Here is a 144,179-nt window from a genome sequence, read left to right as displayed (position 1 = left end):
AATGAACTACGACTGTTACTGCCATCCCACAAAAATCTCAAAACACATATTAAGAAATTAAGAAAGTAAGGACTCAGTCAGTTAGGTGTATGACTCTAGATTTTGGCTTGGGTCATGATTTCAGAGTTGTGAGATCGAACCCTGTATAGGGCTTGGCACAGGGTGTGGAGCCTGCTTAAGATTCTCTTTCTTCCTCTCCCTCTGACCCAGCCCCCACTTCTCTTAGAAAAAAAAAAAAAAGAAAGAAAGAAAAGAAATTAAGGAAGTAAACCACTTAAAAGAGGACTGCTTTAGAATCACAGAATCTCAGTAAACCACATCAACTTTTTTGTTACATATTGAATAGTTGACACATACCAAGCTTAGAGTCACCTAATATCCTGAGATCTTTTTAAATGAAAAGTGCTATTAATTCATGATTCCCTGAAAGTCTTTGTTTAACCATTTCAAAGTTTCAACTCATAGTTTGAAGAGATTCACTAGTTGATTAATTAGCATTTGTAACCCCCAAAATACCCAGAGCATAAACAAAATCTCCTTTGTTTAGATTAGTTATATAAAATAAGAATACACCTACAAGCAACATGGACAAAATAAAAACCGTGATTCTGAGTGAAAGAAATCTGACACAAGAGAGTGCAGTCTGTGTAGATCCCAATCTTTGACATCCAACAATGGGCAAAAGTAATTTATGATGATAGTCATCAGAACAGATTTGGGGTAGAGGAGACTGACGGCCAAGGGACAAAGTTATTTTCTGGGGAGATGGAAATATTCGGTGTTTTATTTTCTGGTGGTGTAGACAATCATCAGTAGTCATTGAACTGAACACTTGAGATTTCTGCATCTTAACTGATGTTAATTATACTTCAAGGAAGAACATTAAAAATAAATTTGCACACAAAGGAACTACCTAAATGGTCATCAAGAGGTGACCCAAAGAATTGACACAAATTATGGCATGTCCAAACACTGAAATACTATGCAGTGGAAAAGAAGAATGAAGCAGATCTAGCTCTACTGAAATAAGATGGTCTCAAAGATAAGCCTTTCAGTTAAAAAGTAAGATCCAGACAAGTACGTAAACCTGTTGTCATTTGTGTATGTTTGTATATATAGAGAGCTAGTATGGATGGACACGCAAGGTGCTAGTAAGTGTGGTTATCTCTGGGGGGAGAGGTGATAGGGTGGAAAGGGATATATGAGATGAAAGAGGGTATAGGAAGACCAAATTTTCACAAATTTACTATTTGGGGGTGCATTCCATTTCTAACTATAAGGGTTTAAATGAATGATACAGACGATTATTGTATGTCATAAAACCCTTGGACAGTGGCAGCCAGGTATAAAGCATATACGTTGGAATTGTCTCTTGGGTGGGGTTCATGTCAGCCCTACCATAGAAAGTTTGAGTAGTACTATTTCTAGAGCTGAAGGAAGTTTCCCTTCACCATTTGCCAGGTGGTATAAATATAATTTCACATAAAAGTTATCAGTCTCCTGTTGATCCCTCCTGGTTCATTCTCTGGGGTAAACAGTTGCCCTTGATTGCTGTTGTTGAATCATGGTATGTCTTGGATCAAGGACTCATTTCACTGTATATTTTTGAACTATTAAAATATGTTACCATGTGTATATTATTTACTTAAATAAATATATTAAATTAAAAAGAGTAAAGATACAGAGCTAGAGTTAAGAAGAGATGAAAGTTATTTGCAGTGACTAAGGTAATTCAGATACTAACATGGAGTGAATCTTATTCACCTTGCCTGGCCCTCAGTCTTCCCTAAGACAGGCGTACCACCTGTCCGTCCATACCTCTCAGTTGGCACTTACTGTATCCTCCTTGAGATCTTGAATAACTTTCTCTATGCATATGACTTATCATCATGGTTAGATTGTAAGTGACCTAGTCTCATATTTTGGGGAGGACCTACCCATTTCCCACAAATAGGAGGATGTTAGATAAATATGCAATCATTAAAGTAAGTAATAGCATGAACATTCCATTTACCTTAATACCTAAGTTTATCATTAATTATTACTTGAAATGATGGTAACCCCACAGACGTTCCAAACACTTGAGACTACTTTTTCAGCTTTTGCTTTTATTATATAATATCCAAAATTTATCAGTAAAATATGTGTAAATCAAATCTTATTTTAACTGTTCCAGGGACTCGTTATTTAAAATGGTGTACCTTGCTGCTTTTTTTAATAGCTATAATTCTCCCATCAGTACAACTGTAGTATTTTTCTGATATGAATAATGATAGTATAATTAACCTATTTCCTAAATTCAAAAGTCCAGGTCATATAGTTCCTAAAGCAAGTCTTAGCTGTGCTTGGATTAACACCAAAATGACTTTTTTCTGGGTCATACACTTAAACCCTAACTTACTTTCCCTTTTTATTTTTATTATTGGACGAGTGTGAATGTAATTATTAAAGGAGAAAGGAGACGGGATTATAAAAGACAAAGGCGTAATCCTAGAATATTGGAAAAATGGAGGCCCAGGAGCTTTGTACAACAATGAGAGAAAGAGCAAGGCTGTCCCTGGGAGAAAAGAAGTCACTTATTCAGGAAGCTGGGGAGGCAAGGGCGCTGGGTGAGCTGGGGAGGGGAAGCAAGGAAAGAACAAAACTAAACAAGCTCTTGAATCCAAAGCAGGTTGAAATCAGAGAAAATAGTGAGGAGATGTTTAAGAGTTGGGCAAGGTCAGAGGTGCCTGTGTGGCTCAGGCAGTTAAGCATCTGACCCTTGGTTTTGGCTCAGGTTGTGATTTCACGGGTCTTGGAATCGAGCCCCATGTTGGGGGGGGGGTCCATGTTCAGTGGGGAGTCTGCTGGCGATTCTCTATCTCCCTCCTCCCCTCTCCCCACTCTTGTCCTCTCTCTTTCTCTCTCTCAAATAAATAAATATGTCTTTAAAAAAAAAAGTTGGTCTAGGACAGGGATGAGCTGATTATTCATCTCTGAATATTGAAAGTCAATGACTTTGGGTCGATTTTTTCTGAAGACAGGATGTTTGCCTATTTCCTGTTTGTTTACTGCACGTGCACACTGGACAGTTGGTCTGAAGCAACTGGACAAGCCATTACTCCTGTGACGACTTCCAAGGAAGCAGCTTCCTCAGGATGCTTCCCAACTCCACCTTACAAAGCTGGCTCTCTGGTACCAACACTGGATGAGGAGAAGGAGGAAGGGAGAGTACCCACTATACCTTGTTCATTGTCTCTCTCACTGCAATGTGAACTCCATGTAGACAGGATTGTCATCTGTTTTGTGTCCCACTGCATGTAGCCCCAGCACCTAGCACAGTGCCTAGTACATAGCAGGCACTCAAAAATATTTGTTGAATAAACGAACAAACTGGTTGTGAGCGTATTGTCTTGCTTTCTAATCAGAATGGCAAGATTTGGAGGACAGAGAGAAGGTGAGTGTCAAGCACTGTCCAGTGCTCTTTACATAAGATGGCTAATTGGTGGGAACTGACCTCAGCCAATTTGCTCATCCAACAGTCACAGGTTATACTGATAAGCATTAGTTACTCTTGACCATTGAGGTGGGTAAAAGTCATCAATTCCCTCTTTTCCAATCTCCCCCAACATACCACATAGTGAGATGGTGCATTAAATTAAAGCATATCCCAGACCAGACTAGATTCTTATAAAAGTATTAGCATGATAAGCAAACGGGCACAAAACGGTTACATAGCCAGTTTTTGTCCTCAGGCCTTCTGTCTTGACTTTGCCTGAGAAGCTCACTTGGAGGACTTTTGTGGCATTCTGAATGCCGGATCAGCCAGCCTTCTGAAAGCACTGTGGGCCTGAGCTCCCTGTGAGCAGAGAGGCAGGCATGAGACCGAACAGAGCTCAGGATGGGCATGTCCCTCTGAGGGTGCCAGGACCCTCCCTCTTCCTTCAAGCAAGGGCAGTGGGGCCTGCTAAAACTTTTCAGCCAAGCTCATAGCTTAAACAACAGTAATGGCATCAATGGGGGTTGGGGGGACCATGTTACATCCCAAAGAAGGTTCGTGAACCTTCTGGTGTATATTTTGTTAATGATACTTGACATACTTAAACAGCCACCCCCTAGGTTAGGACTCCTGATCAGGTTCTTTTTTTTTTTTTTTTAAGATTTTATTTATTAATTTGATAGAGAGAGAGAGAGAGAGAGATCACAAGTAGGCAGAGAGGCCGGCAGAGAGAGAAGAAGGGAAACAGGCTCCCCGCTGAGCAGAGAGCCTGATGCGGGGCTCGATCCCAGGACCCTGGAATCATGATCTGAGCCGAAGGCAGAGGCTTTAAATCACTGAGCCACCCAGGTGCCCCAGGTCAGGGTCTTTAAATACTGAGTATCCACTGCCCCTTCCCTTCCTGTGATCCCTCCCTCCACCAGTTACAGGAAAAAGTTAATTGACACAGAGGCGTAGGTCTCTTCTGCGGTACTGCAGCTAACCCATAAACCATCCAGTTCTCACCGCCTTTCTGGAGTAAAAGGAAGACGAGCAAAGCCTCATAAGGCACTGGAGACACGCTTAGCCTTGTTCAAGGAGCCGTACCTTCATTTCACCTTCCCAATGGCTCTACTGTTATTATCCTGATTTTACAGATGAGGAAGCTAAGGCCCAGAGAAGTGAAATCACATCCAAGGTCATGGTGCTCTGCTAAGAGGTCAGGGCCAAGATTCAAACCCATTGATGAGTTGCAGAGCCCACACTCTGGACCAATCTATTCTGCTACATATCCTCCTGAAAATAAGACCTCTTGGAACATTACAAGTACTCGGAGTCCCCAAGTACTTCATCCCTGTTTTGCTTTGAAGGCAAACGTATTAGCCGACACCTGCCACAGAAATTTCAGGCCCTGAGGGAGAGTGTGAACACATATGTGCCTGGCCACCAGCTCAGGAACCCTAAACAAGCCCTAGAGATCACATTAGCTTTCTCAGCCCAAAGGGGAATTTGATTTTTGAGGCTCTGAAGGAGAAATAATATTCTTATCATTCCTTTACCACATTGGAAAGTAGAAAATTATTGACTAAAACTTGAGGTCTGCTAAATTTAGTGGCTACACTCTTAGTCTGGGGCATATTTGGAAAGGAACAACTCTGAGACAGGGTTCTACTCTTTCACACTGAAATTAGCTACCAGGAAACATCCCTAAGTCTCTTCAAGTGACTCATTACTGCTAAGGAGATAAGAATGTGTGTTTTGGATTCAGTAAGCCAGGGTTGGAAGCCCAGCTCTAGTGTTAGTGTCCATCTGTGCTAGCTTCTCAGCCTCCCTTCTTCAGTTAGGAAATGGGAATATGTGTGCTTAGCCTAGAACAGACCCTAATATACAGTAGTAATTATGACAATATTAATTATCCCAAGGCTGTTCGCATTCATTTGAGACTGCTGAGGACAAAATACCTCCAAAACACAAAAGCAAACAAAGGAACTCCCTGACTTTGCAAATTGCCCTCCCCAGAGAGCCACTCACCATCTTGCTTATAGTGTACATATTTTGGGAACTCTGGTTATTGGTGTGTAATCACTCAACTCACCGGGGTTGGAAGCTGGTTTTTGCCCCAGGCAAGTTCTAGGTAACCTGCTTTATGTAATCAGACAGGGCAAGCCCAACTCTGGTTGTTCTCTTTGACTGACCATTCCATCTCATGGGAAGACGCCATTTTCAATAGCTAAAAGGCTGCTTTGAGAAGGTGAGAGGTAGACTTCCTGTTCAGGAACCAGAAGTAGAACCAGCAGGTGGAAATTTTCCAGGAATAGATAGAGAATCCATAGAATAGAGACTAGTGATCTCCATGTCACTGGAAGCATTCAAGGAAGCTTGATGATTATAGGCCAAAACTGGTAGAGGGATATTCTTGCTTTAGATGGAACATGGGACTGGAAAATAATGATAATAAGAAGAGCAATGGAAATTGTACTTTCCGTTTACTGAAGACATGCTAGTTGTAATTCGAGGTGCTTCTCATATCTTGGTTTCCTTAATCTCCACAGGAAGCTTTCCATCCTAAACCAAGGTTTGGTGAAGTTATTTACTGAATCTCATACAACTGGAATAATTAACACTGAGATTTGAATCCAGAAATGTGCTATTATTTTATAATTTTAGATGTGTAATACCTACTTGTTATAAAGTCACCCATGAAAACAGTGAGGCTGTTTATTGAAGATAAAAAAATCAATATCTAAACTTATGAATGACAGAATCATCTGCTACCAGCTTCAGCATCGATATCATATTTTTATGTTGTTTTTGGTGCACAGCTCTGTCAGTGGTGCAGTGTCTTCACTGTCCTCTTTGATATCTCTGGATACTCTTCAGTTGGACTAATTGAAGAGTCAGAGAGAAGATCAGGACGTTTTGTTTGAAGTGTGAATCATTAACAGTATCTAACAACCACATGCCTGCCTTATCACAACGCAGAAGTCAGACTAGACGTTCCCAAAGCTTAAAAGAAACTGCTAAAACAATCTATGGTATGATATGATCATCACATGGCAGTTACTCAACAAATTCTTCGGAGAGGCGGTGGGACACAGTCGTTAGGAGCATAAACTTTGACGTGAAGTAGCTCAGATCCACCAGTAACTGAGACATTGACCTTGAGTAAGGTGCTCACGTTCTTTGAAGCCTCAGCTTTACCAGCAAAGATGGCCATGAATGGACCAAGTCAATCTGCTTGTTTACAGCTATGAAGTTCTTCTGAGAAGATAGAGGCAACCTGCACTAGGCAGAAGTAGGTCTGGCCTGTGGTATTCTAGACAACAGAATCATGTTGCAGGGACCACGTTCCGCCATAGGGGCAAACGCTTACTAAGTAGTCGTTCCATCTCATTTTAGGCAAGTTCACGAAATGCCAACTCTCTGCCCTTTTGGATATTGGAAAGCACCCTCCATTCAGTCTTCATTTCAGGCAGTTACAGCCATATTCTGGCAACAGGACTCAGGTAACCTAGTCAGCGAAGTGACCCAATCCTCCATTAAATGGGTATATCCAGAAGAAAGTAGAAGTCTAAGTATAGGTTACCATTCAAAGGGTCAAAGGGTATGAGCTATTGGGCTAGCTAGGTTTTTTTTTCATTTTTGTTGTTGTTGTTATTGTTTTAAACATTTATTATTTATTTTAGAAAGACACAGAGTGAGAGAGGGCGTGTGCACGCGTGAGTGGGAGGAAGGGCGGAGGGAGAGAATCTTCAAGAAGACTCCCTGCTGAGCGCAGAGTCCTAGGCAGGACTCAGTTCCAGGACCCATGAGATCATGACCCGAGCCAAAACCAAGAGTCAGCGCTTAACCACCTGAGCCACCCAGGCGCCCCTGGGCTAGCTACGTTCTCATTTCCCATTCATTCAAGGGCAGCAGTGCCTCGTCAGTTTCCTGCTGGATCACTCATTCTTGAACACTGTTCAATTCTCCAATGAAATGTCATTTCTAACATCCATTATGCTAATTAAAAGCCTTCTGGTGTTGATCAGAAATAATAACAGTGGAGTTTGGGTTTTGAATTAGAATCTTTAACATACTAACTAACCTCGCTGGATTATATATTTTCATTTAGGAACTGAAAACATCAATTAACACCCCCAGATAGATATTAAGGTTAACACATGCTACAGCGAATTATATGTAGTGTAATAGGGGTAAAAGGAGCCCTTACAGGAATGTTTATAAGAATTAATAATAGGGTGCCTGGGTGGCTCAGTGGGTTAGGCCGCTGCCTTTGGCTCAGGTCATGATCTCAGGGTCCTGGGATCGAGTCCCGCATCGGGCTCTCTGCTCAGCAGAGGGCCTGCTTCCCTCTCTCTCTCTCTCTGCCTGCCTCTCTGCCTACTTGTGATCTCTCTCTGTGAAATAAATAAATAAAATCTTTAAAAAAAATTAAAAAAAAAGAATTAATAATAGCTAATATATAGTGAATGCTTACCATGTGCCAAGTACTATACTTAAGCGTTGATGTATATCTTCTCATGTATTCATCATAAAAACACTAGGAGGAAGCTACTATTAAATGACTTATGATTAAATAATCAAATAAGTAGTCAAATATTTATTTGACTGTCAGTCAAGTGTCTATTAGTCAATTAGGGTGTTCCTAGTGAATAATAAGCACATAGTAACTGGTAACTATTTTTATTCTGCAGCTCTGATTATTGTGTTAGTCTATAGCACGCATTATTGCATGGTTTCCAATGTGTTAACTTTGGCATATTGTCCCTCTGGATGTATGTGTAAATTTTTTTAAGTCCCGGGTGTACAAATATTTTTAAATGAAGCTTGAACCAAACCTCTGTGAGGTCTCTGAAGCTTTTCCCTCCATGAGTTCCCCGCTCAGTGACCATTGGCCTAAATGACAGAGCTGCCATCCAGGGGCCCTCCCAGCATTAAGATTCTGTGATTCTATTATGACAAAGAGCAAAAATCTAAGCTCTGCAGAAGCGCATCCTTCCAGCCAATAAGCAAAGCCCAGCTACTCTTTATTTTAAATTTCAATTAATGTAGAGAACATGATGAATACGATGAATCATTATGGCTGTCACTCACATTTTCCTTCTCCTTGAATAAACATGATTATTTGTCGTTTGCTAGTCTCCTCTCTCTCTCTCTCTCTCTCTCTCTCCCCTTTGTGGGTTCCTGTCTATCCACATGAGAGTAATTTCATAAAGTTTCCGATCCACACTTTTCAAGGAGTCATATGTTCCTTACTCACAAGACTAGCCCAAGTATCACGATGGGAAGGACATGCCTTGCCACGGGGTTTCCAACTGCAGCTCAGAAGTTCTAGGTTTGAGGTCAATCCTTCCAGGAGCCTCCTGATGGGCTGTCTTGTCTTCTCTCCTGGAGGTCTTCATTCTTCCCTTCTTGAATCCGAGTGGGCTACTAACATAACAGGATTGAGGGAAGCCGAAAGAATTTCCTTTGTGGGAGTGTAGACACCAGTGTAAGAAGAAAAAAAAGGGAGGGGTAAAAAAAAAAAAAAAGCCACAGAGTGCGCACTCTTCTGAAAGCAGAAGCATGTGACAAAATTTTTTAAAAGGTCTGGCTTTATAGCTGGGTCTCTGGAGGGAATTAAAAGCTAAAAAGCATGGACATCGTGACAAACTGGCTGGATGCAGAAGACACAGAGCCAGCAAAATGCTGAGGGCAAGAAGCACATCCAAAAAGAAAAGTTAATTCAAAACCGCAGATATAATTACCTAGATGAAAAGAACAAGTGCCCTTCTTGAATTTTCAGAGGAAGGTTATAAAAATCACTTAATTTAAAATAAAGTGCACCTTTTGATGTGAAAATACACAAACCCTGGGGCAAAAAAAGGTAATATAATTAATTTTTAGATCAGATTTTGAATGAAGGGGGAATATGTTGCATCCATTCGTCAAACTTGCAAACATTTACAAGCGATTAATGACCCCTAAACCCAATAAAGTCATTACCAGGCTAATAAAGACAATCATAGCCAAGATCCACAGTTAGTTAAACGCAGTCAGATGATGGATTGAAAAACAAAAAATAAAACCCCACCATTCTCATTAATGGAGAAATTAAAACTCTTACCAACTTCTGGCATTTTCTGTCACCTCAGGCCATCTCCGATCCCCCCGTCTTATGTGTTAATTGACTTACTTCGACTACAAGGCACTGAGGCAGGACACATCTCATGTCTCCATTCCACGTTGAGCATTTCCTTGGCATTAAGTGGAATATTGTCTGTGGTTCATTAGTTCATTCATCCAGCAAATGATTACTAAATGCACATCGACAGCAAAGCATTGATTTGGGGTTGCTAGTTATACAAAGATTAAAAGACAGGACCCCTGCCCGTAGACGAGTTAACAGTCCAGTTAGGGACACGTACATAAAAGCAATTGCAATACAATATGTACAGATCCATAAAAATAATCACACCTGCCTGCTTAGCACAGTAGGCAGCGCGACAGTCTCATAAAAATAATCGCAGTACGGAGGACCTTTGGAAAAGGTGCAAAGGGAGCCGAAAGGAAGGAGGCTGAAGACATCTGGGGATGAGGGTCGACTTCTGCTGAGGGTTAATGGCTGAGGAGAGGTATGCGTGAGGACCACAGGGTGCTGTGAACTGACCAAAACCTGTTGGGTCATATACAACTCCGAAATGCAGTTTGCTAAGTAGTGGCTGCTGTAAAAGCTTGAGGCACGTAAGAGTGTGCTACTCCCTCAGTCTTGCTGGGACCACGAAGGCAAGCCTCAAAACAAAATCTACCAGGGGGCGCCTGGGTGGCTCAGTGGGTTAAGCCTCTGCCTTCAGCTCAGGTCATGATCCCGGAGTCCTGGGATAGAGCCTCACATCGGGCTCTCTGCTCAGCAGGGAGCCTGCTTCCTCCTCTCTCTCTCTCTCTGCCTGCCTCTCTGCCTACTTGTGATATCTCTTTCTCTCTGTCAAATAAATAAATAAATTCTTAAAAAAAAAAAAAACAAAAAGCAAAATCTGCCAAACACACAACATTTCCTCAAGGAATAGTCTTTCACTTGCATGGAGAACCTAAAAAAAACAAAACAAAACCCCCCAAACTTATACAGAGAACAGATTGGTGGTTGCCAGAGGCAGGAAAGTCGGGGGTGGATAAAATGGGTGAAGGTAAAAAGGTACCGAAGTCCAATTATAAAATAAAGAAGTTACGAGATGTAATATACAGCACAGTGACTTTAACTGCTAAGATTGGATTGCATATTTGAAAGCTGCTAAGGGGGTAGATCTCAAAAGTCTTCACAGAAGAGAAAAGAAAAAGATTTCATAGCTCTGTAGAGTGACAGATGTTAAGTAGGTATATTGTGGTGGTCGTTTTGCAATATATACAAAAATCGAATTGTGATGTTGTATGCTTGAAACTAGCAATGTTACATGTTAATTATACCTCAGTTGAAAAATAAAGAAATATTCATTAACAAGGAAGCATGAGGCATTTCCTGTCTGTCGGTTAAATGAAGTGGCAGCTTTCCATCCTTTTAGATGCTTTGTGTGCTAGAACTGCCACTTGCCTGAGAGTTACCGTCCAGGGAGATAGAAGCAGCTACCTTTGAGTTGACATCAGGCAGCCTTAAGTCCTGCTAAACCAATTCCTGGACACGGGGACATTTAGGAATTCAGCTTCAAGTGTCATACCTATACCTACAAGCCCCAGGCCCCTTAATGCCTATATTCTGTACGTGCTAGAGTGAAAAATATCTCTGAAATGTTTTAGCCAATCCACATTTCTTTCATACTTGAAATTTCATCCATTGTCAATACTCAACCTGCTTTTTAAGAAGCCATCAGTTTCACCAACGAGAAAACTGTTGGACATTCACGGTGCTGATTTGCACAGCCTCAAGGACTGGGTAAGATCTAGCTACCAGGAGCACTTGTGGTAAACTCTCCAGAGCTATACTGACCAATATGGTGGCTGTTAGCCACATGGCCCTAGGCCAAATGGAGATGTTTCCTAAGTGTAAAATACACACTAGAATCAGAAGACTTAGTACAAGACACACTAGAAGAATCTTATTAATAACTTTACGTTGGTTACATGTTGAAATCATATTTTGTATGTCATGAGTGAAGTACAAGATATTACCAAAATTAGTTTCACCTGCTTAACTTTTTAAAAGCGGTGCTTAACAAAATTAATATTAAATATGGGGCTTACATTATGTTTCTATTGGGCAGAGTTGTTCCAGGGGTATAGAATATGGGATTCCAAATCAGAATGCTTGCTGGTCTTCCCCAGACTGTACGTGTCTGGTGTGAGTGGCAGGAGCCTGAATAGAGCCGCACGCAGCTTACGTGGAGTGTCCATAACATCAAACTGTACATGCCAAAGGGTTGTATTTTATTTATTTATTTATTTGCAAAGATTTTATTTATTTACTTGACAGAGAGAGACACAGTGAGAGAGGGAACAGAAAGGGGGAGTGGGAGAGGTAGAAGCAGGCTTCCCGCTGAGCAGGGAGCCCAATGCAGGGCTCGATCCCAGGACCTTGGGATCATGACTGGAGATGAAGGCAGACGCTTAATGACTGAGCCACCCACGCACCCCGGCTGAAGTGTTTAAAAGCAGATTGATTGCTTGATTGATTGATTATCTGACAAGACATAAAAAAATCTATACTGACATGGAGATTTATATTTCCTCTGGGGTAGACAGTAAAGAAATAAATTAAAAACATGAGAAAATCCTAAGTGCTGTGCAGAATGTTAACACAGTGTGAGGTATTATAGCCGGACTGGCAAGTTAGTCTAAGCTGAAGGGTCAGAGAAGGCCTCTCTGAGGAGATGACAATTAAAATCATACCTGAATGACATGAAGGAACAGGCATGTCAAGATGGGGATGGGCAGAAAGGCAGAATGTTCCAGGCTTAGGACACTGCTAACACAGAAGCTCAAGTGTGGGAATGGGCTTGGCTTGAGGAGAAAAAGAATAATGCATAAACATTCCCTAGGAGATCTTTTTTTTTTTAAGATTTTATTTATTTATTCATCTGAGAGAGAGAACACAAGCAGAGGGAGCAGCAGGCAGAGGGAGAAGCAGGCTCCTCACCAAGCAAGGAGCCTGATGCAGGACTCGATCCCAGGACCCCAGGATCATGACCAGAGCCGAAGGCAGATGCTCAACCCACTGAGCCATCCAGTCATCCCAATTCTCTAGGAGATCTTAGGGAACACCATGTTCTTAATAAACGGAAAAGGAAAAGGAGCCCAGCATCAAGCCCCAGAGAGCTCCTGCATTTAGAGATTGAGTGGAGAAGGAGACATCCACAAAAGGAAGAAGAACCAGGGAATTCGAAGGAAAAATTGGGAAGAGTGCAGTGTCACTGAGGCCATGAGCTGAGACTTTCAAGAGGAGCCAGGAGTGTGGTGAAGGCGTGTCACTGAAGGGTTAGGCAGGTTGAGGGCTGTGCCTGGTGGATTCTACTGTATGGAGGCCATTGAGCATTTCAGAAAAGCATTCTCTCTTGGGCATTGGGAATGGAATCCATTGAGAATAGGGTGGGGAGAGAATGTGAGGCAGTAAGTGGTAACAAAAGCTCTTGCCAGACCTTTCAGAGTTTTTCTGTGAGAGGAGAGGTCCATGTTGGGTCTGAGGGACAGTGGAGTTGGCCGAATGTAGGTAATGCTAAGTGTATGACTGCTGGCAGGGAAAGGCAGTGAAAGTAGATCCACAGGGTCTCATGGCAAAAGACAAAGGGCATCTTGTGCTATTAAAAAAAAAAGGGAGGGAAACTACTGAAGGTTCTTGGGTAGAGGAGCATATTGTTGGGACAGGAGCAGAAAGGAGGATAGGAGAAAGAACAGTAGGAGTCTGGAATGTAAGAGGCAGAGGTCTTCCAGGGACATTCTCCTCATCATTGCGGAAGTCTGGAGGCCTTATAGAAAGTTTTCAAGGAATGTTGTTAAAGAGAACCAGTTGTGCAGACGTCCTTAGAAGACGCAGGCGAATTCACCAAGAACAAATTATTCAAAACCAATTCACCAAAATACCATTTGCCAAATGACCAATTCACTGAATTCACCAATTTTTTTCAATTCACCAAAAAGTTTTTATGGAATCCACTGAAAGCTAATCTGCTGAGAGTCAAATTGCTACCATAAAACTGAAAGACCAGCCCAGCAAATGATCAATTTAACCATCAGTTCTCTATGAAGAAGTTTCTAGTGTAAATGATAAAAATGGGCAAAAGATATGGAGAGGCAATTCCGAGAAGGGAAAGTCTCAATGGCTAAAAAGCATATAAAGAGATGTTCAAATTCACTAATAATCAAAGCAATGCACATTTTAAAAACCACTGAGGGGCACCTGGGTGGCTCAGTGGGCTAAGCCGCTGCCTTCGGCTCAGGTCATGATCTCAGGGTCCTGGGATCGAGTCCCGCATCGGGCTCTCTGCTCAGCAGGGAGCCTGCTTCCCTCTCTCTCTCTCTCTCTCTCTGCCTGCCTCTCCATCTACTTGTGATCTCTTTCTGTCAAATAAATAAATAAAATCTTTAAAAAAAAAAAAACCACTGAGATGCTACTTTACATAGAGCAAGATGGCAGATACCATCTAGGAAGATAATACTGAATATTGGCAAGTGATACAAGTCAGACTCTGCAGACAACAGACTCACTTACAGTTAACATGCAAGATATTTATTAGAAAGGGCTGGTGGTACCAGTGGGTGGGGAGCTCCATTGTTGTCCCAAAGAAAGCCTCAGCCAGCCCTGCAGGGAACACTGAACCTGGCGTGACCCCTCAGAGCCATACAGGTTCATTCTTGTACGGCCCACGACACAGCTAAGAGAACCAACCATTTATATCCCCCAAATTGGATGACCCATCACTGGGAGTCTTTCCAGCTGAGGACAGTCCTAAAGGGGGCTGACAGCTGAGCTGTATTCCAGCCCCTTTTCCAAAAGCTGCAGGACCAAGTTCCTCATTTGCTGGGGGTGGGGGTGGGGGTGGGGTTTGACAGTCATGCAAATGTCGGGTCAGATGTTATATTTATTTTTCAAATTTTGATATTTTGTTCACCCGATTTTTCGCATTAGTTTTGATTCTTAAAAATATTGCATTAAAATACTATCTTAATTATTAAGTTTGTTGGCACTCCCTTAAATTTTGCCTCACTTGCCTCATCCAGCCCTGCTTCTGGGGTTACCTAAATGAGTCAGCCACGCAGGAAGGTGAGCTGGCAGTACTTAGTGACATGGCAGGTGCATTTGCCCTGTGATGCAGCAAACTACCTCCTGGGTATACACTCGGAAAAAATGATCTCATCCCTCTGTAAGGGCACACATATGAGGGTGTGCAGCAGAAAATTGTTTAGGATCGAGGAGTGCTGGGGACAACTTAGAGGTCCATCACCAGTCTATGGTTACTAAAATGAGCCAGATGTATCCTATGGAAATACTATGCGGCAGTTGGAGGCAATGAACCAAATGTACAAACGTCAACATGGACACGACTTTAAAACATAGAGCAAGAAACAGAAGGCAATCAACAGCACCATTGTATGTATGTAAATTAAAAACATCCAAAACCCTACTGAGGGCATGTACATACATTTTAAGGACACAGAGCAAACACATCACAGTGAGTCCCCATGGAGACAGGGAATGGGAGTGGATGTTGGAGAGGAAGGGGGAATCTGTACAATAAAATAAAACATAAGAGTGACCTTGTATGGGTGAATGATGACAATGTTTTATGAGAATGACTTACCCAGTTTGCTATAAGAATCAAAATAAGAGAAAATATAATTAACACTTTCAATCTCATAGCAAATTATGTTCTACGAAGTGGTTTCAAATGCCTTCAGGGATTGTCCGCTTGCCAGTGAAGTTGTAGCTTGGGTTCCCCACAGCTGGTTCACCCCACCTGTTTGCAACAGATTTGTCAGTTCAACGCAGCTGAATTTCAATTTTGTGTGTGACTCACATTTCAGACGCTAATCCCTTCTCGAGCATTTGAAATATAGAAAGAAAATATGTATTTGAACTGGCTGATTTACAAATCTGTGAATTAAAAACAAGTATATAGAAGGCAATGAGCTAGAATAAAATGTCTCAGAATAGAGAAACCTGCTCTGCCATTCATAAAGTCCTTCTCCTCCAAAAAAACATGCCTTCTAATTTGAAATACCAATGACATTCTCATTCCCTAAATTCACTGACCCAAAACATAGAAAAATCTAGAATATGTTTGGTCACAGAGATACAACTAGACTAAACTAAAACTAGTTAAAGCGAAACCAAAGTAAAACTTCAAACTCACCAACTAATATTTCATAAAAATCTTTGACGTCTGTTAAAAAAATATTTCTAGCAAAAAAATAAATGTAGACATTAGGAACAACCAAGAAACAGGTACATTGATAAAGAGGGCAAATTCGTATGGAAATCTGGCTCATCGTCTGCAGACTTGATCTTCAGCGAATTGACCTGGCGTAAAAGGGACTCATCATTTCCTCTTTCCTCTCCACATCTGCCTCTGACATTCATCAGAACTGTGGGCACCTGGATCAAAATGCTAGGGGGCGGGATAGGGGAGGAGCAGTGAGATCGGGCACAGATCTGTTCATATTCAAGGACAGCGGCAACTACCAAGTGGCAGAATTTCAATACATCCCCGTCTCCCTGAACCTGATTGCAGGAAACCAAGTGGAAAAAATTAACCTTGGGCTGGATCCAGTCCGCTTGCAGCTGCAGCCCGAGTGGCCTTTTTAAAAGCACCCATTTGATCATGCCACTCCCCAGCTTACACCATTTCAAGGACTCGGGATCAAGTTCCAACGGCATCTCAGGGTTTCAAGGCCCCTCAAGATGGGCCTGCCTCTCTGACCTCAGCTGATGCCGCTCCTTCTCCCCACTCTTCTGTTCCCTAAGCTCCCGTTGTACTTAGTTCCCCATGTTTCCTAGCTGCTACGTGGTCACAGGGCTCTCCTTTATCCATGCTGTTCCCTCTGCTGGGCACACTTCCCTCCTATACCTCCCACCCTGCAGGCCTGCCTAGCCAGCCTTCCATCGCCAAACACCTGCTAGCTCAACTTCATGGCTCCCATTGAACCCAGTTTCCTTCGAAAGACCTGAATTAAGGAACTGCAACCAGGGCCGCCTGGGTGGTTAAGCCCCTGCCTTCAGCTCAGGTCATGATCCCTGGGTTGTGGATTGAGTCCCACAGCAGGCTCCTTGCTCAGTGGGGAGCCTGCTTTTCCCTCTGCCTGCCGCTCCTCCACTTGTGCTCTCACTCACTCATGCAGGCTCTCTCTCGCTCTCTGACAAATAAGTAAGATTTAAAAACAACAGCAACAAACAAAACTCTGCAACCAGTCCTGCAGTCCTGGGAAACAATTACTCCGGGCTCTCTCCCATTTAGGTACATCTTACAAACAGCGGCGCTTAGTGCCCTTTGTTCCGCATTAGCTGTTTAAGAATGATCAGCCTAGGAGGATAGAGATAGTGTCTCCCTCCAAAGCAAAGGGCAGTTAGACTCGCCATCCATTATACGATACTTGCTTTCCCTAAGTTCAAGTCTCCTCTCCTATAAGGCCGCCTACTACACACACTTGCAGTGATCTGGGTCATCCATATTGTCCCCATAGGACCTGGAGACAGGTAGAGCTGCCCAAATACGTTGCTCGTACAACATAATAGGATTATGTCCTTGTTTGCAGAAAACACACACTGAAGTCTTTAGGAGTGATGTGGCATCATGTGAGTGAGTTACTATTAGAAAACAAAAAAGGTTCTCTACTGAACTTGGGACTTTTCTGTATGTTTGAGATTACTTCAATCTTTTTTTTTTTTTTTTTAAGATTCATCAGTGGGTTCAGGTGCTACTAGCACCTAAAAAAGTTCCCAAGCAACTTTAGATAGTCTTCATTTTTTAATTTTTATTTTTTTAAAGATTTTATTTATTTATTTGACAGAGAGAGAGAGAGGGAACACAAGCAGGGAGAGTGGGAGAGGAACAGCAGGGAGCCTGATACGGGACTCGATCCCAGGACTCTGGGATGACGACCTGAGCCAAAGGCAGATGCTTAACGACTGAGCCACCCAGGCGCCCCTAGATACTCTTCATTTTTTAAAACTGTCCCAGTTTCACAACAAAAACTGAGCAGAAGGTATAAACTTCCCATATAGCCCCTACCCCCACATTCCCACAGACTCAATATCAACATCTTGACCCAGAGGGGTACATTTGTTATAATGGGGTAACATACACTGACACATCATAATTGCCCAATGCCCACAGTTTACTTTAGGGTTCACTCTTGATGTTATATATTTTGTGGGTTTGGATAATGTATAATGTATAATGACATATACCCACCATTACAGTGTCATATAAAATAGTCTCATGGCCCCAAACATCCTTTGCACTCAACCTATTCATTCCTCTCCACACTCCACCCCCAACCTCTGGCAACGACAGATCCTTTTTCTGTCTCCATGGTTTTGCCTTTTGCTGGATGTCATACATTTGGAAAACACACAGTAAGTAGACTTCTTAGATCGGCTTCTTTCACTTAATAATAGCATGTGAGATCTCTTCATGTTTTTCCATAGCTTGATAGCTCATTTTTTTTAGTGCTAAATAACGTGGCATTGTCTGGATGGCCCACGGTGTATTTTTCCATTCACCTACTGAAGGACATCTTGGTTGCTTCCACATTTTGGCAATTATGAATAAAGCTGCTGTAAACCATCATGTGCCAGTTCTTGTGTGGACATGAGTTTTCAGCTAAATTGGGTAAATGTCAAAGAGCACAATTGCTAGATCATAGGGTAAGAATACGTTCAGTTTTGGAAGAAATTGCCAAGCTGTCTTCTCAAGCTGTCTTTTGAAAGAAATTGCCAAGCAGAGTGGCTGTGCCATTTTGCACTCTTACCAGCAGTGGATGAGAGTTCCTGCTGCTCCAGATACGAACCAACAGTTGATGTCGTCAGTGTTCTGGATTTTAGTCATCCTAATGGGCCTGGAATGGTGTCTCATGTTGTTTTCATTTACATTTCCCTCATGACATGTAATGTAGAGCATCTTTTCACATGCTTCTTTGCTACCTGTATACATCCTTTGGTGAAGTGTCTGTTCAGGTTTTTTGCCCACTTTTAAATTGGGATGCTCTTTCTTATTGTTGAGTTTGAAGAATTCTTTGATTATTTTAAATAACATCAGTTATCAGATATGAGGTGGGTTTTTAATTGTTGTTTATTTTTTTCCAAGTATTTTCTCTCAGTTTGCAGCATACAGCCTCATTCTCTGGACCATTAACTTTTTAGTTAATAGTTTTGGCACCTACTGACGATTACTGCCTAGATTCATTATTTCATCAGAGATGCCAAGAAAAATGATTTTCTAATTTAGTTATTCCTTCTGAATTTATTACCTTTAATTCTTCTATAAAAAAGAATGCTTTCTCCTCAACTATTTGGTTTTCCTGAGATAAAGTTTATACAGGAAAAGTGATGGGAAAAAAAATGTTTGATTCTCTCTCTTTATTTCCCAAGTAACTGATTTGTTGCTTTGGGAGTGACCAAGGAAATTTATTTTGATTGTTTGCTTCAGATGAGCACATAATTTTTATAATTTAGTATTTTCAACCCATTGCAGTCATTATTCCCTATAATGCTCAAATTGCCCATCTCAGACCATTGCAAGCACCTTTATGATTAACCAAATGTCCCTTTGTCATGATTTTATTTTTCTTTGATTGCTTCCTTGCTTTGGGCACAAGGCGATATTACAGGTTCATCTTGGACAATTCTTGCCCATATCTGAAATCACCCCTTTCTCCAAGGAGTCTGACTCCTTTTAGCAGAGAGCTAGTATTTAGAGGCTGAGATCTAAGAGCTACAGGTGTTTGTTGCTACCATTTTGTCATTAATTCCAGCCTTTTCAGTGGGCAGAGCTAGAACTTATATATGAAATCAGGAATTCACGCTGGTACTTACAAGGTTTACATAACTTCATTGATTTTATCCTTTTCCCCATATGCTGAAAACCTTGATTGCTAGCAATCTGAACATATTTATTTATCTTATACTGTATTGTACTATACTTATAATATACTACAGACATTCTATAATGGTTTCAGAATAGCAATACTCCAATAAAACACTAAGTCTGAGCCACACTAAGTCTAACGAATACAGTTAAATATTTCTCTGTGCGGGGCGCCTGGGTGGCTCAGTGGATTAAAGCCTCTGCCTTCGGCTCAGGTCATGATCCCAGGGTCCTGGGATCGAGCCCCACATCGGGCTCTCTGCTCGGCAGGAAGCCTGCTTCCTCCTCTCTCTCTGCCTGCCTCTCTGCCTACTTGTGATCTCTCTCTGTCAAATAAATAAATAAAATCTTTAAAAAAAAAAAATATTTCTCTGTGGCTTTTATTTGTCTTTAAAATGTATCTCACTGGGGATGTACAGTCAAAAGAGTGGTTTTTATAATTACGGTTAGTGTGCCCAGCTACCTTGGTTTGCCCCAAGTCAGGGGGCAAAATCCATACCAAAACCTGGACAGTCCTGGTCACACTAGGAGGGTTGGACATCCTAGTTTAGGGAAGAAATTCTCTAGTCTGTGTGGTTAACTATCAACGTGACACAGAGTTAAATTCATTTGTTTCGGGTTGCTTTCAAGTTTTGAGGAATTCTTTTTAAATTTATTTTCTTATGGGAAACATTTACATAGTTCCCAAGCCAAAAGCCATGCACGGGACGAGCACAGAGAAGCCTAGCTTCTTTTAGCTCTGTCCCCTCCACATTATCCCCCCTCTCTCTTCTCCTTTCTCCTTAGAGGTGCCATTAACATTAGTTTTCTTGTTTATTCTTGCACTGTTTCTTTTTTGAAAATAAAAGCAATTACATACATGTAGTGATATTTCCCTTTCTTAGACGAAAAATGCCATTCTATGAACACTATCTTCATACACTGTTTTTTAAGTGTTTTTTAAGGTTTCCCAGATTGGCACTTAATCTGGAACCACAAAACCGTAGACCTACACAATCACACCCATCACCCCCCAAATGACCCTAAACCTCAAATTCCAGAACTGGGGGGGGGGGGGGGGGAAATCCAACAAGCCAGGGACAGATGGTATGAAGAAGCCAGATTAATTAGGATAGAACGTTCCAAATTTTCTCTCCACACCACATCCCTCGCATTACCTATTGAACCCCAAATAGCTTTTTAAAATTGTTGCTGAGCTCAAGCCCAGGACATGTGGAGATTAAGTGTAATGACGAATCTCGTATCTCGATTGGTGAGAGGAATTGCTTTCAGCTCCCAGCTGCTGAGGATGAGAAACGGGTGATGAGGGCAGCAGGAGGGGCCCTCTCCTTTGGTTCGGCGGCAGTGGCATAGCGCTGGTGTGCAAAGTGAAATGCGCACAGACTGCTCAACCTTCTGGTGCGACAGGGCACAGGGAAGGAGTCAGGAGCATGTGTGAGCTGCTCTCTTGGCTGTGTGCCATGACATACAGGAGCTCTTCATACCGTTTGCACGTGGTAGCATCGCAGGGGAAAGATGTGGGGGGCTGGGAAAGGAGTCGAGTGTGAGATCCAGTGATTTCCTTGAGTGTAAGAAAGGAAACGTCTCCCGTTTTTTTATTTGTGATGAGCCAAGCTCACCTTTTGACAAACTGGCCCTGTAGCCTGCACACTGCGCACAGGGCATCTGTGGTTTCGAGAGTATTCTAAGTGCACTGCCATGATTTGGTGGCCCAATTGGTGGCTATCTACCTGGTGTGACTGAAGGACACCTACAAGCTCCCCTGGCCTCTCTCACACTTTCTTCCCCACTCCCCCACCCCTGAGGTCTGCTACCCTGTCCCCCCTTCTATCTGGGGAGTACACACTAGGCCGAGCTCTTTTTGACATCATCTCTTGAAGATCATCCTTCAAATGCACTTTTGTCAGCAGGAGAAGGAGATAGGAAAGCTCTAGCCAAATTCAATAGACCACTTAGATTCAGGTGCAGAGGAGGAAGAGCAAAGTGGTTAGAGCAAGGCCCCAGGAGACCGACCACAGCTCTGAATCCTGGCTCTGCTCTCCTCTATAGAGACCTTCGCATCTTCCCTTCAGTTTCTCACTTGCAAAACAGAAAAAAAAAACAAAAAAACAAGTCTTCTTTCTAACTCATGAAGTTGTTACACATCTGCAGTGGGTTAAAATGTGACCCCCAAAAGCCACGTTCACCCAGAACCTCAGAATGTAACCTCATTTGGAATAAGAGTCTTTGCAGACATAATGAAATTAAGGATCTGGAGGAGAGATCATCCCGGAGTTAGGGCGGGCCTTGAATACAATGACTATCGTCCCTACAAGAGGAAGATGAGGGAGATGTGAGAAAGGAGGAGCAGCACATGAGGACGGACCGAAGACTGGAGTGTTGCATCTCCAGGCCAAGGCATGCCAAAACGGCCAGCGGCCTCCAGAAGCACAGAGACGTGGAGGAGATTCTCCTCCCAGAAGAAAGCAACCTGCGGACGCCTTGGCTTTGGTGTACTGGCCTCCAGCTCTGTGAGAAAGTAAATTTCTATTGCTTTAAACCAAGTTGAGGGTAATTTGTTACAACAGCCCTGGGAAATCAAAGAGAGCCTTAACAGCAATAAAACCTGTGCATCAGTGCACGTAGTAGCAACTCATTAAATACTAGCAGGGACTACTGAACTCAGAGCAGGAGGATGGGCTGAGAAGAGGGTGCGTCAGCTGGACAATGATGATAGGTGGAAAGCAAGGACCAGGTAGGAAAGACACACTTGCTCAACTCTTTCTGTTTTCCTAAGATTACCCGTTCATTCCCTGCTATCACTCCGGGATGCAAAGGAGAACATGGTTCCATTCCTGACTTCAGGGAGTATATTATTGAATGGGCAAAAGGCACGTAGACAGAAGATCCCACTAGGTGAGGCTGCTATCTCTGACTGTAGTGTAGATGTGCCGATTAAGTCCAGAATGATCAATCATTTGCAGCTGGGTTGGAGCTCCCCATCACTGCCTTCCCAGCTGACAAAGTTGGGTAAATTACTCAACATTATGTATCTCAGTCTCCTTATGTGTAAAATAAGCCACAGCATATCGCTTCTTGGGTTTTTAAATGAGAAAACATATCTGACACGCCTAGTGGGGTCCTCGGCATATGAAGATATTTGAAAAATACCTCTTTGATTCCCCATATCTACATTCTTATGGAAGACCCAAGAAAAGCTTCACGCCTAATGTGTCCCAGAGTGACCTCCTTGAGGCCCTTCCCCCAGCAAAACATATCCTTTCTCTTAATTTCCTGATCCACTTAATGGCATTACCACCCCACTCAGCCTCCCAGAAGTTATCTTAGGGGCCTCCCTCTCCATGGCCCTTGCATCCAGGTGGTCACAAGATCCTGCCGATTTTACCTTCCAGAGAGTTCTCAGCTCTACCCCTTTCTGGCCAGCCCTGCTGCCAGTGCCTTCGTTTGGGCAGGTACCATTCCTCAGTATCCTTCCCATGGTCTCCCGGCTCTCCACTAACAACTACGTCTTGGCCCCCCACCCTTATCCCAGTCCTTCTGGTGCACCACCACTGAAGCCATGTTCTTCAAGTCTGATCTTGTTGTTCTGCTGGTTTCAAACTTCCAGTGGCTCCTGAGAACCTAGCCGGAGCAGAGGTCAGGACTGGCCCTCATGCTGAGAACACGGGAACTTGGGGTGGGGGTGGTGATGGTCTTAAAAGCTGATGTGCTAAATCCCAGACACCCAGGTGCTCAGAGAGATAGGTGATGAGGGACCAAAGATAAAACAGGGCAGCCAGACTCAGACTCCCTGTCTTCAGCCTGCCGGGCCAAGTCTTGAAGTCACTGCAGGAAGGGTGCTAGAGGAAGGTTCAAGCAAGATTATCCTCTACTCTCTGAATCTGAGACTGAGACCCACGGAGTCAGGTTTAAATGAAATGAGCAGGGGAGATTTCCAAAGTTAGAAGGCCGCCAATTTTCCGAAGACTTGGGTTTCAGTAGGACAAGCATTTATGAGTGGTCAGTTGCAACAGCTCTACAGGTAGTGAGAGGTGAGAAAATACTTACTTTCTTGCCATTCTCCCTCCTTACCCGAGTGGGACACTCCAGCCACAGTTGAAGTTTTATAAACACATCATACTGTTTTATGCCTCAGGGCCTTTGCATGTGCTATTCCATATTTATTTTTTAAATTTGGGATTGTCTTTCCCCATGAATGAATAAATTCCAATGAAAGCGGAACTTGCATAGTACCTAATGCATAGTAGGGACTTCAGAGATGCACACCAAAAGCACGATGCTTTTCCTTATGCTTTTCCCCTTGGTCTGCCTGGGAAACTCCTGTTCATTCTTCAAAACTCAGCTTCTATATTGCCTGTGACAAATTTCCCTGTTCCTGCCTCACCCCCACCTCTCTGAACTCACTGTCTTATGGACCCTCTGAGTTTCTTCATCATTTCTCTAGGATTGCTGCTATCCTACCATTTATAATGGTGTCTTCACAAGCCTGTCTCCGCTAGGAGACGGTGAGACAGCAGGCAACTTTTGCTGACTGAGGGCCCCAGTACCTAACACGGGGTCAGCCATCGAGCCCTGTTCACAGTGAATATTTGGGACAAGAGAAAGTGGAGCTCCCTGCTTGGAGGGCATAGAGAATTGGGGTCAGAAGAGGATGGCCAGAAGAGAGAAGTTTGGCAGGAGAGAGGTTAGAGATGAGCCTTCCAGGGAAACAAAAGGACGTTCGAAGAAAGAAAAAGACATTTCAAGTTCTACTCGAGAGTCTTTGAGAAAAGTGCTGCTCGTCACTGCTGGGCTAGCCAACCCAAGTCCCAGGAAAGGGGGTTGATAACACGATGGTACCGCAGAAGGAGCCCCTGAGCTCTCCACCTGCAGCCAGCAGCTGTCCCCAGCAGGCCCCTCTTCAAAGCCTGGGTCAGGAGGGTGAAACGAGAACATGCAAATTGCTATTCCAGCGGCAGTTTTGCCTGCAAGCAATTTCTGAGACCACACAATAGAAGTTTTCAAATAGATGGTTTCGAGTATCCACAGTGTAATGAGATCAAGGCTCCAAGACTGCCAGCATGTAGCACAACGGGAAAATATCATTTATGGCAGGCTCATGCATCCTATTTGCATAAAACTTATAAACCCAAGAGCACACACTCCCCGTGCAGCGAAAAATCAAAAGACCTCTCCTAGGTTTTGTTTTCTCTGGGTGGTGTCAGCCAATCAGGGGAGTAAGCCTTCAGGAGAAGGGATTGCTCGATCGCCGCTAGGCTGCTTGTAATGGATTCTGAAATACACGAATGCGTTCATTCAGACATTTCTTCAATCGCTCTGTTATAGGAAATAAAACCTTTCCACTTAAACTGTTCTACAAGACTTAAATCCCTGCATACCCGCTGTCCTACCCTCCACGCCCTGCCTGGGTACCCGCCCATCCCCCACCCCCGCACCCCAAGCCCACAGTGTACACTGTACCTATGCTCCGGGTAACTCCGGCGTTCGCACACCGCGATGCAATCCCGCTCGGGGCCGCTGGTTTTCTACTGCGCGCGTTCTCCTGGCTGCTCTTGAAGCTCACAGAGGCACACGTGTGGCTTTTGTTTAGAGGAAAAACAGCCTTAACAAGATCAGGTGGCATTTTTCGTAGATTAATAGAGAGTCGAATTATATGAAGTTTGGAGTCCTTTCTAACATTGGAGAGTTCTCAAGTTTCCTCCTACCCCCTCCTTTCACACTTCCCCAGCTCACCACACAGCATAGGTGTCCTGTTTATATGAAAAGGCCTGCCTGTGCCTTGGGGGTTGGAGAGGGGTTGCGGGGCACCAGCTTTTCTGCTAGAGCCTTTCAAGCCTCGGTTTCCATCAGGGCCCGCTGCTACTGCATTCGTAGAGCTGATTAACTATAAAATTAGTGGAGACCCTATTCTGGACACTTTGGCTAATGCCTTTCAGGAGTGCTTTTAGGGGCAATGTCTCTTCAAAATCCCCTGGTTGGACAGACTAACGGTAAGGACTAGAGGGATCCAGCAGTACATAGGGGCAACTCATTCTGGCCCTTCGGGAGTGGTTAGGGCCACAGGAAATTGCATGGCTCTGGCTAGGGGCTGGGGACCATGACCTTGGACCAGGCACAGCAGGAGGCCAGAGGGCCTGCAGAGGGCCAGGGATGGGGTGTGGAAGCTGGCCTTGGGGGAGCATGAGCACAGGATCCAAGCAGAGGGTCCTCCTATGCCACGGTTGCAAATGCCCCCTGCCTCCACCCCAGCAGCACGGTTTGACAGTCCCTCGGCTTGGAAGCATCCGAAGCGGGGCTGGAGGTTCAAAGGCCTGCTGGGGACAGTGGCAGAATTGTGTGAGACCTTGCTCCTCCATGCGAGAGAGAAGGGGGCTGCATGGACAGCAGGGACCTGGCTGCGGCCAGTTGTTGATGTGAATGCACAGGGACTCAGCGTCACAGGATCTGTCATCGTCTGTGGAACGAGCACATTTCAAGGATTAGCACCGAAATCCAATGGAGACTCGTACATTCCAAACCAAACACCTTGTTGGGCCAGATTTGTGCCTCCCGCTGGATGTGAGCACAAGGTCAGGGTGATCAAAGACACTTCACCAATGGTGGGACGTGAGGGCCTCAGATAATCCGTGAAAGGAAGACAGGTCGTAAAACTCAAGAAACCTCAACATGAAGGAGACTCTGAATGCTTGGAATAATGGGAAAGCTTGGCTTCTTCACAAAACCTGTATCGTCAGGGTCCAAGGACACACGTGGCCCCAGGATATACATACCTGTGGTTGAGTCTGGTACGCCAGGAGCTGCTCAAGAGAAACAAAACAAAACAAAAAATGAAAAACCTCTCCTCTTTAGGAATACATCCAGTTTGTACCAGAAGAGGGAAACGAGGTCAGAAAAAAGGTGAGAATAAATAAAAATACTAAGTTATAGAAAGAGCTGGCCCATAGGTTTCAGGCTTGCAAGACACTGAGCAAAGCTTTCTGGAGGCTGGAAATGCACAAACCTGTTTGGCCACGACTTGCTTCCAGACAATTCGTGGTCCCCTTTCCCCTCTGGCTGTAGTTATAACTTCTGTCTTTTTAACGCCGGGCCAATGATGTGGTCCTCTTATGAATGGGGAAGGGACATCACCCACAAGGGAAGGTTGGGGAAATCAGTATGTTTCAAGAACCTCGTCTGTGCCCAGGTCTGCAGGTCCCTCATGGGTGACACCTGCTTTTGTTACTACTCATAGCATCTCTATAAGCTAATGCTAATCATCTCTGTTGTACAAACAAGGAAACTGAGGCACAGACTGGGAACATGACTTATCCACTGTCAGAGAGTTAATAATAAATGGAAGTACTAAAATTTAAGCCAATTCAGTATACTAGTAATAGCATCTGACACTTCCATCCTAAGCCGGGGAAGCTTTGCATGACCTCTGCGCTGTGACCTTCCATTATTAATTCCAGTCTGTCTTCAGAGGGGTGTAGAGATTAAATGAGATGATTCTTGTAAGCACTTAACACCCGACCTGCCCAATAAATGTGATTAATAGTTTTGTTGAGGCTCCTGGGTGGCTCAGTCAGTTAAACATCTGAGCCAGGGAGCCTGCTTCTCCCTCTCCCTCTGCCTGCTTCTCCCCCTGCTTGTGCACTGCCCACCCCGTGTCAAATAAATAAATAAAATCTTTTAAAACATAATTATTGTTGTTAATAGAAGGAACTGGATCTGCATGCATAGGTTTTTCAGTGACTATAAGGGGACAGACAAGAGGAAGGACAAGGACAGATGGCAGGAGCTTGGGAAATGACAGGGAGTGAGTGAAGGGAGGTATAGACTACTCTACGGGAAAGTTTGATGTAAAGTTTGTTTTTAAGATAGCTAATTAATCGTGGGGCACCTGGGGGGGGCTCAGTGGGTTAAACTTCTGCCTTCAGCTTGGGTCATGATCTCAGGGTCCTGGGATCGAGCCCCGCATTGGGCTCTCTGTTCAGCGGTGAGCCTGCTTCCCCCTCTCTCTGCCTGCCTCTCTGCCTACTTGTGATCTGTCAAGTGAATAAAAATAAAATCTTAAAAAAAAAAAAGATAGCTAATTAATCGTGACTTCAATGGACTGTATTGCGTCCCCCCAAAATCATATGCAGAAGCCCTAACCCTCAATGTGATAGTATTTGGAGGTGGGGGCTTGGCGGTAGAATCAGGTCATGGGGGGTACAGCCGTCACCATGGGAGTAGTTTCCTTCTAAAAGGAGGCATGAGAGAGATCCCTCTCTCTTTTCATCATTGGAGGACACAGCAAGAGCACAGCAGTCTACAAGCCAGAAGGAGGGATCTCAGCACACACTGAATGTGCCAGCCCCTTGATCTTGGACTTCCCAGCTTTCAGAACCACGAGAAACAAATGTCTGTTGTTTCCACCACCCAGTCTGTGATGTTTTGTTATAGGAGCCCGAGCCGACTAAGACAAGAACCGTAAGTAGAAGAGGTGAAGCTGACAGTCCAAAGGGAAAGGGGGAGCTGGTCAATGCGGAAGAGCCTCTGGTCCTGGAGGAAGGCTATCAGGAACCCAGGTGAGAAGTTCAACCCTGGAAAGGGGGAAAGATGCTTTTCCCTCTGAAATGGGGGAAAGAAGGGAATGGGTAGTGGATAACAGCATATTTTCCCGTGGAAGGAAGAAAATTAGGGGACTGAATTTTGACCTCATCCTAGTGCAAGTGGAGAAAAAGCTGCTGCTGATGGGCAGGAGAGAAGAAAAGGGGGCTGGGGAGGGAGGAGATTGGGAAAGTGTGGGCACGGCTTCCATGGGACCTCTAACCAGGACAACCACACACCCCAGACTCCCTGGCATAGCCCTAAGTTCTGGATCCTCTCCCATAATCCCCTTCATAAGCACACTCATGTGGACACGAATACTGGTCAGATTTTATGCCCAATTTGGAATTTAAAAATGTAGTCCGACCAACCAGGGCTGAATAAAAGGGGTGATGAGCAGCCTAAAGCCAAGCTAAGATTATATTGAGCAAATTCTATCAGCAGACCTGGACGACTCTCTCTACCTCCACAGGACGGTCCAGAGAACCCTTAGAAAGGGGGACACACTGGAAAACTAAAGGGTTATAGGATTCTGTGGCAAAAATGGGAAGGCAGAGGTATGGATCTCATCCTGATCCAAAGCAAAGAAAGCTTGACTTATACCCCATATTTCTCAAAATGTATTTCCAATGGTCAAACTAAGAAGCACTGCACATTATGTTCTCCACAGAAGATTTATATTACAAATCAGCATATTAAAGGCTCTGAGAAGTCCTACAACAAAGAAATAGCATCCAGTAATTTCTTAAAATGCATTTTAATTTAACCGCTCCCTGGGAAAACCCTACAGATTGTTGAAAGGAGTATTTTAATAATCTATCAAGGATCAAGGTGGCATTGAGTCTGTAAGGGACTGCTTAAGAAACAACAGATGGTCTCTGAATGACTTCCATGAAAAGGGGAGCCAGTTGACTATAGGACTTTTGTTTTACTGAAGGCAATACTCAGGTTTGGGGCCAACATTTTCAAGACAGTGAAGAAGCTGGATGTGGAGGAGGGAAGGACAAAGAGGACTTCCACATATGCCAAGAAAAAGCGATCTTGGAAAAGAGGTATATCTCATGAGCATATTCAGGATAGCTTGCTATGGGTAGAAGGATAAAACTTCTCCATTTTTCCCAAGAAAGCCTCATCAAAGACTGGAAAGAATAAAATCACAAGTTGGCAGCATGTAATTGAAATGTCTTTTGGAAAATGGTGAAGGGGCTTAATGCCACTAAGCATGGAATTGACATGGTATCAGCTTAAAAAGATGGGGGTGGGGGTAAACTATCTGTCCAATTGGGATATATCCGTTCAACCCACTATTCTCCAAATTTATTTGTCCAAACCCTATTTTCTTTTCTTATAACACCTATTAACATCTCAGAACTCGTATTCCTCAGATCCAAATTTGGGAACACACTGGTCTTACTCATTCCCCTTTCACATAATCTGACTAAAGCAGGGAGCTTGAGAAAGTTCTAAATTTGGCTTCTGTTAGAAAGAAACAAGGATGATATTCATAATACCTAAGAAGTCCAGCATGCTTTCCAGTAAATGAGAGCAGATAACTGTTAACCCATTCAAGCTGAATGATAGTCCTACAAAATCCTGCTTGCTTCTCAGACTAGATTTAATCCAGGCCTTGGAGTTGGGACTTATCTCTTAACAGAAGTAGAAGGGCCCTTTGATATCTTATTCTTCAATTTCTTCTTGCACAGAAGTGGAAATTAAGAACTAGTTGGTGACACAGTCGGGGTGAAACCCCAACCCACCAATGGTGGGGCACACCAGCAGTTACTCTGTGAAATGCTGGATACCCAAGACCCAAGTCATCAAATACCGATCTCTTCCTTCTTGCCCATTTCTCACCTACCATCTGTTTTTGGTCTACAGTTATGTATAAATACTGCACTTAGGAATAAGACCACAACACTTGGGCATTGCCTGAGCGTGGAAGAAGGAACTCTTTGGACCTATGTTCATTAGGACAGGTTCTTGTAATGAAAAGGCCCAAACAGATTATGGGTCAACATAACAGAAGCTTATGCCTTTCTCACATGACAGTCCAGAGAGGTCTAGTTCTGAGAAGTAGGGTGTGGCTCCAAGGACTCTTCAATTATTCTGGAACCTAGACAGAGGGCAGTTCTGCCACCTTTAGCATCTACCCTCTAAGACTGCTCAGGGGGTTGGAGCAGGACACGCAGAAACTTACGAACTAGACAGGAAAGAGCACGCATCACTTTTGCTATGCTCCCATTTGCTAGAACTCAGTTACATGGTCGCCAGAGAGGATGGGAAGTGAAGTCCAGCTGTGAAATGAAAGAGAAGAAAGTCATTTTAGTGAACAGAATCTCTGACCCTCATCTTCCCATGAACTTATGAAGCATGGGGATTTAAGGTATCAGCATTCCCATCTTTTAAGTGTGTGAATAACAGAGAAAGAAGACAACTGGTTTCATTAGTGTCTTTTGGTTTTGTTTTGTTTTGTTTTTCACTTCCAAATGTTTCTGGATGGCTGGTTTATATTTAGGATCAAAACTGGTAGAAGCTGACAGTAAACGTAGAGTTCTTTTTCAAATTCTTATGCATTCCAATAGTCCCTCTTCCTTTCCCTCCATTTTATGAATGAAAGTTAAGTTCTGGTACTAGAAAGCCTACTGGTGTAACACACAGAAGGTTTGGGCTCAAACTCTTCCATATCCTAGCTATGTGACCTCAGGCAGATCAGTTAGCTTCCTGGAGCCCCAGTTTCCCTTAATTGTAAATTAAAAATACACACAACAGCTCTACCAAGACATCTGGTCCCAGAAACTAGAAATATCTCCTCCATTATTTCCCATACACATTCATACTAGGATCCCTCTTGGAGGATTCGTTTTAGGAGGAATTGGCATTATTCACATAGATTGACAAATGCTGTGTTCTAGGACTGGTGTTGGGGGGATGGGAAGAAAGGGAAGAAGGTTAACTCAGTCACACCATCGAAGTATGACACTTGAATAGGGCAATTTCAGCAAGTCATCCGTCTGTCCTTGGAAGTTCATTAGAAGGACCAATTTTTCTATAAATTTAATACATACTTTTTTGGGGGGGGCCATTTCCAAGAAATACTGATAGTCTGTCTTTCTACTTCTTTTGTGTTTGAGGCATTTCTTAAATTAAGGTACAATATAGGGTATGGATTTGGGGAACAGTATTATGCACAGAAAAGTTAGTACAACTGGTGAAATACCATGAATTAGAGCTGTATTTTGGTTTTTGTTTGTTTGTTTGTTTTTTAGATTTTATTTATTTCTTTGACAAAGAGAGAGAGGGAGACAGCAAGAGAGGGAACACAAGCAAGGAGAGTGTGAGAGGGGAAAGCAGGCTTTCTGCTGAGCGGGGAGTCCGTTGTGGGGCATGGGGTGAGGGGCTCCATCCTAGGACCCAGGGACCATGACCTAAGCTGAAAGCAGATGCTAAACCAACTAAGCCACCCAGGCACCCCTAGACTATATTCTTATTTCCCAAGATATACTGAAGTTCAGGATAGTTGGGGTTTTTTTATACTTGTAGGGTCAGTGATTTTTTTTTTTCCACTAAGGCTATAGCACTAATTTAATAGAAATACAAATAAATACCTTAAATATTATTTTCACATCCTCTGACATCCTAGTGGGTATTGAGAGGAAAGGATTTGGTAAGGCTGCCATACAACTATAGTTCTTTCCTCCCAGTGGATTCTAAGAATTGTGCTAATCATGCAATTCCTCCTGGACAAAGTGAGCTGATCACCCAAACTGTCTCAATTTAATAAAGGAACAAACTGAAGCCGAAAGACGGATATTCAGAGCTTCCGGACAGATATTCTTTCTGGACAGAAAATCCAGAAGGGTCTGCTACCCATGCACTTGATTGGCATTCCGAATTTGTGTTGCTGGCCTCTGACTGGACATGCATTGTACAGAAGCTGCCGGCAAGACCAACGGTCCTGCGCGTTTTCCATCATCTAGAAGGCATGGTTGCGGTTCCACCGGCAAAGGCCAGATACTGGGCCTGTAACCTGTGCCCTCGCCTAGACCCCTTGCTCAGAAGGGCTCCAGGTTTGGTTTCATGCTCTTCAGTTCCCAGTCTTGAGACCCTGAATAATGTTAGCTTTGACCTTGTATTTTGTAAGTGACATTTGGCGGGACCACGGGGGGGGGGGGGGATGGCTGAGCTTAGGAGTGTCTGCTGCTGTCCCTTGCCGCCCCGCTCTCGTGTAGCTTTCAGGGCGACCCACAAGCACAGAATCTGGCAGGCCTCCAGTGTGTTAGAGCTCAACAAAACGCAAAACAAGTATGCAGTGAGTGTACGACCTACACAACTGAATCCATAGTACAGCCCTAAGAGGCCACACTTTCCACTTGAGACTGAATTTCCTTAGAACACAGGAAGGACGTCAAGACATTTTAAAAAAACACGAAACCCCAAGGTATGTGTATCGCATCTTATTTTATTTGCATATTTTTCACTTCCCTGGAATTAGCCAACCACTGGTGCTAACAATGAAGACGTAAAAGGAAAGGGAAAGACAGGGCGGCCGAAGTTCCTTTCATTTTCTGTCCTTCCTTGCTCAAAGGCAAGCTGAAGGCGCAGAATCTTGGTGGGATATGTGCATACCAAAGAGTGAATTAACACCAGTCGAGTTAGTTGTGTGCGGTGTTTCCATTATTCTGATAAGAACAACATACATATGCATATACAAGCTACAAAATACAAATCGGGGGATTTCAGTGATTCTACATGCAAATTAAGTGCTGTTCTGTTTGTATTTGAAACTGGCATTGCACAATGTAAAGATAAATGGTAAAACTCATGCTAATAATTTACATTTTTAATTTTTCCTCTCTGAGGAAGGCATTAATAGCAAATAAAAAACACTGTAAGCTGAAAGCGACGCCAGAAGAAAGGGAAAAGGTCTGTATTTTAGTAATGCCAACAACATGTTTTTCCGTCTTTTTGAACAAAGGCCCTGCATTTTCATTTTGCTCTGGGTCCCACGTAGTACGTAGAGGCCTTTTCCACCAGTTTAAGTCCTTGATGTGAAATGGGAAAGGCGACAGTGGTGCGGATGTCACCTTCCACGGACTTCACTGCCACTGTTTGAGCTCAGTCACAGCTCCTGGTTTAGGCTGCTTTCCTCACCAGGTGAGAATAATGGGAATCCTAAAGTTGAAATCAGGTGGGGTTCCCTACCTATTTCCAAGGCAGTTCAAGGCTGGGGGGGAGGGGTAGTAGTATTTTTTAATGAATTTTAATTCTTACTGAAGGAATTCATTGTATAAAATAATATTTCAAATCATATGATTTTTAAAATTATATACCTAACTTGTGTTCCATAACATTAACTTTCTCTTTTCTTTCTTTCTTTTACTTTTCCTAGAGGGAGGACAGAGGGGCAGAGGGGGAGAGAGACAGTCTTAAGCAGGCTCCACACCCAGCATGGAGGCCACCTGGGCCTCTCTCTCACAACCCTGAGATCATGACCTGAACCAAAATCAAGAGTCAGACACTTAACCAATGGAGCCATCCAGGAGCCCCAATATTCACCTTTCAAAGCGTACAATTCAACAGTTTTTGGGTTTCACAAGGTTGTATGACCATTAGCCATCTAATTCTAGAATATTTTCATCACCCCAAAGAGAAACCCATACCTACTGGCAGTCACTCCACATTTCTCCCCACCCCCACCCCCACCAGCCCCAAGCGCCTGGCAACCACTAATCTTTCTGTCTCTGTGGATTTGCCCATTCTGGATATTTCATATAAGTGGAATCACAGAATATACAGACTTCTGTGTCTGGCCTCTTATGTTTAGCATGATGTGTCAAGGTGTGTATTGGATACAGCAGGATGCACTTTATTCCTTTTTATAGCTGAATCATATTTCATGGTATGGGTAGGCCACATTTTGTTTATCTCTTCAGCTCTTGAAGTACAGTCGGTCCTTGAATGACACGGGTTTCAACTGTACGGGTCCACTTATGTGCAGATTTATTTCAATAAATACGGTAGAGGACTGTATATAGGATTTTCCTGCTAACTCTTTTCTCAGGCTTGCTTTATTGTAAGAACGCAGTGCAGGAGACACCTAATACACAAAGTTGTGTTCATCAGCTGTTTATGTTATCAGTAAGGCTTCTGGTCAATAGCGGGGTCTAAGCAGTTAGCTTTGAGGGAGTCACAAGTTGTACGCAGATTTGTACCGTGCAGGGAGTCGGGTGGCCTAATTCAAAGGTCAACTGTATTAAGTTTAAGTGAAGAGTAATCTCTTGCTCCATTCTTTCTTTCCCCATTCTCCTACCGCCCACCACCCCAAAGAAGCCATTTTCTACTCTTCAGTTATTTCTCGTGGTACGTTCCTTCCTGTTTCCATATATCATCTTTATAGAGCTATTTATTTATAATTTTGAGATATTCGTTATATTCCTACTTTGGAAGATGAGCACATGCCCCTTCGTTCACTCTACCTGTACCTATTCTTCCTTCTTCCTTTCTCTTACAACAATGGCATGGACAATTTTTGGTCAAATCAATCCCTGCTGAGTCACGGAATATATAAGCATCACTTTTACTTTTCTGAACCAGGAAAATTAGCTCTGATCTTCCCATACGAGAGTGCCCTGGGGCCCAGGCCTTGGACCACTTCTTTTCTCTGTTTATACTCACTCCTAAGCCCATCCCTATGGCTTTAAAAATTATCGAAACGTTTATGACTCCCAAACTTAGATCGCCAGCTTTGTCTTCACTTGAATTCCAGGCTCCTATCGTCTACTGCTGACTTGACATTTCTATGTCGATGTCCAGCAGGCACCATATACTTAACTTGTCCAAAACAGAACCCTTTCTTCCCCTCTGGAGCCACAACCTTCCCCCATTTCAGGAAATGGCACTTCTGTCCTTCCAGTTGGTTAAGCCCAAAACCTTAGAATTATCCTTTGTCTCCTTTTTTTGCCCTTTCATGCCCTATATCCAATCCACAGAAAATTTGGTCAACCCTACCATCAAAATATATCCCAAATCCAACCACTTCTCACCAGCTCTACTCCTACCATCCCAGGTACAGGATGCCATCATATCTCAACTAGACTATTACAGAAACCACCTGACTGGTCTTCCTGCTGCCATCGTTCTCCCACCCATTCATTGTCCAAACAGCAGCTGAAATTGGACAATATCACCTTATTTCTCTGCTCAAATCCCTGCGGTTTCCTGTCTCACTCAGATAAAAGGTACTAAAAGATATGGCCCTGCTATGTCTTTGGCCTCATCTTCTTTCAATCTTTCCCTACTTATTCTGTTCCATCACCATTGGATTCCTTGCCATACTTGGAACCCTGTAAGTTCATTCTAACCCCAGGGCCTTTGCACCTGCTCTTTCCTCACCAGGAATGCTCTGCTCTCATATAGCAGCATGGCTTACTCTTTTACTTCTCTAATTTAGTCTTTCCTGCTCAAATGTCTTATTGAGACTTATTGGGAGGTCTCTTCCTGATTAGCCTATATAAATTGACACCTGTTCCACCCCTTATCCCTCTATATTCTTTATCGTGCTTTTTTTTTTTTCCACAGTATTATTGTCACCTGACATGTTATATATTTGTATATTGTCTGCTGTCTTCTCCCTGGAAGGCGTTTTTTTGTTTTTTTTTTTAAGATTTTATTTATTTATTTGACAGAGAGAGAGAGAGAGAAATCACATGCAGGCAGGCAGAGAGAGGGGGAAGCAGGCTCCCTGTCAAGCAGAGAGCCCCATGCAGGACTCGATCCTAGGAGCCTGAGATCATGATCTGAGCCGAAGGCAGAGGCTTAACCCACTGAGCCACCCAGGCGCTCCGGCCAAGATTTTCTGTTACATGTACTACTCTATCTCCCTTGTGCAGAATGTGCCTGGAATATAGTCGACACCTAATAAATATTTGATGGCTGAAAGAATTCATTTAAAATTGTCAACAAATGCTTATATTCAGTCTACAAGCTGAACCGGAAGCAGAATTTCCTATTCTGAATTAAAAATTCTATGGAGCTTCCCCTCATAAGGGGTTCCTTGTTGGTATGACTCTGTTTAGGTCTTGTTCTCTTTCACTGGGCCGAAGCTCCTCAGGAGAATTCTCAGGGCCTGGCCCAGGGGAGACTCTGAATAAAATGTCTCTAGGACTGTAACGTCTTACGGATTTAAAGAACTAATGGGGATAGCTGCTCACATGTTGCCCATGCCTCAGATATATTTAGGAGTGAGCCCAGTACATTGAAGGCAGAGGATCCTACAACCTCATCCAACTGTTCATTCATCCAAGCAACTGAACTCATGTATACTGAGCACTTTCCTTGTGAAAGCTTCTAATTCCTAAATACTTTCTATTCTTGTCTCTAAATGACCTGCCCTCCCCTCATACTGATCTAAAATGTTATTTTTTGCTCTGACCTCAGTGGAGCTGGGGAACAGCTGGGCACCAGCGTCTGTTGGATCACCCTTCATCCCTAGGCGGCCATTAAGATATGCCAGGATGCTCTTTGCTGATGCCTCCCACATTTAAAATGGGGACACTGGGTATTCCAAATAGAGGGCCTTGACATTTAGAATACCTGCCCCTCCTTTCTCAGCCTGAAAGAAATGCCTGGTTGTTGACTTTCAGGGCCTGCACAGGCCAGCCATCCTCCGCAGGGCTGGTGTTTTGGTTTGGTGGACCGATTTCATGGACAAAGGGCACATTTTTGTGAGCCATCACACCCGGAGGACCCCACATTGTGTGGGCATGTGCTAAAAGAGGGGTAGGTGGTATTTTATGGATGGAGCTTGAATTCTAACTCAGCCAGCCTGGAGCAATCTAAAACACGTCAGGAAAGAAATGAGGCCAAGTTGGAAACCCAGCCCCCACACTACACAGGAAGGCTGTTCTGGAGAGGGGTCTTTGGAACGTCTCTAGAACTCACTGGACTCAAAGTTACTGGGTTTGCAGTCTGTCCTTCTATCCTCCTTGCTTTAGTTGGAATGAAAGAGTGGCCTTGGAGTGTTTCCTGAAACTCTGTTGTGTTATGTAAATAAACCTGTTTTATAACAAAGGCTCCTGGGGGCCTTTTACTGCAGGCCTTGTTTTTTAGGTCAGAGGTCAAGAAAGACGGGCTATTACCCATCTATACTGTTTTGCCACAATTATTCATTGTCTTTCCTGAGCATCATTTTTATCTCCCAGAAGTAGAGTGCTTTCAGTGGAAAGGTATGTTTTAATTCAAGAAACAAGAGGCAAATATTCATTCTTTAAACAAACAAACAAAACACGGAACCTCTTTCATCCCAAAGGGAGGAGTCCTTGAAGCTGCAAGCTCTCCTATTATATTTAAAACCATATAGTTCTCACAAACGGGTATGCACACACTCTCACACATACAATTGGATTTACAAGGGGATTTTTGCTTTTATTTTATATATATATATATATATATATATATATTTGTTTGTTTGATTGATTTTTGCCACCTGGTTCCTTGCTATTGTGTAAAAGGAAACTCTAGCCACCCATTTGCACATGGGACATTAGTAGGGGAAATGGGCTTATCTGTCCGGAATAGTGAGCAGGGATTTCAGGATATAAAACTGATTTGACCTGATTCCTATCGGGTGCATTTGTCTGTGAAGTGATCCGTTCAGCTGTAATGAGGTGTGGCTATTGCCCGGGGACAGGTTGTTGGGGGCCCACCCAGAGTCTTCCGAATGGCCAAGTGGGGGACGGGGGTGGGAGCGGGGAAGGTTTCTGGTTGGGCTCCTGAGTTAGACTGGGGCTGCTTTTGTTTTCCTGAGGGAGGTTGGCTCCAGGCTCCTGAAACTTACTCCTGGCTCCTGCCAGGTGACTCTGTCCTTGGGACGGTGTGGACCGTGAACATGGGGACAGCTCCGTGAGGACACACCTTTGGTGATACTGCATTTCTTCAGATATGGTGCAGGCTTTTGCCAAAATCATTCTTTCCCCTTCACCTCAACCACAGAAGTCACTTCACTCTTTCCAGCTGTCTTTCAGGTATTTTCAGAATCCCGAGTTCATTAGCGTCACTTCCCAGCTTTTACCCTGGTCCCCTTCTTACCCATCAGCCCCAGATCAGAGTGTGCTGCCCACCTGGTGCCCTCAGTTGCCATTTGGGCCGCACTTGCCAGGGTGTGAACAGGAATCTCGTGGACTGAGTCCCTTAAAGCCCGTGTGCAGTCAGGTCACCCACGGACGCCCAGCTACACGAGCACTGTGTCGGCTTCTGATGGGGATAAATGATCAAGGAGAGACAGAGAAGCACATTTCAGGGAGATGGCTGCAAGTTCCTTTTGTAAATCTACCGACAACTCCTTCCGTGACCTCAAGTTTCTAAGACTTATCACAAATACAGACAAACTCAGATAATTTCCCAGGGCTATTTTGAGTAATGCACATTAACTGGTTAAGTAAATTATGCAATGATTAGCAATCATTTTGTAAATGCAAAGCTTTATATAGACTGAGTAATTCTTTTGCCGGACTTTCCAAGTGACTGGACTAAAATCAATGGAGAGAAGTCCCTTTTGTTCTGTAATAATATATAAAATATACAATATATATAATGAATACCTTATTATTGGATAAGAGCCGACACATATTAAGTCTTTATGTACAGGGTACTGAGCTTAGATTGTCTCATTTAGTTGCCCCACCAGCCCTTTTTGCTCAATACTTTTCATTTCCCCCATTTTAGAGATGAGGGCACTGAGGCACAAAGAGTTAAATAATTTCCTAAGTCTCATAAGCACAAAAAGCCAGAACCAAGATATGGACCCTGACAACTCATTCTCATGGTTCCTCTTGCCTACTCTCCTGTAACACCCACCAACATTTGGAATTCTCTCCAACCACTGCAGGAAAGTTCAGTAATTCTGTTTCATTAAAATCTTCAGTGCATTGGATGAAATAATAATGAATAATGAACACTTGTTGAACAATTACTTTGGACAATTACATATACTCAACCATTTAATTCTCAACCAACCTTAGAAGCTGGTACTTATATTATTCCCAGTTTCTGGATGAAACACAGAGATGTTGAGCAGCTTGTCCATGGTCACACAGTGAGCAAGTAGCAGACACTGGCTTTGGACCCCCGGGCAGTCTGAATCTAGAGTTCGAACTCTTTATCAGTGAGTAGCCCCATCAGTGACTGAAAGTACAGTGCTTGTAGAATCCTGTTACTGACCCAAGGAGGAGACTTGACCTGTAAACTCACTGTGTGATCTTGGGCCTCAGTTTCTTCATCTGTAAAATGGATGAAGACCCTGCCAGCTCCGTAATTCTTTTAAGTTCTTCAGTCTATAAGACTTCGACATGTCTGCATTTCTCAGTAGGAGTCGGGAGTACAACCATCATGGCTTTAGGAACAAGAGGATAGCGGACTTTGAGGTTCTAGGAATTGGAAAAGAGACAGGTCTCTACCAGTTCAGGTTTTGCTCAGGAGCCCTGGGACACTTGAAGCCAGATATAAGCACTTGGCAAAGGAGTGGTGTTGGGGCTCTGGGGAGGGTGGGAGCTGGTGTGGGCTGTAGATATGTGGAGCGCCCCAGAGGAGTCATCTGTAGAGGGAGGTGGGAATATGGTTTTTAAAATAGTTAGAAATTGGCATTGTGTTTTTTTTGTGAATTAGATGATGATATTGGAGAAGGAAGAAAAGTTACAATTTGATCATTTGTAAAAGACAAGTCTGATAGAAAGGGCAGCATGGAAAGAAAGGGCCCCGGTGCCCGTGCTTGTAATGAAACAGAATGAAACGGGTTTGCATCCAGCTCTGCCACTTTTTAGCAGATCCTGAGTAAGTGCCTTAATTATCTCCTTGATAAAACAGGGATCATACCAATCCTGAGCAGGGACTCAATAAATGCTCCTTTCCCTTCTAGCAGACCACGAATGCTTCTTTTCTCTGCTTCACCCCAAACCTCAGAAAGTCAATACTCAATTAACTGTTAGCCTTGATGAAAAGCCCTGATCTTAAAGAAGGATGAAGACGTCGTATCTGCCCTGTTTTTTCCTTTCAGGTTGCTTTAGGCTCCTCAAAGAGCTCAATCCTGATCACAGATGAAGGGATGGGAATGCCTGAGAGGCAGCAAATCAAGCACCCCCAGGTCGGAGGAAACCAACTGGCTCCCAAGGGTAGATATAGCAGGGGTCCACTAGAAACGTCATGATCGGAGTATCCACTCCTTAGTCCTACATTCTCCCCTTCACCCTGGGTAGGGGCTGGTGTATGAACGCTGGAGAGAGGGCTAGACTATGGTGTCCATGACAGCTCCCTGCACAGTGTGAGGGCATGCCTGGTGCTCATTCCCTCCCCCTTCTCTGCTCATGATGACAGGCATTCATGTGGTCCGGAGAGGGGGACTGGGAGAGGGCATGGGGATGCTTGACAGTTATCACGAGCTGAATTCCTGGGAAAACAGAGTTTGAGATTTGTGTGCTGGGAGTGCATTGGACATGGTCTTGGGATCAACAACTGTTGGGTTGTGATGGGTGAAGGAAGGGAAGCTGAATAAGGAAGAAGGAGACTGCCATTGAAGATGCAACAAAGACCTCAATCTACCCAGTGGGGAACTCAGGGTTGACTCAAGTGTAGGAGGAGGGGCCAGAGCTTCCCTATCTCTACATGTAGTCATTGTATTCGGGTTGCCTGGGGAGGGGAACCGCATTGACCACAGGTGACTCTCTCCCACCAAGGGAAAACTTAGAGAGGTATTAGTAGTAGCCATTGGGTCCCGTAGCTGGGAGGGTGGACCCGTGTCCTGCAGCAAGGATCTGGGGAGTGCATTAGGTACCCAGTGGAACCCTCTCGTCTTATAGCAAAGACCAGAGAGAACACGGATGATGAGTCCTTGCAGGGCATGCAGGGCACAGGCTAAGAGGCTGAGAGCTTGCCCTCCCAAGCGGGTCAGCCTGACTCCTCATCTCAGCTCTGCTCCTTCCTGTGTGTGATTTGGACCTTTACTCAAGCTCTCTGTGTCTTGGCTTCCTCATCTCTCATGATTACTGGGAGTAATAGCATTGCCCTCTGAGATTTGTTGCAAGGGTGACGGATCATCATTGTAGAATTCTTAGCGAGTCTGGCAGATCCCCTAGATGTTAGATGTTGTGGTTAATGCTATTCCCACAGTCCTTTCCCTACTTTATCCCTTTGACTCAAACCCAAATGTGTAAGGTGTAAGCTGGAAAGGAGAGGGAAAAAATCCTACAAGAATACTTATCACCAGTTAATATACCTACCAGGAAAGCCTGCAGGGGGCGGGGATTGGGGATTAGAGGGGAGGTGGGGCGTTAAAGGCAGACACCTGCAGCCCTGCTGCCTAAGGGAGTCTGTGCACTGACCAGCTGGTTGGCTCCGCAGAGCCATTGTGAGAACTAAAGAAGGTGGTGGGAGTAACACTCTCAGGACGCTGCCTGACACCGTAGGGACCCTTGTTTGCTGTTCTCATCCTTAAACAATGGCCTGTCCACAGAGGCAGCACTGAGAGAAGAAGCCCTGAGTTCAGACCTTGTGGGTTTCCCACGGTGTTTAAAACCCGGGAGTGGGGGGGTGGGGGGACAGACAGACTGAATTCCTGTCCAACTCTATTTCCTCTGTTATTAGGTTAGCCCCCATAGCAGCCCCGGATGCACTGGTTTAAGTGTTGGATCCTTTACAGTTGTAACGGGATGGTCCGAGAGGCTGGTGACCTTGACTTTAGTCTGAGATCGGATTGGCTGGAGAGGAGAGGTTAGGACAAACAGCTCCAGAGATCAGCTAAAGGAGGTGGTGTTCTTTGAGAATCCTGGGTCCCTAGCAAGGTAACCGAAGGTACGGTGAGGTAGGCTGTGCTCTTTATGCATTTATAACCTTTTCTTAATTCTTGGTTCACCTGGGAAGTTGATCCTTCCAGGAACTTCCAACACCCCAATCCTAATAAATTGACCGTGTCCTCTTGTATTAGATATTCCCCATTTTCTTTCTCCCCAGTTGAAAGCTATGCTGGGAATGGTTGCAGAAAATTGGAATGATCAGGATGAAGTTGGGTGGGGGGCTTGGAGGCAGAGAGAGGGGATTTCAGAGAACATTGCCCTTGCAGAGAGGCTGAGAGCTCCTGCCATCCTCCCCAAGCTCCTCTCTGCCATTTCCCTGCTTTGAGCTGAAAAAAAAAAAAAAAAAAAAAAAAAAAATCAGATATTTATTTTGATTTACCTTTTCAAAAGGGCTTGATTTCCAAGCCCACCTTGTCCTTAACACTGCCTCCCTTGGGCACATGCTGGCCTCACTGAGTTCTTAATCACATGGAGTAAGAAAATAAGGCATGGGAATCCCAAGTCACAACACGGATCAGTTTGATGGACTCATTTAAACTTTCTCCAAGACTAACTCCCCATTCGTTTTATTTGGTTAAGAGTAACAGTGAATCTTCTTTGGCAATTATGGTGTCAGATTTTTTTTTTTTTAACAAGTAAGCAATAAAATAACACATAAAATATTTTGATAAGCAGAGCAATCATGCTGTTCATATCTTTCAGAATCCAAAGAACTCCTAATGACCCAAGTTTTTGGCATTAAGGGAGATATTTAGACAGTTTCATGCCCTTGATTTTTATCTTTGTGGACTTAAAGTCCATGAATGTCAGTTCACAGAGATGTCGTTACGAGGGCAGAATGGACTGGCCGTTTCCTGCACTGACTTTTCATATCAGAAAGCGTAGTTGACTTTAACCTTGTGTCTTTATTTCTCAAAAAAAATATATAAGACTAGGCAAACAGAGAGAGTCATGGGACTTAAGGGGAAAGCCCCAAAACAAAATGTATCTGAAATCTATGTCTTTTCTGTCTCCAAAGCCACAATCTTAGGGTCTCGACCATTATCTCTAACTATGATGACTATTTACAATGGCCTCCTAATCGATCTCCCTGTGTCAATACTTGCCTGGCCCCTGGGAGGTTTTTGCACACACAATGGCCATGGTGATTTTTAAAAAGTGTAAATCAGAGCATGTTACTGCCCCAACTGAAACTGTTTCATAATTTAGAGTAAACCCCAGACTCTTACTGAGGATACAAGGCTCTGCTTGTCCCTCCAGGCTCAGCCCACTGTCCTCTAAGCTCACCAGACTTCAGTTCTCTAAGTGACCTTTTTCAAGCCTCAGGACCTTTGCATGTGCTCTTTCCTCTATTAAGTAACATTCTTCAATCCTCTTCTTCCAAGTGACCTTCTCATTCTTCAGATCTCACCTTCAATGCCACTTCCTCAGGCAGAGCTTCCCTAACTATCTTCTCTAAACTAGGTTTCTGATTCTGACCATCTAACTCTATTGTATCATAGCATTTATCATGATTTGTCATTGTTTTTACTTATTATTATTTATTTTTCTTTTTTTCTGATTGATTTTCTGCTTGTGGCCCTTGAACGTAAATGGCTAAAGGCACATTATTCTTGTTCACCACTGCACACCTTTGCTGAGCACTTGGCACGAAGTAGGGACTACACAGATAACTGTTGAACAAAGAAACACTTTATTCTGAATAGGGGGCTTTAAACATGGCTGCGTTTTCCATGAAGTAGTTTGCCTTTAGAGTTTTAATTTTATTAAATTCTGGATGGCATGCAGGAGTGTCTGAGAAAGTCACCTAGTTCTAAATTGCGTTGTGACTGCCTCCATTCTCTGATTTCTCCTGTTTCATTGTCTCGTCCTTTATGAATTCCACGAAAATGGATGTATGCTAGAATGTAAGCTTCATTTTTGTCTGTTCTATTCCTGCTGTACGTCTAACAGTGGTTGACGCCTAATAGCATTATATACGTATTGTGGTAACATAAGAACCATCCAGGGTGAGATTTCTAAACCGATTTAGCACTGAGACTATAAATCCACAGAGCAATGGTTCTTAGAGGATTTGCAGACTGGCTAGAGGCGTCTTAACAGAAGTGTACTGTTTGGCTTGGAGAGTGTTTGAAATTGTTTTAAATCAGTCACATAGATTTTAAAATTGGGATTTCACATATGTCAACTTTTCTCGAAATGCCAGGAGATCGAGTCACACAGGCTCCTCTTTGCCCACACAGCACCATGGGCTGAGGCTGGGTAGAAGTTGCCCCTTTTGGAAGCTCACATGCTCTCCATTTCCTTTTCCTAACAGTTTGTGTTGATGTGAGAATCCTGCCCCATTCCCATTATCTGAAAATCGTAGTGGGGGATTTTTAAAGTAGGTAAATAGAGAGTTTCAGCAGAAAACCCACCAGAAATGAAGAACCAACTTGGGGAATATTTGTGCAAGATTGAGATGGAGTTAGGCCTGATTAGTCCTTCAGAGATTTATTTAAAGCTCTCTGCAAGTGGCTGGAATCGAAATTATTTACCCTCGAGATCCTCTGTGTTGTGAAATTCTGGGCATGGAGGAAGAAGCTAAACTGATTTCTTTATCTTAGGACCAAGCTAAGTCAGCTCATAAAAATTATTCAAGGACACCATGCCCCCCAATATCCAGAGAAAGGAAGAAACAAATATAGGCATTATTTAAATGTGTTACTGGGCCACATGTATTGAAAATTGGCCAAAAAAACTAGTGGCTGGACAAGACAAGTCAAAGTGCATATTTTATCAATTGATGATGAGTTAGCAGCCCCAGAGCTTTGGCATTATATCCCTGCTGATGAAATCTGAGCTTTCATCAGGGCATTTGAAAACACGTTAAGCCCCGTTACATATAAGCAACTGTTTGAACTTGACATAAAGGGGTTCGAGTTACATCTCATCAGGAAAACACTTTGGCCGTGTCTGCCATCAGGGTCGAAACAACAGATGATTTATGAGACCTAGAAAGGAGTTATTGGCCTAAATGAATCTGGGCTGATTTCAAAATGATAATTATGTTTATTATAAGCATTATAAGCATTTTCCCTCAGATTTTATTTTTTTGCCTCTATTCCCTTATTGCTTTGGTCACTATGAAAAAAAAAATAGGCCTAATGAGGGCAAAAACATCCAAGTACTGTGAAGTTTGATTTAGTCAAGCAATTAGATAGATTTTTTTCCAAGTGTCACTAATTGTCCCTTAAAATAAACTGGAGTGCTATGAAAATGGAAGTTGCAGTCTAAAATTACTATCTATTTTGAAATCTAATTCACAGCTTCCACTTACATGTTTACAGATTATAGTTTTAAAAAAATAGAACTATTAACATTGTAAAATGTTTAAGTATAATTTATGAGGAAATCTATCATTCATGATTTCATTTCGTAGTTCACCACAGCTGTTCAGGTTCACGCTGGAATAAAAATATCTTGCATCAAGCAGTACTATTGAAAACCAGAAGTTCTACCACAACAACTATTCTTTTTTTCCCCCCCTACAAGTGTGAGGCACAAGAACCTAGGAAATTGGAGAAAAGCACGCTAAAATATGGAAGAAATGAACGTGTGGTTACTCATGGGATGAGTCACACTGCCCTATGTTCAAGGACCACAGGCTTAGGTTGGGATTCATCTGGAATTCTGGGTCTGGTTCACACTGACTCCCCACCTAGAGTGGCCAAGCTTTAGACTCATTGAGAATCACTGATAGAAGTTATTAAAAAATATACATGTTTCTGGAGCTTCAGATTGTTCCATTCCAGGAACCTGGAAATCTATGGTTCTGACAATTCCTTAGGTCCCTCTAATAGTTGGCCACATGAGGGAAAGGGCTGGTCTGGTTCCAGAGGATACCTGACATGATCTGTCACCCTGTTGTCCTTCAAACTCAGGTGAGTTCTGAACCACAGTTTGAACCAGGCAAGAACCCTCCATGCTGATTTGACCCTTCTGCCCCAATTGTCTCAGATTCAAATGACTGATCAGAGGGGAATGATTCTAAGGGGACTGGCCATCAGAAGACCTGAGGTTCTAGTCATCTTTTTGTTCCCACCCAACTGTGTGAAATTTCTCTCTCTCCTGCACCACGACTGTCTGTAAGATGAAGGAGGTGTGGGCTAAAAGGTCCCTAAAACGAGGACTGTAATCTGGGGGAGGGGGAAGCTGGGGGGGCACTCAGGCCCCCTCCAACCTGCAGACTGATTTTACTTGGACCTACGTGATGTTCAAAAATAAATTTCAGTTAGTTTCCCAGCAGGGAGATTTCCCTCCAAATCTAGATTTTCAGCTTCTTTTGGAAAATTGGAAATTCTGGACTTTAATGGGACCCTCATTCTTACTTGGCAAATGTCTCCTGGAAAAAAGTAGGGTTTGTTCCTCTTAAAAGAGCCACAAGCTCTTGTTTTTCAATAGCAGCCTTGCTTTCTACCCACCATTCTGCTCATATGTGGGTTTTCTGCTTGGTTCCTGGAGATGGTCCAACTTTTGGCTCTTACTTACCCCAGGGTCATTTTCAACACTAGCATCCTTTGATTCTCTAGACTACGTTCTAGGGGGTAGACCCTTTAACCAGGCCTGTGCCCGCTCATTCTTACTTAATTTTTGAGTCAGGAAAGTAGTTTCTGCTAGTCCATTTTCAGGGCATAGGGAGTCTTTAAGAAAGAAACAAGGGAGTAGGAGCCTGAGGGAATGTGGTGACTGCTTCTCCAGAAAGGATCCAAAGAACTAAAATTTCTATGTTTACAAATTCCTAAGTACAATATACCCAAGTGGGCCTTAATTTAGGCCAAATGTTTGTATCCCTGGTTATGTGCAGTTCCAGCAAGAGTAAAGACATTCTTAAATTGCCAGGTTTTTGCAAATTATAATGAAAATTGTATGGCATGGCGTCCAAAATCCTTGTATCAATATAATAATTACTGTATGACTGGAATTACTGAAAAGAGCTAGCTTTTCTGGGAAAACACAAGTGGGAAAAATTCTTTCAAGTTTTGCAGACGCATCTTCAGCCTCAAGGTGGGCAGTTGGTTGGGGGGGTGGTCTCAGGAGAGGCCTTTGAACTGGTGTAAACCTGATTAAGAATTCCTCACATCTCACGGTTATTGGAGGGATTGACCAATTCGGGATATGGTTTTCCCACCACTTCCACCTGAATTCTTTCAAAATACACCAAAGGTAAAGGATGGCCCGAGTAGATATTTATTCTCAGCCTGCCAAGGTCAATTACGGCTAAAAGCATACTCCCTATGGTCACTTAATTCAAAGCAAACATTTCTAGCCCCCTAAATTATGTACATGATTCCAGATTACAGAAGAGGAATCACACTTGACCCCAGAAGCCATTGTATGTTACAGATATCTATGCAAGTGAGAAAAATACCTATTGGCTGCTCTAAGGAATTCCATTGTTGAGAGATAAACAACAGGCAATGGGAAAGGAAGGAGGGCATCATTTGGGTTGGGCCTGGAAGGATGGGCTGAGCTAGGTGGTGAGATGACAAGGAGCCTTTGGGTACAAAGAGTCTGCCAATAGGAACCATTGTTTGAGAAACCCTGAGTGGTAAGCTTTGACTGGAGGGGAAGCTTCCTGAGTGATAAGAGAAATAAAAGGGATAAGTAAGAGTTGGTCAGAAATAAGGCTAGAAATCTATAGGACAGCCAAATCGCTAAGGCCTTGGAACATTATTTCTAGCTAATGGTGAAAGCCACTAAGCTTTGTGGGAGGGATCACATTTTCATTTTGGAAAAACAATTCTGTGCATGGTGTAGCATGGGCTGCAGAGAAGGGGTGTGGGGCTAGAAGAGTCAAAGTTATTTTTGAGGGTTCTAAGTTGGGGTTGTCTCTGTCTTTTGCCTTAAGTCTAAAAGATAAAATGCCCATTAATTTTTACTTGGTTCTGTGGTGTCGCTTAATGCTAATGTAATGTTATATTTGAGGAATAGTGCCCCTAGCAAATTGCATTATTTTGTTGAAGGATATACATAATGTTTTACCAATATGATCTTTCATTAAAAAGCTGTATAAGTGAGGAGCGCCTGGGTGGCTCATTCAGTTACATATCTGCCTTTGGCTCGGGTCATGATCCTGGGGTCCTAGGATCGAACCCCGCATGAGGCTCTCTGCTTACTGCTGAGTCTGATTCTCCCTCTCCCCTCTTCCCTGTTCTTGCTCTCTTTATCCTTCTCTCTCTCTCTGTGTAAAATAAATAAATAAAATATTTTTTAAAAAGGTAGTATAAGTGAAAAAATAAATATACTTATTTAAAGATATCCCCCTCTTCTTCTTGACTTTTCTAGGATCTTTACCTCCTTCCTCCGCTTTCCCCTTCACTGAGTTCTAAGCTGTTCTGTGCTGTCTCTGGGGCTGCAATGCTAAGTCTGGGCGTTGAAGCAGGAATGGTCAGCATTGAAGCAAGGATGGCTTAGGATACAGTTTTGGGTCTGAAGGACCTCAACATGCCTGTTCTCTTTTGCTACAGAAAGCTGAAGTGTTATAAGGTATATGGGACGGAAACTATCAAATCAAATGTGGTAAGAAGCCAATAAACAAGAAATCTGATCATGACCAGAAGTAGGAATAAAAAAGCAGCATAGCCCACTGACAAGGGGAAAAAAACACAACACACATACTAATAGTTCTAATATGTTTTATATTGGTCCATTATATATGGAGCTCGTGTTGGCCTCATGGAAAATGGATGATTTTCAGTGGCATGTACCAATGACAGGCCTTTGGGGTTTTTGAAGAGAAAAGGGAGCCCTCACATATAAAATACAATTATAGCCATGTGAAATATCTTATTGCTGGGTCTGGTATTATGGTCGTGCACTGGTAGAGACATACTTTAATGTTCGAATCTTATAAAATATGGGAAATGATAGCTGGTAAGGAATATAAGGCTGTTTCATGAATTTCACATAACTTAGGACATATTCTGCCCACTGATATGTATGGCTATAGAGAAATTCCTTGGAACAAGGAGAGGCTGGATTTCATATTTCACTGTTTTGCTAACACTTCTACTATTTCAGAGAACTGTTCACAAAGTGCTTCATCAATATTTTTATTAAATAGCATTGTTACTAATTATAACTCTTTATCTTACTAAAAATAACACTCTCAGACATTTTAATTTATATATATATGTGTATATATATATATATATACACATATATATATATGTGTATAAAAGATTATATTTATTTATTTGACAGAGACACAGCAAGAGAGGGAACACAGGCAGAGGGATTGGGAGAGGGAGAAGCAGACTTCCTGCTGAGCAGGGCGCTCCATGCGGGGCTTGATCTCAGGATCCTGGGATCATGACCTGAGCCAAAGGCAGATGCTTAATGACTCTCAGATCATTTTAGTTGAAAAATGGCAAAGAGCAGTAAGTACACTCACAGAGTTCACATTTTGGGCTGAGAGAGGAGGTAGAGTCTCTACGTTCCTAAAGAGTGTCAGTGATGGACCCTGGGGCCCTATGGCAGTGATTCCCTGTGATGAAATCATAAAATCCACAGCTAATCTAAGATCACCTGCTTTTTTCCCACCAACACACAGTATCAAGGTGAAGTCTGCCAGAGTCAGACAGGCTTGAGCGAGCAGTTGCTCTGCGGATTGCTTACAAGCTGGGTGGCTAGAGAGAGCTACCTAACCTGCCTGTGCCTCAGTTTCCCTATCTGTGCAACACTGACAAGACTCTCCTAGAGCTGTTTTGAGTGTTGAATGAGATGATTCCTCTACAGCAGTTTATTAACAGTTTGTTAACCTTGGATCTCTTGGTATTTCGAGCTGGATAATTCTTTGTCGTGGGTGGATGGTCCTGTGAACTATAAGAGGTTCAGCAGCATCCCAGACCTCCATCCACCCAATGCCAGTATTGCCTCTCTGAGCTCTGAGCTCCCTCAGGTGTGACAAAGACAGTCTCCCGGCATTGCCTAATGTCCCCTGTTGGGCCGAACCACTTCCCTCTCCTCAAGCAATGATCTTGGCAAATTACTCGACACATAGCAAGTGCTCAAAGGCATTCTCTATTATGATTATTATCATTTTGTCTTGGTTTTAAGCAGCAGCCTCTTCGGCTTACAACATCTCTTTGTTCCTTTCGTTGGCCTCCATGAGAATGTGCAGAAAAGAAATGGTCAGATGGAAGGAGTAGGAAAGGATGGCCACAAACTATATAATCAGCTCCTGACAGCTTTGTTAAATGTAGTGATTTTCTTTTTTTTTCTTTTTTTTTTTTTTCCTGCCACTAAGGAGAAGAAGGTGACCGAACCCTTGGATCCTCCCTGATATTTTCTAGATTTTACCAGATGCCTGAATAAAGAGAATGTTGTCCCTTTCCCAAGTCCTGCTGTTTGAGAAAAGGGAAAAAGATAATACGGGTAAGTCACTTGCATGCTATTACGTGAGCCGCGCTTTGCTGCTGTCCCTGAATGTAATTTCCATGTATTTCTTCACCTCTAGCCTTCCAGCATCGCTATTACTTAACCCACTGACCTAGAGAGCTGCTTATTAACATTTAATACATGTCGAAGTGTTAGTGGGCTTCGAACAAAACATGAAGAAGTTTCTGACTTGCTTTTAGCTCTTTGCCCTTGTACCATTACATGAGTAATTCTTTAAAGCTCTGCTCTGCTTTTGCTGTAACCATGGCATGTATTTTCTCAGAGATGAAAATGAAGTTCATGAAAAGAGTGTGTCCCCCGATGTATGCAAGCTTTCATCCATTGAACAATTTTTTTTAAGATTTTATTTATTTACTTATTTGATAGAGAGAGAGAGAGCACATACAAGCAGGAGGGAGATGCAGAGGGAGAGGGAGAAACAGACTCCCTGCGCAGCAGATAAGGGGGTTCAATCCCAGGCTCCTGGGATCACGACCTGAGCTGAAGGTAGATGCTTAACCAACTCAGCTACCCAGCCCGGGTTGTGCCAGACGCTGTATGCTAGGAAGGCTCAGGAGCGGATGTGGTGTTTGGATTCTTGTTGCTGGCGGTGGGGAACGGAGAGGTTCATACCGGGAAACACAGCAGGTCAAGGGGGGAGCACAACAGAGAAAGAACTAGATGTGCAGAGACACAGATGTGTCACCAATTAAAGCACAGGGTGGGGTCCCAAATGTTGTCTCCATTTCAAAACAAAAGAAAAGAAAACCATCCCCACTACCCCGCCTCCTCAGTAAAGTCACACAGATGAGAAAAAGCCAAAATTCAGTCAAGGCAGGGACGCTGGAAGTTTGTGCCATTGGACATGTGTGTGGCCCTGGTATATGCGAAAGGCAAAAATATTTGAGAGTAGGAATGTTTAATTTGTCATAAATATTTATTAATTCCTAAGTTCACTGCAGAAAATATTTGACGTAGCTAAATTTGGCCAAAGAAAGCCCAACTTACTGTTTTCTTTTTAAATTATAGAAGTAATACATGAACATCCTTGAAGAAAATTTCCAAGGGCACAGAAGGAAAAGGGAAAGGAGAGAACTGCCCTACTTAACCCTCCCTCTTTCCCAAATCTGCCCCGCTTGCCAAGGACAGCCACTCGATGGTTTGGAATACATCCATGCAGAGATATGGTTAGATATTAGGTGGAACCATGGAAAATGGCTGGTTTTGTGGGTCAAAATTGGCCAGCTCTACTTCCACCTAATATTTAACATGCTTTGAGTCAACCTTCCCATGTTATCCTGCGACTTCCTCTCTTTCTCTAACCATAAATCCTTAAACTTGATGTGAACAAATAGAGATCAGTTTTTGTTGTTATTGTTGTTTTTGTGCATAACACTTCTAAAAGGGCTATTAAGAAAATCATCTTGAGAAGATCAATTAGCGCTACAGAGAGGCCAAGAGGCTTAGGAGGATAGAACTGCTGGAAAAAGGACTCCTAACATGCAACCATTTGGCAAATAAACTGGTCACCTCGGGTCAGCCTGCCCAAAAGGCCCAGTTCTTTCCATGGGGCCCCTGGTGGACATGGTGAAGAGGCTTTTCAGGACAAAAACAAAAACCCGCCCCCAGTGTCTTCGATGTACAACTCCTGCTGCCTCGCGTAATTGACCTCCCAGCCACCCAGCCTCCCCTGCCCTGGGCTGGGCTCCAAGCTGTCTGGGAGAGAGGCTGGCTGGCTCCAAGACACAGAGGCTGTAGTCTGCAACTCAGACGAAGTTTTTGTGTTAACAATAAATGTTAACTTAGTTTCTGATGACTGCGGGAGTCGGAGGATAGTACCTGATCCTCCCAGATTGTTGTTGTTATAATTTTTCATCATCATGCTCTCTGAGGGCAGTTTGAGGGGAAACAGCATTGGTTTCATGGTCAGAAAACTTGCCTCTATTTATTTCTTTAAAGATTTTATTTATTTATTTGACAGAGAAATCATGAGTAGGCAGAGAGGCAGCCAAAGGGGGAGGCAGAAGCAGGCTCCCCGCTGAGCAGAGAGCCCGATGCAGGGCTGATCCCAGGACCCTGAGATCCCAGGACCTGAGCTGAAGGCAGAGGCTTAACCCACTGAGCCACCCAGGCACCCCAGAAAACTTGCCTTTAAATGTCGGTTCTATTATTTTTTAAAACTGATGGACTTTAATTGAATCCCTTCTCCTCAGTGAACCACAATTCATTTTAAGGGTTATACAATTAAAACAGTAAAAGATATCTTGTCATTTACTGGGTGCTTACTTTTTGCCAGGCACTGCTTTTTAGCACTTTATATATGTTAACTCGTGTCATTGTCATGGCAGCCCTGTGAGGTGACCCTATTCTTACCCCCATTTTACAGGTGCAGAGGTTAAATGACTTGCCCAAGGTCACACAGCTAGGAAGTAAGACAAGTAAGTAAGTAAGTAAGTAAGAGGAACAGAAGCAAGAGGTTCAATTTTCGAAGGTTAAAGAAGAATGAGTGCTTTGGGCATCTCTGCTTGGCACTAGGGCAAGAATTTGGTGATTTTTTTTTCCCTTTGGGCTATTGCCCCCAAATCAGAAAATCATGAAGATTTGGGAGCTGCATAGGATCTCAGAAATTGTCAAGGGCATACCTTTCCTTTCCAAAGAGGAAGACATAGGCCCAGAGAATTTAAGGGAATTGGGCAAGGTTCGTGCTAATGAGTGTGTGTGTGTGGGGGGGGCATAGATTTTGCCTACTGCCTTCAGTCATCCACATTTAAAGCAATTTTTTTTTAAATTTTATTTTTATTTGACAGACAGAGATCACAAGTAGGCAGAGAGGCAGGCAGAGAGAGAGAGAGAGGAGGAAGCAGACTCCCCGTGGAGTAGAGAGCCTGATGCGGGGCTTGATCCCAGGACCCCGGGATCATGACCTGAGCCAAAGGCAGAGGCTTTAACCCACTGAGCCACCCAGGTGCCGCCATTTAAAGCAATTTTTTAAAAACTGTCTATTGGGGAGAACGTTAAACTTCAACAATAGCATAGGGGAACCCCATGTCCCACACCCATCTTCAACAGCCATCACCCACTTGGCCACTCTAGCTTTATCTATATTCCTGCCCACTCCCCGCCTTCCAAACCCCATTGGGGAATTGTGAAGGGAATCTCAGGCATCATACAATTCAGTATAAATTTAAACAATCAGGACTCTATTTTTAATATCAGCCCAATACTGTTACCAGACCTCAAAAATAACAACATTCCTTCATATCATCAAATAGCTTTGTAGCGTTCATTTGCCCCCTTTAGCACACGCTTTTTTTAATAATTGGTTTGCAGCAAGCAAGTTTTGAACTTTTAGGAAATGTAAGACACTGCGGAGGACACAGGGATAGTTAAAAAAATCGTTACCCTTTGGTTCTGAACGGACAAGAATGAACCTGAAACCTGACTATTAAAGTGGATCAAATGTGTACCGTGGTGTGTGTTGGGGGGGAAGCAGTATGGGGCGAAGCCTTGCTTACCAGCTCTCTGGGCCTCAGCCAACCTCCACCACCAACTCTCCAGGTGACCTTAAGTAAGGCGCCTGGCCTCTCAGTGCCCCCCACTCCTTCCATGTAAGATGGGGCTGATAACAGACCAGCCTCAAAGCATGGTTTGGAGAAGAAATGCAATAACGCAGGTAAACACTTACATCAGCACATGAAATGTGATAATTATGGACTAAACAGTAGATATTATTATAATATCCCTACATAGTTATGACCCAATAATAAGTCTTAAAGTCACTTTGTAGTGGATAGTGAAAGGTGTATAGTTCTGGTTATTATGCCATGAATAATAATACATAATAATAATTATTGTGGATGATGAAGATGGTGAAGATGATTCTGGCCAGGATTTATTTTTTTAATGTGCGAGTCAATTAAAATTAATTGACTTTAATTGTCAATTACAAGTAATGTAGGAGTGTTTTTGCACTCATTCTCTCTCTCTCTCTCTCTTCCTATTTCTCTCCCTGCTCACACCCTTCTCCAAGCTGAGGTCATAAGGACTTGATCCCTGAAGCCACATCTCCAAGGTGTTTCTTCCTTAAAAGGCCTAAGGGATACAAGGGATCTGATTCCTAATTGAAACGGGGTGGCAGAAAAGAGATTGCTACAATCCCTCTGCTCAGACTGACCATCCATTCTGGATGGCTCGATTTGTGCATGTTGTCGCCTTTCACTCCCCGAATCATCCCATGTTGGATGATAAATATATGGTCACCTGACCTATAACTAAATCAGAACATCAGGCATGTTTTAAAAACCGTATGGCTTGGAGTCAACCTTCCCCTCTTTGTCTTGTTGCTCCCCCCTACCCCCAGTGCACCTGCCACTCCCACCCCACCCACTGTGTGCCCTGGCCTCCACTGTCACCTTACAACCAACTGGGACCTAGGGGCAACCTATGACCAGAGCTACTTCCTTCAGTCACTAGCAATGGTTTCTGCCACAGTTTTGTGTGATGTAACTAGGGCCTGGCTCCTATTGCTACCCCTTCAATTACTAATCAAGAATGAGGGGTGGGTCCCTAATCTGAGCTCATTTAGTTGCAAATTTTAGGAATTGCAAATAGATTAAAAAATTCTGTTTCCTCCCTCCCTTACCAATCAAGAGACCTGATTTATATGTACTGTGTGTCAAATGCATTTCTTACTCCTCGCATTTACTAAACCACTTAATACTTTTCATCTTAAAGCAAGTTGTTCTTACTCCTGCAATATGACTTCTTTATCATAGCCATAGGGAAATGTAAAAAGGTGAAAAGGTCATGGTGCTTAGTATGAGATTAAGACATTTGGATTATACAAATGTATGACAACAATAATAAGTTGTTTTTTTTTTTTTAAGTTGGATTTCTTGGAGCCAAAACAAATCCTGATAATATAAAAATCCTAGAAAAAGCACTCAGATGCATAATTTGTCAGTAATTCTATTTTGCAGACAGTCGGTGCCTACTGTGTGTTTCATGGCTTTGTATTGGGCAAGCCCTTCTGTAAGATCCACCGTGGAATTATAGCACAGTTTCCTCAAAGAATGTATCATTTAGTGGAGAGGCCATGACAAGATTATGAATAACCCTATTATAAAGCAATGAAAGATACATGACTACAGGGATATCTGAACCTTGTGCTGCGGGGATTTCTAGAACACAAATGTGACTCTGACGTTTAGAAATACTGCTAATTCTGGGAAGTAGCATAGATTTAGATAAGAAGCCCTATCATGTTGCTTCTTTATTTATTTATGTTTGTGTAGTGGCCCAGGCATATGAAGTTCTCAGGAATGGTTGCTGATAATTACAATAAAGCAATCTTGTAGTGGTCTATTTTAAGTACTACATATATCTGTATCTATATCTATCTATCTATCTATCTATCTATATCATCTACATTCTATACATAATGTGATACATGTACATATAATATATATTACCCAATTATGCATACACATACATATATACTTATACATATGTAATATGTGTATTATACACATATAATATACATATTTTATCTTATATAGAGTATATATACTTAATATCTTATATATCTTATTATCATATCTTATATCTTATATATATCTTATATAACTTATGTATATCTTATATATATCTCATATATCTTAATATCTTATATATCTTATATATCTTACACAGAGAGAGAGAAAGTTTGTGTCATATATGACTGACTCTAGGGTTTTCAAATTGACTCCCACATTTCTCCCATTTCTCACTGGTCTTGTCTCTTCTGTTTCCTTGTGTTCATTCCTCCATCCCACAGCTGTATGACTTGACACATTTGCTGTGTCTTCCTCTTCTCCTGATACTTCAGAATCGAAGTGCAACTTCTTTGGGGAGCCTCACTATACAACATGACGTAGCTGCCCCTCTGTGTTCAAACATCACTCTGTGCAAGCCTCTGTTAGAGGATGTAGGACAGTTTAGTCTTTGATCCCCTTAGGCATCATCCTTTCTTTCTCTCAAGTCCCTTGAGGGCAGCACCTATGTCTTACCTTACTTTGCATTCCTATACCTAGGATAATCCATCTGGCCCATGGAGGTTGCTCAATAAATACTGAATGGAAGCTTGAACCAAGAACATACATTATTTTCTTTCATCTTCATAAACTGTGAGGTGGTCATTGTTAGAATAGAACCTACCAATAAGGATCATACATTCATTTCTTCCACTGTATGGACAAAGACTTTCAAACAGTTACTGGGGAAGCAAGGACTGTGAAGGAGCAACCTGGAAAGGGAATATACCCTTTTGGTGCTAATCCCACCTCTAGGAATGCCTCCTAAATAATCAGAGGCAGAAAAGCTTTATTCACCAAGATGCTGCTCATCACTGAGTAATTTGTGATAGGAAAAAAAAAAATCTGGAAAAGATAGAAAAATAATTAAACCGTCAAAATTATGGTATGTAATACAACTAAACATTATACTGCCATTATCCACTGCTTCCAGAGAATTTTTAATCATCTGGGATAATGCTTATGTTATGCATAATGAAAAAGATGGTTGGAAAACTAACAAATATTGTAAAATCTTAAATGATACAAAGGAAAAAAAGAAACCCTTACAATAAGCAGAGAAATAGGATTTAACAGAAACATACCCCAAATTAACTCTTCAGTAATTGTATCTTGGGTGATTTTTGGTTTTTTTAATAATCTTTGGTATTGCCTAAATTTTTGACAAAGACCCCTTGACTTTTACCATCAGAAACATAAAAATTTGCAGGTTAGAAATTTTGGCTGTGTGGCTTTAATGAACATCTTCTGTTCCATTTGTGTGGCACCCTTCCTCCTTCCTCCTGTGACAGTGTCTCAGCTTTTCCTTGGGGACACATCCTCCCTCATTCCTAGATCTCATGGTGTGGATGAAATGAACCCTCAGCCCCCAGCTCCCAGAGTGGATGTGAGATCCAGTCCCAGTCAATCATCAGATCCTCCCCATCTGGCTTCAGTGACTGGTCCCAGATGAGCATGTGACTTAACCCAGGTCCGTACTTTTATAGGAGATGTTCACGGGGACAGAAAAGCTCTGCTCACATTGGTGCTAATAGGCTACAAGCCTAGAGCTGCCCAATTGTGTATGAAGACAGGGAGGTCATACAGGAGCGTACTGCTGAAGGATGGACCTGGAGAAAGACACATGTGCACACCTCCCCCGCTCCGACACTCACACCACACACACCACCTTCAAGTCCTGATGACTTTGAACTCTTGAGTGTAGGAAAGTCTCAAATGTTAGCCTAACTGGACTTTTCAGTTCTAAGAACCCTTATATTTTAGGTTTCTTTGTTTGTTTGTTTGTTTGTTTTATTTGTATGTTTGAGTCCGTTTGAGCTGGGCTTCTACAAGTTGCAATCAAGAGTCCTCACTAACACGGTTATGATTTATAAAAGGCTCCAGGGCTGTCATAAGAAAGAGTACAGAATTGGCCCTGCACATCCTACCTGACAATGGAAAACATTTCTGTTGTTGGAAGTGTTTCTGTTGGGTGTGTTCTAAAATGTAGTTCACTCCCATAGCAGGACACTTAGAGTACTTTCTAGATGCCTTCTTTTGCTGGCATGAGGTGTTATTAAAAATAGCTAGTCACCCTAAAAGCACAGTGTTGCAGGCTTTCTGCTAGGCCTGGCAGTAAACCTTTAATGGCTGGATCTGAGGAGATTTGGGGTATCTCAAGAAAGGGATTGGAGTGAAGGGGCACTTTGGTATGTAGGGCAGTGACCTTTTTCCAGTCAATACAGAAAAACTTCAATATTCTACCAACATATGTGGCCAACTTGGTGTGTATTGGCTGAACACAACCCCTGTCAGCAGGCACGAGAATTTCTTTTTGGGTACATGCTTACCTTCCCAGACTGTGAACCCCCCTTGGCAAGGACTTTGTCTTACTGATTTTTAGAGGTCTTGTGCCTACCCAGGTGCTCAGTTAGTAGATATTTGTTGGATGGTAAACATGACTGACAGTCCAGCATTATATAATTCCCTATTCTGGTTTTTGTTTTTTTTTTTTTTTTTCCTGCTAGAAGTTTCCTGCCTAGAATTAAATTGCAGTATGGTCTCTTTTCACCTGCTCTTCTGAAGACTTGTTATCCTCTCCAATATCAGTTGATTGAAGAAGAAAATTGTAAATTTTCTCTCTCAGGCATAATGTTGATATTTTAACTCTCAGTGATTTTTTTTTCTTACTACAAAATGGATTTTAGAAATGAATCAAGATCCCAGAAACTTATGATTGCTTTGAGTGGTATCTTTTATCTCTGTCATCCTAAGAAAAAGATGTGGTCTGATGGCCCATAGCACAAGCAGAGACCTTTGAATTTCAGTTTTCCCACAGCTGTATGACTTGACACATTTGCTAAGACATTGGGGTGGGGGTCCTAGTCTTGACGGTAAGGATTGTGGCAGGGCCCACCTCTGTCAGTTAACAATGGTACTCCAAGTACTAGGTCTTCCTTGTTCAGAGTAGACACTTACATGCTTGTTGAATAAATACATGAGTTTAAGGAGAGGCAATCACACATATTGATTGACCTAGAAATGATAATTTTTAAAAAAGAGTATTTATTTATTTATTTGCGGGGGGGGGGGGGGGGGGGGGGGCATGAGTGCAGGGAGGGGTAGAGGGAGAGAGGACTGAGCCTGGAGCCCAGTGAGGGGCTTCACCCCTGGACCCTAGTATCATGACCTGAGCCAAAGTCAGTCACCTAGCCAACTAAGCCACCCATGTGCCCAGAAGTGATCATTTTTAAGTGATTAGCTTTAAAAATCCTTTCTTAAAAAAACTAACTTAGGTGCTATGAATATCAAACAGGAGAGCTTTTAATATTAAAAAAAAGTGGGGTGAGGAGCTGGTTAATTATACATCTTGGATGCTATTCTAGGGAAGAGTCTAGGTATATCTATAGGATTCCCCCACTTTTTCTGATGGGCACCTCCTATTTATTTTCCACTCTGAAGCTCTCTGGTAAAGCGTTTTCTTGGTTTATTCCAACGCAGTGGGGAAGGTCATCGTATCTGGAATCAGTCTTAAAATGACCAGGCTCTCCCCTCTATTTGCTGTGCGGTCTTGGGCCACTTTTAAAACTCAGGTAATAAACATTCTGCTCTACTCACCTCACACAGCTGCTGTGGTGAGCATGGAATAATATTAGAGTAAGAAGGAACTATAAAATCCCGTACAGATACTGTTGTTACCTTGGATAAAGCAATTCCCAGGCAGTGGAACCCGGTTTAAGATGATCGTTTTATTATTATTTTGCTCCTGGTATAGGCTAAGGCAGCTAAGAGGACCGTCGGGACCCCTGTGCCAGTAACTGTCCTCTGGTACCAAGGCAGAGAAATTACAGGGCAGCGGGTGGGGGTGGGGTTGGAGGGGGAGGCTTGCAAAGAGCTTAGCACAGAGACCCTGGCGGAAATGGGTTTAAAAACTCCGGATCCCAGATCAAACTTCGCAAGCCAATCTAGGTTCCCAGAAAAGTCTCGGCAGGGCCTTCTTTGGCGGAGGCCATGGCCGACCAATAGAAACCAATTGTGTTCTTACGGTTAAGAGCAGGTGGAGAAACGGAGCGTAAAGAATTACCTACGCCCCGGCTCAGCATTTCACCACGGTGTCAGGCGCCTAGCTTGGCCCTCCTTGCTTAACATAAATGGAAAAGAACGTGGGGGCCCAACTCCCAATCCCCTGCGCCCCAACTCCTGTCGGTTCCCGCACCACCTCCGCCACCAGCGGTGTCTCTTCTCTTCCCTCGGGAGCGTGCTCGAGGGCCGGGCGGCGGACCTTTATTGTCTGGGGAGCACCTGCCAGGTGGCGGGCCCGTGCCCTAATGTGCGCTGAGTGCCGGGCTTCACAAAGCGCGCGGGCAGCACCCCCCTCGTCTGGGAACCGCCTCGGGCCCCCGACCACATCACAAGGGAGGCGGAGAGGTAGAGAGATGAAGGGGCTCGGGGGTCAGGAGCAGGCGGCGAGGGCCAGTACGCCCTCCTCCTCCCCGCCGGCTCAGCCCCCGGGAATTAGCACGTCGAAGGAGCAGAGGCCAGACGCCGCCGGGAGGGAGCGAGACCCAGGAGCGAGGGAGGGAGGGGAGGCGAGGAGGGGCGCGGAGAAGGGGCGTGGTCAGAGCGCAAGGGGAGGGCGTTGGGAGGAGGGGCCGCTGCTCGGCGCTCACGGCTCTGGGGGCTTGGCTTTGCCGCGCTCGGTGCACTTGGGCGAGAGCAGGAACGTGGAACGGAGCTCCGATCCTAGCGCAGCCACCGCGATGAGAGGCGCCCGCGGCGCCTGGGATTTTCTCTGCGTCCTGCTCCTCCTGTTCCGCGTCCAGACAGGTGGGAGAGCGCCGCGGGACCCCCGGGCCGCGCCCCCCGCCCCGTTGTAGCCCGTGCCCCCGGGGGCTAGAACCCGCTGGGGTGGGGGGTGGTTCGTCGGCTGAGAAAACGGCCCTTCAGTGCCCGTGCTTTTCAGGCTCGGGAAGGTTCGAGGCGTTCCCGGGACTCTCCTGCGTCCTGCCTCGCTCACCTGCGCGGGGAGCCCCTACCGCTGTGGCGAGGGCGCTGAGCCAGGGGTCTTGAGGGAAGGAGGGCAGCGAGGGGGCTCAGCAGTGGGCGAGGTGCGGTCGCCGGCTGCAGGCTGCGTGCGAGTTCGGGGCTGCTTTTGTGTAGAGGGTACGGGGGGGCCGAGGCGGGCGGGTCCTGGGTCCGCACCCAGCGCGTTATCTCCGCGGTGCGAGGCGCGGCCGCCGCTTCCTTTTGTTAAAAGTTGCGCGTGTGTGACCAGCGCACTGGACGAGCAGCCCGCAGGTTCCTAGCCGCGCCGAGGGCAAAGTTGGAGAGCGTTTTCGTCGCTCTGCGCCTATGGCTTTCCAGACCGCGGGCGCTCTTTGTGGCCCAGAGCTGGGGACCGACCCTCTGCCGCCTCTCCTCGCGGCGTCCCCGGGCCCTCTGGCTAGGCGTTTAGCCCGGGGAGCGCGCGGCGTGCGGCTCTGGTGCCGGACCCCGCGAACCTAGAGGTGGAGGCTAAGGAGACAACTTGGGCAGGGCGTGTGGAAAGCAGCCGCTAGGTTGCAGACTTTTTGCCGTTGTAAATCCCATGCCAGAGGCTCGCCCCTTTCCGCCAGGGTGCCGTTTCTTTCCTGCCACGCGCCTCGGAGCGGCTGGTGGCTGCGTTTGCCGCCCGCTCCCGGAGGAGGCAGGGACAGTGCGTCCGGACGCTCAGGTCCTCCGCCCGGCCGCCTCCCGCGCCCCAACGGGATGCCCGGACAGGCTGGCGGGGCTCTGCAAGCCGCTCGAATCGGTGTCTGCGACCTGTAATTTCGGGTCCCCGTTTTCTTTGGGAATTTTGAGATTTTCAACACTCTTCCCCACGTGATAGCCACACTACTTAAGGCCCGCCTGGGGCGGGGGTGGGAGATGGAGTGGAACTTTTCTGTAAATCTTCCTTGGATCTTGAAGCTGTCGTGAAAATCCGGTTCTATCTGCGCGGGAACTTGGGTCTGAAGGTGGGGGAGGAGGAGGATTTGCGGGCTCCTGGAAGCTCTCGGTCAGATTCCTGCCCCTTCTCCCCCGCCCCCCCCTTTTTTTTCTGGGTGTCGCTGGTGCGCGAGCAAGAACAGGTCGCCCGGCTAAGCCTTGAAACCCTGCTCTCTCCCAGGTCATTTTTTGAAAAACCTTTAAGGCTATCCCGGTGATGCAAAGACAGAAAGTGAGTCTGAACTGGGATTTGAGGGCTAAACAAGGAAGCATCGCTGTGAACTGTCGTGGTATTCCATTGACCACTGGTCCATTTCCCATAAAGTCTCAAGGTGCAGCCTCCCTACTCCCGGGGCTGGAAAGGCATTGTGAGGGCTTTCCTGTGGAGGAAGGGAGGCCTCGCACCTGGATCTGGACCTTGTGAGGTGGTGGTGACAGTGGGGAGGGAGGAGGGATGATCCAGAGTGAGTGCCCGGATTCCGTGGCGGATTTGACCAGTCAAGCTTCAGATGACATATTTCGTCCTTACGTCTTTGTGCCTTGAAATGAAGGCTCAAATGCCTTGGCATTTTTAATTTCACTTAAGGTATGTGTACGGACCCAAACAGGGCGCTGGCACGACAGACCACACAGAATAACCTTTTAAAAAATTAAATGAATCCGTTGCTTCCTTCTTCCTCGTAATTATTCCTGCTCCATCCAGTAGATTTTGGGCAGAGGGAATTTTAAGGTCTGGCTCCTGGGGGGCAGTATGGTATAGTGACAGAGCCTTGAGCTGCCCTTCTGGTTCTCCTTTTCCAGCATTTATTAGCCGTGTGCCCTTGGCAGGTCGTTTAAATTCTGGAGATCCCAATTTCCTCAAGAGGATGGTGAAGCATCTTTTGGGCCCCAAATTCTCCTCTGACAGTGTTCTGAGTGTAGATAGCAATTTTTCTGAATTCTTTTCCTGATTCCTTTCTGTCTCCCTGAAATTCCTCTGCCTCCCCTGGTCACAGGGTCCACTCGTGGTATGCTGCTGGTCAGCCTCTGCCTAAAGCAGGAAATTGTGGTTTATTCTGCTCCGTTTGCCCAGTTTCCCTTTGAATTCACTCAAGGAGGCGCCATTTCTGTAGGACTCTCCATCACCACTCCCCTCAGTATTTATGACTCCTGTGCCCAGTGAGGTGAACCTGAAGGAAATAGTGAATCATACCTTTCCCCTTTGTTCCTGCAGGTGTGAGGTCGAAGTCATACCCAGCAGCTGGCCCTGGGACATTTTGGATCTTATCCTGTTGGGAATAATATGATGGTCTTGTAAAGTCCAGAAAAGTCATTTAGCCCCATTCTGGTCTTTCCCACTCATCCACAGATTTTTTTCCTTAGGACTTGATAAATTATGTATGCTGTGTTATTGCAACACATTTTCTGATGCGCCTTAAATTTTACTTTGTGTGTTGTACATAGTTGTTCTTTATTCGGAGCTGGGCCAGGCCCATGCTGGGTGGTTGTGGGGGTGGTGCTTTATACTTGGTATTTCTAGTCCTTCCAACAAACCCTGGCGGTGGGGGTAGTACTGTTGCCATCCCTACCATTTTATAGCTGGAGAAACTGGCTGAGGATTAGTCAGTTACCAAATTAATGCGTGGTGAAGCCTGACATTAGCCCCACATATATGCCCAACTGTGTATCCATTCACATGCCTTAACAGAATCAGGTGTGTGATTCATTGGAAACTATGCAATGAACACATATTTATATGTCAGGGTATTGTTGGAGGTGCTGGGACTACAGGATGGTCAAAGTCATTACCTTCCAAATTTTGGTTAAGAAAAAAAAATCCAGAATTGCCTGTCTTAGGATGTCTGAGGTAGTGTTCTCAGTTTGAAGAGAAGTATTCACTGGGAAGGGGACTCATTAAATTCTGCTTCCCTGGGGAGCGTGTAGGCAATGGACCCTGGGCAAGAAGGCTGTAAGTTTTAGCTGTCCCATTCCAAAGGCCCTCAGAAATGAGGATAAGCTGTCTCTAAGGTGATGGTGGAAATCAGTTGATCTTTTTCCCCCATCCCCCACTCCAGAAAATTAAAAAGAAAAATGCTCTCAGCATTATTACATACTTGTGGCATACTTGTGTAAGAACAGACCCCCAAGGAATGAGTTAATACTGCTGGTCATTTAGGGACAGATGTTGTGGTGATGAATTTTGCTGCTGTTGTTGACGGCTGCTAGAAGTTACCCTTAGGATTTTGACTCATTTCCTCAAGTCTTTCCCCCCCAGCTGATGAAAGAAGGACACCAGGAAATGAGCCGTGGTGTCCAGGTGGAATTTTTGAAGCTGGCCTTGCAGGACGGGAACCCCTTAAAGGCAGTGGTCAAGGCCGCAGCCGCCTTTGCTCCAGAATGCATTTAGTTGAACGGTGGGCGGACGCGCTGGGACAAGGGAAGGGCTTTATTTTGCCGCATTCATGTGTGGTTGACTTTCAGAATAAGGGATTGAAAGACATGGGAAGGGGTCTTAAATATGCAACATTTTATAGGTGGCTTCTGTAACTTGAATGGGTAGTGCATGAGTTTGAAGCCGGAGGGAGGAGTGCCTCCCCAGGAGTAAGCGGAGGTACAAGTGTGAGTCTCTTCAAACTGAGAACACTACCCCAATCTTTGTTGAAAGGGAGGGGACTTGGAGAAGTCTGGCCTAGTCCCTCTGATTTTGGACGTTTGGCACCAGAGACCGCTCATCTTTTGATTTCAGCTCTAAATAAGTAGAGCGGGGTTACTGGCTGATAGCCCATCTATGCATTTGTTGTCCCCCCGCCACCCCCTCGCCCCATGCTTTTTAAGAAAACATCCAGGCCATACTTAAAAATCTGGAGAATTTATGTCAAGATCTCCATTTGTCTGTTCTCTTGAAGAACTGAGAACTCTGTCCCTTTCGATCGACCTGTGGTGTTTAGGAGGCCCTAAGAAATAATGCTCTCCAGCCAGCCCTTAATGTGTAGACATTTAGCCTTAGGCCCTGGTGAGTGTAGATGGGACCACATAGGTACCTGGTGGACAGAGCACAGGCCCAAGGAGGGACTACAGCCTTGTATCAGTCTGCTGGCTTTGTGGCTGACACCTCTGGGGCCTTGGAGCAAGTCGTTTGCCCTGCTGAGTTTACTTTTTCCATCTTAGTTTCAGATGTGTGAGTTTGGCAAATTCCTTAACCATTCTGTGCCATCCTGTGCCAGTAAATGTGTTTCTACCTGGAGAGTTTTTAGAATGGTGATGCCTGGCACGCTTTCTAGTACAAGCTCCGTACAAGTCTGTCATGATTATTATCTGTAAAATAGGAATTCTTGTTATGCCTAGCATGGAAATCATGCACACTCTAATATGGTGGGTTGTCCTGCAAATCAGAAAGGGATTTTTGTACAGACGCCCTGGCCCAGGGTCTGGGATGGGCACCTGATGAGCCAGTGAGCTTTGTGAGTATGTAGAATGTGACTTTCGCTTTGCCACCTTTGTGTGCAGGTATCAGTAAGTGCTAACACGAAGGCTTTTAACGTGAAATAAACTTTCATTTTTGTTGTGCGTTTTTGATAGTTTTTGACCTAACAGTTGGGAATCACTGCTCCGAGACTGAACAGATCTTGGACCTCCCCCCTCCCCCCAAGAAAGACAAGTAACCCAGCCCATTTCTCCAGTGCAAACAGTCACATCAGCGGACTCTTCCATTCATCTTACGCTTTAGCTTTTGTGCTTACATTTTGGTTTCTGCACACTTTGTGCCTCCTTTTCTGACAGCTAGGTTTTCAACACTTGCAAGCTTTAAGCTAAATTGTTATCCAGGGTGGAGGGCATCAGAGGTAAGACCTTGGGCTCTGAAAGGGACAACCTGGGTTTTTACCCAGTTGGACCCCTTGCCAGCTGTCCGCTCTGGGAGAAAACGCTTCCTCCCTGGAAGCTTCAGTTCTTCATGTGTGACCCAGGGATGGTGGCATGGGCTCCCAAAAGGAGTAAATGAAATTATCCACGTAATGTCCCTATCATGGTGTCCCTCATGGGGACAGCATGGGGACTCCACAACAGGGCGATTTTATGTTCCTCTTTCAGCTTTGTCTCTTAGAAAAAAAAAAATTGGAAATGGATTAAAATCAGATTATATAGAGTGGTGGGTGTTTGTTTTTTAGTAGTACTATGAAATGTATACATTTAATGTCTAGTTTTTTTTTCCTTTTTTTTTTTTTTCCTTAAATCTACTGTTAGTGGCAGTGCATTGTTCTCTCCCTGGTTCTTTGTTTCACTGTATATTTTGCACATTTCGGTGAATACAGATTTCTGGATGAAAGTTGAGGAGGGAAAAATGGCCCTTTTCTCAAGGTGGCCCAGTAAGAGTAGCTCACATGGAGTTTAGGAACCCTATTACCTTGTAAAGTGGCATTGATGTCACCATAAGAGTGAGGGCCTTTTCTGTGACTGCCTCCCCTCGGAGTGAGGGACCAGGCTGACCTTGGCCATTGCCCCAGGCTAGGCATGCAAAGGAGCTTGGTATATATGAACGTCTCCTGTGCTCTAGGACTTGTACAGCGCTTTGAACATAGTAAATGCTCAGTAAACTTTTCAGAAAGAGTCGAAGGAAGATCTATCAATCCCCAGGACTTGGTCCTTGCCAGCACTGCAGGTATGGGCAAGAGGTCAGGGAGGGATGGACTAAGAGCACAGCCTCTGATTTAAAGCGAATTTGGCATCAAATGGAGTGCTAAGTACTCAGGTGGGATTTCAGAGAAGAGGAATTTATGTCTTTGTGGGCAGATGATAGAGATACAGAGATCAGTAGAGGTGTCCAGATAGAAGATAATATCTGAGGTTAATTTCTGTGTGTTAGAGGGTAGAGGGTCTCCAGTAGAGGCTTCCGTTGGAAGCAAGCTGTTGGAACAGGGAATAAGACTTAAGATCTTATTTGAGGATTGTCGGGTCTTTCAGGTGGTGTGATGGTTGCACTGGATAGGGAATTGGAAGGGAAGGGGCTGGGGAGGTGGGCTCTTTGATTAGCCTCAGGGAACATTGGAGGGAGGGCATATCTAGTGTTGAGTTGTGTCCAGATTCTGAAAAGAGCTTGGAGGTCAGGGCTAAGGTGAACCCCACCCAGGAGTGGCTCTCTGGGATTTGCTGACTAAGCCCAGGTGGCTCACTCCACCATTCCATCCAGTCCCCAACCTGCCCCGAAAACTTGGACACCCCCTTGCTGTGGGTAACCGAGACTGAGGGAGGAGTATACACATGCACGTGTGTGTTTACATTTCAGTAAAATATACATAACATTTACTATCTTCATCATTTTGAGGTGTACAGTTCAGTAGTGTTAAGAACACTCACGTTGTCGTGCAACCCATCTCCAGAACACTTTCCATCTTGCGAAACAAACTCTGAGCCCATTAAACACTCACTCCCTATTCGCCCTCCCCCAGCCCCTGGCAACCATCATGCTCTTTTCTGTATTTATGAATTTGACTACTCTAGGGACTTCATAGAAATGGAATCCTTGAGTATTTGTCCTTGTGACTGGCTTGTTTCACTTTGCATAACGTCTTCAGGGTTCATCCATGTTGTAACATATGTTAGAATTTCTTTCCTTTTTAGGGAGGGAATGTATGGCTGTGTGTATGTGTGTATGCATATGCATATGCACATGTGTTAATTTATACCATATTTTGTTTATCCGTTCATCCATCAATGGACACTGCCTGGGTTGCTTCCCCCTTTTGGCTGTTCTGAATAATGCTGCTGTGAACACGGCTGTGCAGATATCTGTGGGAGAGTTTCTCAGGGGCCTTGTTCAGGACGGTCAGGCTCATGGCTGAGCTATGTGTTGATGGGGAGTTGGGCAGAGGGGCGCTCAGACTCTACATGGCGTCTGGGTGAAAAGATGAGGGCCTGGGTGTGAGGGTGCGTGCTCTAGAAAGAAGGGAGAACTCATGGGAGACAGGAAGATAAAGGTGGTTGACTTCATTAACTTGGCAAATTCACAGGCATATTGGGTGTATCAGGCATGGGTGAGATTGAGGGGACGAGGGGAGCGGGTGTTCCCACAGGCCTGCGTAACTGGGAGGACTGGTGGTACTGTGAAATAAATGGAAAATAAAGCTAGAGGAGGAACCCATCGTTTGAGGGGTGGAATAGGGTATCAGCCTCTGTTGTGGTTATTTATTGACTGTTTATGGGCTGCGTTTATTTGAAACTCAATTTCGCAGACATGATGGTAGATACAAATGAGATTCTTCATAGGGTCAGGTCCATATAAGGGCAAAGCTACACCCCAGAAGTCACCAGAATGTGGCTGTGTAGTATCAAGGGTAGGATATGGGGATTTTAAAAGAATTGTGTGTTGTGTATCAGTCATAAAATGAAAAGTAAATTTTCATGAAAAGGAAGATAATTCTGCATTTATTCTCTGCATTAAGCCGTTTTTAAAGGATGTTCATTGGCTTTCTTAGAGAACAGAATGGGCATTGTGGGTGTGAGGGAGGACAGAGTTGATTAAAGCTTTGGCAAATAGGCCCTTTGCAGGCAACATGAAGAAATTGGATTTATTAAGCTGGAGAAGATAAGATGAGGAAGTTTTAGAGAATGACAGTCTCCAAATATTTGTAATATGTGAGTGAGGAATGGGACAAAATGAGAGCAGTTTAAATTGCCCCACAAGAAAATGTGAGGGTTTTTTTTTTTTTTTTTTTTTTTAGGGAAAATTCTTTGATTGGAGGCTTGGAAAGTACTTTATTGCATTCCCAGAACTAATTGTAGGGTCTTTGCTGCAAGTATGAGGAAAGCCAAATACTGTCATTTTGAATGGTTAGGTCCTGCTTACCTCAGCTGGTCTGATGACCCTTTCAGGGCTTATCTGAAACCTTTTCTAAATAAAATACGTAGCCATTTTCCCTTCTCCCCAGCCTGGGCTTTGGGCAGAGTGTATCTCTAAATTCTGGTTCAACTCTAACACGATCCACCACTCTTCACAGTTTTGGGCTGTACTGGAAATAGCCAGTAAAGAACCCACAGCTTGAACATGGGTTATTGATCTGCTGGGGGCCGGGGGTTTCTGGCCACAGAATGGATGGTCACGGTGTGATTACGTAAGGCGAATGCCAAGGTGAGAGACACAAAAGAAGTTTCGAGGTCTAGAGGCATGTGTCCTTGATCATAATTAACCCTAAGGACGATCGTGCCCTGGCATCCCCCAACTGGCTGATGATTTCTCGAGAATGCCAGCCGTGCCCCACGTGGGCCGAGAAATCTGTTCAGGGTGAAGGAAGTCCTTTTCCCTTGATTACTCCGGTGGACTGGTAGATTGTCCGCTCTGTGGCTTACCCACCGCGCTGACTTCCCTTCCCACCTGCCTGTTCCCTTTGGTCACTTCATGGTCATAGCTCAATGGCACATACCAGATCAGCCCGCCGGCCTGTAGGGGAGAGTGGTGGAAATGCGATTGCAGTCCAACAGCTTCTAGTTGATGGCGCCGCCTCACTTGTCCTGTTGAAAATGTGTCTGGGATGTGATCCCTGCCTTTATGAAGGAGGCTGGGAGCTATGGGAAGATAAGGGCTGGGGTCCATGCTCATGTAATAGGATTTGTAATAAGATTTAAATAACAGTCCTGGTCCAGAAGCCAAGATGCATATTCATTACCATTGAATTAGAGGAATAGGCATAATTTCTAGAGGAGAGAGGCCGATGCAGAGGAAGAACTTGGGCCCGAGTTAAATCTGGGTTCAGGAATTGGGTAAAGGTGCGAATCTGAAAGGAAAGGGTTTCCATTAGCCGGAAGACTCCCATGGAAAGAATCTTTTTTTTTTTTTTTTTTTTTAATATTTTACTTATTTATTTGACAGACAGAGATCACAAGTAGGCAGAGAGGCAGGCAGAGAGAGAGAGAGAGAGAGAGAGAGAGAGAGAAAGGGAAGCAGGCTCCCTGCTGAGCAGAGAGCCCAATTCGGTGCTCGATCCCAGGACCTTGGGATCATGACCTGAGCCGAAGGCAGAGGCTTAACCCACTGAGCCACCCAGGTGCCCCCCCATGGAAAGAATCTACTGGAAGATGAGTTAGGGTAATTTCTTGGGATTTTTTTTTTTTTTTTTAATTCGTCAGTAATTGCAGTATTTCCTACGGTGCCATATGTGAGGAGACATTTGTTAAGTGTAATCTGGTCAAGTAGTTACTTACTCAGAGAAATTAACTTTAAAAAATGGAAAAGTGCAGATCGCACTTTCACATGTATTACACATAACGTATGTACAAGCCAGTCCAGGGCAAGGCCACAGACCCGCACTTCCAGTTGCTGTTAAGTCCAGGCTAATTACCCTCCCCCACCTTCCTACCTCCTCACCGCTAGCCAAGATTGCAGATTTCGATGGCTCAACATCCAGAAGTGGCAGTAGATGATTTTTGGTTCTTATTAGCAGATTTTAAATATTTAGTAAAATGATAATCCAGGCATACGTAGCTGTCTGCATAAATCCATTCGTTTTTTAAAAAACAAAACTACTCCCAAAAAACCAGCAATGAGCCAAACCTCCCAACCTTGATAAGAAGGGTCCTGAATATTTTAGGATATTGTGAGATTTTGCCCTGGATTCACCAGCCCTGCATTAGAGGGCGATGAGAAGGGAATTAGGGACACTGGTTACTGCTCTCCCCAAAGCAGTGATCCTTGGGTGGGCAGGTGACTCTTTGTGGGAGGAGAAGTCAATCACTTCAAGAAAAGGTGTGTGGTAGCACGCAAAACAGGGGAGAGCCTTGTTCCTAACCAAGTGGTAACAAAATAATAGGGAAAATGAAAAGAATGAGAAACTCTTACTAACTCCTTTTCTTGTATCTTTAAGTTCCTGAGTGAGGCAAAATATCTAGCTTCCTTTGGATTTATCCCAGGTGACTCAGGTTATTTCAAAGGGTGTTTATAAAAATTCCTCAAAACAATCCTGGGCTGCCAGTAATTTACGTAGGATGTCCTACGTAGGCCACAGGATTGCTTAGCAGAGGTAGAGCAGGGGAGGTCTTTAGCACAAAGAACTTTGGAAATTATTTGGTGTGTCTTTTTATTGGAAGGAGGTATTTATAGAAAGGGATCTACTACAGATTTGGCTTCTGGGGAAAACACTGGTGATTTTAGATGTGTCATGGGGGGTGCATTGGCTCTCTGTTACTCTGCTTGGCTAGTGCTCATTTGGGAGAAAACAAGAACATGTTTTAAAAAATGGAGAATTATTCTACTTGGAAAGACTACGGGTACTTTTAAAGTGACTCGGTTTTGGGGTTTGTAAAATGTCTTAAATGCATTTCCATTCTCATTTTCACGGATTTCTTTTTTAATGGGCAACGCTGAGCCTGTGTACCTTGGGAAGATCCTCATTTTAAGAAATGGCCTGGGAGAACCACATGGAAGGGTCATTAGGCTTTTTGTCCTCATTAAATTAAACCTAGATTCTTCATTCAGAATACATCATTTGAATAGCCTCTTGTGGCAATGTTTTTTTCTACTTATCATAGTATCTTCGGGATATTTACTGCAGGCAAATAGTAGACACGTTTCTAGCTCAACCAAAATACAGCACTTTAGTAAAAAGAACCCCCCCTTTTGCTTTTTAAAATAAACTAGCATATGTAGAAGGGTTTATGAATTTTTTAGTAGATCTGAATGTGTAGCCTAATTTACATTTCTGCATTTTCAAGGGATATTATTTAAAATGATCACCTTAGCTCGAGAACGACTGCCTTCTGAAGAGAGGCTGGCCAAGGGAGTGGATGCTGGAGGGCGAAGGCGGTGGCCAGTTGGGAGGTGAGGACAGCCCAGCCCCAGGTGTAGCCGGCTTCTAGCTCCCTACCGGAAATCTGGAACAGTAGCTCTGGCCATCAGACTGTAATGCTTAAGTCTCACAGCTTCATTCTCTTGGTCCCTCCAAGTATCTTTTAAACTGACCTTACAGAGCAGGAATTCACAGATTTGTTCATAAATAATTATGAAATCATTGGGGGAGGGGGGTATAGCAGTGAACACACCAAGCAAAAATCTCCGTCATCTTGGGGCTTCTGTTCCAGTGCATTCTTTTTGTCTCATGAGCCCAGGCCCACAAAGAGCCCAGAAAGAAAAAGAAGAAAGCCCAGGGTCTCTCATAGAAAGCAGCTTAATTTAGATTTATTTCAGTTCTGCATTATGGTCAATTAAGGAAGGAAGCAGAGAAAGGTGAGGTTTCTCAGATGGTCAGTGGGGACTAGGTTCATGGGGAAGGAGAGGGCCAGAGAAGGCAAACCAGATCAGGGCAAGAAGAGAGACTGGGAAGGGGGAAGGGGGGCCAGGGGCCGACTCAGTGGGAGCTTTTGAAGATAAGTTGTTGGTCCCTTGAGTGCTGTCTGCCCTGGGAAGGGCTGAGCCCTCACTGCTGTCTCAGCTTTTCCCCTTCCCAGTGTGACAGAGGGACAGCAGTCCAGAGTGGTGGGCCACTTGAGCAGGGGTTCCTGGAAGGACCCACCAGAGGGGGTTGAATCAAGTCTGTGTGTGACATGGGGGAGCACAGACGGGTGTCTTGGCTTTCCGGACTTCACGGAGCTTTCCCTGTGCTACAGTGCCTTGTCAGTCTGGAGGCTTGGAATCCTTTTCTCAGAACGTACCAGAATGCTTTTTCACAGCTGAGAGAGATGCTTAGGGGTCCAGTCTGTTCTTCAGGATGTCTCCAAGGACTAGAGGGTCTTCACCTTTTTAAATTCATTCTTTCCTTGCTAAAATCAGACTGTCCTGGGTCTAATAATAACTACGCTTCCCTGATGGCACTTTGCATCTGACTTCAGGCCGTTCAGCTGCTGACGGGTTTTCTGAGCATCGTGGCCCACTCTCCTGTTACTGTAGGTGGCCTAGTGGTGGGTGGGGGGGCGGTGACAGCAGCTTGGCTTCATCTGATTTTCTGCGTCTTGGCCCGAGAGTGGCCTTTCCAAGGTCCATGAAATGATAAGCTCTCTAGTTTCAAATCAAGGACACCCCAAATGAAAATTGACCCTGTTGAACTCCTGAGGACTGGAAAGGTCCTTCTCCATCAGCTATTGGGCATCGAGTAGGACTCTTTGCTGACTTTGGAATTGTTAGTGTTGATCCTCAGGAAGAAATACAAGGTGCAGACAGTCTGGCGGTGGAGAGTGGTACCCCTTTGATTTGTGGCCAAGAAGGCATGGCCCTGGTGACCACAGCTTTGGCGGAAGGCCTTAAAGATTCCTCAGGGGCTTGGTAGGATGTCCGCTAACAATTTTGACCAAATGACCAGCTTTAGGTATATAGGTGTGGGTACCAAAGTAATGATGGACTCAGTTGCTGTAATATACTTGCTCCAGGTTTGACAAAAGACTAGTGTTTGTAAATCTGAGAATTCTTGTCCGGTGTGGTCATCATTGGTTAGTACCGACTCTTTAGGGTGAGAATTTCAGGGCATAGTTTATTTATTTTTATTTTTATTTTTTAAAAAGATGTATTTATTTATTTGACAGAGAGAGAGAGAGAGAGAAGGAGATCACAAGTAGGCAGAGAGGCAGGCAGGCAGGCAGAGAGGGGGGGAAGCAGGCTCCCTGCCGAGCAGAGAGCCCGATGCGGGGCTTGAGACCATGACCTGAGCCGAAGACAGAGGCTTAACCCACTGAGCCACCCAGGCTCCCCTCAGGGCCTAGTTTAAATAGACCCTGTTTAAGTTTGCTATCAGTTCATTAGAGAAGGGTTTAAAAAAAAAATAGTAGGAGGCCTGAACTTTTAGATTATTCCTTGGGTTGTTTGAAAACCTAGTAGTAGCCATTTTATTTTAAGATGGAGCAATTGAGGGGCATGTGGGTTCATCTGTTGTTTAGTGTTCAGCTCTTGGTTTTGGCTCAGGGTGGTGAGATCAGTCCTGTGTCGGGCCCCGTGCTCATCCCGTAATCAGGGAGTCTGTTTGAGATTCTCTCCCTCTGCACACCCCTCCTCCCTGCCCCCTGTTCCAGCATGTGCGCGCGCGCACACACACACACACACACTCTCTCTCTCTCTTCTCAAAATAAATAAATATTAAAAGATAGAGCAGTTGAACCTCACATTAACTTTAAATAAATTATAGAGGTGCCTGGGTAGGTCAGTTGGCTAAGTGCCCAGCCCTTAATTTTGGGCTGGGGTCATGATCTCAGGGTCATGAGATCGAGCTTCCCTTCAGAGCCTGCTTAAGATTCTCCTCTCCTTCCCTCAAACCCCCTCCCACACACTCACTCACTCACTCTCTTTCTCTTAAAAAGATAAACTGTGTCTATCTAAATACATCAATCATGGGGACATTTCAGACATAGGTAATAGTCCCATGCACCTTCCTATATCCGTCATCCAGCTTCAACAGTGGGATCAACAACCAGACTTTCTGCTTTATCTCTGTCCCCTTCATTCCCCTGTTGTTTTGAAGCCTATCTCCTGCATCGTGGAATTTCATCTATAGATGTTTTCAGTGTATAGCTTTAAAATACAAAGATTCCCTTCCCCTACACATGATAATGCCAGTGTCACAGCCTTCTAAGTCAGTATAATTCTACAATGTTGTTGATTATCTCGTGTTCATATTTTCCCCACTGAAATAGAAGAAATATGAAAATATTTAAATACACACACACACACACACACACACACACAAATATGTACACATTTGATAGAATCCAAATGAGATTCCCATATTGAGTTTGGTTGATGTGGTCTTTAAGTCATTTCTTATTTATTATAGGTCCTCTTCCCCCATTTTTGTTGAAGAAACTAGTGCTTGTCCTGTGCAATTTTTCACAGTCTGGGTTCTGCTGATTCTGCTGATTGCATTCCTGTGGTGATGGCTCACATGCTCTCTGGTCCCTGTATTTCCAGTAAATTTGTGATTTAGAGGTTTGGTCAGACACAGGTTTGATCCACCCCCCCCCCCCAACAAGACTACTTAATATTTGGTATATTGTTCGGTTACTGTCCTTTTTCGGTGTATTCCTTTGAATACTGGCAAAGATTTGTAATTTTTTCACTCTGCTGGTTGCTTTTATCCTGATACCTTTTTATAATACCCTTGTTTTTCTCTTTTATAATATACCCTTGTACCCTACCTTGTATGGGAGGGTACCATTTTCTTTTGGCTTCCTACTGTGAATAACATTTAAAATTAGCTAGGGGGCACCAGGGTGGCTCAGTTGGTAAAGCGTCTGCCTTGGGCTTAGTTTATGGTCCCAGAGTCCTGAGATCGGGCCCTGTGTCAGGCTCCTTGCTCAGGGGAGCCTGCTTCTCCTTCTCCCTCTGCCTACCACTCCCCTTGCTTGAACTGTCTTTCTCTGTCAGATAAATAAATAAAATCTTAAAAAAAAAAAAAGAAATTGGCTAGGAGCCTGTTCTGTTCTTTCTTCTTCTTCCCCTCACCCTCCCAGGCTTGGCATTTGAAGCAATATCCTTTCACCCCAGTTACATCTATACAGTCGGTGAGCATACGCTCCTTTTCGGCTACTCCTCCCTCCCCTAATTTTACTGATAGCTATACTAAAATTGCTTTATCAGGATATATTGTGGGGCACCTGGGTGGCTCAGTGGGTTAAGCCTGTCTTCAGCTCGGGTCATGATCTCAGGGTCCTGGGATTGAGCCCCACATCGGGCTCTCTGCTCAGCAGGGAGCCTGCTTCCATCCACTGCCTGCCTGCCTCTCTGCCTACTTGTGATCTCTGCCTGTCAAATAAATAAATAAAATCTTAAAAAAAAAAAAAGAATATATCGTAACCCTATATTCTGCTGTGTCCTTTGTTACCCATCTTTGTCCTACTAGCCAATACACGTTTAATGCTGGTCACTGGTGTTTATGTCCTGTCTTTCCTGGCAGGTTGGTTTTCTGAGGCTTGTCCTCTGCTCGATGCGTTAGGAAGTGCTCACGGGGAGTATTTCCTGAATTACATGTTCATAACAGCTCGTCTGTCGCCTTTATACTTCAAAGTCAGGTTGGCTGATATAAAATCCTTGGCTCATCTTTCCTTTGCTCAAGTCTCTTTAATATTTTATGGTACTGTCTTTTGCCATAGAGTGTTGTCAAAGTCTGCTGACAATCTGATTCTCTTTTCCTCACGTTTAACTTGGTACGTTTGCCTCGCTAGCCAGATGAATGTGTTTTACTTTTACTCTTTGAAGTCCATTCGTAGTTCACAGTGCTGGCTGCCCTGTGTTGCTTTTTCTAGGGAGATGATATGCCGCGTAAATATGGAATCACCCAAGAAGGTCTTCTTGTCGCATAGCTTTCGCTGTGTGCCCTGTTCTTTGTCTCTGGCTTCAGGACCTCCCGTTAGGTGTGTGTTAGATCTTCTTTGCTTGTCTTCTGTGTTGATCACTTTCTCCCAAATCCTTTGGGTGTCTTCATAATTTCTGTGAATTAAAATATTTTGTTCTCGGGGCGCCTGGGTGGCTCAGTGGGTTAAAGCCTCTGCCTTCGGCTCGGGTCATGATCCCAGTGTCCTGGGATCGAGCCCTACATCGGGCTCTCTGCTCCGCGGGGAGCCTACTTCCTCCTCTCTCTCTCTCCGCCTGCCTCTCTCTGCCTGCTTGTGATCTCTGTCAAATGAATAAATAAAATCTTTAAAAAAAAATATTTTATTCTCCATTTTCCAGTTTTTTTTTAAGGCAACGTTTGTTTTATTTGCTCTTTGTGTGTGTGTGTGTGTGTGTGTGTGTGTGTGTTTGTCACCCTTCATTTCTGAAATGATTTTCTTCCCTTTATGTCTAATTCTTTTTTTTTTTAAAGATTTTATTTATTTGAGAGAGAAAGAGTGTGAGAGCACAAGCAGGGGGAATAGCAGAGGGAGAGGGAGAAAGCAGGCTTGATGCGGGGCTCAGTCCCAGGAACCTGAGATCATGACCTGAGCCAAAGGCAGCTGCTTAACCAACTGAGCCACTCAGGTGGCCCCTTTTTATGTCTAATTCTTTTCTTAGTTCTTTACCTTCTTTACCTCAAAACTTCCATTTTCTCCAATCATCTGATTTCTGGTTTATGTGGTTCTTTATAGCTTGATTTAATTTCTTTTAGCTTGTTTTGAAATGCTGGGTTGGAGTTTACATCTGTTTTCTTTCTTTCTGGCATGATTTTATTGTCTAGATTAGGGATGTCATTCTGCTCCATGTTTTTTCTTTAAATAACTATTTGGAATTCAGCTGTGGTTCTTCTCTGTTGCTCACTATGAGTTTTCCTGTACTTTTTTTGTAGGGCCAGAACAGCTTTTGTAGTTTCACAGTTCTAGAGTACCTCTTATGTGGTTTTCATGGAGTGGTGTGTGGACTCTACTTTTCGGCAGTCTAAGGTCTTCCATTTTTGGTTCCCATTCTCACCTGCCCACCCCAACCTCTGCCCTCGTTTTGCACATCTCAGATTCATCCCCATCAGTTTTCCCCTCCCTATGAGGCTTTCTCCTCTCTTGTTCATTCTTAAAAATCAGACCTTCCCCAACACAGAACATTCCAGCACTTAGACATACATGGGTCACAATTCCCCCTGCACTTACTGGTGAAATAGGAACCTGCAAAGCCATCTACCAGTTTGCGTGGGCCTTCTCAGAATGGCGCTCTGCCACTGAAGATGTAATGGCAGTTCTGGAAACTATTGGTTGTCCTCATCTGCTCATATATAGGGTTCATGGGAATACGTTACCACCTGGTTCTGTTGTAGATGCTGTTCTTGGGTTTTTTGTCCTGCTCTATTTGTCTGTTGTTATGGTTGGGGTGGGTACCGATAATTAGGCTGCTTCCACTGTCAGAATCTGCATAGACTTTTTTTTAAAGATTTTTTGTATTTATTTGAGAGAGAGCATGAGTGGAAGGTGGCGCGAAGAGCCGACTCCCCACTGAGTAGGAAGCCTAATGTGGGATTCAACCCCGAGACCCCGGGGTCATGACCTGAGCTGAAGGCTCAACCAACTGAGCCACCCAGGTGCCCCTACGTAGACTTTTTAAATTAGATTTGTAAACTTTCGGTCTACCAAATTGGGATCAAAGCCACAAAGTCTTGAAATGTCACTGGTAGCTGACTTAAAAAATAATTTTCTTTCAAAATAAGTTATTGAAAATGGGTTGTAGAGAGAACAGTTAGTGGTTGTAGCCATCTGAAAACTGGAACTGAACCCTTTATGGTCTATCTGGCATTAACTTTATAAGCTTCTTTATGGCAAAATGTAATGGTTGCAATCATCAGAGTACCAGGAAGCTTCTCTCTGACCTCTTGTTTCTGAGGGAAATGTGTAAGAAGTGACAAGCTTTTGCCATTGTTTGGTGTAATATTCCTTGAGTTCTGAAGGAGAGAATGCTATTTTATGGTTTTAAAAGCATTAAGCCACTTTAGTACTTTTAATACCATCTAATAAAGATAAAATCATTACTTAATTAGGTGCATTTTTCACTTTCAGCTTTTTTTCTCCCATGAAAAATTTGCATATCTTTAATTATAGTCATTTGAAAAAAATGTTGTTAGGGCTTGACATAATATTAATTTAGATTTCCAAAAATACTAAATTTCTTTCCTCCAACTTGAGTTTCCTTCAGTTGGCCATTGTTTTAAATTACCTACTAGAAGGTTACAGTTTTAGAATCGGCCTCTTTATCCCCCCTGCTTTTCAGGATAGCCAGTATTCTAAAATCATATAAGGAAGGAGTAAAACTTTCTCAATGGAAATATTGGAAACTTTAAAAGAAAATTCTGGGAAACAGAGTAAGATCAGTTCAGACATTCCCTCTTATTTTCTACGAAGAGATGAGAAGAAATCGTTTTGAAAACAGAGCTGGTCATTAAGAATTCTTTGCGAAAGGGTAGCAAGCTTAATGTGTTGTTTTAAGTCAATGTCACCCAAGAAGAATTAAGGGAAAAGTGAGCACTCATTAAGCAAATTGACCAGCAAGTGTTCTGATGAATGTCGCAACAAATTTGAATAAACTAATTTTGTCCATTAGTGTGCTTTTAGACCAATGTGATTGTTTTGCTCTAATTATTTTTTATTTTGCTTATTCAAATGTAGAATGACTGCAGAATTAACTATAGCAGCAATTTTCTGAGTAGCAGTTTAGAAAATCGGTGGATGGTATCTGACTCCTCACCAAGCCACGTCTGTTATGTGATTGGGCCACGTGCAAGAACATGGACCGTCTTGGGAGAGAGGCCTGTTCTGTTTGCTGTTTCTCACCCACTGCGCATGGGAGCTCGAGCGCCGCGTTGGATCCGCAGCGGCCGTGGGCTCAGGCTCTGGGCCCTCAGATGGAGTGCACCAGATTGAAGTCTGATGTGCTGCAGAAGTTGTATTTGCCACCCAGTGTCACTATTCTGGAGTCCTTTAGCTGTGACTGGTGAATTCTGCAACATTTCCCACTTCTAAAGCTTGGGGATTCGAGAAATCTGTGCCCGAGTGGCTGCCAAAGCTTGTCAGGGGGACCCAGTGCGAGGCCGATTTCTAGGTGTAAAAGCCAGGCAGATTTGCTCACTCAAGAAAATCTGTTTTGTGTAGGTTTGCTTTGACTTCCAAGATACAGAGACTGATAGAATCTTTATTTCTTTTCTTTATTCTTTTCTCCTCTCTTCCCTTTCCTTTCCTTTTCCTTTCCTTCCTTTCTTTTTTCTTTTCTCTCTCTCTCTCTTTTTTGTTTTGTTTTGTTTGGTTTTTGCTGTACTGTTGCCATGGGTTTCTTTCAGTAGCTGATGGTCTTGTTGGGGATGGGGAGTAACTGCTTCTCCTGTGTGGTCCTGGACCACATCACCTGGGGCTTCTCAGAAATGCAGACTCTCCTTCCCCACCCCAGCCCCACTGAAATGGGAAGCTCGGAGCAGGGCCCAGCGGGGTCCATTTTAACAGCTTTCCAGATGACCCGGGTCCAGGCTGAACTTTGCCAACCAATCGTGTTCCAGTCACTGGGGCCTGTCGCAGTCAGGGCAGTGGTCATTGAGAAGTTTGAGCTCCTGTGGCCTCTTGACTGGCGGGACCAGGGTGCAATTCTCAGTTCTCTTTCTGTTGCATTAAAAAGATAGATATGAATTTCGGTTAGTCCAGACAGGAAAACAGACGATCGCTGTGCTGTAGAGGCTGCAAGGGGCCTTCAGAACACGTGCCTGTGCCTGGGGGTGGGGGTGGGGGTGGCCCTGCTAGAGGTGGTATTATATTATATTTCTTTTCTTTTTTGAAGATTTTATTTATCTATTTTAGAGAGAGTGTGTGCGAGCGGGGAGAGGAAGAGGGAAAAAGGACCTGAAGCAGATTCCCCACTCAGTAGAGCCTCATGTGGGCTTGACCCCAGGACCCTGAAGTCATGACCTGAACTGAAACCAAGAGTCAGACGCATAACCCACCGAGCCACCCAGGCGCCCTGAGTGGTATTTTGGAAGGACAGATACAATCGTGTCCCTCTCTGATTCAGTCCAGGCAGGTCCCACCCCAGGCATTCAGAGTCTCCGTCGCATCTCTGTTTCGCACACAGCACCAGCCGTATCCTTGGTTGGCACGGCTCTCGTCACTCCTTATAGGTGTCCTGCCCCTTCGCCTGGTGGCTTCTAAAGGAGCTGCCCCTCTGCCCGCATCCCGTCCACAGGGACTGTCGTGTGGAACCCCCCACTTCAGAACCCCAACTGGTGTTGCCTTTGTGATTCTTTTCGGAATGATCAAAATTCAGTGAGGGGGATAGACCTTGCTTATTTCCTTGCTGCCCAAGGGCCTGGCGAGGAGCAAGCATTTAGTAAATATTTTTAGATAGATGAATAAATGGATTGGGGAGGGCAGTCCCCTTTTTATCTCTGGGTCATAGGGCTGCTTAATGTATACAGTTGGAGAGAGATGTCACCTAGTAAGTTTTACTTACAGTCTCAGTTGCTACCACCATCCAGTCCTACCACTGGAAGGGCCAGCCCCTTGCCCAGGGGCAGTAGAGTCTTGTAACCCAAATTCTAATTTGGGGTCTGGGTTTTGGGACACCCAAGAGAAGGTCTTGAGTATTACTACTCCAGGGTATGGAAAAGGAGAGAAATCCTCTAAACTTGGAGATGTTCATAATACCAGTGCCAGAAGCCAGCAGCTGAAGTGGTAAAGGTGGCCCCTGAGAAATTTTCAGGGAAATGACCCTTGTCCCTCCCCTGTCCCCTCAGAGCTTCCAAGAAGGCGCTCCCTGCTTTGCTCACAGAGTTTGATGAGAGGGCGCTGGATGTCTTCCCACCCACTTCCAAGTCCGTTTAATAGAAGAACAGAGATGGCCTCCTTTGCCTTATTTTAGTTGGTTTGTCTTGACCTGGATAAAGTCGGGTTTTTCATTTCTGTTCCAGAAGGACAGAGCATGGCATTTTGCTTCCCTGAGGCAGCAGCTTCAAGGTGGGGGCATTTGTCTCAAATAAGACAGTAAGTAAGCTGTGCTGATATTTAATAGGACTGCCAATAGCTTGCATGTGTGTAATTTATAAAAATACATATATTCAGGGGCACCTAGGTGGCTCAGTGGGTTAAGCCTCTTGCCCTCGGCTCAGGTCATGGTCCCAGGGTCCTGGGATCGAGCCCCGCATTGGGCTCTCTGCTCAGCGGGGAGCCTGCTTCCTCCTCTCTCTCTGCCTGCCTCTCTGCCTACTTGTGATCTTTGTCTGTCAAATAAATAAATAAAATCTTAAAAAAAATACATATATTGAGAACAAGGGCTCTTTTTTTTTTATTTTTAAAGGTAGGGTTTTCAAGACCCAGCAGGTAAAGATGCTGACATGCTTATGGGAATCTTGCTTTTTTTTTTTTTTTTTTTAAGATTTTATTTATTTATTTGAGAGAGAGGCAGTGAGAGAGAGCATGAGCGAGGAGAAGGTCAGAAGCAGAAGCAGACTCCCCATGGAGCCGGGAGCCCGATGCGGGACTCGATCCTGGGACTCCGGGATCATGACCTGAGCCGAAAGCAGTCGTCCAACCAACTGAGCCACCCAGGCGTCCCGGGAATCTTGCTTTTAATAGAACTGATCTGTTGCCTACTTGTAAAGTTGTTGATTGTGTGTTTAATTGTGTGTTGTTTTTTTTAAATATTTGAGGCACAACATACTCTCTCATACCTATTATAAACTCTTTTTAGATTAAGTGAATGTAATAAATGCAACATGTTTTGGAACAAAAGTCATAAACACGATTTCTCACTCCAGTAACCGTAATCAGGATAGCTATAATCTGCCGGGCCCGCCAGGAGCATGGAGAGCGCACATGGCTATAATTCTATGTTTTGGTGCATGTCCTTTGTCTGTCAGATGCCATTTTCCCTCCTAACTGCAATCATTCCACATCCCCCCCCCCGCTGCCTTACCTTGCTTGCTCTCCTGCCCATTCTAGATGCCAGCATGGCTCTAATGCTTTCTCTGGTACTCCGTTGTCCTCCTCTGTTGCTGTCGAGTCATCATGGCAAGTAGTAGGAACAGCCCCATTTACTGCTGCAAGATACATGTAGGATTTGGAGATGAAGTAGGAATCCTGAAATATATTACCCCCAGTTAGAGATGGGAAAACGGAAGCTTGCAAAGGTCAAGGACTTTTCCCCAAAGTCTCACGTAGCTTGGATTGGAATCCATGCTTCTCTGGCTCCAAAGCCAACATCTCCTTCCATTCCATTCTGTTGCTTCCTTCCCTTGCTCGCAGAAGGTCAGAGAGGCACCATGATCTCCAGGCCCTGAGCTGGTCTCTAGACTTTAGAATAGTGCTGAATAAAGTTATAGAAGTTGCAAGATTAGTACAAAGAACTCCAGGATACCCTTCACCTAGGCTCTCTGATTGTTAACATTTTGACACATTCCCTTTGTGTATATACATATTATTTTTTTTTCCTGAAGCATTTGACAGTAAGTTGCCAGTAGGCCTCCTTGAAGAGCCATCTGAAGGAGACTCTGCCTTGTAACTTAGGAGAGCACTGAGGCCACCCAGAATGAATGCCGCCTTCTGCCCTCCACCAAAGTGTGGTTCTGCCCCTCCTCCCCACCCCCAACATAGGACCTCCCTCCAAGGAGGAACACCTCTGATCTTCTTGCTTTCATCTTCCACCTTAATCTGAGTCTTTCAAATTCATCGCAGACCCTAAAACTCACCTGTCTTCTTGGAAATTGGCTCTCTCTAGCACCTAAAAAACGGAACCTCTTCTTGGCGAGGTAACACAAAGGCAAATAGAAAGGGGCTTTCTGTAGGTTTCTGCTTAGTCTGTAAAGAGAGGAGAGAGGGGATTACCCCCCACTTGTTATCCAGAGCTGCAGCTAAACTTGTCCCTGCTAAGTCAAGTCTGTTTGCCAGACAGTTAGTTAACCAATGCTGGTAACCTTTTCTCTGGCCACTGTCTCAGATAAAAGTCCCTTTTTAAAAAATTAATACTTTTGTTTTTACTTCCTTTGGTATAAACCAGCCCTGTGGCTATAAAATGACATTTTGAAAGTGGAAACAGAAGGAAAAAATGTTCTATCTGGTCTGTGTATGGGATGGAGGGGAAGGTGCAATTTCCCTTCCTGACAGGTCCATTAAAAGCAGGATTTAGAATTTATTCACCAGTAAAATTTATTTATTTACCCATTCTGTTGAAAATGAGCTTAAATATCTATTTGAGCCAAACCTAATTCCTAGTTTTTTTTTTTTTTTTTTTTTTTTTTAGAACTAGAAAATCAGGGAGGCCTTTCAAAAATGGAGATTACATTTGAAGACAAGATGCTTTAGGAAAACAACCTGAATGTCAGGATGAGTGGATAAAAGCAAATGTGGTGTGTACATAGAGTGGAATATTACTCAGCTTTCAAAAGGAAAATTTGACACCTGCCACAACACGGAAGAACCTTGGAGACCCTATGTTGATTTAAATAAACAGGACACAGGGGCGCCTGGGTGGCTCAGTGGGTTAAAGCCTCTGCTTTTGGCTCGATCATGATCCCAGGGTCCTGGGATTGAGCCCCGCATCAGGCTCTCTGCTCAGCAGGAAGCCTGCTTCCTCTCTCTCTCTCTCTCTCTCTTACTCTCTCTCTGCCTACTTGTGATCTCTGTCTGTCAAATAAATAAATAAAATCTCTAAAAAAAATAAGCAGGACACTAAAGGACAAATATTTATGGTTCCACTTATGGAAACTTACGGTTTTGAATTGTAAGGTTTCTGGACCAGGCAGTTCATAGAGACAGAAAATAGAATGGTGGTTGCCAGAGGCTGGGGGCCGGTGGTGGTGGATTGGAGTTGCTGTTCTGTGGGTACAAAGTTTCAGTGATGAAAAAATTCTGGAGGTGGAAAACGGTGTTAGTTGTACAACGTTGTAAATGTGTTTAATGCCACTCAACTGTATAATCAAAAATGATTAAAATGGTAGATTTGTGTTATATCTGTTTTGCCATGACAAAAACAAAACTGAAATGCCCCACTGGCGTATATTTGTGTGTGTGTGTGTGTGTGTGTGTGTGTGTGAATACTGACAGGCCGGCCCCTTCCTTCGTATTGGCATTTTATCCGACGCCCGTAGGATTAGATGCTGTGGAGTTAGAACTAGAGCTTATGGTTGGCCCGTGTTGTGATTTCTTCAGGTTTTCATTTGCTGCGAGCACAACCCCATGTCCCCTCCTGAACTGGGGAGCTGTTTTGAGGAATTCTGAGTTCCGGCGGGAGGAGATGGTACCGCGGGGAGTTAGCGTTGGGGATCCCCATGCCCACGCTACCCACGCTGCCCCATGTGCCCAGGACAATGCTAACGTGGAGGCAGTTCACGTCCAGTGGGTCCTTCCGCAAAATCTAGCAGGATCCACTTCAGCCTCTGTGGCAGGAGCACGTAGCCTGGAGGGGGGCTAGAGATGAGGCACACAGGTGGGGCTCTTCCTGGGTGCCTGCTAGGTCTTGGGGTACAGTTGGCCTCTGACTGTTGTGGTTTACCCTCCCCATGCTCTTTTTGTGCTGTTGCTTTTCACTTTGTTCCCCCTAATCCTGCGTTAAGGAAGTTAAAGTCGAAAGAAGCCAAGAGCTTCCCCTGCCCCCCACCCCCGCCCCCCACCTCACAGGTGGCAGGATTCTTGGGATGGTTATTGTATTCAAATCCTTAATGCTTCTTATCTGATTCTGATTTCTAGTGCTTTCCAGAACTCAGAAACACAGAAATCTGCCTATTTACAATAGAAGCTGTGCTGGGCTATTGGGAAACACCCCCCTGGAAATGAGAAAGTTCCTCTTTTCTGTTGTAGGAATGGATCCTGATGTATTGTGTTTGTCAAATCCAGACCTTATCTGATTCCCCAAAGACCGGCTTCATAATGGCGGAGAAAGGTTTCCTCCCCATGTGTGTCTTTGAGATCAAAAGAGGAAGCCCTGCTTCCTCCAGCATTGGCTTGTAATTTTCTTAGGATGAAGGAGTAGGAAGTATACTGAGTAGTCCCCTGAAAGCCTCTGCTTCTGCTGCTGGCCCTCTATGCATGGCTAGAAGAAAGTGTGCGAAATAATCCGGGGAGAAGGGCCCTTCTTTCAGTGCTGAATGATACGCACGTCTCCACATTTCCTGTTCACTTTATAAGGCGGCAGAGCCAGGGATCAGAGGCCAGGAGTAGGCACTTTATTCTAATTCTGTGTTCACACCGTAGTTTTAAAACAAAGTATGTGACTTGTTATGTTTATATCATAAGAGAATCACTGCCCCCTGTTCTTGCCACAGTTAGCTGAGTCCAGCCCCTGGATCTTGACCCTCATGTGGCCCAAGTATTTGATAACAGATCCGAGAATCCTGGAGGTTTTTTTGATGGCCTCTTTATAATTTTTCAGAAGAGGAGACTGAGTCCTAGAGAACCTCGGTGGCTTGCCCAAGATTCCAAATCTACAACTTGTGTATTTCACCGCGATTACATTTCTTTTTTTCTTCACACCCTTCACTAACTGCTTAAGAGCAAAATGAGGCTGTTCTACATTTTATCTAAAGCGTACAAATACTGCATATTTTAGCAGAAACCAAATAATAATTTTGCTAGCCTCCTTCAACCTGAGAGAAGCTTTGACAGATGTCCTGTCTTTAAAAGGCATTTACTGGAAGTTTGCATCTTGGTTGCCAGGTCCTCATAGTCAGTTTCCTTAGAAGCAAGCAGAATATCTAACATCTCCTTGATCTTGGGGTGTGCTTTTCAAAGAGCAAAAACAGTGGTGGGGGTGGGTCTTGTCTTGCCACGGGTGGCATCCTTGTGAATCAGGAGCCCCCGGAAGGAAGGCATCCAGGGTCCAACTCCAGGGATGCTCCCGGTGGTCCTGCCAGTGCTGAGGGATCCGAGGGGGGGAAGTGCTTTACAGCAGAGGACGAGTGCACATGCCTTAACTGGGGATCCCAGTAACAGCCAGAAAAGCAGGAAACGCCAGTACTCCAGGAAGGGGTGAGCAACACAGGTGACTTGGCAGTTCTGGGTTTCTCCAAGCACGTACCTTACTGGTTCTGTGGTTAAGGCAGAGAATAGAGAAGCTGATTTGGCCCCTAGGAGGAAACCACTCTCAGCAGCACAGGCAGGAAGGGTCCAAACCACAGGTGAATCCACCCAGGCTGCAAAGCCCACAGAAAGGTGAGTGGTGAGAAGGTAGGAGGGGGGCGATGCGGCCTGACCCTGTCTGCCCAGAGGAGAGCACCCCGTTTATGGCAGGCCATCCCTTTCTAGTGCTGGGGAGCCTGGGGAGGCACTCTGCCTTGGCTGTCCATGACGATGCAGGACTCACGGGTCCTACCACTGGCCCCTTTGCGCCACATGTATTTTTCTGAAAAGAGGACCCTGGAACATAGCGTTTTCACCTTGGCTTTGGTGCCTTTACACCCCAGATGGGCTCATGCACGTTATGGCCACACATTATCAAGCCCCGAGGTCAGGTGTCAGCAACGGGGGACCCTCCAGCAGGTTCTGCTTTTCTGACCTTCCCTGACTCCCATTCCTCTTGGGTGGTCTGCCTCTGTGGCTACTCATCCCCTATTGTAACTCGGAGCCCACTAGGAGCCACTGCTGCCCATGCTCTGCAGCTCCAAGAGTCCTCCTCTACCCCTCCTCTCCCCCTCCTCTCCCCCTCCTCTCCCCTTCCTCTCCCCTCCTCTCCCCTCCTCTCCATGCCCCGCCCACCCCCGGCTGGCCCCAAGATTCCTCTCCCCCAGCAGGGTGTGCAGTCAAGGCTCCTATTCTCCCACATCCTGGGACTGAAGGACCACTGGGAGATTCTAGTGTGATGGGTGTGGGAGTGGGTCTGGGATGTTGGTGATTCTACCATACGGTTATGATGAGGGATGCAGGACCTGGCCTGGTTCTCTTTCTACCCTCATACCTGTCAGTGTCCAATCCTGTGTGCTCAGGGCCATGCAGCTGGTTCTCTGTCCACTTCTGCTCCCCTCCCTGCTGCCATGTCCTCGGAGACTCTGGCATTCATCTAGAAAGCCCTCTCTACCACCTTGTGTGGAGTCTCCTGGTTCTCCTTTACCAGAGGCATTGCTGTCTCTACCGTCCTCCAGCCACCTTGCACCTGTCATTTCCTTTTGGGGCTCTGTTTGTACTCCCCACTCCCTCCCTGGATAATTTTGGGGATACTGCTGGTTACCACCCCTACCCTCCATCACCTGCTGTGTGCTGGTGAGTGTGTTTGTGGCCTGACACAGCCACCCCCCACCCCAGCCCAGTTCCCACAATGTCTCACAGCCACCCACCCGCTGGTCCAAATGTGCTTCTAAATCTGTTCTTCCTCCTTCATTGTGTTGGCACCCCATGTCCCCATCACCCAAGCCAAAATCAGGTGTCCCTTCTAACTCTCACTTCTTCACTGCTCAGATCCAGCCCACCCCAGAACCCTGACCCATCAGTACTATCTTTCACTGTTCCCTGATGGCCCCCACAAGCACACATCAGTAGCTCCCCACCAAAGTGGGTTCACCCCCTTACTCTGACAAAGGGGACCCTCCAGTGGTCCTGCCCCCCCAGGACCTCTGGCCTCACACCTTGATGCTGTAGCAATTCAGAATAACTGTGATAAGAAGAATACACCTGTGCTTCCCCTTACCTAATAGAACTTTCTCCTCCTCCCTCTGAGCTTTACAGGTCACACATATTCTTTAATTTGAGCTCTGAGAATCCTTTCCTGACCCTGTTCTCCCCACTCCCATTTCCCTGTTGGCAGTGCTGCCTTCATTCTTCGGTAATTCTCTGTGTGTCTATCTTCCCCACTGGGCCCTGAGCCCATGCTGTCTTCCTGGTCCCCAGCCCCACCCAGGACAAAGAGTAGGAGCTCAGTTACCATTTCATCAATGAAGACAGTTTCAAAAGTGCTTGCTTTGTTACTGATCTGTTTCTCTGCCAGTAATGACTAATGCGCCAGCTTTTATTTCCCTGTCCTTTAGTTCCCTTCTGTCAATTAGTTCATAATCATTAGACCAACATGGAAATATACTTATGGAGCTGCTTTTTAAAAAAAAAAAAAACAAAAAAAACCTCTGCTTCAGTGAAGTCTTTTCGTTATTTTGTGATTTTAAACTGACTTTCAAATGCTGATCATTTTACAATGGTATATTGCTACAGGTTGAGACCATACAGTCTTAAATACTGAAATTTTATATAATCACCACAAATCCTGTACCTAACGTAGTACCAAGCCCTGGCATGCAAAAAGAAAATTTCTTTCATTTTTGAAGAACTAAGTACAAATTCGCACCATGCCAAGGAAATGGTTTCTGAGTCTACAGACACGGGAATATTGCAGTGAAAGACTTAAGACAGTGAAGACAGCCTGTCAGTTACTGACTGTTTACCTTGTATCTAACCTGAGATTTTAACCATGAGCCCTTCCTGGGTAAGTGCTTTAATCTCTGTATTACAAGGTTGAAGATCCATCCGAACTCTTTCTTACCCAGAAAATCCTTTGGAAATAGCAGACTTGTGAATCTGGAATCATGTGATGTATTAGGACTATTCTGGAACTTGTCTATGGAGGTGCTCTTAGGGGTTGGGGGTACTAGGGATTTGGGTGGTATGTTTGAGATTAGGTAGCTGTAAGGTGGTTTAGTTTCTCGGTTTAGTTTCTCTGAAAGCTCATGTTTTTCCGCCCGAATTTATTTTACTTTCTATCTGATGATACGTAATCGAAAAGAGTGTTTAGAAATTGTCACTGACAGCAATCAGCCTTCAGGAATTCTGGTTACAAAGCATCCAAGATCAGAGAAGTACTGCTCTGTAGGATGATGTCCCACATTACCTTCCCCTGTCCTACACCTTCACAGCTAATAAATCGAGTAATTTCCCTCACCGTGCATTTATCGTCGTTGTCTGTGTCCCTGGCGCTCTGTGAGGCTTGGAGGATGGAGATAGTAACAGATTTTGCTTTGGAATCTGAGAGTTTATCCCTTTGGGGGTGTGGTAGGGCTGGGGGGGGAGGCGGTCCTTGCAGGATGAGCTTTTCCTGACCACCATACACCTTAGTCTGAGAACTTTGCCTTCCCCTTTCCCCTCCTTGAATGTCCTTATACATGTATATGTTTGCAAATGGACAAAGGCTTGCTGGCTCAACTCTCATGGTCCCTCCTTCTGGACCTTTCCATCATGTTTCTGGGCCATAGAGTAGCTGCCCCCTTTGAGACATGGGACGTGTCGATCACCTTTCAGTATTTTTATTTTGTTTATATTGGCTTTATGAGACTTCCGTGGTTATGGTGGCGTGAACTCTGGTGCAGTAGAGCGGGGCTGTTCTGGGATACTCCATCCCTCGGTTTCCTTAACTTTGTGTGGGTAATCCCGAGTGGATCTACAGGCTCCCCCTGTCCCCCGACTGGGCCAAGAGCATTTTTTCAGATTTGTTTGGTTTTCATTGAGCTCATACTCCCCCCCCCCCCACACCTCATTCTCCCCACCCCAGCTTTTTTCTATTTCCAGTATCATCTACTTGTTTTTAAGGCCTCATGGGGGTTGTGGGCAATTACTAGGATCCTTCCATCTTGGTTTTTATCCAGTTTATTCCTGGGGGGATATAAAAGTATGTCAGAAACAGGAGGATATACAAATCATTAGCTTTTTTTTTTTTTTTTTTTAAATCATGAATTGTGGTAAAATAGTACGTGAATTTAAGAGTCGCTTGGCTACCGTGGAGCTTTGAGCTTTGTCTTACTTGCGGTTCCCGCTCTACTTCCTCAAGACCAGAATAGGCCTCTCGACCGGGGTTTGCCTCCCCGCTGTTATTTTACCTGGTTCCTTATAGTTGTGTCCAGAGGAGAAAAGGTTTTGAAATGACTTCCTTACTTTTTACCCTGGCTATAAACCCAGTCTCTGCAGCTTAGACGTTTGTGAAGTGTACAAAGCCCTTAAGAGGATCTTTGAGAAAAGATTTGCAGTAATGGTCTGTTGACGCAGTCCAGGCACTGTGGAGGGGCCCAGGTAGGGCCTCGCGCTCAAGCAGGTGGCTCTCCCTTGCACTGGTGGTTGAGAATCTTCTATAGGACAAGCCCAGCCTGGACTCTCAATGGGTGTCTTCATCGACAGGATACAAGACTACAGATGTACCTTGAGTAGTGTATTTTCACTTAAGTAAGGTGGATAGCTGCATTCTTTCTAATGGAGAAGCAGAACCTTGACTTTGAGTTTTGATTGGCTTTGGGTTTGGGATGACTGGCCGGGGTTCTCCGTGTACACTACACCCAGAATCCAAGCAAGGTCTGCAGTTTCTAACTGCAGTTTCCTTCAGTGTCCTGCTTGTGAAACAACACTGGGGAGGCAGAGCACCCCCCTCCCCTGCTGTGTGAGCCCCCCTCCCCCAGTCTTCTCATGTTTCACCCGCATTTAATTGGACAGTGGTCTTAGCTGAGCCACGCTTAGCGTATTTCTTTGTTATCAGACAATAGGGAGCTCTTCCCCAACACACACACTCCTATTTCATCAATTTTCATAACATGCTCTTAATTTGTGTATAAAGTAGGCCCTAAGTTTAACTTTGAGAAACAGGTTTGAGAATAAGACCACGTGACCCTGACGGTGGGAGCAGGAGTCGTGAGCACCCAGGATCCCCTGGGCTGGAGTCCGTGTGGTTGGAAACTTAGAGCTTATTCAGCCCAGAAAGTTAAAAGTGCTTTTATGAATGCCTGCTCTGTGTAAAGTAGCAGAGAGATGGGAGCCAAGATGCCATTCATGCCCTCAAGCACAACGGTGTAGGGCAAATCAAAATAATGACAACAGTTTTTTTAAATGACGTGATTTAAAACAAAGTCAAGGTGTTCACAAAGGCTAATACTGGGGGTCAGAGTGGCAGCTGAGAAAGAGCCAGGGTAGCTGAGAAGGGTTGAGGCTTCACTGGCCAGGGCCTTTGAGGAATTGTTTTGTTTTGTTTTGTTCAATGTTAGTTTTGTTTTTGTTTCTTTTTTAATTGCGGTAAAATACACATAATATAAAATGTACCGTTTCTAAGTGTCCAATTTAGTGCCATTAGGTACATTCACAGTGTTGTGCACCCATCACCACTCTCCATTTCCAGAACATTTTTTTTATTATCCCAAATGGAAATGCTGCACCCATTAACCTCATTAGTTCTCCATTCTTCCCTCCCCCTCGCTCTTGGCAATCTTATTCTACTTCTGTCTCAGTGGACTGGCTTACTGTAGGTGCTGTGTGTAAGTAGAATCACACCACATTTGTCCTTTTGTTTGTGGCTTATTTCACATAGTATCATGTTTTTGAAGTTCATGAATGTGGTAGCCCAGGTCAGACTTTCCTTCCTTTTCAGGGCTCAGTAATATTCCATTGCGCACACCTGCCACATTTTGTCTGTTGATCTATCGACAGCTCTTAGGTTGTTTCCACTTTAGGCTCTTGTAGATGATGCTACTGTGAACACGGATGTGCGAATATCTGCTTGCATCCCTACTTTCAGTTCTTTTGGGTATGGTTGAATTTTACACACATTGAGAGAGGTTATAGAGAGTATGTTGGCATTTATCTTCATATTGTTAAAATCTTACAACATAAGTGCTCCTTTTCTCCCTTATTGATGCTCTTTAAAAGCAAGGACTGCCTTCTAGGTTCGGCACTTAGCCAGGTACCCAGGATACATATATAAATATTTGACCAGTTCCTAGTCCAGAGCCATCATACACTATGGTAGGTGGTCCCCAGAATGGTAGGTTGTGCCATCTTTTTTTTTTTTTTTCTGGCTCATTAATTAACACGTGTTCAGAGAATAGAAAACAACTCTTAAATTATCCTTAGCAAAACATAATTAGGGAAGTACATTTTCTAATGCAAAGAGTCCCGATACAGATAAAACCCAATTCAACAAACATTTGTTGAGAACTTGCTATGTACCAGATGCATTTTAAAATGTGTAATTTCAGAGCAGTTTCAAAGCTCAGTTGGAATACCTTATTGGTATTGAACTTTAAATATAATAGGTACATAGCATATATTTAAATATAATAGGTACAGACCTTTTAACATGAATCTCTAGTCTTTTTTTTTTTAATTTTTTTTTAAAGATTTTATTTATTTATTTGACAGATCACAAGTAGATGGAGAGGCAGGCAGAGAGAGAGAGAGAGAGAGAGAGAGAAGCAGGCTCCCTGCCGAGCAGAGAGCCCGATGCGGGACTCGATCCCAGGACCCCGAGATCATGACCTGAGCCGAAGGCAGCGGCTTAACCCACTGAGCCACCCAGGTGCCCAATCTCTCTAGTCTTTTTTATTGTGAGAGCATCATAACAACGTTCAAGATAGTTTGGAAAAAAGAGAATTAATAATACCCAGAGTCCACTCTGATATAAGCTCTATTTTCATTTTATAGAGTGAGTTTGAGGCTTGAACTTCTAATTTATTTTGAAAATAAAACCCTTAATGCCTTTGGTGGCAGTTATTTTAAAATTTATTTTTTAAAACCCCAGAAGTAAAGTGGAAACCAGTGATCTCAAATTTGGAGGCTCCTTTTTGGGATGTATCCATAAAAGTTTAATGGATTAATAGAGCCACTCCCTTTTCTTAGTGGAGCAGTAGAAATGACATCTGTCCTCTCTTGGGGTTAGCCCAGTGGACTGCTGACACCTGTTACAGGGGCTGGATGTTTAGGAACCTGTCCCTCCTCCAGTTTTTTCTGTGTTCAGGGATCCATGGGAATGTTTTTTCATGACTCTGCCAGGGGAAAGTTAAAATTTAAGATTCCCAGAGGAGGTGAGACCTAGATTTAGACCACAAGTGAGCATCAGGACAGACCGAGGGGTGATGGGGCTGGATGTGTTAGATGGAGTTAGTGAAGACAGGTGACCGTGGTTAGGGACCAACACCCATGAAAAAATTTTCCACATGACAAGAAGGTGAATTTGTGGAGGAGGTGTGTTCTGGGGACACGGGCAGACAGAGGGGCCTAGGAAGGAGTGGATGCTGTTCATGGGCTCCTTAGCTGGCCAGCCTGAGGATCCATCTTACTAGAGAGGCAGGTAAGGGACTGGTGGAAGCAGCTAGAATTTAGTCCCGTGAAAGTGTTTTGTAAGCTGTAGGTGATGTCCCTGTTAGCTGCTGCCACTCCTGGGAGGGTCTTTGAGGCTGGGAGTGGGTTGTTGAAAGATGGTTGTTTTTTAGGCTGATGCATCTCAGGGTTTGATGAGTTGGGAGTGGACTGGCTGGAGGCTCAAGGTCTTTTAGGAGAGGATGTCATCTCTCTGTGAGGTAGTAAGTGGCTAGTCTGGGGTGGGGCAGCAGGAGCGGAAAGGCAGACAAGGATGAGAGGCAGAGGCTCCGAAGGAAAGATGGCTAAGATTTGCTGCCCAGGAGGCAGAAGTCAGGCGGGAACTCGTTTGGGAAATGATGGAAGCATTTATATTCATAGGAAGTGAGTAAGTCAGGACTGACTGGAGGGGTGATAAGAGGTTCTGTTTTTAGAATAATTGTGTCTAACATTTATTATGTCTTTTCTGGGGGCCCCCAAACAGTTCTGAGTACAAACAGCTTTGTACAGTAGCCTTATGAAATAGGTTCAACTACCGTCCCTGCTTTTCAAATGGGGAGACCAAGACAGAGTTGATTGGTAACTTACCTAAGGATCATACACTTAACTCCTGGCAGAGCCGGGATGCAAATCTAGAGTCTTTAACTCCAGAGCCAATTCTGATTCCCATAAAAACTCTGTGAGATGAGGGTTGTTTTTTGTTTTTTTTTTTAACATTTTCCAAATCTGGAAGCTGGGCACAGAGAAGTTGAGTGGCGTGCCTTAGGTCACACTTCCATTGGTATGGTAGGTCTCCGGAAGTCAGCAGTATTTATTCGGCTGGATTGTCCTGTCCACAGATGCACTCCTGAGAAAGCTAAACTGATTGAAGTATATTGCAGTATAAATTCTTTAAGAATTTTTTAACTAAACTCTCTTTCAATGTCACTGCTATCCTCTTGGAACTACTCCCTTTTTTAAAAGGGGATCAATAATTGAAATATTGGTGTTTCCATTTATTGCTGTGCCCAGTTTCATTATTTAACACTCTCTAAGACTTTAAAAACAATCCCAGGCACTTTGTTTCCATATTCTGGCCCCTCCATTTCGATGCCAAGACTAGCAGGTACGGACGGTCTTGTCTTAACACTTCTTACGTTGTTGGTGCTTAAGAACGTTTGATGATTGTCATTGACCTTGTTAACCTTCTGAGACTTGAGGTTTGCTCAAGTCTTCCGTCTGGGGTATACTTGGCATGACCTTGTGGAGGTGCGATGGAAGCCATGGTCAAAAGGTGCCCAGAGGCGATACTTGTCTGGGTAACAATTTGGAATTGAGACCGTCATCTCTGTGCATCTGCAGGGGACAGTTTCCCTGCCTCTTTAGAGCATCCTTGGTCTGTCCCTCTTCCCAGACTCTCTTCTGTCTTCACGTGTCAACAGGTCTCTTCTGTAACTTTTAACCTTGTTTGACTGCAGCTCTATTACTCTGCCTTCTTGGGCCATATAGCTCCTCAGGGAGAGGTCTACACATAGAGCCTTTAACCTCGGCGCATACAGAAATTTCCACTCACCTGAAATTGTACTCTTGGGTTTCCTGCTGTCTCTTTCTCACGAATTCAGTCGGTTCCTTCCCTTGATCACTTTGGTTCATTCCCTTGATTCTGCTCAGCATCTGCCCTGGGACCCACCACTGTCTCTTTGAAACTTTCTTCCCTCTTTAGTGCCCCATTCCCTTCCTTTCCAGCAGTGGTTTTTTGGTTGCTTGTTCATTTTTGTTTGATTTTTAAATCTCAAACCTATGCCCTCTTAGCTAGAAGAGCTCTCCAAGATTGGTACTCTCTGTGTTCTTCATTTTTCGGCAAGCCCTTACTCTTGACTATCTGATCCTGTCTTTTAACTTCACGCGTTTTTGCTCTTCCTCCCCCACCTGCAATGCAGGCCATAGGTGAGAAGTGCGTCCACTGGCCAGGTAGACCCTGGGAGCGGGGCACTTGCCCCTCCTCTTCCCATCCGTTTCTGATAATGTCTCCCCACCCCCAGTCCTGCCAAACTTGTGGAGAGCTTCCTGGCGTGTCTTACTTGCTGCCTTTGCCTTTTACTCCTCCTTCAGAAATCAGGTCACTTTTGTCTCCGACCTTGCGTGTGTGGGGAGGGAATAGAAACCCCATCTCCCCCATGACCCTGCAGAAATGATTGAAAGCCCCCCCACCCCCCACTGAGGGGGAGTTCTGTTACCCTGTTGCTCTAGCCCACCTTACCCAGGGACCCTTTCTTTCCACTCGCTCACCCAGGTCATATGTGAGTCAGTCTTTGTAGTTTTAATTACACTATAACCTTTAATGTGTTTTTCCTTTGATAGAATAATGCATTTTTTGTCTCAGATCCTTACCAAATATCTCATTCCTCCTGCCTACCAGAGGACCAGAACTCTTCACAGATTTCCTGGAATCTAGAAGATCTTCAGTATCTAACTGCACATGCCACTTTTCTGCTGAAAAACGTATAGTGAAAAAAAAGAAACACAAGAAAAAAAACCAAAACGTATAGTGTCTCTGCATGGTCTAGGTGGTCCCTGTGGCACGTGTCTATCTTCTCTTTCACCTTTCCCATATGGTAAAGGCCCAGCCCACCTTCTTCTTCTTCAGCTTAAAGCTAAAACTTGTAGCTGTATTTCACTTACTCTGACACACGAGCAGTGTGTTCTTTAAACTCTGGAGTGTGTGTACCAACCCTGTGTTGCACTTACATGGGATTTTTTCCAGCACCTACCTTGAGGCTCTTGCAGATCATAATTAACGAACCGTTATTTGTGGTCATGCAACAGGTAGATGAACGAATGAATGAATTGGCTGCCGTGAATTTTCTAAGGTTCAAGTTCCACATTCAGAGTCTAGGAAACCTATTGAGGCATTGGTTTGATTAGGCAGCAACACAGCGTATGTCATGAAACCACTCATGGTCTGATCTTTAAAATGGGATTTTCATTTTCTGCCTTCTTGTTTGAAACTCCAAAATAGTTCTGCTTTTGATGAACATCACCATATAAGGAGAATTGCATACAAATAACTGAATTCACAGCCACGCTATGTCAAGGTCATGTACATTTTGCCAGAAGAGTAACAGGCCAGTAGTTTTTTTGTTTTGTTTTGCTTTTTTTTTTTTTTTAAATAATAATGTGAGGTTTTGTTTTTGTTATTTCTAAGCTGGGTGTCAGCATGTCAGTACCATGGCGATGGCCCATATTCAGAGTAGAAACTTGACCCAGCTATGTATTTAACCCAGAGAAGGCCATGGCATCCCACAAGTATGGCTCGCATACCAAGTGTGACCCTCCGGATCAGTGGAGAGTTGCAGAAAATAATATTCTAGATGAACTTAAGAAACTTGAAACAGAACTCTTTCTAACTATAAATAGCAGGGCAGCTTTGTCCTATTTTTATTGTAGAGCAAGCACACAGAAGATGGAAATCAATATTGGAAGAAATGCTTTATTTCGCCAAGGAAAAAGATCATACTCAACACGATTCTTATTTCTCTTGGCAGGCTCTTCTCAACCATCTGTGAGTCCAGGGGAACTGTCTCTACCATCCATCCATCCAGCAAAATCAGAGTTAATAGTCAGTGCTGGCGACGAGATTAGGCTGTCATGCACCGATCCAGGATTTGTCAAATGGACTTTTGAGACCCTGGGTCAGTTGAAGGAGGACACGCACAAGGAATGGGTCACAGAGAAAGCAGAGGCCGCCAACACGGGCAATTACACGTGCACCAACAGAGACGGCTTAAGCAGGTCCATTTATGTGTTTGTTAGAGGTAAATGTGTGGCTTTCTTTCATGCTATGCTTTAGAGAACTTAATATCCTGTTCTTAATTATGGATGACATATAGATGGCTGAGCCAGAGAGAAAATATTACTGGCTGGGTCTAGGGCGCCTGAAACAAATTTTTCTTTGTTAGTTCCCCCCATCTTTTGATACATCGTGGCTGTGGGTATGACTCCAGCTGAAGGCCTGCAAGGCTGTGATACTCTTCCTAATGAGATTACAATATGGTTAGCCCATTTGTCCTGGCACTGCGAGTAAACCCTGAGAATAAATTAGGCCCTTTGGGAGAGCTGCATTTTAATGCCTTGAGATCCTAGATACTCCCACTTAGTAAAAACACTTCAGGGAACTAAAGGCCTCTGACGGCCTAAACAGACCAACACTTCAAAAGAACTGACCCACTTTGAGGGAGCAAATTCCAGAAAAATAAGCCAGTCAGCTAAGCACTCCACGTCCCCTCTTAGGTTCTTAGTGGTTGTCATTTGATTCTTTTTTTTTTTTTTTTTAAACTGTGACCTCTTAGAAACAGAAGAAAAATACGATCGTTGGATTTCCGTATCTCATTTCCTGTGATAAACTCAGTGATTCATCTGTGTTTGTGCTTTTCACATCCTTGTCCAGAGGAGGTTTGCTGATGGTGGGAGGGAGGAAGAACCTTTCTGTTGATGTACAAACAAGTACTTCAAGCTTTAAGAGACAGACCCAGGTTATGGAGGAGAAATGAAGTCTGTGTTCTGGCCCTGAGTTTGTGCCTGGACTGGGGCTTCCATTGAAACAGGCCAGTGTAGGAGGCCTCACCCATGATATCGTGGAAGAATAATGAATACATTCGTCCTAGACGGCAGATCTGAGCAAGTTCAGAGAGTTTGTTTCTTACTGGAACATTTGGAGAAGATCAGCCTGCCTTGTCATCCTCATGGAACTATTGTTCAGGAGACAAAATTGTGCAAATTCAAGCTCTAGCAAGGTTTTATTTTTATTTTTTTTTATTTTTAATTTTTTAAAAGATTTTATTTATTTATTTGACAGACAGAGATCACAAGTAGGCAGAGAGGGGGGGAAGCAGGCTCCCCAGTGAGCAGAGAGCCTGATGTGGGGCTCGATCCCAGGACTCTTTGACCATGACCTGAGCCGAAGGCAGTGAGCCACCCAGGCGCCCCTCGAACCCTAGCAAGGTTTTATAAAGTTGATGCCTATAGTGTTTACTGTAAAGAAGGTTGCCATGGAATTGACTCTGCCTCTCTTTAGTTTATCTGTTACTCTTTCCTAGGTCAGTGCCTTGGCAAGGCACAGCTTAGCCTTGGGGTATGGTTCCATGATGGTTGAGCTAACCTGGGGGGTTGTTCTTTGACGTTCAAGAAGGTACTCTGGAATTTCCAGGTAGTCTCGAAGTGTCATTCTGCGTGTTAGTCCAGTGGGTAGACAACTGAATAGATGGGGAAAACTGCTGAATTAGCCAGGTCAGTCTCGCAGAGTGCGTGGATTTTCATGAAAAGGGAAGTCTTCCTCAATAACTTACCACTCCAGTGAATTATTACTGATTTAAGATGTTTGGATACTTAAGTAATTTATGTTACAGCAGTGAAAGAACCTGGGGCATTGTAGGAGCTAGCCTTAAGCAACTGAGAAAGAGTATATGGAAAAATAACCATCTGTGGCCTCAGACCTTAGTTCCACCATCATGACGGACTTTATTCATAGAACACATTAGGCTGGGGGGTGCATAACTCATTCTGGAAATTTTTTTTTTCTCTAAATTAAATGGTAAGTGTATTTCAATGATGTCAAGTTGATTTTTGTGGAACACCTGAATTCCAAGTGGAAAGGACAGTGAAGAAACACTTTAAACATGATCTATTGGCCCCGCCATCTATCTGTATTATCTTTACACAGCAGAGGTGGCTGTCTATTGTGTCTACAGAATGAGGTTTGTCTTTGCCCGTAGGAGGTCCCAGTCTGGCTAGGGGCTTTCCAATTCACACCTGGTGTCCTGGCATAATTATTAATGGCACTCCCCTTCACTCTCAAGTGTCCTGGTTTGGATGATATTTATCATTTAATATTCCTGAAACTCATAAGCTCCCCTTGGGAATATGGCTTCCTTTGATGTCCAGAAGTTTATACTTATACATAATTTTCAAGGAATATGAAGGGTGAGGCCCACATGCCTTTGGTACAGGGTGGTCTGCTAATAGTTTTGTAGATTTTATGCAGAAGCTGAAAGATCCTGGAGACTGGGGGCTCTGGAAAGGGGCCCCTTTCCCTGATGCTGGTAGGCATCAGCACACTGGCTGAGTCTTGGCCCATCCCCCTTAGACCATTTCCTCCTGTAGAAGGAGAGTAACTGTTGTGATAAAATACCCTCAGAGTTTAAGAGCTCAAGTCGCGGTATCAGTTGGACTGTCGTTTGAGTCCGCTCAGCCATTTCTGGGCCGTGTCACTTGGTAGGGAAGTCACTTTTTTGAGACTTCAGATCCTTCATTTCTGAAAGGGTGGTCACTATAATGCCCATCCCATGGGGGTGTTTTGAGGATTAAATGAGATAGAGTGTAATGGTCCAAGCTTAGTGTCTGACCCGTGAAAGGGGTTAACAAATGTTCACTGTGGCTTAATTAATAATATGTGGATAAATTCTACTTTTGCTTTCAAAGAAAAAAAAAATCGGAGTCCTTTGACGTTTTAAAAATGTTGTCAGTGCCTGGGACCGTCCATTCAAACTACTCATTTTTGACGCGCTTTAGATCCCGCACGGCTTTTCCTCGTTGACATTCGCTTGTATGGGAAAGAAGACAATGATACGCTGGTCCGCTGTCCTCTGACAGACCCAGACGTGACCAATTACTCCCTCACGGGGTGCGAGGGGAAGCCTCTTCCCAAGGACTTGACGTTTGTCGCCGATCCCAAGGCCGGCATCACGATCCGAAACGTGAAGCGCGAGTATCATCGGCTCTGCTTGCACTGCTCGGCGGACCAGAAGGGCAAGTCCGTGCTGTCAACGAAATTCACCCTGAAAGTGAGGGCAGGTAGGGGCCCTTTCTGTCTTCTGGCGGGGAGGCGGACTTGCGTGGAGGGAGGGGTGGCGTCTCTCTCCTGGCTGTCCCGGGTCATCTGAGTGTGGGCAGGCAGGCTGCCGGCTCTTCCCCGGGGTTCCCCCACCTCCCAGCTGCCGTCAACTGCTTGTGAATTCTTCCTTTCGTGGCCCCCAAGCCCACACCCCCGGTCCACGGCTGCCTCCAACGGGCCGCGTCTAGCCGAGACTGGCGCTCCGACCCTACAGGGGACACCTTCTGACCTCAGGACGCCCGGAGTCTCCTCACTGCCTGAGCTGTCCCTCCCAAGAGAACCTCACTGGGAGGCTTCCCTTCCCCTGTTTGAAAAGATGAGCATAGATATGATTCACTCCTTGATGGACTATTGCTAGAGGAATTGACTTTTCTCCACAGTGATTTGATTTTAATGCATTCCCAAACTTTTCCTAATCTGAGGAGGGAAGTACCAGCTGAGTATGGACCTTGTTATTATGGTGGCATTATGTAGATTATTTTCATTGCTGGAAAATGTCTAGATTTTGTATCTCCGAGATCATCAAATCCAACACCAGCTGACATTCAGCTACCAAGTACTTTTTATTAAGGCTTTTGAAAATGTGTGCTCCTTGGAATTAACGAAAGATTGGTTATTTAAAATGGAGATTTTTCAGAAAAGAGCAAGAGGTTATTATTATGGCACATGGGAAAGATGCCTTTTTGTTTGTTATTGTTGTTTTTTAAGATTTTATTTATTTATTTGACAAAGAGAGAGAGGATAGAGGGAGAGTCCAAGCAGGGAGCAGCAGAGGGAGAGGGAGAAGCAGGCTCTCTGCTAAGCAGGGAAACTGATGTGGGACTCGATCCCAGGACCCCAGGATCATGACCTGAGCGGAAGGCAGTTGCTTAACCAAGTGAACCACCCAGGCTCCTGAGAAAGATGGCTGTTTAGTTAAAAGAATATGATTGGTTGTAGGTCAAGTCCTCATGAAACCATCAAGGTTGTGTGAGGTAAAGATTAAAGCCGCTTCCCAATGCCACGGTTTCTCCCTGTTTCAAAATAGCCTTGTCCAGTAGCATTATCATCTCAGAGCAGACAGTACTATCATCTTCACTCAGTGTTGATGAATTTGTTTGAAGAATGCAAGATGTAATTGCTAATGTCTTCAGATATGTAAGTAATACAGATAGGTTAGTGCCATACTTGATATTTTATTTAAAAGATGACCACGCAAGTTGTGTGCCTTTGAGGGCACATGGTAAGTGAAAATGGCATATGACTGTAGGACACATGACTGGAGGGCCACATTTCTGTTTCTTCCAGCCATCAGAGCTGTCCCGGTGGTATCGGTGTCCAAAGCAAGCTCGCTTCTTAGGGAAGGGGAGGAATTCTCTGTGATGTGCTTGGTCAAGGATGTGTCCAGTTCCGTGGACTCCATGTGGATCAAGGAAAACAGCCAGGTGAGTGGCTTGTTGCCTTTGTTTTTCTGAATACATCATTCTCTCCATGTGGGAGATTATAAGGTTTTCCCTTTAACGGGTCTATTCATTGTCCTGGCAAGGCTCAGCTGGTGTATCTGTCTGAGGTGGGACTATCTGGGCGTGTGTCGAGATGCATCTTTTCCCCTTTCAGAACACCATATGTGGATGTGTACATTCATTATTTGTGACAAATGCATGTCATTTTGTCAATTTATTTTGAGAAAATCTAAGAGAGGACTTCAGACTCCTATTATCACTGTGTGCTGTCTCTTTGACTTTCGTAGAGAAATTTAAAACAAAAACTTCTGGTTAACCGCATAACCTTTGATTTTTAAGACTATTAAATACATCCAGGCCAGATGATTTAAAATATTGGGGTAAGTTGTCAATTTTTTTTTCCTTTCCATATTTAAAACGAGAAAATGGTCTCAGATACTGACCAAGGAGCTCTTTCCTTTCCCACAAAGTGGCCTATCCATTTGAGAGATGTGTTTCTTTTTGTATTGATCTGACTTACCCCCATGAGGCTGGTTACCTGAGATCAAGTTGCTAATGGTTTTCTATTTGTTTTAGTCACTATTAATAAAATGGTTATCTTTAATCTGAAACATTTGGACATGTTTAAGTTCTTATTCATTTAACACATGCATGATGAATGTCTACTATATGTTAGGTGCTGTGTTGGGCATATCTTAAATAAATTTTAGCTAGTTATATGATTTTTTTTTCCTCTTTCTCTCTCTAAATACTCATTAGTAGCAAGGCCTTTCAGATGTCTAATCTCCCAAATATTTCACTTGAAAATTTCCATCAACTGAATATTCAATAACTTTTATTTGCATAATCTTGGCCATCTAGTTAATTAGCTGTCACGGTGGTTTTTCTTCAGGAGACATATATGCAATACATTGGAGAAAAGAAATAGTATATTTTCCTCTTCCTCCTCTTCCTCTTCTTCCTCCTCATGCTCTGTATTCCACATTGGCAATTTCACCCCTGTTTAAAGAATTTTTTGCTCCATAAGTAACCATGGTGAATAGCATAATACAAAGTACTATGATGGTATTCACATAGACTTGTGATGGATGATACCTTGCTAATGAAACCTGCCCATTGACTAGGAGAATAGATTGTACTAGAGACTTGTTCTTTCAAACCAGTGGCTCAGAGAAACAAGTTTTAGTTTCCGTATCCTATAAGCTAATAAGAACAACAGCTTACATAGGGATTTTTGACTTAACTTATAGAACACAATCCTATATTAATTGGCTTTCTATAATCCTTGATTTCAGATGAGAGAACAGTTTGGACCATGTGCGTATTTGAGCCTCTGTATAACTTGAAAATTAGCCTTTTTTCGATGAGAAATTAAATTGCCCCAGGCAGTTTTGTTCTGAACCATTTTTCCCAGGAGTCCCGCATGCCATTCCCAATTAATCCACTGGCGCTGGTAGATAAGCCTTCAGTGTTGGGAGCCCTTTGGGGAAATCCCAGTGTGCACCTCAAGGGTTAAGGAAAACCAAATCACATGCAAACAATATGTAATGTGTGACTTGCAGATGGGGCTCATGGCTCTATGCCAAGGTTCATCCATGACTCTTTTGTTGATATCCTTTGGCTTCATTTGGAATACTTAGCACTGTTAACACTATCAAAATTTTCTTTAAAATCCATGGTATTTGATTCTGATTGTTTAGAATAAGTTTAACTCGCAGTGAAATGGAGGATAAAATGACTGTTCTAGAGTTTTTACAGTCATTTGTTTTAAAATGTCAGAGTCTTGGAGTTTATTCAACATCCTTGAATCTTGGTTAGCTTTTCTAATGTGTCTACATCATTGTATTTTTACTTTTTATTATGATATGTGATAGTATCCTGAATTACGGTCTTCAGGTTTTGAAGGTGTTGATATTGTCTCACTTAGGACCAAGCTATTCTCCCAGCACTGATGTGTTCATTGTTCCTGCTTAGCTCCCTCTGGTAGACCCTTGGGCTCTTGCAAGAATTAGAAGGAAGATATACCATAAATCTAGAATGTGGTATGTTACCTGTCCCTGTCAGTTGTCACTCTGTCTTGGCAGAGATGTCTGGGACCTGATGCCTTGGGAGAGGACAGAATAGTGTCACCTCACCTTGCTGTTGATCTTCCTCATTGCTCTTCTCCAGTGAAATGGCAGATTCTGCCAATTATTAGAAGAATCTCTTGAAAGAGAGCATCTTCATGTCTGCATTGTGCTTCAGACCAGAAAGGCCTTTGAAGACCTTTGCTTTCTCATTCCCTTTTATTTATTTACTTAAAGATTTTATTTATTTATAAGAGAGAGAGAGAGCAGGAGGGAGAGTCAGAGAGAGTCAGAGGGAGAAATAGACACCCCACTGAGCAGGGAGCCTGACATAGGGGTTCGATCCCAGGACCCCCCCCAGTTCATGACCTGAGCCAAAGGCAGATGCTTAACTGACGGAACCACCCAGGCACCCCCCTCTCATTCCCTTTTAAAAACAAAAGCTGAGACTAGTAGTATCCTTGACTTGCTCAAGATCTCACAGTTACTTAACAAAGCAGGTTTCTCTTCTTTTTATTTCAAAACATTCGGTTTTGGCAGTCTGCTCTTATGTATGCTCATTTTAATGTAAAAAAAAAAATTCCAAAAATATAATAACATGAAAAAAAAAAAGAGAAACAGATATAATTCCACCATTGCATGTAGCAGTGCTGTGCAATGGAAATAAAATGTGAGCCTTCTATATAATTTAACATTTTCCAGTAGGCACATGACAGTAAAAGTAAAATTGATTGTAGTACATTTTTTTAAACTAATATAGCTAAAATATTATCTTACATAATTACTATAAAAAGTTATCAATGGGTTATTTTACATTTTTCATATTAAGTCTTCAAAATCTGGGACATAGTGTATATTTAAAATGTAATTTGGACCTCAAGCATTCTAAGAGTTCAGTATCTTTATGTGGCTGGTCTTTATAAATGCTTTATTGTCTACTTTTTTTTTTCATATTTCTTTTCTCTCTGCCCCGTGCATATGTATTACCACGTTTGAAGTGTTAAGGTACACTTAATTTATGCTTTTTAAGTAATATAAACATTTTCCTTATTTTCACATTTGTAATTTCGATATTTGGTATACCTTTAGGTCATTTCCAGGATTTTACTGCAATAAATATTTTGGAGCCTTTTTGTTTGTTTGTTTGTTTGAGTCATTTCCTTGAGATAAATTTGCTGGAATTGATAAAGGGGTATGAACAAACTGCCCAGTTATTTTCCATAAGGATTGTTCTGATTTACAATAATGTCAGAATGGTCTAATGCTAAAAGTTCACCATTGCTTGGCCTGTGAATTACCCTTGATCTCATTCCATGTCAATATCTGGTCCCGTTTACTTCCTTTTCTCAGTTGTTTTTTGTTTTTTGTTTTTTTTTTTTTCAATAGGAATGTGGTTTTTTACAGAAAATTGGAAAGATGCAGAAAGCTGTATGGTGCTTCCTTTAGTATTTTCAGAGTGGCTATAGTTTTTATTATGTTTTATTCCCGTGATGTTTTCCATACCAAAAAAAAAAAATCTCTCCATGTCTTGTCTGCGGACAAATAAAATGAGTAGAATGGTGATATCACAAGAGTAAATTTGCAATTTTTTCTCTTCTACTCATGCTTAAATAATTTGGGGCTTGGTCTAACATATCTCACATACTTTGGAACCTCTTTTAATAGAAGCCAGAATTCTGCAGGGTGAGAACCGTAGGTGCATTTCCAAGTTACTTTTAGACATTGTGACTTGGGGCGCCTGGGTGGCTCAGTCAGTTAAGTGGCTGCCTTTGGCTCAGGTCATGATTCCAGGGTCCTAGGATCGAGCCCCACATCAGGCTCCCTGCTCAGCAGAGAGCCTGCTTCTCTCTCTCCCTCTGCCTGCTGCCCTGCTTACTTGTGCTCTCTCTATCTCTCTGTCGAATAAATAAATAAATAAATAAATAATCTTTTAGCCCTTGTGACTCAATTTCTCTTCGTGAAAATAATATAAATGTTAATGAAATAGAATATTATTATTAGCTAGGTGTTTTCTTTCAATCACTAGGATATAGAATAAAAAAAGAGGCCTAACAGCAGATACTGATATGACCTCACTATGCTGACTCAATGTAAAATATCAGTATTCTGTAATATTTCTTCTAGAGTAACTTGTAAAATTTGGCCCTGTTAAAAAAAAATAGTGCCGCAGAGAATTTGGAATTATGTATGCCACGGTTATTATGAAATGAATTTTCATGTTTTTGTTTTTTCAGTCATTAATAATGACTATCTTTCAATATAATCCTGTAACATGAAGTGTTCCAATGACAGACTTGTCATGATGCTTTATTATTCTTACTTAAGGAGCGTATAATGAATGTTAATATGGAGAAGTTAATTGCTGCTGTTTTTAATTTATCTAGGAAAGATCCTGAATCTAAATTTTATGGTAATCTTTGATTTTTATTTTTCTCTCCTTCCGAAACCAGCAGACTAACGCACAGACGCAGAGTAATAGTTGGCATCAGGGTGACTTCAATTTCGTACGTCAGGAAAAGCTGACTATCCGCTCAGCTAGAGTCAATGATTCTGGAGTGTTCATGTGTTATGCCAATAATACTTTCGGATCAGCGAATGTCACAACCACCTTGGAAGTTGTCGGTAAGTCTCTCTATGGGAATGTATAAATTACTAGCAGTAGTGAAAGAAGAAATTGCTAGACAGTTGCCTTTTTGTGTTAATGGAATATTGAGAGATGACTAGAAATTTAATTGTCACCACATGAATGAATGAATGAATGAATGAAAGTGATCATTGTCGCCTTTTCCAACTAGAGCACAGAAGCAAATTCTACCAGTTTTAATAAAGGCGAAGTGGAAAGCTGTAACTGAAGTTGTTTAAATGGGTCATTTTTCTGCCATCCACCTCCTTAGCAAACAAAATGTTAAGTGGAACTTTTTCAAAAATTCTAGGCCTTTCTGAATGACTTGAGCTTGGAAATGGATTGTAGACTTTCTGTATGGAGGAGTGCAGATGCTGGGAGCTGAAAATATTTCTCTGAATCTTTTAGGGAGGCAGCTGGGCCTTTGGTTTCTCTTTTTATCATTTATGGGACTAGTTTGTTTGATGCAGGAAGGGCGGGTTGGGCGTCTTCTTCCTAGTACACCCCTTACTTTACCCCGTCTGCCAACCTTATAGGCCGTAGCATTAAGCCTTCAGGAAAGAGACCCAGTAGGAGCTGACACACTGGTTCTAGACAGCATCAACTAGATCTTGGTTCCCTAGAGTCCTAACCCCATCAAGCTGATGTGCACAATGGGTTTAGCCTTTTCTTCCCTAGTCTGGAAATCCCACTAAATATTTATTTTCCAAGGTCTACTTAATGAGTGCAGAACATAGTGAATGTCCTGGATGTTTTTGATTTACTGGAAATAATAATAATTTCTCAATTATGCATTTTTGTCTTTTGAGTATCGTTTGAATATAATCTATTTTCTTGCTTTTTTAATGCAATTATAGTCTTAGTGCTTGACTTTTAAGTACTTATAGGGTGGCAAATTTCTTCATCACGAGGGATAATAAAATGATGTGCTATTTGTTTTCGTCTCTCCTCTTTTCCCCATGTTTCTTCAGTAATTCATGAAGCAGTGTTAGAGGTCTGTGATTTATCCCACAATAATCTCATATAATTTTGGCATTTCTGCTCATGTTGTAATGGAAATCATCTCACCAGACTAAACGTGGAGAACACCCTTTACTTGCAGTTAGAGTCCGCATGCGAGAGTCTTACTTTTTCCCTAAACGTGATTGGGAACCATTTATTAATTTGAATAGAAAGCGATGCTTTTAAAATATTAAACTCCATAAGTGCTAATTTGCTAAGTTGATTAAGGAGCATGTTGATCTATCAGCTTCTGCTCCAGAAAGCAATTAGTAAGGATGTTTTGAGTGTATCATTGTGTGTAATCAGATTTTTAAAACCCATTCTTCAATTTCCAAGAATATAGCTGTGTAACTGGAAGGACTTGTGGCTGGGAAACCTGAATCTGGTTTTGTATTGTTTTGGGATGGGTTGGGATGGGACAAGAACAGGAGGAGACAAGAGAGAAAAGTGATTTCTTTTGGGAGCTGGGGGTGGGAGGCTTGGGGTTGGTCCTTACCTGGCTTTGAGTAGGCGCTGTGTGCCACCTAACTTTCGAGGGCAGCCTACTTTACCTCTGCCTGCATTTCCTCTTCAGAGAAACACAGCCTCTAATTCCAGAGGCTGCAGAGAAAAGGCAATAGATTTGGTTTATAGAAGTGCCTGGCATCGTGTTTGTACTTGATTCAATGTTAATGCATCACCAATTCCTTAATGCAGAAGCACCTGAAAAAGATCTTACCGTAGGTTAAAACCCTGATGGATTTCTTTCATCCTAGTAATTCCTACACTTCATGCATTTGAAGCTCTATTCCACTATAGGACATAAAATATATTGAGCCAAAGGACTCTAGAAAACTCAGGAGGAACTTAAGTATTTTACATATGGTGATGATACGAGAACACTTTCAGTGTAAATAATGTTGTCTGTAATATTGGAATATTTTGCATTGTGTGGAATTTTGGGATTTAGGACCTTAAGAACATGAAAATGTAATGTAGCACTCAGATGAAACATTTATTCCCTCCAAATTAACCTAAATTTGCTTTAAAAATAGCAAGGGGAGTTTCATTTATGAAGCAGGTATTAGAACAGGGTGGTGGTTTCCATCTTCAGCATTCACCTGAGTGATTTCTTATTCCCACCTGTCTCAGATCCTTTTCCATCGGTACGGTTAGACACCTTTTATTCTGAATCTATAGGAAACTAACCGGCATTAAATACTAGAATGACAACTCATGTGAGACCTTAATATAGTCAACCCAATAGTGCCAAAAATAATGACTAACAATTTTAAATTTTATAATTCTTAAATTTTGAAAAACAAATGGAAGGATAAAATGAAAACCCTTCCGTAATCCTACCAATGTGATTTAACTGTTTATAAGATTTGGTATATTGCTTATATTTTTGTATACAACAGGGTTTCAATTATACATAAGATTTTAAAATATTTTATTTATTTATTTGAGAGAGAGAAGGAGCATGAGTGGGGAGAGGGGCAGAAGGAGAGGGAGAAGTGGGTTCCCCACTCAGCAAGGAGCCAGAAGCAGGACTCTATCCTGGGACCCTGGAATTGTGACCTGGGCTGAAGGCAGATGCTTAACCCACTGAGCCACCCAGGCACCCCTACACATACGATTTTATTCTTTCTCTCTAACAAAGTATATAGAGAATCTAGGGTATATGCTCCCGTAAAGAGGCCGTCCTTGGCTTCTCACAAACCTGTGTTCAGATCTGGGCTCTGCCTTTGGTTAGCTGGCTCTTTAGCTTTCCAGGACTGGATATTTTTCATCCATAAATTAGGAGTTATGTCCCTTCTCTCTTAGTATTGTTATAAAATTAAATATTTGTCATAATTATTCATCTAAATGTATACTAAGGTACTTAGGGCAGTTCTTGGCCCCTAGTAAACATTCTGTAAATGGTGGCTATAAAAATTACATTGGAAATTATTTTAGTACAGTTTTTTCAAGCTATTTCTTATATTATTATATTATAGCCATTTCGGAGGGCTGCTGTATTAACCAGTTCTCTGATGTAAAAAATTACTACGTCCAGGTTAGATGGCCATTCCTTCTGTATGCAGGTAAACACTGAGAAGTGTTCTCAGATGGGAGTTACAGGGTTAAATGGGAGAATAGATAATTATAGAAAAATCTATATTGCTACATGCTTTCTGAAAGAGTTGTGCCAATTTACAGTGTGTAGTTCAGCGTGCTACTTTTACCACACTTGCAAAATTATTGAGTTTCTTTCAAATTAGTTTTGCTGTTTTTCCATAGGATGGATATGCTTTATTTTTTAGCAGCTTTATTGAAGTTTTGCTATTTTTAATAAGTGAAAAGTGAAGCCTTATTTTAATTACTAGTTTCAATATTTTTCCATCTATATTTTCATGTTCTCTTTCCTACTGTCTTAATTTTACTGTAGAGACATTTAAAAATGCTTATGTATTCAGAGTCTTAGGATTTTTATGATTTTATGATTATTTTTTCTTCTGTAGTTCCTAAAAAGCCTAGAAAACTGCTCCCCCCTCTATAGAAGAAATTTGATAGGCGTGAATTCTGTTGTTCAGTTAAAAATATGGTATGGTTATTAAAATGCTGTCCTTGATTTCATCTGTGACTTACAATGTGATGAGAAGGTGTAAGTTTCTTTTTCTTTAAATAGTAAATGGTGTTCTTTCAACATCTTCATTGACCATTAGGGCTGTCTTCCTCTTCTTGGTTCACGACACTTTCCTATGACATATACATTTATATTGGGTCTGGGTAGGGGCTAACTAGTTAGTCCCAATGCTTTTTAACCTAGGAAAAATCAGGACGAGTCATTCTAGATATATGATAAGGAGCTAGATCTTTAAGAGAGTTGTTTGAGAGACAGAGATGGGAGAATACACATTTCAGGTGTGTCTGTCCTCTCCTAATGGCTGTGATTCTACAAGAGCAGAAAGAAAAAAGAAAAGGTACAACGGCCAGTTAAAGTCGTCTTGTAATTGCCAATTAATAACCTGAAACCAGTCAGTTATCTTTGTGATCCAGAGATGAAGTTGTGTTTTCTGTCGCATAGTTATGGGTAACAGTTTCTTTCTATTTTGTTCCGTTCTAATTAGATAAAGGATTCATTAATATCTTCCCCATGATGAATACTACAATATTTGTCAATGATGGCGAGAATGTGGACCTGATTGTTGAATATGAGGCATATCCCAGACCTGAACACCAGCAGTGGATTTATATGAACAGAACCTTCACTGATAAATGGGAAGATTATCCTAAGTCTGACAATGAAAGTAATATCAGGTAAGAAAAGAGCCTTGCCTTGGGGATTAGACATCTCCCCCCCCCCCCTGCTTCTGTTGGCTTGCCAGATGCTATTTCTGTGACCCATAAATGGGAAAGGACACCTGATAAAAGAAGTTTGGGGCTCCTTCCTGAGCCCTTAGACCAGTATTGCCTTTGGCTATGTGTTTAAAGCACACAAAAAAGTCTGGGCAACAGTATCTGCATCTCTGGTATGGAGGATAGTTCAAAGCAGGGACTGGCATATACTAGGGACCCATTAAGTAATTTTTTAGAGAAAGAGGAAAGTTGATGCTTTGAATCCTTTTTTAAAAGCTGTAGAAAAATAGGCACCTGGGTGGCTCAGTCTAGGTTAAGCCTCCGACTCTTGCTTTTGGCTCAGGTCATGATCTCAGGGTCATGGGATCCAGCCCAATGTTGGGCTTTCAGCTCCGTATAGAGTCTGCTTCTCTCCTCTCTCTCCCTCTGTTCCCCCGGCCCAAAGCTTACACGAGCATATTCTTTCTCACTCTCTCAAAAAAAAAAAAAAATCTTTTTTTTTTTTTTTTTAAGATTTTATTTATTTATTTGACAGATAGAGATCACAAGTAGGCAGAGCGTCAGGCAGAGAGAGAGGAGGAAGCAGGCTCCCCGCTGAGCAAAGAGCCGACCCTGAGATCATGACCTGAGCTGAAGGCAGAGGCTTAACCCACTGAGCCACCCAGGTGCCCCGTCAAAAAAAAAAAAATCTTAAAAAAAAAAAAAAAAACCAACAAGAAAACACAAAAAACCAACAAATGAACCCTAAACTAAAAGAAAACTAAGCCTCATTCAGTAGTAGTTTTGGGCCAGGCAGGCAGTGAAGCCAAGTTCTGTCACATCACATTTCTCTCCCCCTTTTTTTTTAATATTTACTTATTTATGTATTTATTTAAAATATTTATTTATTTGAGACAGAGATAGAGCACAGGCGGGAAGGAGGGAGAGAAGCAGACTCCCCTCTGAGCAGGGAGCCCAATTTAGGGCTTCATCCCAGTACCCTGGGATCATGGCTTGAGCTGAAGGCAGCCATTTAACTGACTCAGCCACCCAGATGCCGCTATTTATTTATTTTAGAGAGAGAGAGAGATTGAGAGCTCAGGGAGGGGCCGAGAGACACTTTGGCAGATTTCCTACCGAGGTCGGAGCCAGTACGGGGCTCGATCTCACAACCCCTAGATGACCACTTAAAACTTCGAAATCACCACCTGATCTAAAGCCAAGAGTCAGACACTTAACTGCCTGTGCCACCCAGGGGCCCCCACACCTTTCATTTGATCCTCAAGACATTATAATGAAAACAGTAGCAATCGTAAAATAGTAGAAAGTGAGATAAAAATAAGTTAATTAAAATAATAAGAAAATAAAAAAGTAAAATCGTTCAAGTCGCTTACTCTATGTAGGCTGCAGGTGCTCTTGTGGTGCTGTGCCATTCTAAGAACCTTCCATATATTAAGTCGATAATTCTAGTCTTCACAAACCCCTGGACAGGTGCTCTTTGATTTCTGTCATTTCTGGAGAAGAGGAAAGTGAGGCACAGTGAGTTAAGTAACTTGACCAGGATCAGATGTCTAGATCTAGATGCCTAGATAGACTTCGTATTTTTTTCCAGTCAGGAGGTATGGGCTGTTGTAGGGCTGTGGGTGAGAGGTGACGCTGTCCCAGACCAAGGTTCAAGGGCTAGAGGGAGGAGGATGGATTTGGGAGGCGTCCGGCTACCTCTTTAGTAAGACTCAGTGATTACGGGGCTGGGAGAAAGAGGCAGGAGCTGAAGATGCCCTTCGGGTTCTCTGTCCATCAGCCATATTGGATGGTGAGGGGGGTTGCCATTCAAGGAGGAGGAAGGGTTGTGGGGGCAAAGGCAATGAGTTTGGCTTAGGGTTTGTAAAATTGAAGGTTTGTTAAATTGGAGGTTGTCTCGAGTAGAGACATTTGGGTAGGAGACATTCAGGTAGGAAGTATCCCAGGTCAGGTTCGCTAGAAGCAGAGCAAAGGGATTCCGGGTCAAGGGCTTCATTAAGGGAGAGAGAGACCTGCCAGGCAGTAGGAGAGCAGGGTAGGGAGGGTAAAGTAAAGGAGGAAAGAAAGGATGGATGGGTGAGTGGCAGGCTGAGCTCAGGGGCCCTCTGGAGCAGGTCCCTTCCCACGGGCAGTCACTCATCAGCTGTCGACCAGGATGGGTAGTCAACTTCAAAATGGGGTCAGGTGTCCCAGGGCAAGACTTGGGAGGAAGACGTTGCAGATGTGAGTCATTATTAGCTGTACCCACGAGACAGGGGGCTGGGGGCATGAAAATAGCTTTGCAGAGGAGGCATAGGACCAAGAAGTCTGAACTAGAGGTAGAGATTGGAAAGTCGTGAGCAAACAGCAAGTAGTTTGAGCAGCAGGTAGTCGTGAGCAAAGAGCAAGCGGGAGAGTAGCTTGCTCGGGGTGGGGCAGTGTGAGAGGAGAGGCCGACTAGGCCGCTGTGTATGTCAAGACGGCTGTGTGGCTCCAGTGGGTCAAGGGCTGTGTGGGGCGCTCCATCCCCACCCGCCCGTGTCCATAACTTCCCTGGCATGCCTACGTGCTCAGTCTGTGTGACTGTAGCTGGTGTCCTTGCAGTGAAAGGGAAGCTCGAAGAGCAAATCCTGCAAAAGACACTGGGAAGAAGTAGTGGGGTGAAGGGGAACCTGGAGCTTATGGTCCTTGTGAGAAGGAAGCTGAGGGCCCCAGTGTTGACCTGGCTGCGAGGGTCCCACATCTCCACGTGGACACCTGCCAGCCTGGCCAGGTGCTCGGTGGTAAAGCACAGCAGGACGGGTGAGTTCGGGACACTGGTGAAGGACTGTGGGCAGAGAGGGACGTGGGCATGAGGACAGCCAGGGAGGGGGAAAGAGGCTGAAGTCTCCAAGAGGTTGCCTTTGGGCTGAGGAAGCCTCTCCCCACGCAGCCATTGGTCCCAAATTAAATACACGTGTCTGTGTCTGGATTTATTAATGTGGGTCTTATTAATGCTGAGTGAAGTGAGTCCTGTTCATCCTCGAGCAGGCATGTATTTCCAGAGAGAAACTGGAAAAGACCCACACTCAAGGCACACCGTTCCCGGGGGATTGAGTTCTTCTCTTTTCTCTCTTTCTCTTTCCGTAGATACGTGAGTGAACTGCATCTCACCAGATTAAAAGGGAACGAAGGAGGCACTTACACATTTCAAGTGTCCAATTCCGATGTCAACTCTTCCGTGACTTTCAATGTTTATGTGAACAGTGAGTGAAGCGAATGGTTCCTTATCTTTTTATTTTTTATTATTTTAAGTCGTGGCTGCTAACAGCTGCAGAACCGAGCTCATTGTGTACTATGTAAATAACGAACGTCTCATGATAATTTTGACCTTAACAAAGACCCCGTGGTTTGGTGGTTGGAAGGATGTGTGTGAGGACCAGTTCCTTGGCCTACATTTCACTGACCACACGACCTTGTCGAGGTCACTCGGATTCTGGGTGCTGCTGCCTTTGAAGTAAACAGAAGAGCCATAGAAGTTAAAAATAACAGGCGTTTGCGGGAAAATGTATTATTACTGATTGTTGGAACGGGGAGCCAGAGGTTGAATAGGACCTGGTGGTGTTCGTTGGGAGAGAGATGCTATCAGGCTCTGACATGATTTCTTTGTCACAGTGCTTTCTCTCTCGGGGTTGTGATGTTATTTGTGTTTAGATTGTTCTCCCACTAGGATGAATGCAGTATCGATCAGGCTCGACGGGACCCTTCTGCAGAGCACGTGGGTACTGTGGGAGAGGGAGCAGGTGGTTTAGGGGGCAGCAGAGCTTGGGGCACGGAAACCCAAACGCCTAGGTTCTGCCCTGCTGTGCAACATCATAGAGAAATGTCTTTGCACAGAGATTGAGGCTGAGGGCGCATGCTCACCTGCAGGGACTCCTGCCCCGTGCAAAGCTGCTTCCTGGTTCTACTCTGGGGCCTATCTGCACATCCAGGGAAGGGAGCAGTGTCTGCCACACTGCCCAGGGGACAGGAGACCTCCAAAGAGGCAGAATTCCAGAGGAGTGGTCAATAAGATGACCATGGGAATTAGCCATCCTGGGTGTGTGTTGGGTGGCTGGGGGTGAGGAGACAGCCTGGACATTCCCTAGGGAGCAACTTAGAAACTCTGCTGAGCCCTTTGTGTGTGTTGGGCTGCAGGAGGGCTGTGGGAACAAAGGATGGGTGCCGATTTCTTGTCCTCAAGGAGCTTACTGTGAAGTCCTTGTGAAAGTTACTTTCTTGATGCTGCAGCTCAGTGGTATGGGGTGGGGGGAGAGATCCAACTACAAATGAAGATAGGAAAGTGATACTCAGGGCAGTGTTTGATTGCTAATCTGGAGTCTTTTAACGGCACCCTCATTTCCAAGAACAAGGTGTTCTTAGGTGTTAGATAAAGAGGGTCACCTATGGGGCTACACAAGTTTCTTCACTCCAGGCTTTGTCAGGATCCCTAATGTGCTGGTGTATTATGCCTTTCCAGAGGGGGGTTTGGGATGGGGTGCACAGCTCAAATGGCTCTGACCACCGAACTTACCTTTTTTGAGGAAATCATGTTAATTAACATCTCAGTTCCTTGGAACAGTGTTGATGATATGGCATCTCATTGGCCTGAATTTCTTGTATCTCTAGATTAATTCAGATGTTAATCAGAGGCGCTTAGCATATTACACATGGGCCAAATTACCTGCTTCTGAAAAATCTCAATATTCAAGTAATTTAAGAGGCGATTACAGGTAAATCAATATCCTTACAAGCATCATAAGCTTACTCTCCACACAAAACTGGATTTTTGGGTGCTATAGTGTAGCGCTTATCCAACTGTGGTAAAGGGCCTTTTTAAAAAAATTTCTGATTTATTCTGGATCAGTACTTGCTACAAAATACAGTAAGAACCAATCCCTAGGAAGGTGAAGTGAGTAAAAACAGACATACGCAACATCCAAATTTAAATTTTTTTTTTTTTTTACTATGAGATTCAGTAGCTAGAAAAATTACTCTGTCCAGTTTCTCCTTGTAAATGGCTCATTGCTGGTTGGTTGCACTCCCCCCTCTTTGGACCAGTAACATCAGATCACGGCCACAGCCAGCTCCACAGACCTCACTTGGAGAAGCTCAGCAGTTGGAAATTTTATAAAATTAAGTGCCATTTGCATCTCTCTTTCTCTGGCTTCAAGGTCAAGGAAGCATGAAGCTCTTGTCTCTTTTCCTCCTCCTCCTGCTTCCATTTGCTAGTGTGATCTGCCGTTTGGCTGCGAGTCCCTGAACTTTGAAAGATGTCTCTGAAGTCACCGTTCTTTTTCTCTGGTGACAAAATTGCAGCCGTTTTCCTTACCAGGCTGGTTTGTTACCCAGCAGGAGCAGCGTTGGTCACCTCTTTTTTTTTTTTCTTTTAAGATTTTATTTATTTATTTGACAGAGAGAGAGATCACAAGCAGGCAGAGAGGCAGACAGAGAGAGAGGGGGAAGCAGGTTCCCTGCTGAGCAGTGAGCCTGACGTGGGGCTCGATCCCAGGACCCTGAGATCATGACCTGAGCAGGAGGCAGAGGCTTTAACCCACTGAGCCACCCAGGAGCCCCTTGGTCACCTCTTCTGGTGAACTCATGCCTGTTTGAAACGAGATGGGAACTAGCATTAAGCTTCTCAAATGATTTTTTTTTACCCCCTGGATTCCCTGTTGGGGCAGAGGCCTTTTGGTTATGCCAGGGCCTGGGTCTCAGACCCAGCATTCGCCGAGCTCCTATGGGTCACGCGGGGCACACAGATAAGAGTGGTGAACAGTCTCCCCACTTAGGGTAAGTTTTTCAGGAAGTCTTTCATTGCTCTCAGTTTGTTACAAACACTAACTGACAAAAGGCACCTCTTCACTTACCTAACCCATCGGATTTCTCGAGCTCCAAAGGCCTTAACAGGGGTGGTATTTTTGTGTGAAACTTAAAAACATCTACCTCTTGTGAAGTGTGTCCAGTCGGTCTTTACAGATAAAGGTAGCTAATTACTTTGTTGATTTTTTTAATTGAAAAAGATTTTGTAATGGTAAAATCCAAAGTATTCAAAAACAGTTTTGAAACTTAAAATTGGAGCAGTTGTGTCCATTTTGACATAATGTTTTAGCTGAGCCAAATGCCTCCAAAGATCTGCTGTGTGATTAATTCTGTAAATAAGCTTAGCCCCAAGAATGAAAGGAATTCGGCTGTGCAAAAATTAGAACTGATAAAAATCAGAATAATAAATGCATAATATTAGTGCAGAAATTCAGTGACTTTTATTCAGTGACATTGATGCATAATTGCTTAATAGATTCAGTGCTGAGAAATGCTTATGAAAAATCCGTGATTTTGAATGGTTGAATGTTTGATGGTTGAAAAAGTCATTTGTTTTAAAAACTCCACATGTAAATTTGAGTACACTGGGTGTGTGCGCGCGCGTGTGTGTGTTTTAATTGCTTATGTGGGAGGCTATAAAAAATACCATATTCTGTGTTAGAGAAAAATATGTAGCATATTAAACTTGAAAATGTTTTAAGTCTGTTTTTACCTTCTCTAACCAAGCTATGATTTCCCTGGGTCTGTTCAGTTGGCTCTGTGGCATTAAAGGTGATTTATAAAGGCCAGGAGCTGTATAACATGTTGCTGTTTTTCAGCAGAACTTCCAGTGCAAAGTGATGGGAGGTTTTTTTATTTTGCTTAGAGAGAATCAGAGAGAATGTGGGGTGGGAGTGGAGAGGGGCAGAGGGAGAGGGAGAGGAAGAGAATCTAAAGCAGGCTCCACATCCTGCGTGGAGCACGACATGGGGCTTGATCTCACACCCCTGAGATCATGACCTGAGCTGAAATCAAGAGTCGGATGCTTCACTCACTGAGCCACCTAGGCACCCCCCCTCCCGCTGCCTTTTTTGGAAGGGGATATGGGGGGTGGAGTTTTCATTAAAAAACAAACAACAAAAGCCAGTGATTCTTTGCATTGAATTTGCATTACTACAATCACCCTTGCCAGGCTTATGGAAGATGTATATAGAAATCAAATTCTTAGTTCTAAAAAGAAGTTGGAGATCCTTGGTGAAAATGGCCATTTTCTTGCTTTGCAGAGCAAAATTGGGAGGAAAGTAGAATTCTGAAATCTATACAACCACCCAAAAGTGCCTTTTTTCCCCCTCTTAAATATATTTAGCTACGATGACATAATATAAGCAAAGTGCTTTCCTAATAGGGCCTAGTCTTTCCAAAATTCCTGGAGGTATTAGAAAAAGCAGCACTACCAAGATTCTGTAGGTAGCCTGAGATACTCAGTTAGAAACCCATGGACTCCTTGCTTAACAATAACTGTCTCACAGTAAGGTTTTTACCAGATCCAGGACAAATAAAGGGCCAAATGTACATTTTACTCTAAATGATACATGTGCTCTTTTCCCCTCTCCACCCAATATTTCTGGAATACATTTCAAATGTTTTAGTGGACTTAAATGTTAATTAGTAATGTACATATTTTACAAGTTTATTTTGGCATATAATTTCAGATAATCCCATGTGATTCCTGAAGGAATGTCCGTAATTGTGGAAAGTATAATTAATATGATAAAGCAGTTGTTTTTCAAACACGTGGAACAATTTTAAGAAGATCCAATAGACTTTTTTTTCAGCTCTTTTGGGGGATACTTGACAAAACTGAAAGATATTTGAAGTGTATATATGACGACTTTGATACATGTAAACATTTCGAAAGGATTCCCCTGCCCCGCCCCATCAAGTTAATTAACACATTTGTCACCTTACGTGTTTACCCTTTTTGGTTTTGGTTTTCTGGGTTCTTTGGAAGGTGGGGTGTTTGGTGGGGTTTTTTTGTGGGAACCCTTAAATTCTACTTTCTTATCAAATTTCGGTTATATAATACGGTGTTACCAGCTGTAGTCACCATGTAATTCATTAGCTCCTTAGAACTTACCCGTCTTCTGCCCGTTCGTATTCCTTTAATGCCTCTCCCGATTTCCCCTGTCCCTTAGGCCCTGACAACCACTTTTTCTGCTCTTCTTGATGAACTTGTTTAAGGGATACCACGTAGTATTTGTCTTTCTGTGGGGTTTATTTCATGTCACATAATGCCTTCGAGCTTTATCCATGTTGTCACAAATGTCAGGATTTCCTTTTTTTTTTTTTAAAGATTTAATTAATTTATTTATTTGAGAGAGAGACAGAGAGTGAGCATGAGCAGGAGTAGGGACAGAAGAAGCAGGCCCCCTGCTGAGCAGAGAGCCCGATGCGGGGCTCGATCCCAGGACCCCAGGATCATGACCTGAGCCGAAGGCAAATGCTTAACCAACTGAAACACCCAGGCACCCCTGATTTCCTTCTTTTTAAGGCAGAATAATATTCCAGTGTGTTTGTGTATGTGTGTGTCACATTTTCTTCTCCAGTCATCTATCGAAGGAAATTTAGGTTGTTTCCATACCTTGGCTGTTGTGAATAATACCGCAGTGAACATAGGAGCGCAGATCTCTCTTCAGGTGATAGTTTTGTTTCCTTAGGATACATACCAAGAAGTGGGATTGGTTGCTGGATCATAGGGTAGTTCTATTTTTAATTTCTTAGGGAACCTCCATGCTCTTTTCCACATCACCTGTACCACTTTGCGTTCCCAGCACCAGTGCGTGAGGGTTCCTTCTTCTCCATACCCTTGTCCACATTTGTTCTTTCTTATTCTTTTCTTTTTTTTTTGGTAATAGACACACTAACAGTGTGGGTGATAGCCCATTTTGGTCTTGATTTCCCAATAGCCTTAAAATGCCTTTTTAAAACGTTATCTGTCAAATTTCCTGATCAGCATTATGAATCTAAAATTTGTGGTACATAGTCTCTCGGGGTCAGAAATAGGTCTCTCCTCACTCTTAAAGGTCTCCCCTTTAATGACAGCTGGCGGGTTGAGTCAGAGGACTGTGGTGCTCAGGTGTGGTTAACAGGAAGGCAGGCGGGACGAGCAAGATACTGAGAACCCAGGGCTTGCCTTCACTGTTGGGCTTACGTGGTAATGTTAACCTAGATTGGCCGTCCAAAATGACTGCTGAACTGCACCAGATTAACCCTCAAAGTCACTGACTCTACTTCAGAGTGTTCAAAGGGGGTTGAAAAGATTGGAGGAAATGCTAAATAATGCATCATTTCTAAATCACCATATCATGTAATTAACATCCGGTCTGGTATGAGCAATTATTTACAGATCGCACCGTGTGTACCCGCATCCGTCTGAGTGATAAGTCACCCAGAATGAGGTCTCTTGATGAGAAAGTTTTCTTGGACCGCATTTGCAAACTTTGGGCTGCCTTTTTACATTTTTGGCCTCAGTTCAATCTAGGTGTGGGTGGCTAAGCTCTCCTTCTAAGGAGAAGCCATCCTGAAGAGTAACACCTTGCAAACAAAGGAGCACGTTTGCCGAAGGCGAGGGTGGACCTGTCAAGTCAGCCGAGTGGAGAGATGGCTGGGACTGCCTGCAAGCCAGCCCTCTAGGTCACATACCTGGCTGAAGGTCTCAGGGACCTTCACCCAGGTTTAAATAGTAGTGCGGGGTGGCCCTCAAGGATTGCTCCGTTTGGGGACTCGGTCTGTGCCTTTCAGGATCGCCATGAGATGAGAGCAGAGTTACTAGAACTTTGCCTCTTCGGGAGGTAGGAATATTTTCTACCTTCTGTCTCCCCTTTTTTAGGGCTGATAGGACCTTCCAAATATTTGGGTGTCCAAACCATATATTCATTAGAGGCTAAACATTTTAAGGCTTATGACTCACACACTTGACTGTTGAGTTTTGCTTGAGAGGCTTTGCTTTTCAGTGCTTTTGTTTTTGTTTTTGTTTTTTCTACAAGATGGATTCTATTATATCTACTCTTAAATTATTGGAATTTTTTTTTTTTTTTTTTTTAGGAGAGAGGGAGAGCACAAGCAGTGGGGAGGGACGAAGGGAGAGAGAGCGAGCCCCAAGAGGCTCCACACCCAGCCCAGAGTGGAGCCCCATGCAGGGCTTCGAGCCCACGACCCCAGAATCATGATCAGAGCTGAAATCAAGAGTTGGATGGTCAACCGACTGATCCACCCAGGCACCCCCAAATTATTGGAATTCTTAAACATTAAATAAAATCAGTGCCGACTAGAACTCCTTCCTGATTTATTTACTTGCCTTTGAGAATTTGCTGTAAGGCTATCATAGTAACCAGAAATGTAGCTTGGTTTGTGCAAACATTTGTATACATGTGTTCTTAGAACAATTTTTTCTTATTATAAAAATGTTAACATGAGGGATAGGAAGTGGAAATAAGCAAAAATAAGCAAGTTATAATTGTACCTCTTACATTTTATAGATTATTATTGTTAATATACCCCTTACTGTATATGTTCTTTCTGAGCATTTTTTTAAACTTTTTTTTTTTTTTAAACAAAAATGAGGTCATATTGCTTCATTAGTTTGTGTTTTGGTGCTGAATGCATTGTGCACACCTTTCCATGACACGGAATGCTCTTTTGCAACCTCATTTTGGTATCTCATTGCATGGATTGTGCATAATTTTTCTTACCCCACATCTGGCACAGTTTTGAAACATTGTGGAGTATGGATTGGTTCGCAAATGATGTGACTGGGGTTTTAAAGAAACCCATCAGATGCTTATTTAAGGTTTATAATTATCTTGTTTAATCTCAACTGAGCGACCTTGCCTAAGTGCCTGGCAGTAAATAAGGTTATCATCTGTCATTATCTTCCATGCTCCCATGTCTCAAACATATGTCACAGAAGATACACTGTGATGGCTTTTGGGACAGTTCTAAATTAAGGAATAATTTTCAGATCTTCTTCCTGGGGTTGCTAATCCATGTAAAAATAGGCACTTGTCTTTTTACATTCATCTTTTTATAGGTAGTGTGTGTTCATTGGTGATACCTGACAGGATCCGAGCTCTGTTTTTATTCTCTATTACTGAATTTGAAATGAGTTTTTGTTGTTCAATTGCTTGGGAGTTATGAGTGTTGTTTTGATGTGACACTTTCATACCTCTTCCTCCTAATGAAGATCTCTGTGGCTACAAGAATTGCTGGAGACATTTGAGTTGAAAGAAAAAAGGGATCTCATGGCAGGCTACTTTTAAAGTAGAATTGGATTCTCTTACATTCTGAAGAACATTTAAGAAATGTGTCTGTGTTCTTCTTCCTTCGTATTTCATGAGAAAAGGTGGTCTGGTGTTGCTAATAGGGGGATCTAGTAAAACGCTGAACCTGTTTGATGATAGGTGACCTGTCTAGATGGTGAGCCCTTTGTTGGTGTGGTCTGGCCGATGTTTCACGTTTATGACAGCAAAGCAGGAGAAGCAGGTTTAAGTTCTGTAACAGGTCAACTTCTGCTAGGATTTGACCTTGAGCTTGGGGCATCATTTTCTAAAAACAGTGTGAGGACTTTCCTTCCTGTGAGTGGAACTTGGACAATTTGGAAGTTTTCTTTCCAGCGGAGCCAGATATGTTTTTACATCAAATTAGCCCCCTTCGGGGATACGTGTGCACAGGTTCACCTATAATTTAGTGTAAATTTAAATTAACCCAAGAAGAGATGCAGAATTCTTCCAAGCGTTTTATGTCCATAACCCTTACCCTGCACTTTTGAATTATGTCACAGAATGAATTCGCTGCTTTTCCTGAGTAGAAAACTAGCATTTAACCCATGGCTGCCCTCCATGTTGTGTGTCCATATCCGTTCTCCGCCTGTCTGGGTCACGTGCATCCATTCCATGGTGCCCCTGGAAATCAAGCATGGTGATTTTTTTTTTTTTTAAAGATTTTATTTATTTATTTGACAGAGACGCAGAGAGAGAGGGAACACAAGCAGTGGGAGTGAGAGCGGGAGAAGCAGACTTCCTACTGAGCGGGGAGCCCAACGTAGGGCTTGATCCCGGGACCCTGGGATCATAACCTGAGCCAAAGGCAGAGGCTTAATGACTGAGCCACCCAGGCACCCAAGCATGGTGATTCTGGCTGAGGAAGGTTTTCTGCCCGTAGTTGTATCCCTTTACTGTTTCAACGTAATCTCAGGACTGGGAAGATCTTTAATGGCTCTATAGACAGAATAGTCCTGAGGCCAGATTCCGCCTCCAGCCAGTTTTTGAAGGGCGCATAAACTAAGACCTTTTTTTGAATGGTTGAAAAAAGAAATCAGAGGATTTTTGTGAGACGTGAAAATAAAATTCAAATGTCAGTGTCCATAAGTAAAGTTTATTGAACACAGCTGCGCACATTGGTTTGCATGTCTGGCTACATTTGTGGTATACAGTGGCACAGTCAAATATGTGCAGGAGAGACCCTAGACCCTAAGGACCACAGAGCCTGAATTATTTACCGCTTCAGCCTTTACAACGAGAGTTAGCTTACCCCTAGTTTAGAATATCACTTCATTAGGAGGTTGGGGTTTTTTTGGTTTGTTTTTAATGGTAAACACTCCTGTTAAAGACAGCTGGATACAGGTGACTGTAGTTGAAGTTTTGTTTCATTTGTTAAACAAACTTCTACCAAAGTGCCCATATGCCTGTTTCTGGCAATTTTTTTTTTTTCCCCTTAAGGGAGGGAGAGAGAGATGTCAGGGAATGGGAGAGGGAGAGGGAGAGAATCTTAAGTAGGCTCCATGCTGCGGGGCTGAATCTCATAGCCTTGAGGTCATGACCTGAGCGGAAACCAAGAGCCGAACCGTTAACCGACTGAGCCACCCAGGCATCCCCTCCCCTGGCAATCTTTAAGACAAGAAAACACAAACAAAAACCAAAAGGAATGTGTAAAAACAAAATATATTTTCAAAATATCTATTCTGGGGATTTTTTTTTTAAAGTATACTTTTGTATAAGTAAAAGTCAACCTGCATTTTTTTGTACGCCTGTTGCAGCTGATTTAAGTTCCTTTATCACAGCGGTGTTGCGTCAGGTGTCTCAAAGCATTGCTGTGCGTCCGTTAAACGCCAGTTGTAAAAACAAAATGCATCCTCACGATGCCTCCTTGTTTAGTGTTTTATTGTTAGGAGACTGCAGTCTGGGTTCTTTGCTGATTGTAGCGTGTGGGCAAGTGTGCATTTACGGCAGGAGCTGGTCGAGGTGGTCAGGAGCGAGAGGAGCTCCGCTCAGAAATGCTTTCCCTCTGTTGCCTGTGCCTCTCTTCCCACCCCCGCCCCAGCTCTCATTATCTGCGCTGTGTTCTTAAAAATTTGTTTTGTTCTTGCCTTCTGTATGGACCTGATGGGGGCGAAGATCACATATCTTTGGGGGTAAATCGGCAAATGGTTAGGATTTTTAATTGCATGAGCCATAAATTCTCCGTGGAGTCATAAGCACTCTGAAATCAGCCTACGAGTTGATCAGTGTTGTTGGAGACACTGGAATGACTCAGGTCCACGATGCTTTGAAAGGAGAAAAGGCTATTTTCTTAATCTCCGTAGGAAATACGTAACTCATGCACCTCTTAGGCTTATCTGAACCTCCAACTTGGGAGGAATTAGGGAATGTGTCATTTGGTATAGTGCTGATTGCAGAATATCTCCGAAACCACAGCTCAGATTTAACCTGGAGAATTGCAGAGTTATGTATCTTTAAAAGCAAAATGCATATTTAATGCCTTACACAGTGCATTGAAGCACTTACAAAATGCAGATGAGCTCAGATTTTCATTTTTAGGAATCAGATTTGTACCTAGCTCATTCTTTATGCATTAAACATTTTCATAGTGCAACTTGCCATGTAGAGCTGAAACTGTACTCATGTAATTTAGCCTTTTCAAAATGAGGTCTGTCATCACCAATGTTAGGGACACGGCTGGGATTAGGGTGAGGCGCCTGGGGTGTAAAATTTAAGGAGGTGCTCACTCACGGTGCCAGCCCTGTATTTGCAAGACCTTGAGGAGGGTGGGTGCCTTCTCAAATTCCACACCCTACGGGCTTCTCTTGCCTCACCCTTGTCCCGGCCCTGATCAGGGTCTTTTGTAGGTACGATAAAAAGACACATTGCTGGGTCAGATCCTTAGCGTTCTGTATCTCTGGGATCTCTGGAATTGGGGGGCAGGGGTGGGCAGAGATGTCTGTTTTAATTTTTTTTCTTAGTCCTTCGAATGCACATTAAGGTTTAAAGACTTTCTGAGCTTGGTTGGCCAGGCTAAGGACCAACAGGACAGAAGCTGCTCTGCTAGCCTCGGGTTACAACCGGCCTGAGACAGACAGTAGCTTAAAAACCTGCCCAGTTAACCAGCACTCGGGAACAAGTAGGCCAGCCGGACCACGCCACTCGCCAGGCCTGGCCCTTGTGTAACTGCTACCAGGTGTCACGCTGGAAGGCTTGGATCTGGAGCATTTGTAGCCAGAGCGAAATGTAACTGATTATGTAATTTTGAGCTGGTCCAATTTTTTTAATTAAAAAATGTTTTATCGGTTCATTATTAGCTAGCTGCATGTTCGTGGTAAAAAAAAAATTAGAAAATAAGTCAAAAGAATAAAATAGAAACTATCCATAACCCTGAGTACCCGGGAGTAACCATTGTTACTATCTTAAGGTGCCCCTTCAGCTTTTTTTTTTTTCCTTTTGAGTTCATATTTAATTCCACTCTGAAAAATCCTGTTGTGTGGCATTAGGAGGGAATGTTGATATGAGGGAGTTGGTCTTAGGACCTTGATCTGTGACCCATCTATGTCCTATCCAGTTATCTTTGGCATCTCTGTGTTGACCCAACCCTCTCCCCGTTAATCTCGGTGTTTAAGCAAAAGTCACACAGCCAGATAGACTTGTGGCAGTCTGATGGCCCACTATTATAAAAGAGTGGAAATTGCATCCCTACCCAGCAAAGTCACCATCAGGCACTTCTCCCAGGTCCCTTCTTGGGATTCTGATAGGATTCCTTCAAGTCTGAGGATCTTGGTTCTTTAGAGGGGACTTCATCGTTCAGGCAGCTCTTACCCTGTTTCTGCCCCAGGTCAGACTCTACTCCGAGTTACCAGTGGTAAGATGGGGTTCTTCCCTGGAGAACATAGAGTCTGATGGAGGAGGCAGACCAGGATGTTGTATAAGAGGGTCAGGTGCTCTAACGCGCTGTGGGAATAGGGAGGAGAGACCGACCAACTTGGCTTTGGAGAATTGAGGATGGCTTGGAAGAGGAGATGACACTTGAGAAGAGTCACAGAGAGACCTGCCTTATGGCGCCTGCCGTCTTCAGCAAATAGCATTCTCCTAAAGTTCCACTGTTTTTTTGTGTTCTGTCCTACTTTTCAGCCCCATCACACAGTTGCCCATGATAATTAAATGAGACTTGCCAGATGGATGCTTTCGCAAGACGGTGGTTCGTCTTCTTGCTCTATTTGTGAAAGCTGGCATTGGAGCCAAACTCTCAAGGATGCCCCTACCTTGAGATCGCTTTGCAGTGCCGCTCTTGTGTGTGTGTGTGAGCCAAATGGCCTGGCCGTCCACAGGGCCAGGCTCCGTGACAGGTGGGTGTGCCACGCGTGTGGACTCTGCTCCCGGCCAAGCCATTTTGCCTGCAAGGAGGTGAGGTGCTGAGAGGCTGTTCTACAGTGCCCCCCTTGCTTTGCAGAAATCTGCCCCTAAGCCTCTGATCTGTCAGTCCTGCCTTCTCACCACCTCCATTTTTCCTATCCATTGCAACGTGATTGAGGTCAGAGTCCCAGTGCATGGGGTTAAAACACAAGCACATTAATTCTCACACTATCTTAAGCCATTTTTAGATCACCGAAGAGAATATTCAGAGTGGCAAAGACAGTTAATTTAATTGGTAGTAGACTTGATTAACCAAAGGGAGGTACTCTGAATAGAAAATAGTAACAATCGTTAATAAATTAATAATAAATCTGTTTCCTATCTGAGAATCCTGCTTCTTCGTGGACTCGATCTCATTTAATTCTCGTAGTATCGCTATGAGATGGTACTGTTGTTGTTCTCATATGACTCATGAGGAGACTTGATGGAGGGCAGAGGATTGGCGAACGCGGGAGCCCCTGTGCAGGTGTGCCCGCCCTGCGTGCGGCTCCCAGAGTTCTGTCCTGATGGCAGACTGAGGACTCGGCGCAAGCGCATCCCCGCCCCTGCTGTCAGATTCTACGGCTTAGCTTACTTATTCTTAAAGGGTTAGAATCCTTCAGATATATTTCCAGTAGAACAGCTGAATGTAATAGGGCGCCTGTGGCTCATTCGGTTAAGAGTCTGCCTTTGGCTCCTGTCATGATCCCGGGATCCTGGGATCAAGTCCCAGGCTCCCTGCTCAGCAGGGGTTCTGCTTCTCCCTCTCTTTCTGCCTGCCTGCCTGCCGCTCCCCTGCTTATGTGCTCCTCTCTCTCAAATAAATAAAATCTTCAAAAAAATAAAAAAGAAAAAAGAACAACTGAATGTATTAAGTTCCTTTTCCTTTCCCTTTAGAAAATAATCTGAGGAATTTGCAGTGCTTCAGGCACTCTTGATTGAATACCTGTTGATTATTGTCATTACCCAGAAATGTCAAATTAGAGCATTCCTGCTGATACAATTTAGCTTCTCAGTGATTGTACACAGGTTTAGATGTACGTATGAATAAAACTCTTGGGCTGGTTTCCTGTTATAATTTTCTGTTCGTATTTTGCATTTGAAATACAAATTTGGAGTTAAAAGCCCATATTGTATTCTACTCTTATGTTTTGGCTTCTCTAAATAGGGTGATTCACTTCTTTTATTTCCAGCCACTCCCTTCTGCCCCTCCTCACCCCAGAAAGGACATTCCTGTAGGAGGGGGCGGCGGGGGAGGGGGCCCTTCTCTTTTCCTGTAAGTCCTCTTAATTTTATCCACTCCAGTCTGCACCATAACTTGGAGTTCCTGTGGCAGATTCAGTCATTTGAAATTCTGATGGCAGGAATCTTAAACAGGATTTCCACCTTCACAACAGTCTGGAATCCTAAAGTTTGGGTTAGAAGCAGTCTTTCAGATTCTGCCTCACTGGAGACAGAAACCCGGCCAGTGGTCCTGCGAACCCCACTTCCGTCGTCCCCAAACAGGAAGTTTCTCAGGGACCCCCATATCTGCATTGTAGACCGTCTACACTGGGGCCGGGCATCTCTAACTGAAATTCTTTCCTGGTCTGAACTGCACCTCTGCCTCCCTGTGCCTCCCACACACAGCTTAAGATTTCTTCCCCCTTGAACGTGTTCCCACAGGGTCCTCCTCTTCAGCCTCAAGGAAAGTTCTGAGGATTTGAAAACTGTGTCTGTGTGTGTGTGTATGGGGGGGGGGGTTGTTGTGATGAAGTTTTCCAGCAGTCTGACGAATGGCCGTTTCTCTCTTCCTGCAGCCAAACCAGAAATCCTGAGTCATGAAAGTCTCGTGAATGGCATGCTCCAGTGTGTGGTATCTGGGTTCCCAGAGCCCACAGTAGATTGGTATTTTTGTCCAGGAACCGAGCCGAGGTGAGAGGATTATTTTGGGTACTACTTGACACACCTGAGGGAAGGGCTGCAGTGTAGTTGCGTGTCAGATAGATTTTCAGATTTTTTTTTTAATTTGTTTGATTATATTTGTTTGATTATATTTTTCTATCCATGTGGCTTTGGGGGGACATAATTGCTATATTTTTTGTGGTAGACGTTAATTTTGTTTGCTGAAAAATGATTACTGAGTGACTTCTCTTCTTTTGATGGTTATCTTTTGGATTTATCATGCAATTTCTAGCCTGCAGGTAGATAAAGCAATTTTCCAGGACAGAGTAATTAGATTTCCATTCTGTACACAGGAGGCAATGTGTGTGGGAAATGCGGCTGTAGTTATCATGAAAAAAAATTGCCTCAGAAGTTAATTGCCAAGTTACCAAAAAGTAATGATCGTGCAGTTACAACATACGTACGGCATTTGTAAGCTCCGTGTTTTTAAAAGGTTTTCTCCTTGATTAGGCGCCCAGCCCCTGAGCAGAACACATCTGGCATTGTGCTTCCTCTCCCTCCCGGTCTGCACTTAAGCCTTAAATTGTCCTTTCACATTACCTGAAGATGAAAATGGGGTCACCCTGGCTGTTTTTATCCATCAAATGCTATTTTGTGCTCAGGCTTTAAAAGCCCAGTGTAACACCACAATTGAATAGTCAGGATAATAATAGAAATTTTATTTTTTCATGGAGTAGTCCTTTTTATCACAACAACTTGTAAGAGGTTACATAGGATTGTTGTTTTCTGAGGAGCTTTAGTGGAATGTTTTCTTTGGGAAACAGTAAGGGAGGACTCGAGAGCCCTGGAAAAGCCTGTACCATGAAGGCAACCCCAGCAGTTACTGTCGCCCATACAGCAAACACTTATGGAGCACCAGCTGTATGCCAGACGCTGGTCTAGTGAGCAAAACGCACCTGAGTGCCTGCTTTGTGAGTTCATATCTAAGGGGTAGAGGTGAGCAGAAGACGAAATAAACAGTTAAGTGCTAACGAGGAAAATAAAGTGAGGTAAAGGACTAGAAAAGTGTTAGGTATATGGGGGACATAATTTAAAATGGGGTCCTCTGGGCTTTGCCCCTGATGGGCTTTGCCACTTGGAGTACAAGCCAGTGGTCCAGCCTCTGTCTCCTCCATAAAACCTGGCTCAGGATCTCAGCTGCTGGGGTGTTGGGAGCCACCCTGTCTTCATCCTTGCAGGCTTGAACTCTTGCTTCCTCTCGGCTCTTTTCTTCAGCCCTCTTGTCCACTTTCACAGTTACTTTATCATGTCTACTGTGTGCCAGCCATCTTTTCTTTCATTATTTCCAGCCCTTTCAGTTACCCTCTAACGTGGGTCTTACTGTCCCCATCTTCTAGCTGCAGGAACAGAGTCCTGGAGAGTTTTAAGTATCTGGTCCATAAGGTGTTTGAATAAGGATTCAGACTCCTGTCTCACTCCCTGTTTCTTCTTTTCCACCATGCTCTTCTTGCTCACGGCACCAGGGAAGGGCCCATCCGTCCTCATACTCGTGGTTATAAGAGGAAATTTCTGATGATGACCCACTAGCTTTGTTGTAAAAGTACGCCAGGTTGAGTGTGTGTGATAGAGCGATTGGTTTTTTTGTTCTTTTCTTCCCTCTAGATGTTCCCTTCCTGTTGGGCCAATGGATGTGCAGTTGCAAAACTCCTCTGTCTCACCGTCTGGAAAACTCGTGGTTCAGAGTTCCATTGATTATAGTGCATTCAAGCACAACGGCACGGTCGAGTGTAGGGCTTACAACAATGTGGGCAGGAGTTCTGCCTTTTTTAACTTTGCATTTAAAGGTAACAGCAAAGGTATATTTCTTTTTAATCCAATTTTAAGGGGATGTTTAGGCTCTGCCTACCATATCAGTCATGATTTTAAGTCCATTCCATCAATGGCCATGTCATTTCTGGTAATCTCGACATTGTCCCATGCTGTCATCAAACTCACTAAGTTTCATTCTGTACTAGTTCATTGATAACACGTATGCAGTGATCTTAACCACACACATATGCATTTATGTGCATGCGCCCATATGTACATATGTGTGCATGTGCATGTGTATGTGTGTATGTATGTATAGTGAATTGCATATTTCCAGTCATTCTCATTAAAAAAGGGGTACAGAGAGAAAATAGGGAAGTGCATTTGCCTTATAGCCAAATATAACGAGAATTAGAGCAACTTAAAAATTAAAATTCAATTTATGTATTTATTTATAAAAGATCTTATTTATTTATTTATTTGACAGAGATCACAAGTAGGCAGAGAGGCAGGCAGAGAGAGAGAGGAGGAAGCAGGTCCCCTACTGAGCAGCAAGCCCAATGCAGGGCTCCATCCCAGGACCCTGGGATCATGACCTGAGCCGAAGGCAGAGGCTTTAATCCGCTGAGCCACCCAGGCATTCCCAAACTAAATTCAATTTAAGATTTTAGTTATTGAAAATCATGCATTTTAACACATTGCCAGACACTATGTCTGAAAGTGAACACTGCCTTTTATGAAGTTATGTCACTGAGCTATTTCTTTTTTTTTTTTTTTTTTTTGAGCTATTTCTTTAAGGTTTGTAAAATTTGATTCATGATGGACTAGCTCTCCTAACATAAGTTAAATGATCCTTGTGGGCAGATTGATGAATTGGTATGAAGTTAGAGGACAAAGAAACCGGGCACCCACCTGTGTGGGGCGTAGTTTTTGTTTTCTCGAACTGGCGAAGGTGTGTGCCAATGAGTGGTACACTTCCAGTTTTTGAGTAATGAGGGGAAGAATCTTACATTGTTCTTCATCCAGATTTTTTTCCTCGGACTGGCAATGAAAAGAACACTTTAAACATGTTTTCTTGGTTGTAGAAGAAATTCTTGCTCAGTATAAAAAATTGGGACAATACAGGAAAGCATAAAGAAGAAAATAGAAACTATCCATAAAGGAAACTTCTTAAGGTTGTCTGAGGCAGGAATTTGGTTGAAGTACAAAGTTCATCAAATGTTGCTTTTCACGGACAAAACAGCATAAAATTCTTCTTGTGCTACAGAAATCTCAGCTTCCACAGCAGTCTGGTTTCAAGTTGTTATTTCAAAAGATTCCTTTGAATCATAAGAATAAGGTGATATTAGCAAGGCAAGGAGCTGATGAGATGCGCTTGGCTTTGAACCCTGCCCATGGGCTGTAGGGTGGGGGGATGGCTGAGTTTGGGGTGAGGTGGTTGTGGTGATGAGCCATCCCTGCTAATAGGTTGTGATTCCACATTCCCCTTTCATTTTAGAACAAATCCATCCCCACACCCTGTTCACACCTTTGCTGATTGGTTTTGTGATCGCAGCTGGTATGATGTGCATTATCGTGATGATTCTTACCTACAAATATTTACAGGTAATCCTTCATTTGTTTTCCACCCTCAAGGCTGCAGTGATTGAAACATTAATCATTAAAAGATGGTATATCTCTCCCTTTCTCCCCCTGACCAGAAACCCATGTATGAAGTACAGTGGAAGGTTGTTGAGGAGATAAATGGAAACAATTACGTCTACATAGACCCAACACAACTTCCTTATGATCATAAATGGGAGTTTCCCAGAAACAGGCTGAGTTTTGGTCAGTATGAAAATGGGCTTTCCATGTAACTTTTTTGTGTGCACATAACAGTGACTTTAGCGAACCCCACTAGCTTCATTTGTTCTTTTCAACCGAGACCAGTGACTGTTTTCTGTGACATTTCAATGCTTTTGATAGATTTTGCATAAAGTGCATTAATGGGGAAATGTCTCTAGACAGACTTGTCCTTAATTCCTTAACAGTTCCTTAATTGTTGACTTTGAAATTACCCAGGTGGTTCTTTGGTCCCACCACCACCATTTACTCTCTTCTTCTCTGCAGGAAAAACTCTGGGTGCCGGGGCCTTTGGGAAAGTGGTTGAGGCTACTGCATATGGCCTCATTAAGTCGGATGCCGCCATGACTGTCGCCGTTAAGATGCTCAAACGTAAGTTTCCCCAGGCTCCTCCATGCCCTCAGCATTGGCTTGCCGTGTTTGCTTTTTGCTGAAATGAAACATTTTTCTAATTTTAGCAAGTGCCCATTTAACTGAACGAGAAGCCCTAATGTCTGAGCTCAAAGTCTTGAGTTACCTTGGTAATCACATGAATATTGTGAATCTTCTTGGAGCGTGCACCGTTGGAGGTAAGACTGTGACCAAATTAACTTTTATTATCTTTCAAATTATCAAAAGGGGGGAGATTTTAATATGATTTCAACAGCGCTTGATTATATCATACTCTTGCCAGATTTTCACCCAGGTTGCTACCTCTTGCTAGATTTCACATCCCTTCCCCCCAAAAGCTGTTGTTCTTAAGAATGTGTATTTTAGTTTTATCATCATGGAGTGGCACAGCCCAAGACACACCCTGGTTATTGTCATAGCCGTTGCATCGACAGGGACCTCTTGAGTATCTTGAGAACGTCTCTCCTCTCACCCAGAAAGCTCTTCTTTTGCAAGTTTGATAGTTTGCCAAATCGTAGTCAGTCACTAAAGGGTTACTGTTCATTTGCATACCACAAAGGTAGACTTTGAAGCCTCCCAGTTCTCAAATACACACCAAATGAGGCAAACACTTCACTTCTGTAAAAAACTGAATTTCCAGTTGAAAGCAGTTCTGAAGCAGAGCCTTCCATCAAGGATGTCTGTGATGTTTCACATTTTGGTCTTAAAGGAGCAAAGATGTGTAACATGAGCTCCTCCTCGAGATGTATAGGGATTCACAGTCAAGTTGATGGCTTAGAGAATTTCTTAAAACAGCCCCATACACGTGGCTTCCACATCATGACTTGTTCATGGAAGTTTCTGCCCAAGTCGGTTTGTGGCCTTTGAACTTGAGAGTGGCAGCGTGAGGCACCTTCACCGCATGGAAAACCCTGGTGGCAGGTCACTGAGGAGGCAGGTCTCACTGAGGAGGCAGGTGACGCCCTGCCACTCAGGTGCTCGCCCGCCCCCTGGGGCTCGGCTCAGCTGGCTGTTCTGTGCCATTGGTTTTCCTGTTATGCTCCACTTTGTGCCCTTTGTCATTTCCATAATGACATTGAGAACGCGTGAAGCTCCACTACAAACAAGCGACTCAAAGGGTTCATGCGGAAATTTGTTAAGAGTATAATGTCAAAAGCAGTAACTCGTGTGTGACCCCGGCAGTCGAGCTGGGCCTCCGAGCACGGACATCACTTAGGACATCAGGTCCAAGGAGGCTTACCTGGGGAGCTGTGCTCCCCAGAACGCTGGTTCTCAGTAGGGGTAGCAATGAACCGGAATGAAAATGGTTATGATCACCCCTGAGTGTATTTATGGGTATTGTTTCTATAAAACTCACCTCTTTTTAACCTTCCTTTATATGCCTGTAGGGCCCACCCTGGTCATTACTGAATACTGTTGCTATGGTGATCTTTTGAATTTTTTGCGAAGAAAACGTGATTCATTTATTTGCTCAAAGCAGGAAGATCACACCGAAGTGGCACTTTATAAGAACCTTCTGCATTCAAAGGAGTCTTCGTGGTAAGACTGATTTACATAAATAGCTGTTGATAGGCAGTTCGTGGGGTCATAAGGGTTTGCAATCAAGGCTGATTCTTTAAACAAATGAACAGAGGTACTTTAAGGCGCCAAATCAGAATTATTAAATCATTTAGGTGTCATCAACAATTTGGAAAGTTAGAATAGTGTTTGTAAAGATTTAAGTAGTGTTAAACTTAGATTTTTTATTGATTTTTTTTTTAATGCATCTTTCATTTTTTTTCTAAGTGTTAATTCTGTTCCGTGGAATTAATTCTATACCTGTTTCTCTTATCATGACTCTATTCTTTTTTTTTTTTTTAAATATTTTATTTATTTATTTGACAGACAGAGATCACAAGTAGGCAGAGAGGCAGGCAGAGAGAGAGGGAAGGGAAGCAGGCTCTCTGTCGAGCAGAGAGCCTGACGCGGGGCTCGATCCCAGGACCCTGGAATCATGACCTGAGCCAAAGGCAGAGGCTTTAACCTACTGAGCCACCCAGGCACCCATGGCTCTATTCTTATGTGTCATTTTGTTTATTCTGTTGGGCTTGCTACTTTATGTATCTCTACAGTGAGATGCTGCTTATAGGGAAAATGTTAAAACCTGTCAAGTTGTCTTGGTAAATTTCTTGAGAACTTTTAACAGGGTGGCAAGAGAGCTCTGAACATACCTCGGCACATGGGTTTCTCACCATCTACCTCTGAATTATTTCTGTATACCTTGAACCCTTTTTTTTTTAAAACTCCTCATGCTATAAAAAGGCACAGTGACTCTAACACATTTTTAACAATTCTGTACCTTATTTTCATCACTTTCATCTTTAATATTGTTCTGAATTTGAATGGTGGATAAAGAGCTTCAGATTCCTTTAAGAACAGCTAGTGTGGCTTACAGTCAGAATAACATTCTTCTCTGCCATGCCTGGCCTGTTCTTTCCAAAGGTTAGAGCCACCATTGAGGAAGATTTCCTAGATCGCCCCGCCCAATAGAAATCCTATTCATCATGTCCAGTCCCTTATACTTTATATTTCTGAAGTTGTTTGGAGAGTTTCTCCTCTCCTTTTTATTCATTCTGTCCCCTGCATTTTGAGATGGCAGGACTTTATTTCTTAAACTTCATTCCGGGCCCTCAAGAAGACCTTAGTAACTATTACTGATGGGCAGTTACCTCTTAAAGCTCTTTTCTGTACCCCTGGCTAAAGTTTTAAACCCCAGATGAAACCTTTTTATTTTACCTTTTTTTTTTTTTAAGTCCTATAGACTTGGGTGGTGTCAAGTGGGAGTAAAATACGAAACAAACTACCTTTTGTTAGTTTCTCCAGAGCATATGCTCTTTGTGTGAGTAAATGAGCCACTTTGCCTTATTTCTGAAACCTTGGCCCCATATCTGTTTCTCAACTTCCTGAAATAATGGCCCAAATTGTTCAATCCGATGTGGTGTTCTTTGTGTTTTGGGATCCCATATGGGACTGGAACCACCAGCATACTCCGAAGGAGATTGTTGTCATAGTGTTTCTATGCTAATCAGAAGCAGGAAGTACTAGAAATCTTGAAGACTTTCCAGCCAAATGTTGCAGATTCAAGAGGTCCAGATGGTTCAGAAAATCATCCAAATTATTGGTGTTTATCTGAACTAAACTTGGTTTTTTCAAACCTTCTTCCATCAGTCGCTATATGTTAACGATCCCTGCCTTCCCCCTCCATCCCACATCTCGGAAGCTCTTGGTCTTTGTGTCTCCCTTGTCTCTTTCATCTTGTCTCTTGGGGCTAATTTAGAGAGTTTGAGGGAATGGGGGATAATGTTTTTGGCTCTCTGTTTCCCATTAAATCCCTGGTGTCAAGAGATGGGATATTTCTAACCTGAGTCCCATCGATGATTGAACACAAAAAAGACGGTCTCATTCCTGGGTGTTGGACCCTAATGTTGAATATTAAAAACTCCTGTCTTATGAACAAGATTTTCTGCATTCAAACTTGGCAATACTTTCTTTGAACAAAATCAGCCTCTTAAGTAAAAAAGGCAGTGGGGAGATAGAGCCTGCCCCATGGGTACTCCCCCCTGTCTCCCGTTTTATTCAGTCCTGATTTGATGGATGGATGTTTCATCTCTCACAGCAATGATAGTACCAATGAATACATGGACATGAAACCCGGAGTTTCCTATGTTGTGCCGACCAAGGCGGACAAAAGGAGATCGGCAAGAATAGGTGGGTACCGATCAAACAGTAAAAACAACTTCATTTGCGCAGGATTTCTCATACCACGATGAAATGTACCAGTTTGCCCTGTAGTGATTGGTTCTCTTTTCCAGTAGGGCCCAATGCCCAGTGCCACCGGTCAGTGGCAGTTAGGGTTCCACGTGGGTATTGGGGTCAGAGGAGTGTCTCACTGCTTATATGAAAATAACATGTGTATCAGATACGTATTTTGCATATCAAAAAATAGATTTTTATATTTATTCACCCTCTTTCTCACCTGAAGCCCCAGATTGTGAATACTAGCTTGGGCACTTACCTTTCCTCAACGCTGGGCAGGTGACTTGCCTGCATAGTAACCTCAGCTCCTTCATTACCAGCCCTGGTATCCTTGTCACTGTCTTCTGTTTTCCAAGCTCTGAGGTTTAATTGCTAAGAAAGTCCTCCTTCTCCTGACAGGCTCATACATAGAAAGAGATGTGACTCCCGCCATCATGGAAGATGACGAGTTGGCTCTAGACCTGGAGGACTTGTTGAGCTTTTCTTACCAGGTGGCCAAGGGCATGGCCTTCCTCGCCTCCAAGAATGTGAGTGGGCGTGGTTCTCTGACCAGAACGCCCCGCCCCCGCCTCCACCCCCGTGGAGCCTTTTAGAGCCCTGGTTAGAATACAGTGTCGTTTGGAAGTGTGGTAACCCACAACAGAGGAAATTTAGTTTCTTCATGCTCCAACTGCTCTCTCTTTGGAATTCCTATTCTCATTTATAAGTTTTAAAGTGCAGGCCTGTCTAAATGAGCTTTCTATGAAAAAAATTTTTTTTTAATGTAGTGAATTCATTTAAAAATTTTGGCTTTCAGGATATGGGAGCTGCTCCTAGAAAATAGATAATGATTTTATCGGCAAAAGGAGGGGGTGCCTCATGGCAGGTGCTGGGCTTGGTGAAGGACACACTTGGGTTTTATTGAAAGGCCTCAGATATTGTATGGGTTCATGAAAGTGTGGGAATAAGGAATCAGAGAATAATAAGTATTTGGTGGAAAAGATAAGGATGGGAAGAGAATGATGGAACCAAAGCGAGGAACATAGTCTCTGGAAGGGTGAGAGGATTTCCTTAGCAAATGGGACTAGCAGACTAGCAGGAGGTAACGGATCCTACCCTTCAGTGTCATTGGTGACATTTCCCAACAGTGACCAAACGGAAAGAGTGTGATACAGGATGGCTGCAATATAGAACCCCTTCCCTGTGTCCTTGGGAAACATTGAATTGGAGTTGCAAAGACATTTTAAAAACTCTGTAAAAGGACCTTCAAAGAGAGGCATGCAGAATGAGTTTTCGGTTTAAGAAATATGATAGGACTATTTATAATGTATTTTTCTATGAATGAAAGCAGTCCTAAGGGAAAAAAAAATCCATTCGAGTTGGTTTGGAAAGTGATTATCGTAATTAAGGTCCTAACGATGTGAAACACAAATTCTGAACATCATTCAAAGCATAATTTAGATCTTTATTTTTGGTGCACCGAATAGTTTCATTGGAAAGCCGAGGTACTGGGTTTGTGTGACAGAGCAGCATTCTAGAATGTGTTGGACATAGTTTTCATTCCTGAAGAGTTTAAAATAAATGTAAATGGTTTTCTTTTCTCTCCCACTCTCCTAATAGTGTATTCACAGAGACTTGGCTGCTAGAAATATCCTCCTTACTCATGGTCGAATCACAAAGATTTGTGATTTTGGTCTAGCCAGAGACATCAAGAATGATTCTAATTATGTGGTCAAAGGAAACGTGAGTACCCACTCTCTGCTTGACAGTCCAGTGAAGGATTTTAGTTTCAAATTTTTCTAAGAATTGCTTTTTATGAGTTTCCTAATGCAAATCCTACCTTTGAGATATCATGCATTTTAGCAGTCAAATTAAGTGTACTTCAGCAAAATTTGCATGGTATGCTGAACATTACTACAACTAACATTCCGATAATAGAATTCCTAATTCTAATTGTGTAATTATGGGGCATGTGAAAGAAACAGAAATAGCCTTAATTTTCATTATAGCCTGAGAATAGCAATGAACTCTAGTTTGTTCAAGTGAAACAAATGTGGGCCTGAAGGTCACAGCAGGGCAATTTTATTTGGAGATTGACATGCTGTGTGAAAAAGATTAAAATCTAAGATAACGTTCAGAATTAGGTATGTAGAATGTTGGATCTTCTAATCAATAGCGAGCATATTAAATAGGTTCATAAGTAATAATTGGGTTAGAGAACATAGTGATTTTATTTCAAAGTGCTTTATTTCCCTGCCAGTTCTCACTATATCATCAGAACAACCCCCTGCCATGTCCTCACGTTTTCAGAGTTGGAAAAACTAAAGCTCAGTATGTTTTACATGTTTTAGTAATAAACCTCACTCTTTCAGAGCTGTCACAGGTCAGTAAGGACTGAAACCAGAGCCCGTGATCTCCAAAGCAGCATCCCATTACTATGGGAAGCCATCGAGTCCTGTACATACATTCTTGTATGTCTGTTTGCCCAGTCCCATTTCCCTAGTCCAGATTTATTCCTGGAAGTAGTTATTTCTGTCCCTTATGATAATGTATTTTCTCTGCCATCACCATAGCATCTCTATGGGTAGGCTGTACTTGACTTGGTTTTGTAGAAATGTTGCTGGCTTTACGTCCTGATCAAACCGTATATATATTTTTTAAGATTATTTATTTATTTGAGAGAGAGAGAGAGTGTGAGCATGAGCAGTGGAGGTTGCAGGCAGAGAATAGGGAAAAGCAGGCTCCCCGCTGAGCAGGGAGCCCGATGCAAGGCTCGATCCCAGGATCCTGGGATCATGACCCAAGCCAAAGGCAGACGCTTAACTGACTGAGCCAGCCAGGCGCCCCCTCAAAGCATGTATTTCTGATAAATCTCTTCTAAGACTAGATTTCATCATTATGATGGTTAATGGAACCAAGTTCTCTCCATCCCGGTGCATGCACTATTGGAAGAAGGAACAAGGGGTGGTTCCTTATCTGGGCCTTTCAGTAGTCACAGAAGGGCATGAGGAGGAAAGCAGTGGGTTCTGGACCCAGTCTTGCCGAGTTTGCATCTGGTTCCGTCATTTAGTGGCGGTGGGATATTTGGCGAGAATTACCCAATGCCCCTCCACCTTGCTTTTTTTTTTCCTTCCTATTGGGCATGATCCTGTCACCTGCCTCATAAAGTTGTGAGGATTAAATAAGTTCATCTTGGTGACATGCTTAGGACAGTGCCAGCCATATTGCTCCTAATACAGCGCTTTTCTTCTTCTTTTTTTCCAAAGATTTTGTTTATTTATTTGACAGACAGAGATCACAAGTAGGCAGAGAGGCAGGCAGAGAGAGAGGAAGGGAAGCAGACTCCCTGCTGAGCAGAAAGCCTGACGCGGGGCTCGATCCCAGGACCCTGAGATCATAACCTGAGCCGAAGGCAGAGGCTTTAACCCACTGAGCCACCCACGCACCCCAACAGCTCTTTTCTTCTGTTCTTTGTAGATGTCTGATTTGGAATAGAAATAACTGTGACAGCGGTTATGCCGCAGCTTCTTAGTAACTTGTTACTGGTTGGGGACCTTTGCTGGAATGCACAAGGGTAGGTTAGGTCCCACCAGGCTTCTGGACTGGAGGCTCCAGCTCAGGCCCATCGAGCTAACCAGTTACAGATCTCTCTTCACCAGGCTCACACGACCTGTTACTGCCCCAAATTTACTATATCTTGGCCGTGTGTCGTCTCCCTGTGTCAGCTTCTCAGAAGGTTCTTCCACTCCACATAGGTTCTGAGTCATTTTTTTCTGCCGTGGCCCCTTCCATAGTCCGGTGAGGCCAATTGGAACCCTTGTCAGAACGTTGTCTTAGGGGCGCCTGGGTGGCTCAATGGGTTAAAGCCTCTGCCTTCGGCTCTGGTAATGATCCCAGGGTCCTGGGATCGAGCCCCACATCGGGCTCTCTGCTCAGTGGGGAGCCTGCTTCCTCCTCTCTCTCTGCCTGCCTCTCTGCCTACTTGTGATCTCTGTCTGTCAAATAAATAAATAAAATCTTTAAAAAAAAAAAAAAAAGAACATTGTCTTAAATGTGTAAAATAAAATCTTTAGGATTACCAAGAAACACAGTTCAGGTGGAATATAGTTCTCACGCAATTAAAAAGCCCATTTTTGATGTCGGTACCTGTGCTGCATTGTTATATGGAGCAACCTGTTCTAGGTGTGGGTCTCAAAACTGCTGTGACTGGTGACATCACATGATGATGATGAAAGTGTCTGTTGGTTCCTGCTGGTGACAAAGTCCCAGGAACAGCTAAAATCGCTGGGTGTTACTGTCTTCATTCACAACTGAAGGAAATGCTAAAGTTCATATAAAAGTTAATGAAAACAAGAATGTCATTCTTTCTCCCTTCCAAGTTCATAGGCCCCTGAATCCAGGACACCTGTAGTGGAGCTAACCCGGGGGGCTCAGTTGGTTAAGCAGTCTGCTTTCGGCTCAGGAATATTTTCTATTCAGTTTTTTTTTTTTTTTTTTTGAACTTATTAATTAACATCACCAAATGTGTTGTGCTTGCGTTCTAGGCTCGGCTGCCTGTGAAGTGGATGGCACCGGAAAGCATTTTCAACTGTGTGTACACATTCGAGAGTGATGTCTGGTCCTATGGGATTTTTCTATGGGAGCTATTCTCTTTAGGTAAAGTGCTTTCCAGAGGCACCTTGGTTAGACTCTGAGCATCTTCTTTAAGATTGTTATCAGTGTCCTGCTTGCTTATTATCGATTTGTAAACTGTTTGTGCCTCAGGAAGCAGCCCCTACCCTGGGATGCCAGTCGATTCTAAGTTCTACAAGATGATCAAGGAAGGGTTCCGAATGCTCAGCCCTGAGCACGCACCTGCTGAAATGTAAGGGTTGAGATGTTTTCCTTCAGGTCCTGCTTCCCCTTTTGTTTTCCTTTTCAAAGACAGAAACCCGGGTGTGTGTTTGTGTTGGGGGTGGAGGGGGTGCAACAGTGTTTCACCAGGACGGTCTGAAGTATAGGCATCTCCTGGTTCCTTTTGATGACGTCCTGACCAGGTGTCATTTTTGTAGCTTATTTTCATAATCTCTTGTCACCAAATACGCAGAAAGCTTCAGCCGTCTTCCACAGGCCCAGTGTTTTATTTCATGCCCGTGCCATTCAGTACGCCCAGTTGCACAGCCCTGGAATGATTTTTGAGATGGTCACATGGTGTACATGGAGAAGCCAGGCCAAGGGCATTGAGGAGTGATAGGAAATGGCCCTCGCTTCGCAGGTATGACATCATGAAGACTTGCTGGGATGCTGATCCCCTGAAAAGGCCAACGTTCAAGCAGATCGTGCAGCTCATTGAGAAGCAGATTTCGGATAGCTCCAATCATGTGAGTACCCTCCGGGGCCCCCACTCTCGGTCCCAGGTGTTTCCTTCTCGGGCCCATCCCGTCTCTCCTTGGCTTAGGCGGCATACTGGACTTGGGGTAGGCAAGGAAGGCAGTGGTAACAAGTTCTTTCTGCCTGACCCCCATTCTGAGCATAAAGATGTGGGATGAGGAGGAAAAAGGGGAAGGCTTTGGGGTTGGCGTGTTCTCTGTCTCACATGTCTGGGCCATTCAGCCTTTGGACAGTTGGGGTAATGTGAACTAGAATAAAAAGCATAGAAGAGACAGCTGTTACGGCAGGGAAATAAGCCTTCTGCTCAAACAGGCCTAGCCAGAAAATGGCAGCTAGCTGTCATGCCCACAAGCCATATAGAATGAAGAGCTTTTTGAGGTTGAGAGATCCCCGCCAGTGATTTGAGGATGTGGGGGGCTTGGGGTGGGGATTCTAAACTCAAAGCCATTATTTCTTCTCCTACTCTTAAGGAAGAATTAGTGATCCTTGCTTTAACTCAGATTTTTTTTTTAAGCTGCTTTTTTAATGAATTGTGTGCTTGGAGCTCTCCTTTCTAAGAGTATACACTTACATTTTTGGGTTCAAGCTAGCACTTCTGGGTGTCAGAGCATGTTTCAAAGTAAACAGCATTTCTCACCCATGTGTTTAAGTCTCAAGGGAAGACCCCTGGAAGGGCCACCGGTGTCCCAGCACATGACCTCAGCCATTGGGTTATAGTTGGCCAGAGAGGTTTAGAAACCCTTTTTAATAGGTTAGGTAGTCCTCGTTCCCAGATACATCCCAACAGAAAAGTACTTTTTTTTTCTTTTTTTTTTAATTGCCATCATTTCTTACGTATCAGACCTTGGGGGAAATGAGGGATCAAACAAAGCTTATGTTTCCTTTTGTCACTATGCTCGGGATTTTTGGCCATGAAAGTCCCATCCATCCCCTCCCTTTTCGAAGAGGCTTTGCAAGTTTCTTGTGACCCCGAAGCTGCCAATGTGTCCCTCTGTCGCTGTGTTTGTCGCGGGGACCGGCGTATTAACTGCGGACTTGTGTTCCTCAGATTTATTCCAACCTAGCGAACGGCAGTCCCCACCAGGAGCGGCCCGTGGTGGACCATTCTGTGCGGATCAACTCCGTGGGCAGCAGCGCGTCCTCCACCCAGCCTCTGCTGGTGCACGAAGATGTCTGACGCAGGAGGCATGCCAGCGGGGGTGGGGGGGTCCTCCCCAACAGGAATGATCCCTGCTCTTTTGGTTTCTATACTGGTTGTTTTTGTTCTCTTTCGGCTTGCATCCTGTCCCAGAGTAGTGGACATGCCACTGTAATCCCATCTTGACGCGCACACTCAAGTGGCCGGTGATTTTTGTCACCAGCCAGCATCCTGTTGTAAGAGTTCCAACTGTATCTTCTCCTCCCCAGAGCCAGGCAGCCCCCATTAATGAAAAAATAACAATAATAATAATAATAATAATAACAGACTTGGAGCAAGGGAGGGTGGTGGGCTGGGCTGAGCACCCAGAGTCCTTTCCAAGGCTTCTCTGATTTTGGTTTGAAAAGCATCACCGGTTGTTTATTTGAATAAGTGACAGTGGTTGCCTGCGGGCCTCCTAACCATCCTCGACCGTATGATGATGCTGCAAGATTAGAAGCTGAGACCTGATCACTTGATATGGAAAATGGAATGTTCTTAGAACAAAGGGCAGAAGTCTATGAGTATCTAGGCTTAAGCAATCTAGTATTTCATGCTGGGAGTGAGACCGAAGCCATGGAAAAGTGCTCCTGGTGCATGAATCAAGACCCGGGCACGAGCCTTTGTTCTCCTGACCGGTTTTGTAAATAGAGTTTGCTGTTAGGATGCCGAGTCGGAGAGGAGGCCTCCCAGCCGGCATTTGTATATACCCATCTACACGTTGTACATGGTCATATACTCATGGGGGGACGTGCCCCAAGATGATGTTTCTGGATGCGACCCTGGCTCAGGTCTGCTGTGCTTAGAAATAGATGAAGAGCCAGACGAGTTGGAAGGAAACAGTGTTTTGTTTTGTTTTGTTTTGTTTTGAAAGAAAAAGAGACCATAATTGCCAAGCACAATCTTAACAAAAATCCCCTTTTGTAGCCTACGAACCTTGCTCCCCAGATTCTCCAGAGCAAACCTACCAGCTTCAGAAAGGCATCGTGCTCGATGGCTTCGATGCCATTGGAAAACGTGACTGGTTCACTGCATGATTCCTGCGGGAGGGACTGAACAGTGAGTGCTGTGTTAGTCTGGATTCTTTGGTAGCCCGAATTAAATTTAGATTCAGCCTCCTCTGCAGGCATGTCCCGGACGCCAGGCCAGTACCTGTGTGTGTGCGTGTGTGTGTATGCACGTCTGTATGCGCGTGTGTGGGTGTGCGTGCGCACATGTGCGCGTGCTTGTAGACAAATATTTTGGGGTTTTGTTTTTTTTTTTTGCCTCCAGCCCAAGAGGGTCCTTCAGCGTTCCAGAAGTAACTTGGCCTTCATCATCCTCACTGCTCGTTTCTCTGCATCTCGCTGTCTAGAGGAGCTTCCCCAAAGCTCACGTAGCGTCTAATAGGAAGCAGAGTGCTTAAATATTTATTTGCAAACCACCGACACCTCAAGCATCCTGGTGTTTATACTCAGCATACTGTACCCGTTCCTTAGACCTAAGGCTGCTCTCCCGCTAAAGCATATTTAAATGTTACCCTTTAGGCTGTAGCCTGAATGTTATTCTTCGAGTTCACCTTTTTTTTTTCCTTTTCTTTCTTTTTCTTTTTCTTTTTTTTTTTTTTTTTAAGAACTCTGCCCAACTGTCAGAGGTCCATGGGTGTGCGCCAAGGTTTGTGTGTTGTCTCGTGAGATTTGGGTGTGCTGCCTACACGGTTCCCCCTCCTGGGTCCCTCAGACTCCGCTTAGAGAACTGTGGTCATTTATCTGGAAGTTACCATTTGCACTGGAGTTCTATACTCTCGCACCTTTCCAAAGGTAACAGATTTTGGGGTTTTGTTGTCACGTGAGAGATCGTCGCTGTT

The 144,179-nt window shown here is 43.8% G+C and overlaps 1 protein-coding gene across 4 annotated transcripts; it reads left to right on the top strand.

Annotated features, from left to right (window-relative positions):
• Positions 1 to 60,568: 60,568 nt before the first annotated feature.
• Positions 60,569 to 142,646, top strand: KIT (KIT proto-oncogene, receptor tyrosine kinase). 4 transcript variants are annotated; one of them, XM_032851451.1, is made up of 21 exons: positions 60,569 to 60,718; positions 96,775 to 97,044; positions 99,797 to 100,078; positions 101,406 to 101,542; positions 106,077 to 106,248; positions 110,344 to 110,533; positions 113,681 to 113,796; positions 127,887 to 128,001; positions 129,634 to 129,815; positions 131,279 to 131,385; positions 131,481 to 131,607; positions 131,890 to 131,994; positions 132,081 to 132,191; positions 133,401 to 133,551; positions 135,668 to 135,759; positions 136,207 to 136,334; positions 137,407 to 137,529; positions 140,331 to 140,442; positions 140,551 to 140,650; positions 141,041 to 141,146; positions 142,205 to 142,646. In XM_032851451.1, the coding sequence occupies exons 1-21, from the start codon at positions 60,652 to 60,654 to the stop codon at positions 142,331 to 142,333; spliced, it is 2,922 nt and encodes a 973-aa protein (XP_032707342.1). In that variant the 5' UTR covers positions 60,569 to 60,651; the 3' UTR covers positions 142,334 to 142,646. The 4 variants fall into 4 exon arrangements, with proteins under 4 accessions (XP_032707342.1, XP_032707324.1, XP_032707347.1 ...); XM_032851433.1 differs by having other exon boundaries at positions 129,634 to 129,827; XM_032851456.1 differs by having other exon boundaries at positions 60,570 to 60,718; positions 106,080 to 106,248.
• The last annotated feature ends 1,533 nt before the right edge of the window (positions 142,647 to 144,179 follow it).

Source organism: Lontra canadensis, unplaced genomic scaffold (assembly GCF_010015895.1).
Source record: "Lontra canadensis isolate GAN:19392208 unplaced genomic scaffold, GSC_riverotter_1.0 scaffold1, whole genome shotgun sequence".
Lineage (NCBI taxonomy): Eukaryota > Metazoa > Chordata > Mammalia > Carnivora > Mustelidae > Lontra > Lontra canadensis.
Note: the sequence above shows the minus strand (reverse complement) of the source record. Positions and strands in the feature narration are given on the sequence as shown.

What these genes read in the sequence shown, in the direction of transcription:
- KIT (XM_032851433.1), top strand. Translation starts at nt 60,652, where the DNA reads ATGAGAGGCGCCCGCGGCGCCTGGGATTTTCTCTGCGTCCTGCTCCTC. An exon ending in CATTTATGTGTTTGTTAGAG is followed by an intron (nt 97,045 to 99,796) that starts GTAAATGTGTGG and finishes GACGCGCTTTAG; the next exon opens with ATCCCGCACGGCTTTTCCTC. An exon ending in GGATCAAGGAAAACAGCCAG is followed by an intron (nt 101,543 to 106,076) that starts GTGAGTGGCTTG and finishes TTCCGAAACCAG; the next exon opens with CAGACTAACGCACAGACGCA.